This window comes from Cololabis saira, chromosome 8 (genome assembly GCF_033807715.1).
Source record: "Cololabis saira isolate AMF1-May2022 chromosome 8, fColSai1.1, whole genome shotgun sequence".
In the NCBI taxonomy this organism is placed as follows: domain Eukaryota; kingdom Metazoa; phylum Chordata; class Actinopteri; order Beloniformes; family Belonidae; genus Cololabis; species Cololabis saira.
The window spans coordinates 43,621,110-43,765,288 of NC_084594.1; the positions used below are offsets into that span (position 1 = coordinate 43,621,110).

Sequence of the window (144,179 nt, forward strand, 5' to 3'; positions counted from 1 at the left end):
TTGGGATTCATCTCCTCATGTGTTATCAGCATGCCAGCACCAAGTGACATAGTACATAAACCAGCTCTGCCTCTCTGAAGTGACTCTTGTCCCAGAATAGCTCGGCCCGCTCTATCTAACTGATGCCCAAGAAAGTTTCAGGCATCGCGGCAACACCTCTCTGCCTGCCACGGCCGCAGATAACGGCGACAACAAAGATGGCGGCCCCTCGAGTTAAGCCATCCCCCTGGGAGTTTGTGTGCCTGTGTGTGTGTGTGTGTGTGTGTGGGGAGCAGGCTCTTTCTAGCACGTTTACCAGCAGGCCTATCACAAAATTTGACGCAACCAACAGTTCCCAGTCAGTCTCCCTATCAGGAATGCTGGACTCTGGCTTTGTCTATTCTGAGAAACAGTGGTCCACCCCCCACCCCCCTCCCGGGCTGCACTGTCACCCTGCTGCCATTCCAGGCACCAACCTCTCCCCTTGCAGGGAAGGTCAGCTCTGGCCGTGGAAGAGTGTGAGACAGTGGATCCACAAAACTACAGCAACACGGAGTCCTTTACCTCACAATTATCTGGGAGTTAAGTGTCCACAAGTGTCCTCCAGGCGTTTCTGTCCCTGTGGTCACATTTCCCCATCTTTTGGGGCTGGTTTAGTGGACTCAGACTCGGAGCCGGAGCCCCGCGCCGCGTTTCTCTCTATTAATAAAATGTTGTGTATTTATAGTAGCATGTTTAATGCCATGCAGCTCCTGAAATAATCTCTTCTAAGGTTGCATCCTCTGTAACCACACAATAGCAAACATCCCTGGCAGCTCTGCATCACAGACACCGGGCGCTTTCTGGGAGGCCGGCACGAGTTCACGGTACCAGAGTCACCCACAGCAAGCTCAGGGTGGTCAAGAAGTCCGCGCTGGACAGAAATCCTACAAAAAAGCTGTTTTACAGAGCAGTTAGACTACTTTACAGAACCTTGATCCATGTTCTGTATCAGTTATTGTACTGGACTCAGCCAAGAGCAATGATGCCCTGTCCTTCAAAACCCACAGAGGCAAAAATCCCCTCCAACTGGGATGCTCCTAATTCAACTCTTTCCCACTCCCTCGGTGTACAGAGCGCACAAAATAAGTGGGATACAAAAATAGCCGGGCTTGAGTTTAGCGCTATGACAAAAACGTAGCTTTCCTTTTGTGTCAATTGAGCCCGAAGCTCTGCAGCCAATGGGCTGCGGAGGAGGTGGCATATGCTGATGAGAGACAAATGTCCACTGACCGTGACCTTGACGAACACACTATAAAGCTGGGAACATCTCAGGGAGGATCATTTGGCTGTGCTCGTCCTGAGGTCACGGGACATCCGTCCGGCATCGCTCGGTATAGGGCCGACGGTGCCGTTTTACGCGCGGCTTGGCTGAGCGGCTCCGCCGGTCCTTCACTCTCAGCTGTAAAGTTACAGGTTTCACCTTCAGCCTGTAGGGTTTCTTATAGTTTCTAGACCTTTTTTAGTGAAGATATGTCTCCTTTATTATCGTTTCATCCAACTAAAGAGCCTCGAGATAAAACGAAGTTCTGGGCTGACGCGCAAAGATCCGTCTCCTCACCGGAGCAGCTCCAGGTCCGGGCGGTGCGTCCCGGTCCCGGCTCCGCGGGCGGTGCGTCCCGGCTCCGCGGGCGGGCAGGACTGCTGTCTGGTCCCGCTTTGACGCGGAGGAGTTTTTGGGAGGCTGGCTGGATCCTTTTTACGCAAATGCGCAGTGGAACAGCTGGTCCGTTTTAAAGGGTAGGCCTGAAGGAGCAGGAGCAGAACCGGACAGGACCAGAACTTGACGGGACCAGAACCCAACGACGCAGAACCCAGGACCGCTGCCCTGGAGAAAGTATGGGATCGTTTGAAATGATCTTAAAAGGAACTAAGTTGCCTTATAACTTAAAACGTTAACTAATATGAAGAAGTTTGAATCATGAAATAATTCCTATAAATTATAATCTTTATACACATTATATCCATTTTCAAGTGTTGTCTCTGCTGAACTAAATGATCATATGTGACCTCACAGCAGCAACAGTTGGGTTTTAAATGTTTCAGGAATGTTGGAAAAATTTTACAAAAACAGTTTTATCAAAATAAGATTTTTTTCTTTTCTTCCTCGGTAGAAATGTTGCTGCTTTCCAGGATGTGCAGCCGTCTGCTGTTAGAAGAGGAGCAGTGAGGATCTGGGCCTGCACACGCCAGAGCCGGTGAAGACTGCTGCTCAGTGAGGCCTCGGGATGTGCAGACCTTCCTCCGCCTGCAGGATCCGTGAGCAGGTAACCCCTCTGACCCCATAACCCCTCTCACTCCAGGGTGAGCAGGTAACCCCTCTCACTCCAGGGGTTCATTTTTCTGCAGCACGTCTTCAAATGCCACACCGAGACACTACACTTAGACAAGGCCTGCAGCGTCAGCGAGCTCAGACACGGGTTAAGGCGCACATGAAATCACATTTATACATCAGAATCAGAATCATGTTTATTTGGCCAAGTCAGGTCAAACAAGAGAAGGAATTCGACTCGGTTATTTTCGCTCACTGTACAGTTTCTGATATCTGTTAAGTAAATAGACGTGATTAGCTCGTCTTCAGCAGGCCAAGAGAACCAGGTCATGCTTGTTGCACGAACACATGATCAGCTTCAGATTTATACGTTTACATTTGCTTCAGGTCACAAATGACAAAAGAAGCACACAGCTTGTACTCAGAAGAGCAGCCAGAAATCACAAAGCTCTCCAGTTTTATTGGTATTTCATGGAAATTGTAAAGATAGAGCGTCCAGACCAGGCCGACCTCTCAAACATCCAAAAAAGGTGGATGGATGATGCGTCCAGATGTTTTTTTTATTCCTTCTTGGGTTTTTTTTTGCCTTTTTTCCCTCTGTATTTCATCTTCTTCTCTTTTGAAGCCAAGAATTGTAGCGTATCCCACATTTATCATGTCCACACATTTCTCTGACTGCCAAACTAGAGACGTCTGATTGCAGCTACACTCAACACATTTTATCCTGTTTTTATTTCCTTTTTTCATGCTTCAACTGACACATTTCTGCTCATGTTTTGGCCATTGTTGTTTCCTCCTTTTTTCACCTGCGTCAGTGCAGCTCAGCTCATGAAACCAGTTTCTCACCTGCGGTTTCTGCCTTCCTCTCTGCTCGTTTTACGACCGTCTCGTGTCATTCTCACCATCCTTTTACAGCAAGGTTCTGTGACTAAAACAGGGGTGCATTTAACAGCAACCGAGATTAAATAAGAGACAAAAAGGGTGCTTTTGTTTCCCTGCAGGATCAGATCCTGGAGGGCCACGCTGCTGTGGAGCCGTGAGGCCCCGACCGAAACTGAAGAACGATAGCTCGTCTCCATTTGTGAGTACCTGGAAAATAACCTGTGTGTTAACAGAACTAGTACAGGACTGTCTCAGAAAATTAGAATATTGTGATAAAGTTCTTTATTTTCTGTAATGCAATTAAAAAAACAAAAATGTCATACATTCTGGATTCATTACAAATCAACTGAAATATTGCAAGCCTTTTATTATTTTAATATTGCTGATCATGGTTTACAGCTTAAGAAAACTCAAATATCCTATCTCAAAAAATTAGAATATTCTGGGAATCTTAATCTTAAACTGTATGAATCCAGAATGTATGACATTTTTGTAATTGCATTACAGAAAATCACAATATTCGAATTTTCTGAGACAGTCCTGTAGATTAAATGGGTTTCTATCCTCCAGACGTGTAAAAATATATTATTATATTTCAGCAGCTTGGTGAGAAGAGCAACCACATCCATCCAGCTCTCCGTCAGGAAATATCCACTCAGGTATTGCAAACTATACTGCAGAAGTGCGACACGCTTCAGGCGTCTCCAGCCTGAACGCTGCTCACCTCTGCTCTCGGGGCGTGACCTCTGTGGAGACGCTTGACGATGGAGAGCAGTTCACGTGCCGCTGATGTGAGAGTTTATTTAGTGGTTGTGGTGGCCACATCCCGCCAGGACATGATATGTGGTGATGGAGTGAGCCGACCTCCACCCAGAGCAGAGGTGGGGAGGAGCACGTGTCCAGCAGGTGAGGAGGAGGCTGCTGCTTCTCAATGTGACAACACTATATTTTTGGACTTTTGGAAGAAATGATAGGACTGGAACAGCTGAGACGGAGCCAGTTAAGACTTGCAGTGATGTTTAGGGCATTGATCACATGAACATCACTTTAAGTCTGTGCTGGCTCCTCTCTCCTCAGCATCGAGGTCTTTACAGCTTTGTTCATCAATACTGTGTTCAAACCTTTAAATACAGACTTTAACACTTTAAACGCAGATCTGCACCATCCCCAAAAATCATAACAATAAAAGTAGACCATTTTCTTTTTTAAATCTAAAAAATAGATGTCATGAATAGAAAAATAAATAAAATTACCCAATATATTCATATGGGAACAAAAGTTTGATTAGAAAACTGCTTAAGAGACTTGGGAGTGTTTTGAATTTCATTATATTATAAACACTTTAAAATTAATAAATGTAGTTTTTCGTGTAGCATTTCATTTATCTGCCACTATAGAGTTAAAATGCTGATTTATATAAAACATATGTATGTTCAGACTAAAAATACAAGGATATGAATGTTTCAAACATCTCCCAGCCCAGTTGAGAAGCTGCGGGCTCCGGTCTGTTCCTCCTCCTCCTCCGCCACGGCGGTCCAGTCTTCATTAAGAGGAATAAAATACTCTGATAGTTACTTGCAAAGTTCGAGACAGCGGTTTTGGAATGTGCGCATTATATAAATCTATTTGTTACTTTGCAACATTACCTCAAAAATAAAATACAATGTACAAAGTGAAAAACAGAACGCTGCGTTCAAATGAAAAAACAGGAACAATTGCTTCAGTATTACAAATTCATGTTTTGGGTTTTTTTTTTTTTTTTGCTTTAAAAGATGATGTTCATTTAAATAACTCTTCCGTATCGTGCGTTATGGATGCAAACCTGTGCATTATCCTCGTGATCTCTGGCTGCTGGTGATCACAAAATGCGTCAAATATCCCCCAAACCTAGGAATTGAATGATTGCAGCTGGATCTATGATTTCCCACGTGTATGTTTTCCTGCAGGAGCGTCCTGGGAGAGTTGCTCCATGACGCGCTCCTGACGCGCGGAGTTACAACAGAAAAGAACAACGCAGTTTCCTTTCTGTTAAAAGTCACACCTCAACATGCCCCCAGTAGAACATTAGCCGCTCTGCGGCACCGAGGAGTCCTTGAGCAAGACCTCCAGCACCAGTTGCTTCTGAACAGGTTTAATAACAATGCGGTCAGCCTTCCGGCGGTGACACCGGACACCCGGTCCGCCCCCGCCGGGCACGGCCGGCATGCAAGGCCAGTGTTGTCGGCGTGTGTGAGGCGCACGCTGGCCCTGTGGTGGCCAGGTGTGTGTGTAAGTGTATGTGTGTGTAAGTGTAGGTGTGTGTGGGCGCCTGTCGTTAATCAGTGCCCCGGTCCGGAACGCGCAATTACGCACCGCGCAAATACGCACGGCGATCGCAGGTCCCCGGCCGCCTGTCCCTCCTCTCCCTCCTCTAATGTGAACAATGCCGCCGCCGGCGTCCTCAGAGCCAGGTGGCGACATGTGTCAGGCGGCAGCTGCTCGGGCCACCCCTAAAAATACACCCCCCCTCCCGCCCTGGCCCCCTCCACCCCCCCGGTGCCCGGTGGCCCCTTTTGTCCGCGGCGCCTGCACTTCTGGGAGCGCGTTGGTGGGATTAAAGGCCGCCGACCGACACGGAGCTTTGGTTCCTAAATAAACACAAATGTTCACCTTTGAGGGGCCCCGACACGGAGTCACCTCCAAGACGGGCCAAGCGGCCACCCCGGCCAAATGTTGACGCGTCCTTGAACAACCTGCTGCGGGTGGAAATTTACAGCCCCGAGCCGTCATCCCTGCAGGCCCGCACACCCACACCCGTGCCTGGCCCAGCACATCAAAGCTGGGTGTACATTTCATGGCTGCAGCGGCTGCACAAGCACCGAGGACAAGGCAGAAAATAAACGGGGAAGTCCCGACGAATCTGCACCTGCCTCCCCGAGCTGAGGAGCCTGCAGGCGGCCTGCACACCCTGGCCTGTCCCCTCCTGGTACCACGGGGTCGGAACAACTCAAGAATGTGGACAAGGATGTTTACTTCCATCCAAACAAGACAGAATCAGAAACTCAAGTTTATAAACTTTACATCTTAATAAAAATTAATTATAATAATTCTCAAGCACAAGTGCACCAGCTTTTATGCCAGATCCATTGAAGTCAACATTGGGAGAAACAACCAGGTCGTCCCGCTGTCAATTCAATTTTATTTATATAGCGTCTATACAACAAGAAAGACCCAGAACATAAACCCCCGAGCAATTATTACATAAACAATGGCAGGTAAAAACTCCCCTAGTGGGAGAAAAACCTTAAACCAAACAGTGGCAAGGAAAAACTCCCCTTTAGGAGGAAGAAACCTGGACCAGGACCTGGATCATAAGGGGGGCACTCCTGCCGGAGGCCAGACTGGGGTGACTGTCTCGCGTCCCTGGTGCTGTAGTGAGAAATCCTTAAATATCCAGAATTCTCATCCAGTCTGTTTGTACTTGACTGATGACCGGCTCGGGGCAACTATGACAGCCAGCCCCCGCCCGCCCGCCCCCCCAGGAGGTCCCAACATGCCCTTGGTGTTCACACGCACCCACACACACCGCTGCTGCAGCAGCTCAACATCTGGCAGCTACTCCACACAGCTGCCGTCTGCTCGTCACCACGCAGCGGGAGGCAGAGTCCAGGAAATCCTGGAGCATTTGGAGGACGTGGAGTAGAAGAGCGCTAGGTTACTCCTCCAGACCTCCAGCTGGAGGATGAGACTTCAAGGGAGATCAGCCAGCACGGAACAGACCTAGAAACGTATGACTCTGGAGACGGATGGCGACTAGTGGAGGAGCTGAAGAAGTGAGGGCTCATGATTCCTCAGATGTCTTGAAGCCATAGAAAGGTGATGACGGAGAACAGATACCGAACCCGGGAAAGCTTTGAGATGTGAGAGGAGCAGGGAATGAAGATGAGCACCCACCCATCAAGGAGCTACAGCTGCACCTTGATTACAGAACAGCCACTACGCTGGTCCAGGTTTTACAGAGGAGCCGGAGGCTGACAGGACCACAGTGGAGAACCGGTGGAGAAACGTGGCTCATGAGATGATAGTCTTATAGATTAGAGACCTGGTTACAGTTAGGCTGAAGACCTTGCTGAGGACGTGACAGGAGCCGAGGGAGCAGATCAACGGCCTTGAGTGAATCCAGACTCACGACGGAAGATATCAGGGTATTACAGGACTTAACACGTCCGGCTGGTCTTAAGGTCGTGTTAGGGAAGATTCACCTCAACAAGGTCAGATGAGCAGGCTGAAGCTGAGGTGGCCCGTGTTCAGGCTAAGAGAGGGTGGGACGTTAGAAAAGACAGTAAAAACCTGACAGGAGTTAAAAAGCAGCTCGGAGCAGAGACAAAGCTCACCATGTGTACAACACCAGCAGCAAGCAGGACTAAGATCCTCCAGCTGAACCTACGGCTCTGCCGTCATCACCAGGACCAGGCTGGTCCTGGAGACCTAGAGACCTGAAGACCTGGAGACCTGAAAACCTGGAGACCTGGAGATGTGAAGACCTGAAAACCTGGAGATGTGACGACCTGGAGACCCGGAAACCTGAAAACCTGGAGACCCGGAAACCTGGAGACCTGGAGACTTGAAGACCCGGAGACCGCCCATCAGCTGGAGACCTGAAGACCTGAAAACCGGAAGATCTGGAAACTTGAAAACCTGTAGACCTGAACACCTGGAGACCTTGAGTCTGCTCGTCAGCTGGAGAAGACGAAAACACAAAAAGATAAAACAGAGGAAGCTGAAGAAAACATTGCAAAATTTGCTCTCCTTCCTTTTTTCTTTTTATGAAGGAATTTCTTTTTTTTTTTAAGCAACCAAAGTCTCAGAACCCTGCAGACCCAGCTGGAGCCCAAACCATCAGCAACACTGGAGTCTCCGTCAGCCACGGGACCCTGGAGCCACGTTCCACAGCAGGAAGGAGGATGGAGACTTGTGGGTGACGGAGCTCAGATAATCCCCAGGTCCTGATGTAGGACCAGATCCTCCACCAGAACCAGGAGCTGGAGGAGCGGGTGGTGGTTCCGAGGTGACCGGGAGCAGCTCCGAGCCCTGCAGGGGCCAGGAGGGGCGGGTGAGGTCCAGGAGGAGGCAGGACACCGGCAGAGCCAGCTAGTCAAACGTAGAGAATCCCACGTCAAACCGGGTCTCGGTGACCCGAGCCCAGCAGCAGCGCTGCAGGAGAAACGTCCAGGACAGAGACCGGGCGTGCAAACACCTGCAAACTCCAGCCAGAGCCCTGCAGCTCCTGCAGCCAGGGGCTGGTGCATTGTGGGTTAGCTGTGTTACATAACATGTGCACGAGGTTGGGTTTAGTACGGAAGAGTATTAGGGCCAGGCAGGAGAAAAATAAAAATATTTTAGAGGAAGACTTTTTTTTTCATTATGCACTTCGAGAAAAGTCTAAATGTCGAGAAAAAAGCTGAAATTTCGAGAATAATGTTGAAGTACAATTTCGAGAAAAAAGTCTAAATGTATTTCAACTTTATCCTCGAAATTTCGACTTTATTGATGAAATTTTATTTCAACATTAATCAACATTAATTTTCATAATACACTTCGAGAAAAAAGTCGAAATGTCGAGAATAATGTTGAAATGTTGAGGGAAAAAAAAGGCTAAATTTCGACTTAATTCTTGAAATTGTATTTCATCAATACTTACTACTTAATCTTGACATTTCGACTTTTTTCTCAACATATCAAATTTTTCCTCGAAATGCATAATAAAAAAAAAAAAAAATCTTCCCCCCTCAAATATTTTTCTCCTGAAAAATAAAAATAATATTTTAGAGGAAGATTTTTTTTTCATTATGCACTTTGAGAAAAAAGTCGAAATGTCGAGATTAATGTTGAAATGTCGAGATTAATGTTGAAATGTCGAAGTACAATTTCGAGAAAAAAGTCGAAATGTATTTCAACTTTATTCTCAAAATTTCGACTTTATTGATGAAATTTTATTTCAACATTAATCTCGACATTTTGACTTTTTTCTCGAAGTGCACAATAAAAAAATCTTCCCCTCAAATATTTTTTCTCTTCCGTAGTTTGTCTCATTTCAGGCCCAGAGGATGGAGGTTCACGGGTCAGTTTCTTCTTCTCTGCAGGGGAATCAGGCCAGCGCTGAGCTCTTAGCTCCGCCTGCGGACGGCCCAGAGGAGACGTGACTGCAGCGGCTCGGCGGCCTCAGGTACGACCAAGGACAAGTGAGTGAGGGCCAGTGTCTAAAAACACATTTCATGTCAGTCGGCTGCATGACCTTTGGAGGTATTTGTTAAAATTAGCCGGCAGACCTCATAGCGAGCACTAATTTTAGATCAGACGGGATGTAATCCTCTGAAGATGAACCTGCGCGGCCATCTCATGTGATCCCCGACATTGTGTACGTTGTTGCTAAGAAACCGTCCTGTCTGTGGCATTTGGTCTGTACACCATGACACCCTAATAAAGATGTCCAACCCTGGAAACATGCCCGCGTGCTTCTGTCAAAGAGATGTGCAATCCAATGAAGAGGCTAAATGAGAATTTATTATTTTAAATTTGACAAAACAGCTGTTAAATAAGGAGAATTAAATTAAAATCCATCATTGAAGAGGGAAGCAGAAAGGATGAAAGCTGGTTACAGACCTGCTGGAGAGACTGACAGTGCAGATGAATCATGAACAGTTTCTCCTAAAATATTGAGATTTTCCACCACATTATCGATCACCCCACATGTGCCGGTCCGTGGAAGGTAAATGGAGGTCACACTTCCTCCCAGCAGGGCCACGGTCAGCTTTAGGTGTTTAAAGCTGGCATTAAAAGGTGTAATAATGTTCGCACCATGCTAAACGTTGTAAATCTGAAGCCACAAATCAAAATATCACATTCAAATAAAATGTTAAAATAAAAGAAGATATTTGCTGCATTGTGCAACACTCTGGCCAAGGTAGTGTTTCACCATTTCCTACGTAGACCCAGAACCCGTTGTCATGTTGGCCACAGAGGAACCGGGGTTCAGAGGTCATCTGGGGTTCGTTGGGCAGCACAACAGAACAGCATCAGTGGACAAAACCCAAAACAAACCTAAGAAGCACTTGAGTGTTCTTGCTGTGACTTTCCCACAAACACAAACAGATTCCAAGCATGTGCACAATCATGAAGGAATTAAAAGACACGCTGAAAGAGCAAGAAACCATTTCAGACCAATTAAAGCAGATAAAAGGCTTTACAAATGTCTGCGTCCCGGGATGTGAGCGGCTGCAGAAATGCCCGCTGACATTCACACCAAAGCGCAGCGCGAGTCAGGAGGCGCCGCGAGGAGATCTGGAGCCGCGTGATCCGCACGGCACGGGGGAGAAGAGACGAGGCGGCCCACTCCTCCGGTTCTGCTTCAACACGGTGCCTCCCTGATCTCAACGTCCCGGCCACAGATACCCTCCTCACGGCTTCCTCCCACTCTTGTAGACAAACACTTTGGGGATTTCCAGGAAACGTGCAGAGTGGTCGACTTTAAACAATAAAAAAAAAAAAGGTTGAGCTGAGCACTAAAAGTCAGAGAAAGTGTCAGCTGGACGCCGACGCCTGCATAGTTGATCCTTTTTTCCTAAAGCACCTCTCACCACACAGAACCCACTTCTGTTATAGAACGGAGATGTTTAATGAACAAACGAGTTAAACATATATTAAACAATAAAAACCATTCTTCTGTGTAATGTTTTATTCTAATTTCATCCAGAACCTAAAAGCCACTTTAACAATCAAAGAAACCAACAAAAAAGGATTTATCCCTGGATGAGGCTGCGGGCCTCGGGTGACTGGGGCGTGTTAGTGGGGGGGGCTGGGGGGGCCCGCCGGCCCTGCAGCTACCTACGTGTGTCGTGGAGCTGGAGCTCCGGCCGCAGGAGCGGGGAAGGAACGTGTGCTTGTCAGAGGCCCCGGCCCGGATAACAGGAAGTGGTGTGAGATGGAAAGGTGAGCTGGAGACCCCCGGCGGCCCTGGTACACACACACCACCGCCCCGCACATCTGTGCTCATCTCACAACCGTCCACCCCAAACTAATCCTTTTTTTTCTCTTGACACATAAATGGTTGAATCATACATATTTCTTATAGAATGTTGTACAGGTTATATAAAAGTCTCTATCTGAATGTCACTCAAAGCAAACCACCAACCAGGCGTTTGTTTTTTTGTTTTAAAGTTCCCTTAACTGTCACCCCGTGAGGCCAATCAGAGCTGGGTATTCAGGGTTTTTCCTCCCCCTCTTTTCAGAAAGAAAGAGGATGTAATTTAGTGAAGAGATGACAGCCAGGCAAATTCCAAATATCCGCTCACATTTGTGACGGCGGCCTCCATGCGAAGGAACAGCAACAAAAGGTGAGTCTTCAGGTCCACGGCGCTCCGGGAGCTCCGCCCCGGGGAGTCGCCGCCAGTTCTAGGAGTCCACGCTCCCTGTGACCGCTCTGTCCCGTCTCCGCCCCAAGCACAACGGGGGGGAAGGGGGGGGTCAATCTTCCAGGAGGTCTCTGTCCAAGTCCACGAAGGGCTCGTCAATGTAGCTCACTATGGCACACAGAGAAGTCCTGTCTGAGCCCAGCAGCACCGACACCGTCTCCTTCCAGTAGCTAAAGGGGATGCAGGAGCTCTGAAACCAGACGACATTTACAGTCATTAAACTTCCAATCATTCTACTCACAGTTGTCTTTAAATTAAGGGGGACCTATTATGAAAAACAGGTTTTCTCTTGCTTTAACATAGATAAAGTGGTCTCCCCTCAGCCTGCCAACTCAGAGAAGGAGGAAAGCAACCAAATTCTGCAGTGTCTGTACAGCCGCCCGGATGAGCCATCCAGTGTAGTGATGCACCGAAATGAAAATTTGTGGCCGAAACCGAAAATAATAATAAACACTTGGCCGAATACCGAACAATACCGAACAGGGTTCTTCGCAGTTTTTCATTTATTTTACCAATTTTTTCACCATTGCATAAATCAAATACATTTGATTTAGGCATGCTTTTCAAAGAAAAAAATCTTTTACAAAATTACAAGGTAGAAAATATTTATTGAACATAAAAAACGGAAATTTTTTTAATTTCCCAGCATTATGTTGTTTTGGTCCCACCTCCTGGTGAATGTTAGGTCAAATTCTTATGTGGTTAGTTTTTGGTTGGCCAACGATTTATGTTTGTGGTGCAACCGTTACGGGAGCGGCCAGTCTATTTCCTTATATTACAACGCCGTTATTAATTGTTCGTTTTTTTTCCCCACTTATTCCACCGAACACCGAAAGTGTTTTTTTGCCATTTTCGGCCGAACAATTTCGGTTACCGAACAATCGGTGCATCACTAGTCCAGTGTCATGTGGATCTACGAGCCTTTCAGATTCTGCTCCCGTCGTTACGTAACCAAAATGCGATTTACAGAAGTTGACCTCCGATGCGTGAAACCACACCCACAACTAACTCCGCCATTTTTCCGTAGCGGTGTATCCCGTCATTCAGACAGCCAATCAGCACAGAGCCTCATTATCATAGCCCAGCAAACCCCTTAGATAATGAGGTTAGAGAATGGGAAGATAAAGACATGGATCAGAGGCTGAATTTCTAATTTATTTAGCAAAAACAATCAAAAGCTTGTTTTTAAGACATTTAAGGCCTGTTTAAAATAGGTATTAGATGCCGTAATAGGTCCCCTTTAAGCTTCCAGACCGGGAGAAATGATATGGCGCTTTTCCACTAGTACCTACTCAGCCCGACTCGACTCTGTTTGGTTCTTTTCCACTAGGGGTCTAACGTGATGAGTAGATATTTTTCTGTAACTATTCTGCCGAGGTTCTAAGCGGCTGAGTCGGCTGTATCTGACATCATCACACTACAGGACACCGATTGGTCGGGGGGTTGGAGTCAGACGTCTGAGTCAGGAGGAGGAAATCAGAGAAAGAGACTCTGACGGATTCTGGTTCATTTTATTCAACAGGCAATGGCAGCAGAAGTCTGTTTCATGATCCAACTCTGAGGTGCAGATGTTCATAAACATGGTGCTGAGGAGAGAATTAAAAAGGGATCTAGACGGAGATAAGGAACGACCAGATCTACCAGGAGCTCTGTCACTATATAGCTGCTCACGGCTCCAGCTGACTTTTCAGCAGCTCCTACTTCTGCTCCAGGTGCTGGATTGCTATGGAAAAGAAACCAGGCCGAGCTGAGATGAGTAGAGCCGAGTAGGTACTAGTGGAAAAGCGCCAATATTGATTGTAAACGTTCTTGGACATACCCGATCTGTGTCGGCGGTCCGATTTATGAACAATAATAAAAGATCCAACTCAGTTTGTGTGTGTGTCTAACTGACTTGGATCAAATATCCATCTGAAAACGTAGCAGCCAGTACTCGTCATCTGCCACTAGGGGGCAGCAGGAAACCCATAAACAACTGATATCAGCAGCGAGCATCACGCAGAGCAGTGAGATGTAACCAGTAAAACCTCCACGGCGACAGCGCCTGGGCTGACAGCTACTCACGTTCTCCAGACACGTGCTATCTTTGTCCTTGTTGAGGTAGTGGCGCTGCCAGAAGCGCAGCAGGTTGTGGAAGTTGTTGAGCAGGCAGCCCGGGTACTTCTCCGTGTACTCCTTCTCCCGCAGGGCGTTGAGGTAGAAGGGCAGCTTGGCTTTCCTCCGGGCCAGCATTAAGATCACCAGACTGGTGTTTAAACAGCTCACGTTCTCCTGCGGGACAAGTCGGGGCAGATGCAGTGGCTTTTAGTGATAACTCGGCTGCTAACCCACATCTACTGTCACTAAGGTTTTATGAGAAGGAGACACGTGGGAACCTCAAACTTTTCGCTTCTGCCTTTTCTTTTCCCACATCTTTGTTATCAAAAATCAACATCCTACCTGCTTTTTTTTGCACTGTTTTCCTTCTTTTTAATTCCAATGTATATACAGGACTGTCTCAGAAAATTAGAATATTGTGATTTTCTGTAATGCAATTACAAAAACAAAAATGTCATACATTCTGGATTCATTACAAACCAACTGAAATATTGCAAGCCTTTTATTATTTTAATATTGCTGATCATGGCTTACAGCTTACGAAAACTCAAATATCCTATCTCAAAAAATTAGAATATTCTGGGAATCTTAAACTGTAAGCCATGATCAGCAATATTAAAATAATAAAAGGCTTGCAATATTTCAGTTGATTTGTAATGAATCCAGAATGTATGACTTTTTTTTTTTTTTTTTTTTTTTTAAATTGCATTACAGAAAATAAAGAACTTTATCACAATATTCTAATTTTCTGGGACAGTCCTGTACTGTTTATCTTTTGTAATTATATATATGTTTTACCCTTTCCCTGCATGTGTGTGTTGAGTGTACTGCTGCTGCACAAAGTGAATTTCCCCATTGAGGGAGACATAAAGGACGATCTAATCTAACTTCAAATTGGCAGTTACATAGTTTGTGTAACATCAGGAAGAAATTAGCTTTATTTCCTATTTGGAAGTTGAATCCACCAAAAAGCAGTCAGATAAGGTCGTGTAAGGCTCCACGCGTGTGAGAGGAGGGGGCTCAGGGCTCGTGGACGGGTTGGGAGGAGGTTTCACCCAACCAGGCTCATTTCTGGCAAATCATTGAAAATCAATCAAAACCAACATCAAAACCTAGAGCCGTGCCCACGTCAGTGATTTCATGTTTCCCTCTCCCGTTATTGCCATCCCAACACATTTTGGATTTACTGAAGACCAGTGTTGGGACGTTATTTAGTAACGCGTTACAGTAACGCCGTTAGTTTTGCGGTAACTAATACTCTAACGCATTACTTTTTAAATTCAGTAACGCAGTTACCGTTACCAAACGGTGTGTTACTCCGTTATTTCTGGCTACAGTGAAGCTTTTTTCCCCCACACGCGGAGACCAGAGGAAATGTAGTGTGTGTTTATTCAAAAACATGACGGTCATGGCGAGCCAAGAGAAGACGAGTTTCGCAACGTGGAGATATTGTCATTACAGTAATCCCTGGTTTTTCGCAAGGGTTACGGTCCAAAAAGAACCCGTGATAAGTGAAATTCTTTTTACAATTATAAAGGGCTTCAAATTGCAGAGATCAGCACCGCCCGCACGTATTCCACTGCTCTTCTGAGCCGCTGCATCCCGACCCTGTAGCGTCTTTTTCTCCTAAAGCCGCGGTGCCGGTGTGTTTTTTCAAGAGAAGAAAATAGTTATGAGTCGTTTTGTCGCTCTTTTTTCTTCTGGGCAAAAAGATTCTTATAAACCAACATGCTACCATGGATTATATCTGAGAACTGTAATGAATGATTCATCAAAAGAGTCCCGTTCTTGAGCTGCTGCTGAAGCTCATTGGCCGTTCTCAGCTTGTTGCTAAGCAACCAACGTTATTGACACAGGGAGTGAAGAAGCGGGGAGACTGTTTAGAATGCAGAACACGATGATCAATGCAAATCCATACAGTACCTGCTGAAATGAAGGCTAGAAGGGCATTAATGGGAGCATTTAATAACTGAGTTACTAACTGAGTTACTTTTTTAATGAACTAGTAACGGTAACTAGTTACTATTTTTCAGTAACTAGCATAACACTGCTGAAGACTACACAAAACAAAAAGAAGTCAAGTGTAAAACGCCGCACATGAAGTTTCAGTCTGTAAAAGGTAAAACTACCATCTCACTTCAACAACATCATCACACAATCTACCGATGGCCACGCGGCGGCGCGGCGGCGGCGCTGTGGCGGCACAGCGCCTCGTTTTAAGGCGCCCTCAGTTTGTCAGAAGTCCAGGTAGAGGGGAATTTTACGGGTGAGGACGGCAGTGATCCGTTTTTCCTACATTGTCCTCCGTTGACAGTTAAAAAAAAAACGACGTTCTCTCATTTCACCGCCTCCAAGCTCATAGTTGAGACGTAGGCGCGCCGCTGCCCTTCTGGTAGCACGTTTACACACTGCATCATCTCAGATGTTTGTTTCCTAGATCAGTACCCAGAACTAGTGCAAACGTATTATTTTCTATTTAAGAACATGGTTCACAGAGATGCAAAGTATTTCTACCATTTAAAGGTGATTCTAACTTAAAAACAAAAAATGTGACGTTTATCAAGTTTCCTCTATTTGGTTTAAGGATTTTCTCCCACTAGGGGAGTTTTAACCTGTCATTGTTTGTTATGTTTATGTAATAATTACTCGGGGGTTCATGTTCTGGTCTCTGGAAAGATCCTAGAGACAACTTCTGTTGTAATAGATGCTATACAAATAAAATTCAATTTTCAGGCTGTAACCCACTTTTTTTTTAAAAAATCTTTCCACATGAAATAGCCGATTTAAATAAATGCTTTTTATATTTGAAGAAGAATGCCTTGGATTTTCTTCTTTTTTGACATCCTTTTTCCCACCAAAGAGCACTTTCGTCACACGACTTAGATGAACCTTCTGAGCACTCTGGACTTTCTTTTTTGTTTAAAATTCAATTGAATTTGAAATTTTCAGCAGCCTTAATTCAAGTCTTTGGTTAAAAGAAATGTACATTATTTTCTACAAGGACGAGGTCAAACGTTGGGTTAACGGTGATGCTGATATAAGGGGCAGTGGTCGTGAGGCTGAACTGCAACCAAGCCAAGCCCAGTGGGAGCTACGCCAACGACAGCAACACTTCCCAAAGGAGACTGGACTTAATCCGTCTGACGTACGCTCGCACACACGCTCAAAGGTGGCAGATGCAGCTCCGTAAGACTGGATGGTTCAGCACCAGCAACTAGCACCAGCAGAGCCCTGAAGATGTGACTGAAGGTGCAGCAGGTGCAGTTGGGACGGAAAAATAATTGCTTAAAAACATTCATAAAACTTTAATTCCCATGAAGGAGTGTGTTCATAAACATGAGACCAAATGGAAGCAGACCTGTGTGAGAGTCTGGACGTTGATGATGTTGATGAGTCTGAAGAGGAAGGACAGCCTGTTCTCCACTCGGGCCATGTAGGACAACAAGGAGCACTCGGAGAGAACCTCCACCACTGCAGGAAGAAGCACCGGGTTAACCCCCGCGCCCACAAACCAAGTACAGAGACATCGTTCCAGCTGTTGGGATATTCTCCACCCTGAGAAACAGACGTGGGACTCACCTTTGACGTCCTCCGTCTGGCTCTCAAAGCGGTCCAGAGACAGGACGATGCAGCGCACCAGCATGTTGGAGTCCACCAGAGAGCTGTTGATCTGCGTCAGGAAGGCCTGGAACTTTGACAAAAATAATCAATCATTACTTTGCCCCAATTCACCATTGTGAAAGACAGTTTAAATCTAAGTTCTACATTTGTAAAAGCCTGGATGACATAGTTTTTGCATCAACGTGTGATGCTCAACCATCATTATGAAATCATCATCATCATCATGAAATCTATGATCAGATTTGTGGGCTATTTGTACTCTGGACATTCATTTTTAATACACGAGACACATTTTAACACCGTTTGTTGCTTGTAGGTGAAATACTGAGTCTGTACGGACAGAAGAAACTAAACCAACAGTAAAGACTAAGAGAAAAGTCAGAGGGAGATTTAGCTGCTTTCTTTGTTCACTCGACCCTCTGCAGTCACACCAAGAGGACTGGCTGCATTCAAACTTAGAATATAACTTACATAAATATATATTTTTTTAGATAACTTTTAATGTAAAACAGAATTTGCCACAAAGAACACACCAATCGGTGCAGAAACATTCCTGGAAACAAACAGGTAAATTTGTGAATTCCTGTAAAAACACCTGTGTTAGTAATCTGAAGAGAGCTGCACAAGAAATTTCCAGTTTATCAGCATAAAGCAGAAGTCTGCAGAGAACTTCTTGTTACAAACAAAGAGATGTACAAGTTATACTTTTTACTCACTACGCAGCCAGCTATGTAACTAAAGGCGTGCCCAGAATGAATAAAAAGGTAAGGAAAGCAGCAGACGTGTCAGAGTAAGTTTGAGATTTTACACGTGTCCACTGCTCTCCTTGCGCAAGTCAAAAAGATACTTAACTGTGTCCGTGTCTCTTTTGTCTCCAGAAAGTGTGATGTTACGAATGTTAAGTGTTTGAACCTAACATTTATCAATGTTGAGAATTCTAAGTGTTTTCTTCCCGTATCCCGCCCTCCTACTGAAGAGTAAACCGGTACCTTCTCAGGAGTGTTGACGTAACTGTTGAATCTTTTGAAGGCGTCGATGTTGAACTTCATGAGCTCTCCGAGCAGATCGAAGTAGCTCTGCAGAACGTCTCGAGACGTACAGCCGCTGTCTATGATGCAGAACAGGATGTGCTGTGAAAGGACAACGCAGAGAATCAGAGGCCATTCAGTCAGGTCAGGATTAGGGCTGGGCGATATGGACCAAAAGTCATATCTGGATATTTTCTAGCTGAATGGCGATACTCGATATATATCGATATTTTTTCTGTGCCATAATTGGGGTTTCCCTCAAAGCATTATAGCATAGCATCTCTGTTAGCTTCATTTTTTTCTGAGGCAAACCCTTAAAAAAAACAGTCAGTTTTAATACAAAGCCTCGTGCCAAATGTCACACAGGTTCCTTTATTAACAGAGGTCTGCACAATATCAACATGTATAAAACAAATGAAATAAAAATAAACTGCCTGCATATATAGAATAAAAATGCTTCTTGAATAAAATAAAACAAATATCCCTTTCCTGCATAACAATTAAATTAAAATACACTGTGCAATTAATACAGTGTAGACAGTAACAGGCAGACTTTTCCACTGAGGTTGACAGTTGTGCAAATAACAAAACATTTGTGCAAATCTCAAATAAAACATTCAAGTCAATTTGTCATAAAATAAGCTATATCAAAATCATAAAATTTTTCGATATAAACGATATTGTCTCGTACCATATCGCGTTTGAAAATATATCGATATATATTAAAATCTCGATATATCGCCCAGCCCTAGTCAGGATCCAAGAAGGGATCCATCCCCATCACCTTCATGGAGGACGGGGGGGAAACACACCCGCGTCTGCAGTTTTACCTCTAATAGACCCCTCTTGAGCAGGAACATCTGATCTGCGTAGGACGTGGCTCCTCTCAGGAAACTCTCCACTGCTCGAGCCTGCCAGAACCTACAGTCACAAAGAATCCGCGTAAGATGATCAACTCTTGAATAAACCTGATCCAGAGGTTTCCAGCAGACAGAATTATGGATAAATTGGCATTGGTGCAACCTAAAAGATGAGTCTGGGGGCTCCCTCTTCATGACGGTGAGGAGCCGTGTGAGCAGGCCCTTCTTCCCGTCACAAACTAAGCTCCTGTCCGTGTTGATCAGAGCTTCCACCTCCGGGATGTTGGCCTTCATGGATATGGCACTCAGTTCATTCAGCTCCTGGCTATTGAGGAGCAGATATTTGTTCCTGAAAAGAGAAAAAGATCAGGTAATGTCAAAACCCAGAGATGGGACAGATGGGAAGTGCGTGCTTTAAAAGGATACTTACTCATGGTGGTCACTGAAACTTTGCAGTAGTCGCAAGAACTGGATTTTGAAGGATATTTCCTGCAGGATAGAAAGGAGTGAGGATTAATGAAAAGGTCTGAATCAACTACAAGTTTTTTTTTTTTATGCCAAAAGTATCAGGTATAAAAGCTCATACTGGACTGCAGTCGCAGTTCTCGTTCTGGCCGTGCACCACGTGATTTGAAGCGGTGTATTTCCTCCAGATGAGTTTGTCAAACAGGTTATTTAGCCCCGGGATCAGACGGAACTCCGCCAGCATTTTGTGAACCTGTGAAGACACAGAAAACAGGTGAGAACCTTCAGGCTCCAGCCAACGCTCATATAAGCCTAACTGTAAAAAGGCTATTCTCCAATAGACATGTAATGTTCTAGATGAGAGCTGCACAGAGCTAGATAATATCCTACACTAATTAAAAGGTTCATGCTAAATCCAGTGTATTTACACTTATTTATGTGGTGGCCATCAATATGCATTGTCCCATCTAAGTAAACAATTTTTTTTTAAATAATTTCCAGTTTAATGTTATGTGTGCATGTTCTGAGACAGTAAAATTTAACATTATTTAGTTAGTTGGCCCTTAATTCTGTCAATAGCCTGCCCCTCTTTTTGGTTCTGCTGCTGCTTCCTCCCTCTTCTCTTCATCTCTAACTTCGGAGTCGGACTCCCTTTTTCTCTTAAACATGTCGTAAATCTTTCTCTGCATTTTGATGATGATTGTGTGTATGTGTTCACAGTGTATTCCTGTGTGTCCTGCCCCCAGGAGGCCGTGTGAGCTGCTTGTTACATTACAGCAGTGTATACAGGACTGTCTCAGAAAATTTTAATATTGTGATAAAGTATTTTCTGTAATGCAATTAAAAAAAACAAAAATGTCATACATTCTGGATTCATTACAAATCAACTGAAATATTGTAAGCCTTTTATTATTTTAATATTGCTGATTATGGTTTACAGCTTAAGATTAAATGTACAGTTAATTTTATATCTTTTATATTACAATTTTGCACAAGTGATTTTATTTATTTTATTCTTGTTTTTGTGTGAGTGTTATGCTGTCATGTGGAGCTGCTAAACTGATTTTCACAGCAATGTTGGAAACAATGTTTACAGTGACAATAAAGGATTCTAATCTATTCTATTAAGATTCCCAGAATATTCAAATTTTTTGAGATAGGATATTTGAGTTTTCTTAAGCTGTAAACCATGATCAGCAATATTAAAATAATAAAAGGCTTGCAATATTTCAGTTGATTTGTAATGAATCCAGAATGTATGACATTTTTGTTTTTGTAATTGCATTACAGAAAATCACAATATTCTAATTTTCTGAGACAGTCCTGTATAACATTATGCCGCTGTAGTGTAGTTTGCTCGTCTGAGGGACAAACTGGCAGTGTTAGATAAAGGGATACGTTTGTTTTATAGTTAACATCTGATTAGTTTCTGCTCATGTTTTGAGCATCAGTAAGCTGGGAATAACACAGGTGGAGCATCTGTCCTCTCCACTCTTTTCTCTTCTCCCACTCTGCTCAAAACACGTTCCTGTGCGATCTGGGTCTACATTTCTTTCCAGATCCCCGTTCCGGACCGATCCGGCTTACTTTCCCCCCTGCACGGGAGAGAAGAGTACCTGGTTCCTCTGCCGGCCCATGAGGAGGACACAGAGCACGTACAGCACTTCCACCTTGTACATGATCTCATGGACAATCTTCATGGACTGAGGCAGCCGGTGCCTCAGAGGGCTGGTGGCCAGAGAGCTTTCATCTGACGACTCTGACGGGGAGAAGAAAAGAAAAGCAGCATTTCCACACCGGTTCAGATGATTAAAGCCTTTAGAGGAAGCAGCATCACAAGAGTCTCACCAGTGCTGCTCTGCTCAGCCTCCTCCGTAGCCATCTGCATGAGGGCGTCCAGCACCAGGGCGTTGTCCAGCCACGTGTACCAGTCCTCCAGCTCCTGCAGGAAGTTGGCTCCTGTAGCCTCAGACACTTTCCTGGTGGCCAGCTTACAGAGCCGCTCGATGAAGCCAGGGATGTTCAGGAGGGTCACTGGAAGAACATCGTTCAGACCGCTGAGTTACACCCACGTTCTTGGAAGGGGAACTAATGACGCTTTTCCACTAGTTCCTACTCAGCCCGACTCCACTTGGTTTGGTTCTTCTCCACTAGGGGTCTAACGTGCAGAGTAGATACTTTTCTGTATCTATTCTGCCGAGGTTCTAAGCTGCTGAGTCGGCTGTATCTGACATCATCACACTACAGGCCACCGATTGGTCGGGGGGTTGGAGTCAGACGTCTGAGTCAGGAGGAGGAAATCAGAGAAAGAGCAACTCGCAGATTCTTGTTCACTTTATTCGACCCGCAATGGAAGCACAAAAGTCTGTTTCATGATCCAACTCTGAGGGTCAGATGTTCATAAACCTGGTGCTGAGGAGAGAATTAAAAAGGGATCTAGACGGGTGATAAGGAACGACCAGATCTACCAGGAGCTCTGTCTCTTCATAGCTGCTCACGGCTCCAGCTGACTTTTCAGCAGCGCAGAGACAAACTAACAAAAAAAAAAAAAGCTTTGCCGCTTGAAGCTTCTCTCACTCTCATTTTTTTACTTGATATCAAACACAAGCCACAGACCCAGCAGCACATACAGGACTGTCTCAGAAAATTAGAATATTGTGATAAAGTCCTTTATTTTCTGTAATGCAAAAATGTCATACATTCTGGATTCATTACAAATCAACTGAAATATTGCAAGCCTTTTATTATTTTAATATTGCTGATTATGGCTTACAGTTTAAGAAAACTCAAATATCCTATCTCAAAAAATTTGAATATTCTGGGAGTCTTAATCTTAAACTGTAAACCATAATCAGCAATATTAAAATAATAAAAGGCTTGCAATATTTCAGTTGATTTGTAATGAATCCAGAATGTATGACTTTTTTTTTTTTTTTTTTTTAAATTGCATTACAGAAAATAAAGGACTTTATCACAATATTCTAATTTTCTGAGACAGTCCTGTATCATCTCCTCCAGGTTCTACATCTTTAGTGTTGTTGTCTTCTCCGTTTAGATCACACAATCAAATACGTCACAGCAGCTTCACTCCAACCTCCTACTTCTGATCTGGGTATCGAAAAGAAACGAGGGCAAGTCGGGCTGAGTAGGTACTAGTGGAAAAGCACCATAAATATTTCAGGCCGTCCAGTTTGGTGTTTGAACTCACCCTGGTTGACCTCAGCTCGTGAGGGGCTGGCGTTTCGCTTCTGTTGGGCGTTTTTGGCCAGCAGAGTGTGCTTGTCATCATTCCCCACGTCCGGCTCTGATATGGTGACGGACAGGATGCGGCAGAAGTTGGCCAGCTGCTGCTGGTCGAAGCTTTGCACCAGGCCCGACAGGTTGGGGATGCCCTCCAACTGGATCATCTCCTTAAACAGGTACATGGAGAAACCATTAACTAACTACCACAACACTGAACGGTGAACATCTTCACTAAACCTAGAACCCACCGGTTTTAGATTTAGACAAGGCAAGTTTATCTGCATAGCACAATGTAATTCAAAGTGCTTTACATCAACATTAAAAGCAGCAAGACACAATTAAACAGTTAATAACAAATACAATAAGAAAAGAGGTAAAATAATAAAAAGCACAAGTAAGGGCACTAGAGTACAGCAGGTAAGTATTTAATTTAGGAGTACGCTTCAGTAAACAATAATGTTTTTATCCTGATTTAAAGGAGCTGACAGTTGCAGCAGACCTCAGGTCTACAGGAAGTTTGTTCCACCGGTGAGGAGCAGAATAACTGAACGCTGATGAACCTTGCTTGGTTCTGGTTCTGGAACCACAACAAACCAGATCCAGATGAAGCTCAGGGGTCTGGGAGCTTCATAGGAACTAACAGATCCAGATGAAGCTCAGGGGTCTGGGAGCTTCATAGGAACTAACAGATCCAGATGAAGCTCAGGGGTCTGGGAGCTTCATAGGAACTAACAGATCCAGATGAAGCTCAGGGGTCTGGGAGCTTCATAGGAACTATGCAGAACTATACAAGCATGTATTCTGGTCCAAGACCATTCAGGTCTTTGTAGACCAGCAGGAAGATTTTAAACTCTATCCTTTGACTAACTGGAAGTCAGTGTAGTGATTTCATGACTTCATTTAGAAGATATTCCGTTTCATCATTTATTTGTTTTCATTTCTCATAAATACAAGGTGAGCTTCAGTGCAAATGTACAAGAGAAGTGCACCATGAGCGAGAGAGACGACAAACTACATAAAATATGCAATGAAGACAAAGTTCCAGCACACTGACTGTCCTCCACTGCAAGAACTGGTGACCTGCTGTTCTCTGATGTTAACATGAGGCTGGAGGCCTATTATGAACTCATGAGCTAAAGAATCTGTTGTCCAGTGTCTTAATTACACGGCCTTTTCTTTCATTGTTTTGTCCATTTTAACTAGTTCCTCTTTCTGCTCTTTGCACCCTGCGAGTGGCAGAAAACTGATGATGTTCCCGGGTTTGTCCTTACCACACGTGAATGACGTTGTGTCGTCAGAGTGGGGAAACATTTCTCTAAATAGCTCTGCAAGTGCTTCATCAGAGTTCACTGAGCGGTGTTTCACTGCAGCGTTTAGACACCAGCGAGCCTCCCTAGAAGTGTTGCTGCGGCGCCCACAGTCACCCGGAGGTGAAACGTAGCTGCAGGAGCCGTAACGTTGGCCTGTACCGGGGCACTAGTTAGCTGGTAGTGGAGCAGCGGAGAGTTGAGAGGGACAGAAGTTTGGTGGACTGCACCTGCGGCCCAAGTGCGTTAGCTTCCATTTCTTTCCCAGGCTTAACAATAAGCGGGTGAGTCTTTAACCTGGATTTAAGTAAACTGAGTATTTCAGCTGATATGAGGCTTCTGGGAGTTTGTTCCAGACATGTGGAGCATAGAAGCTGAATGCAGCTTCTCCAGTTCTGGTTCTGACTCTGAGAACTGATGAAGAACTGGATCCAGACGACCTGAGGAAGGTTCATACTGGGTCAGGAGGTCCCTCATGTGTTCTGGTCCTGGATCCTGGATCAGATCTTTATAGACCAGCATCACAACTTTAAAGTCTGTCCATCAGCGGCTAAAGAGCTCAGAGCTGGACTGATGTGTCCACTTTGTTGGTCCTAGTGAGTTCTGGAGCAGCAGAGTTCTGAAAGAGCTGCAGTTGTCCAACTGATCTTTTAAGGTGGACTGTAAAGATGCTGTTACAATATTCAAGCTACTAAAGACGAATGCTGGACTAGTGTCTCCAGGTCCTGCTGAGACATCAGATCTTTTAGCCTTGATATATTCTTAAGGTTATAGTAGGTTGACTTTGTTAGTGCCTTAATACGTTATTCCAAATGTAGGTCTGAGTCATCACTACACCCAGATTTCTGGCCTGGTTGGTGGTTGTTAGATGTATGGATTGAAGCTCTGAGGTGACGAACAGGGGGCCAAACAGCAAGTATATTCGCCCGTTAAGTTTTGCACAAACATGTAGAAAGCTGATCGCTCTGGTGTCCTCCGTCATTGTCGTTCTGATTTACCGGTGCGCAAGCACGAGTAATGAATATGATGGCATACGTCACACGCGTTTGTGGGCTTTTCCTGTCTTAAATGGGCCAGTATTTTAAAAAGGCCAGTGAGCCAAAATGACACGTTTAAATAAAAGTTAAAGAATGTCGGCACGGCAACGCCACATCCTGAGACTTGAGCTGTCGGATTCATTCAAACTGACCTTTTTGACTCCCAGAATATCTTCGATTAGAGTCGCCGTCTGCAGGAAGGTCTTCTTGTTCGTCATCAGGGTGAAGAGAAACAGGACAAAGTCGTCTCTCGCTGCCAGGCTCTTTGTCACTCCCTCAGTCTATGGAACAAAAGAGGACAGTTTGCTCGATAATGAAGTCCTGTTCATCTCTATCCGCAGCACAGAGCAGCATAATGAAACATGCTGGTGATGGAGAACACGCGTTAAGCTTCAGGAGGAAGTGCTGCTTTAACAGGATACTTACACATATACAACAGTTGTACAGGACACTAAGGCAGTCTTTGACCAAGTCATCATTCACTGTGAAGAAAATCATAAATGTTAGGCTGAATGTCATGAAAAGTATCATGTAAAACAGATTGAAAAAGAAAAAAAAGGCACAGATGTACTACATACTTTTGGGCTTTTTCTTCTGCATAGTTAACGTGGGTCTCATCAGGATCTCCACAAGCAGCTTCATGGGAACAGAAACATTTGAAAGTTAGCAATAGGGCTGAAACGATTCCTCGAATAATTCGAGTAATTCGATTACAAAAAATGATCGAGGATTTTTCTCTGCCTCGAGGAATCGTTTAATTTTGCCAGCTCAAAGCAGGGTGTTTCGCCCGGACTACATTTAATGCGACACAACGCGCTGTACTGTACTTAACTAGAACTTAAAATTAAATGAAAGTTCAATTGAAACACGTAGGAAAAACACCTAACCTTTTAAGTTATGTGCGTTATCAGGTGTAATGGCATTTTTAGGTTAGAAATAAGAACATTTCTTGGTAAGATCCTTAGTTTTTTGAGTGAAGGCAGTGAATTTGGTTGACTGGTGTAAGTTCAGGGTTTTTAAATGCACAGCCATGAACCTACTGTATTATATAATTTAGTCTTAGTAATAGCAATTAACATTTAACATCTTATGTATATTTACAATTGCTCTTTAACTAAACAAAAATATGTTTTATCCGATTACTCGATTAATCGATGGAATTTTCAGTAGAATACTCGATTACTAAAATATTCAATAGCTGCAGCGCTAGTTAGCAACCAGTACACACATGTTCCTGTTAACGCCGTACAAATCACACCAACAATGACGACTCAGTCTTCAGAGGTAACGGATCTGAACTCTAACAGTCTAATAACAGCAAAGCATCAAACTCACGTCAACTCCACCAAACAGATCAAAGGTGTAGGTGTTGGGGAAGGTGGACTCCTGCGGCGTCTTCCTGTCCTCTGTGACAAACGTCATGGCCTCCATGGAGAGCTGGGATGATAAAACCTGACAAAGTGCACGTGAAACGTCCATTACTTAGAAATGTTTAGCAACAAATGGCTGCAACCAAAACCAAATGCACATGTTCACAGTGTTCCACGTGTGGAGCGTCTACCTTGAGAAAGCTGTGGGCGTGGGAGAGGTCACTGTTGGGATGGCTGCTCTCAAACAGCTTCTGAAGTAAAATGGGGATGCCGTGCCACTTGGCGCGCTTGTCTCTCTCCTGGAGAAGGCCTCCTGGGAGCTGCGGTACACAAACAGACGACTGTAGAAAAGTGCAACATGCACACAAAAGAGCTATGTGGTTCGGTACTGTGGAATGTCTTAGGGGCCCCTGATCTTGATACTTTATTAAAGTTTTAGTGACATATTTATTTTCCTGTCTTTAAAATGTAAGCAGAAGATACAGGAAGCTGGCTCGCGTAAACCTAAACAGAAAGGAATGATGTTTAAAGGGGACCCATTATGAAAAACAGGTTTTCTCAGGAGGAAAGCAACCAAATTCTGCAGTGTCTGTACAGCCGCCCGGATGAGCCGTCCAGTGTGATGTGACTTCTACGAGCCAATAAGATTCTGCTCCCGTCGTGACGTCACGATATTCATGTAAATAAAAAAAAAAGGGGGCCCACTAATTAATTCCTCTAACTCTAATATTATTGCTGCATTTTCTGTTTCTGCTAATAAAAGAGACAGAAAAATACACACAGATATCATTTTAACTGATTGAATAATGAGATCAGACTGAAAAATTGTGTCATTATTCCTCCGTTTGCATAATAGAAACATAAAAGCATGACACTTTACTCCTAAAACCAACATGTTTATCTTATTTTTTCACTTCAGAAAACAAACTATATTCAAATACTAGCACTTCCATGACTTGGACCATAAAAACCTACAGCAGCCAAGTCTCACATTCTCCTTTTCTTCTTCCATTTTAGATAAGTTATAAATGTATTAATCACCAGTAATATTGGGTCAATGTCACAAGGTACCAACTTTTGCTAAATCAGTGTTTAAATCCAGATGGAAATTGAAGAAAACTAAAAATGACGCAGTGGAATATCAATATTTTCAGATTCAGAAAAACTTTATTGTCCATTGCAAGAGCAGTGGCAATGTGTCTTTAAGAAATTAAGATCACGTCTTTAGGACAAGGACACGGTTAAAAACTACACATATAAAAAAAAAAGTTTTTCAAAATATTGGTATGCAAATAGATTAAAAATGTTTAGAGCCCCATTATTTTGTGTAAATAAGGACAGCAGTTGTAATGAATGATTTAGTTTGTCCTTGCTGGAAGGATCCACCCTAAAATGCCGAGGTGAGAGGAGGAGCGTTCTGTCTGCGTGAGTGTGGAGGCCTTGTGGTGCCTGTTATTTTACTGGCGTGTCTGATGACTTAGATTAGAGTTGCTTTCAACAGAGAGAAAGGTGTACCAAGAGGAGAGACTGTTAGGGATTTGTAAACCAGTGTCAGAATTTTTTTGCTTACATTGAAACCCCCAAGATTTCTCAGTAGAAACAGATGTCGTTGGGCCTTTTTGTAAATGTGAACAGAATGGACAGAGTTCTTTCCAGCTAAACACCTCGGTACCTGAAGCCTCCCCCTCCTATCCTTGGATTTCTAGTGGGTGCAGCAGTGTCAACATCATCCTCCTGCAGCAGCACCGCTCCTTAGGTTTAGAGATGTTGACATTTTAAGGAGTTGCCCTCCACGAGTGAGGAGAGAGTCAGATTGAGATTCTTTCGGCCCAAATTCTACTGTAATTTTAGCACAGCTATTTCTTGCATGTTTTATTGTGCCTTACATTTATTTAGATATAGTTATGAGTTTTATGAGTCCGATAACTTGTTTTTTTGTTAAATCAAAAACCATACTAAATTATCATAACATAAAATATTATTTAAAAAAAAACTAACTAAAGAATCTCCTACAATCCTTGAATGGATTGAAATAGATAATTAAATCTATAATATGGAACGATTGACTTTTTCTTTGAGACATGCTACCAAGAAAGGTGAAAAATACTGGGAAAAATGGAAGTCCTATTTGAACCTGAAATGATTTTTCTGTATATGTGTTTGGTAGAAGAAATATGCCATTGTTCTTTGTATTTCCCCTCTGCACAAAAAGAATGGACTTTTGAGTTACGAAAGAACGGCGGTGCGCCCGAAATGCCATACTAAAAAGTATATACTAAAAAGTATACTTAAATTCGGCACACTATTGAGTAAATATCAGTAGTGTGCATTAATTCGGACGTACTATTAAGAGCGCGCACGGCACTTCCTGCCGTAGGGAGGGGGGGAGCTGTTACCATGGTAACCTGTCACAGCAGCAGTAGCAGCACTTATTTCCTGTTTATTCTGGCCGAAACAAGATGACAATATTATTAAATATGAATATTATAATATTATAATATTATTATTATGACATATACGTATCACTTAGCAATCAAACACCGCTGCATTGCATTGTGGGAAGTTTCTGCTCAGCTAGTGTCCATCAATCCACACTAATACATTTCTCCAGAATGAGTATGGATAGAGCTACTATTGAGTACGTTCTAATGTTTCAGATGCACTAAAAAATCTGGCACACTCATTTTGCATACTCATTAGGGTGGAAGTATGCGATTTCGGACGCAGCCACTGTTTAGTTTCAGTAGGTTAGAATTCACAAGAATCTAGTCGTTATTAATGATGACGATGTCTTTTCTGTTAGTGTTCTGTTACCGTTGGTAACGGTTGGTTAAAAACGAGAGACTGGAATAAACAACACAAGTTTTTTACGGAACGCTTAGGATCTACATGAAACAGAGAAGGATCTAAAATCTTCTAGCACCCCAATCGGCACACATGGACACTAAGGACCCAATATATAATATTTTGATAAAAATGTAACCCAGACCCATCCAATCTTGTTTCTACATTATGCATTTCTATACACCTGTGATGACCCTGTCTGTCTTATGTTTTGTTTTTGTTGAGCTGGGTGATAGCAGTGTTTGGAGGCTGAGAGTAACAGGCAGAGGTGTCAAGTAACAAAGTACAAATACTTTGTTACCTTACATAAGTAGAAATTTTGGTTATCTATACTTCACTGGAGTAATTCTTTTTCAGTCCAGTTTTGTTCTTACATCCGTTCCCTCAGATTCCTGCAACTAAACTTGGATGTACATTCCAATAAAGGTTAGGATAAATGATAACATGCCTCTGAAGTTTGACTTTTTGCACCATATCAATACTTATAGACAACTAGTCATCATATCTGCTGCTCTCTGAAACACATGTTAATGCTCAATGGTACACATATATGGTTCTTTAATATATTTGCATTATACTAAGGTGCATTCATTTTCAATGGCTTTTGTCCTTAATGGCTTTCCCCCCCCTTACATTACTGTTACTTTTGTACTTTAAGTAGTTTTGAAACCAGTCCTTTTATACTTTTACTTGAGTAAAAAACTTGAGTGGATACTTCAACTTCTACAGGAGTATTTTTAAACTCTAGTATCTATACTTCTACCTGAGTAATGAATGTGAATACTGTTACACCTCTGGTACCAGATAAAGGTTAAACACCTGAGCTGATGGTTGTGTTCGTGTCTCGTTCACGGACCTCGGGACTTCTCACTGTCACAACAGTTGGCAGAAACGCTTCTCAGTGTGTCGTGCAAAGTTACTCGGTAAAAGTGCTCTCGGACATTAAAAATGCCGTGTAAAAACGGCCCGAGGGGGACGTGGATGAGCCGGGCCGGGGGTTTATTCCGCAGCCAGCTGCTGAGACGTTTCCATAAATGGAGACGGACTTATTGTGGTTGGAGGTCGTGACGTCAGCGCTGAGCCGCTCAGCTGGCTTAAGGCTGATTTATGGTTCCGCGTCACACCGACGCAGAACCTACGGCGTTGGTGCGGTGCGTCGCCGCGTACCCTACGCTGTAGGCTACGCCGTCGAATTAACGCAGAACCATAAATCACCGCGCGTTTCCACGGTCCTTAACGAGCCTCTGATGCTAAGCTAAGTGGAGCTAACAACAAAAGAACCAGGATCAGTTATTAAAGTTCCTGGGGGGTCTGATGTCCTCCTGGACCTGGTACTGGGAGCTGCTGGAGCCCCGCGCAGGGCTGCAGGGCGTGGGGGGGCCAGGCTGGCCGGGTCTCCCGGACAGATCCTGGTTCCCGTCCCCCGGTCCTGGTTCCTGGTTCTCCCCGGTCCCCCCCCCGGTTCCCCCGGCCCCGGGCCCGCTCAGGTGCGCCTACCTGGGTCCCTCTGCTGAAGCCCCGGCCGCTCACCCGGCTGGCCGCCAGCTGGCTGGCCAGGTTGCTGCCGCGGGGGGCTGGTTTCACCGCGGACCCCACCAGCGTCGCCATCGCTGCTTCTTCCTGGACGGAGTCGGCAGGAAGTGGAGACACGTGACTAAATGCTGGAGCTGCTGGGTAGTCCAGCGCCCTCTGCTGGCGGAGGAGGAGTACTGCACCTGCCCGTACCGGGGGAGGCGGTAGGAAATCAGGGGTGGGTAGAGGAGCCAGAAATTGTACTCAAGTAAAAGTACTGTTACTTCAGAATAATATGACTCAAGTACAAGTAAAAAATAGTCATCCAAATATTACTTGAGTAAAAGTAAAAAAGTACTTGGTGAAAAAACTACTCAAGTACTGAGTAACTGTTGAGTAACGTCTGATTTATTTGAACACAACCATTCAAACAGACAAAAGTACAAAATAATCATCTTCAGGTAAATTAAATAATAATATAATAATAAAATAAATTAAAATTAATAAAAAATAAAAAATAGCTTAAATTAAAATAATCTTAAAGTAAATTCAAGTACTTTAATACATAATAAAATAATAACAGAACAAAAAAAATGAATTAAGCACAAGTAGCACAACATTTCAAGCCTTTGTAGTGGCCACTCACGAGCAGGACACTGTTTAACTGTTTAAAGGAGCTTGAGGCAGGATTGAGGCAGGATTTATGAAAAGAATTCGTATTTGGTGTTTTAATTCTTTTTTAGCCTCATGTCTTTTATTTCTTATATTTATTTCATGAACTGCAGCACTTTCTGTCGAGCCGAAGCTGTCTCTTGTTTTATGTGTATGTGTTCTTCTTAAATGTCTTGTTCCTGAACTGATTGTCTGTTTTCTGCTGCTTGTTTAACTCTCGACTGCAAAACCAGTTTACCCTTGGGTATCAATAAAGTAACCTGAACCTGATATGTTTTAAGTTTTCTAGTAATAATGTCAGATGAGGCGTTCCAAACCAAAAAGAATGAGCCCTCTATGGCACTTTTCCACTAGTCTCGCTTCAGCCCGGCTCGGCTCGGCGCGGCTCGACGCGGCTCCACCCGTGTGTTTTTCCACAGCCAGGGGAGAAGTGGGCAGGTTGGGGTGAATCTGCTGTGACGTACTCGATTGCGCAGCACCTTTGTTTGTGTCGGCGCAGATGAGAAATCAGCTGGAGCTGCGAGCGGCTGAGAAAAAAACAGCCCGTCTACATCCCTTTTTTAATTTTCTCGTCAGCCACCAGTATTATGAACATCTGCACCTCAGAGTTGGATCACCAAACAGACGTTTTGCGCTTTATAATAAAATCGCCGCGAGCCGCGGGTGGCTCTCGCGCTGACTCCCGCTTCCTGATTCAAACGTCTGACGGCCCCGCCCCTCGACCAATCAGTGGCGCGGAGGGTGGTGACGTCAGAAATAGTCCCGGCTCAGCCCGCAAAGAACCTGGCCAGAATGGTTACAGAAATAGTATCGGCTTGGAGCGGCTCTACCCGTCTCAGCCCCTAGTGCAAACGTGCAAGACGGGGCCGTACCGAGCCGAGCCGGGCGGAGGCGGGACTAGTGCCAAAGCGCCACTAGTGTATCTCTCCGTTGCCTTGAACAGGCTGTGTGCTGCAAAATGTGCTGCAATTCGGGCCCAAATTTCCCGCGCTGGGCTGCGGATGTGACGTCACATGACGCTGCATGCACGTTTTCCCCGTTCTCCCGTGCCGGCTTCACTGTTGGCTGCAGTACCCCCGCCAGCCGTCGTGGTGAAGGGTGGCGCTAGAGAGTCTCATTTCTTAAGTTAAAGGTATTGTGACATCATTTTTAACATGCTTTTAACACTATTAAAAGTCTTGGCCAACATCCCTCAAATGTGTCTAAAAGAGTGTAACAAGAAAAACTTCACTCTAGTACTCTTTTCCTGGCTTTTTATTACAGTGTTTTTTTGCGGCGTGAAAAATGCTTCCTTTCCCCCCTTTCCTGTCAATCATTGCTCCGCTCCTCCTCCAAACCTCCTCCTCCTCCAGCCATACGCTCACAGCGGCGCCGGGAGCGACAGGCGAAGCATGCACGGAAAAGCAGCAGGGCGAACCACAGCAAACAATCATAAAAATAAAGGCATGCAAGCAGCAGTGTCCCCTTATCTTAAGTCCAGTCAGTGGCCGCGGGTCTTCTTAGCAGTTCTCCTCCGGTGATTAGAACAAAAGAGGCTCTAAACAGCTCCGTGTTAAGCCTGATTTATGGTTCCGCGTTAAATCGACGCAGAGCCTACGCCGTAGGGTTCAGCGTATGGTGCGCGTCGCCGCGTAACCCTACGCCATAAGCTCTACGTCGGTGTAACGCGGAACCATAAATCAGCCTTTATGGTGCGCTGGAGAGGAGAGGAGACAGGGAGCTGGGTGGAGGGGGCGGTGATTTAGCGGATCGTTACGTAACGATCCGCCACCAAACCAGATGAGCCGTTTTTGCATAGTTATGCGGAAAATCCCAGAAAGCACACAATACACTGAATGTTAAAAGTTCCTTGTTTTTTGGGTGTAATTGATGTCAAGACACCCAACAAAACACAAAAAATCAAGAAAAATGTGTTTTTCATGTCACAATCCCTTTAAAAGGAGCCTCATGCTCCTTTAACTGTTTAGGTTAGAATTCACAAGAATCTAGCCGTGATTAATGATGACGATGTGTTTTCCAATGTAGGAGTTTGGGAACAAAAGAGCAGAGAAACGCTTTTTGTGGAGGAAGAAAAAACTTGTGTTGTTTAATCCAGTCTCTCGTTTCTAACCGACCGTTACCAACGGTAACAGAACACTAACAGAAAACACATCGTCATCATTAATAACGGCTAGATTGTTGTGAATTCTAACCTACTGAAACTAAACAGTGTCCTGCTCGTGAGTGGCCACTACAAAGTACAATTTCGAGAAAAAAGTCTAAATGTTGAGAAAAAAGTCTAAATTTTGTGAATAAAGTTGAAATGTTGAGAAAAAAGTCGAAATGTTGAGAAAAAGGCCGAAATGTTGAGAAAAAAGTCGAAATTTCAAAAAAAAAAGTCGAAATGTCGAGATTAGTGTTGATGTACAATTTCGAGAAAAAAGTCGAAATGTTGAGAAAATAGTCAAAATTTCGTGAATAAAGTTGAAATGTTGAGAAAAAAGGCGAAATTTCGACTTTATTCTTGAAATTGTATTTCAACATTAATCTCGACATTCCGACTTTTTTCTCGAAGTGCATTATGAAAAAAAAAATCTTCCTCGTCTAAAATATTATTTTTATTTTTCTTCTGCCTGGCCCTAATATTCTTCCGTAATATATGAAGAAACACTTGATCATTTGTTTTATCAATGTCCTTTGTCTCATTGTTTCTGGACAGACATACACAATTGGATATCTCTTAAAATTGATAATGTTCCACCTTTTGAATGAAGCCATATTATTTTCTTCATGGATGATTTGGAATTTTCTGTTTCTGATATTATTAATATAATTTTGTTACTGGGTAAGTACCATATTCCTTGTGCCAAATGGAGAAATTGTAAAAGGAAAAGGAATTGTAAACCCTCTTAAAATCGTTAATAAAACCCTCCTCAGGTTTTATTAATGATTTTAAGATATTTTTCACATGTCTCAAAAGAGTAGAAAACAAAAATGCAAGTAAAATAAGTCCAGACATTGTTATTTGTTATACTAATTTAATAATTCCGCTCCTTTTCTATGCTCCATTATGTGAATTTAAATGCTTAATTTATTTTGTTATTCATATGCACGTTTTAATTCTTAGAGCGCTTTGTTTTTTGTATTCCTTGAATCCCCTTTTTTTTCCTTTCTTTTCATATTGCATTTAAATTGATATTTGTCCATTATCCTCTTTGACAGTCTGTATATTTTCAATAAAGTTTTATTCAAAAAAGAAAAATGAAAGTTGTGTGTAGACATATATATATGTATTTAATTTATTACATAGACAGCAGATTTATTGGATTCCAATAGCACAACCATGATACAATCATATAACAGATATATTAACATATTATGAAATTCAAAATTTGTTTTCATTTTATAAATTAAGAAAAACATTCATAATTTGAAATCAAAAGAACAGGGACATCTCTGACTTTCAGTTTTGATCTCATCCGTACACCTCCCATCCATTAAGACAGTCCAGGGTTTACTCGTCTGTGAGCTGTGTAGTGTCTCAGCCCTGCTGCTCCTCCTGCTCCCCCTGCTCCCTCTGCTCCTCCTGCTCCTCCTGCTCCTCCTGCTCCTCCTGCTGCTCCGGCTCCTCCTGCTCCTCCTGCTCCACCTGCTCCTCCTGCTCCTCCTGTTCCTCCTGCTCCTCCTACTCCTGCAGTGTCGGCTCAAGCTGCAGCAGGACACCTTGTCAGTCCTCCCTTTCTGCTTGGCTTCATTCTCTCAGGCTGACTCGCTGTCTTTCCTCATGTGTCCCAGCAGTGATCACTGCCCTCTGTCATTTGGAGGTAGGAGTTGATGGCTTCCCTCAGACCCTCACTCACCAGAGAGTTGCCTGAGTCTGTTCTCTTCCTCTTGAGGATCATCGACCTGGTGGTGACATTAAAGAGTTCAAGGTTTGAATGACTTAAGTGGTTCAATATTTGTTGTGTGAAAATGACAACGCAGTCTCCAACACATGCATGTAATTGTTCAGGAAGATCTTAAACTTTTTTTGCAGATAACATTTGTCAGCCTGAACACCCTGCTCTCAGTGGCCTCAGGCTTATATACGTCATTGGTGGTGATGAGGTTTACAACCACAACCTCTGAGGCAGCATCAACTGAAAGTGATAAGCTTCACTATTATTGGGCCGAGAAAGAGCACAGCAGCCTTCAGCAGAAACGATGCTGCAGGCAGGTTTCCTCACCTGCTTACGTCTTTCCAGTTAATGGTAGGCCTCCTGGTAGTTGTGGGAGCAGGCCCGGCCTCTCTGGTACTGTCTAAACCCTGGATGAAGCAAGACATTGTAAGCCGGCAGCACAGTCCGGCTGCAGACTCTGCAGGAGGAGGCACATTTACACCATCAGTCAACTCAAAATTGAAGAGAGTCTCAGGCAAAAAAAGTAGTGTCATAACTAACCTGAATAGTGTTCCACCAGATGATGGAGGGAGTGGAACGTGAGTTCTGGAGATATGTAGAGCCGGCCATTCTGGAGGCGGGAAATGAGGTAGTGCTTCACAGGGTTCTGGTCTGAGGAGTTGGCTCTCCTCAAGATGGAGAGTGAGTAGCAGTCTGAAGAAAGAAGTGACACACAACCCCGGTACTTTAAAATACATTTGTTTTCATTCCACAACCTAAATTGCATGTTTGTAAATTATGCATATACATTTTGTTCCAAAAAAGCTGAGAGAGTAAAGCTTTTATGGGTTTGATGCGCTGCCGTTCCTCCTCACGACACTTACAAAGACGTTCAAGCCGCCGAGGTTGCCTGCCAACAAGGGGTTGTGTGCAATAATAGGAGGCTGGGTTTTTTTTAAAACATTTTTTATTTCCAAACTCTCCTCACATTCTAAACGTGGACAGGTGAGTTCAACGGACCAGAACTGTATAACATTTGTATTTTTGCTGTTCCTCGACCTGTGCTCATCATGTCCTAGGACTGCGGTTACTGCGTGTCAAAGCTGCCATCATCCTGGATGGTGGCTTTGACGCCCCCTAATCCACGGCCTCCATCTTTCCACTTCCTCCGTGCAACTTGAGGTGCTACTTGGTCTTGACATCAGTGGCTTCCACCTCTTCCTGTGGCCAGCAGGGTACCCTAATACTGGCAGGGCAGTTCCTCGCAGGGCAGTCCCTCGCAGGGCAGTCCCTCGCAGGCCAGTCACTCGCAGGGCAGTTTCTCGCAGGGCAGTCCCTCATAGGGCAGTCCCTCGCAGGGCAGTCACTCGCAGGGCAGTTTCTCGCAGGGCAGTCCCTCGCAGGGCAGTTCCTCGCAGGGCAGTTCCTTGCAGCGCAGTTCCTCGCAGGGCAGTCACTCACAGGGCAGTCCCTCGCAGGGCAGTCACTCGCAGGGCAGTTTCTCGCAGGGCAGTCCCTCATAGGGCAGTCCCTCGCAGGGCAGTCACTCGCAGGGCAGTTTCTCGCAGGGCAGTCCCTCGCAGGGCAGTTCCTCGCAGGGCATTCCCTCGCAGGGCAGTTCCTCGCAGGGCAGTCCCTCACAAGGCAGTTTCTCGCAGGGCAGTTCCTCGCAGGGCAGTTCCTAGCAGGGCAGTTCCTCGCAGGGCAGTTCCTCGCAGGGCAGTCCCTCATAGGGCAGTTCTTTGCAGGGCAGTCCCTCGCAGGGCAGTTCCTCATAGGGCAGTTCTTTGCAGGGCAGTCCCTCGCAGGGCAGTCCCTCGCAGGGCAGTCCCTCGCAGGGCAGTTCCTCGCAGGGCAGTCCCTCATAGGGCAGTCCCTCGCAGGGCAGTCCCTCATAGGGCAGTTCCTCGCAGGGCAGTCCCTCACAGGGCAGTCCCTTGCAGGGCAGTTCCTCGCAGGGCAGTCCCTCATAGGGCAGTTCCTCGCAGGGCAGTCCCTCGCAGGGCAGTCCCTCGTAGGGCAGTTCTTTGCAGGGCAGTTCCTCGCAGGGCAGTTCCTCGCAGGGCAGTTCTTTGCAGGGCAGTCCCTCGCAGGGCAGTTCCTCACAGGGCAGTTCTTCGCAGGCTCCTTTTAGTTTGGCGTTTGCTTGCAGGATCCCAAGGTGTTCGTAGCTGTCCTTAACATCTGTAGTTTGACCCCTCAGCCGGGATCATTTTGCCCGTTCAATAAAAATTAATCTGCTGAATGTCCAGATGAGTTTGATGAAGGAGTCAATCTTGTTTGTTCTTGGCGTACAGCTTGATGTCCTCCGTGTAGAGGGCGTGGCTGCTCATTGCTCCACTTTGAACAGGTATCAATAGCCACTCTTTGTGAAGATCTGGGTTGGGGGGTTCAGGGGTATGCAGCACAGCAGTGGGGACATCTCCTCTCTTGATGGTGGTTTGTGCAACTGGCGATCCAGGCAGCACACAGATTAATTTGCATTATTTTACAGGTTTTGGCAACTGTGATGTTGACCAGAAGCGGGGTCTTGGCTCTGCTTAAATCCAGCTCCCCTCTGGAGTGTGCTCATGTGTGGAGCCATGTGCCTGCTTGTCTTGGACGTGCTGGTGCTTGAAAGGGATTTGCATTGTTGTGCAGTGGCAGGTGAATAGCGGATACTTATACGGGGCCGCCCCTTCCTGTGGGCCTTTCAAGATGATGGCCGTGGACCAGCCAGGATGGGCAGGTCCCACCTGTGGACCAGCTCTGAACAAAAAACTGGACTGGACTGTAAACACTCAGGCACTTTATAAGAAAGGCCAAAGCAGACTCCACCTGCTGCACAGACTTTGGAGTGAGGGACGGCCTCCTGAGGACCTTTGGAGTGAGGGAGGGCCTCCTGAGGACCTTCTATGACTCTGTGGTGGCGTCGGCTATCTTTTATGGGGTGGTCTGCTGGAGCAGCAGCATCACTGCAGCAGAGAGGAAGAGACTGGACAAGGTGGTGAAGAAAGCCGGCTCTGTCCTGGGCGGCAGTCTCCATCCTGTGGAGGTGGTGGGGGAGAGGAGGATGGTGGCTAAGCTGTCATCCATCATGAACAATGTCTCCCCCCCCTTTATGAGACTGTCAGAGCCCTGGAGAGCTCCATCAGCGTCCGGCTTCATCACCGGCGATGCACCACTGAGAGGCATTGCAGGTCCTTCCTCCCTGCTGTCATCAGACTCTATAACCAGGCTGATCACGGTAGTTAACGGACAGTAACAACAAGATGTGCAATATCTGTCTACCTCACACACATCCTACCTGCTTTGCACAGTTTTTCTTTCTTTCTCGTACTGCACTACTTTTTATTTTTCATTCCAATGTATATACTGTTTATATTTTGTAATTTATAAACGTTTTACTTTTTTTACCCTTTCCCTGCATGTGTGTGTTGAGTGTACTGCTGTTGCACAAAGCGAATTTCCCCATTGAGGGAGGAATAAAGAACAATCTTATTTTATCTAATCTAAGCCAGGATGGGCGGGTCCCGCCACGATGGGCGGGTCCACCTGTGAGCAGCTGCTTGGTCTGTGCTGCCAGGAGCTCATGGAGTCCAGCCAGTAGATGTGTCGTGTCCTGGCCCGGTGTGGTCCAACTCTTCACACTGAAACGTTTCTTCTGCCTCTATGATGGGGACTGCTTCTTGTTCTGGGACATTCCTGTGCTCAGCTCCCAGATCCACTAGCTGTGGGGCACTAATGTAAGAACCACCGCCTTTTTATAGAAAAAATAATAATAAATGGAATTTTCCCTTTTATAATTTAGTATGAAAGCGGTTATAAATGAAGTACTAGATCTCACACAACCAGGTCTGTAACTGGTGTGTTTGTAAGGTGCACTTTGCACCAGCAAAACAGCCTCAACAACACAACATGACAACGGATGAGTGGTTTTGTCGCCATGCCAACGGGGCTGTCCTGGTGGTATGTGGTGCCGCACCACCTTTCTCACACACTCATTTTCCGTTCCTTTTGTTTGCCCTCTGTTTGTATATCAGGGGTCGGCAAACCCAAAATGTTTAAAGAGCTGTATTGGACCAAAAACACAAAAAACAAATATGTCTGGAGCCGCAAAAAATGAAAAGTCTTGTATAAGCCTTAGAATGAAGGCAACACATGCTGCATGTATCTATATTAGTTAGAACTGGGGGAAGATTTGTTTTTCATTATGCATTTCGAGAAAAAAGTTGAAATGTCGAGATTAATGTTTAAGTACAATTTCGAGAAAAAAGTCTAAATGTCGAGAAAAAAGTCGAAATGTCGAAATTAAAAAGGAAAGGAAAAGGGAAGAAAAAAAGAATAAAAAAAGGAAAAAAAGAAAAGAAAAAAAGAAGAAAAAGAGAAAAAAAGGAAAAAAGAGAAAAAATGACAAAAAAGAAGAAAAAAAAGAAGAAAAAAAAGGAAAAAAAAGGTCAAACATTTCTAAAAAAGCTCCAGGAGCCACTAGGGCGGTCTAAAGAGCCGCATGCGGCTCTAGAGCCGCGGGTTGCCGACCCCTGGTATATGTATTGTTTAAAAAGTAAACTTGTTAGTTATTTACAGAAGCCACGCTGTGACTGACGATTAGAAGAAATACATTGAATTTTTCCTTTTTTTTTATACACAAATGTTAGTTTACAACCTCAGTGAGGCCTGAGCTGAGTGTGTTTCTGATGCAGCTTGAGGCCGATCATCTCACCTCTGTTGGTCTCAGACTCCCGGATTAAGAAGGCTCCAGTGGGGTTGCTGCGATGCTTGAGCAGCTCCTCCGCTCTGTACCTGCTGATGCCTGCAAACAGCCACCTGGGCAGAAGGGACACGCACACTTACTGACACATGCACTTTGGAAAGCTCCAGTGGAACAACATCAGAGCAGGTTGGTGATCGGAGGAGGACTGAACATTCCCCCCCCACGGATTCCCCCCGCCCCCCCCGTCTGTACTGCTGCTGGATGCCACTCACCTGTGTGTCACCCGGGCCACGTAGCTGGCGGGGACGTCCATCTCGCGGCCTGTGCGCGTTGACCTCACCCTCATGAAGTCACCATCGCTGCTTCACACAAGAACAAGAACAACCATCACTCTTCTCCCCTGCTGAGAGAGCTGCTGGACGTGGAGCAGGAAGCACTCATGCTGGTTTGTGCATAAGTTTATCAATAGAAAACAAGATCTTCCTGTCACTTTCCAGCAGTTTTTTTTACTTTTTCATCTGATTTGAATTCATATCCAACCAGACACAGTGGCAATCTTCATTTACCCTTCTGTCAAACATCTGGTCATCAATTTAATATTAGATCCAAAACTCTGGAATGACTTGAATGTGTCGCTGAAGTCAAAATTATCTTTACCTTCTTCAGAAAGTTATTAAAAAAACATCTTATTCTGTCTTAACCTTCAATGTCTTCATCTTTAATGTACAGGACTGTCAGAATTTTCAGAATGATTTTCTGTAATGCAATTACAAAAACAAAAATGTCATACATTCTGGATTCATAACAAATCAACTAAAATATTGCAAGCCTTTTATTATTTTAATATTGCTGATTATGGCTTACAGTTTAAGAAAACTCAAATATCCTATCTCAAAAAATTAGAATATTCTGGGAATCTTAATCTTAAACTGTAAGCCATAATCAGCAATATTAAAATAATAAAAGGCTTGCAATATTTCAGTTGATTTGTAATGAATCCAGAATGTATGACATTTTTGTTTTTTTTAATTGCATTACAGAAAATAAAGAACTTTATCACAATATTCAAATTTTCTGAGACAGTCCTGTAATCCAGACCTTGTATCCATGTTCTCTTTTACGTTTATATTTATAATTTTTTGAATTTATTGTACATTATCTTTGTTATTTCATCACAGTTGTTGATGGGAGTGGAACATGCACTGTTTAAAAAAAAAAAATGTGCTAAATAAATAAATGAAATGAAACTGAAACAAAGAGCTGGGAACCTACTCTGATGTGAGGGTCAGTCTCTCCCCGGCGTACAGGCCCGGTCCCGCGTGTTCAGGGGCCGGACAGTCGTAGAGCAGCACCAGCACACTGTCCCCTGGGTCTGTGGGGGGACGGGGGGACACATGAACACATGAACGCTCAGCCCTCAGCTCATCTCTGCATGCTCGTGTCGGGGGACGGAGCTCACCTGCTGACCCCTGGGGAGGGTTTGGGAGGACCGTCACGCTGGAGGGACACGTGGTGAAGCAGGTGCCCATGTTCTGCAGAGGGGGCAGCTTGTAGAATCAGTCCCCTCCAGAAACGACCAGGTTGTGACTCCGGCTTCAGCGCTCTGCGAGTAGATGTCGTTGTAATCAGGAAACTAAAGTAAGCCGAGGCAGGAAAACACCTAACCACAGTGAGAACTCTGATCTCCTGTGTCAAGTTTCCATGCAACACACATTCACATGTACCCAGTACTCAAGTTGTAAAAAACAATCAGGGGGGATGGTGGATTTTATCATATGGGGACAGATAATTTGTGCTGATTACAAATAATATAATATATTACAAATAATAGCAGTGACCAAAACACCTGCAGAAATACTGCAGGAATGACATAGCAGCAGTTAAATGCAGCCTTCTGTAAGCTTTAAATATCCACTGGGCTTACATCAAATACATCAAAACACAACAATAAAAAACACTTTTCTGAACTTATCAATATGACTCTGTCCTTCACAGGATAAGTAAAATGGATCACTGCAAAAACTCAAAATCTTAACAAGAACATTTGTCTTATTTCTAGTTAAAATGTCTCATTTTAGTAAAAAAAATCTCATTACACTTAAAACAAGACTCATCACTGGAAAAAACAACAATTTTCACCTGTTTCAAGTAGATTTTCACTTAAAATAAGTGGAAAAATCTGCCAGTGGAACAACATTTTTTTGCTTGTAATAAGAAGATAAATCTTGTCTCACTGGCAGATTTTTCTACTTATTTCAAGTGAAAATTTACCTGAAACAGGTGAAAATTGTCACATTTTTCTGGTGTTATTTTTCTGGTGATGACTGTAAATGTTGAAATAGCAGTAAAACCACATTCATTGATGAAATGACATAAGGGATGGAAAGGGGGGATGGCAGTTTTACAGGGGGGAGGATTTGGACCATTTTTATTTCAGGGGGGGATACCGTCCCCCCTCATCCCCCCTCAACTCCAGTACTGCATGCACCGCATATGTGCACGGAGTCATCCCTTCTTCTTACAGGAAAGAAGAATGCACTTTTATGATGCTGAACCTTGCAAGTAAAAGTGAAGCCGATCAAAATAAAGAGAAGCATGTTAACTTACCTCACAAGAAACTTGTGCAAGAGGACAAATATTCCGTGTCAATAATATAACTTATATCCCCAAGTTCAAGTCCAAAATCCAGGTGGGTCTTGATGATAAATGCTGGTCTTCCTTCAGCACACACACACGTAGCCGACACCAGCGTGACCTTTGACTGCTGCTCTCTGCTCAGGACCTGTGTTGTTGCAGCTGCAGCGTGGGCTGACTGAGGAGACGACGTCTCCCGCCTTGCTGTTCAGCCCTGCTGCAGCTTCCTCTGACGTACGCCACCCCACCCCCCACATGGTCTGTGATGCAGGCTGGTGCATCACTTGTTTACGGAATGAGCTACAGACGTAAGCAGCATCTGCATGCACGTGTACATGCACCTTGTGGTAAGCATTCACATCGTTTGAAATAGGCTCATAGTTCAAATCTGGTGTTTTCCATCTTGTCGTCAGGAAGCAGCAGCTGTATTTTTTTTCTTATTATTTTTGCTCTTTCACGAGTTATCAGAGATGTTAAAAAGATCAGATCTGAGTAAAAAGCTGCAGACTCGTGTTTTTCTCAGCCGGCTCAGTCTCCCCGTTAGGATTCATCACCAGGGGCAGGTTCATCATGCTGACACTGCAGAGTTGATTTGATTTTGATTTGATATGTTTATTTGGTCACGTTAAAGTCAGTAGTCAATACAAAGTCTTTTGCATGTAGATCAAGCTAGGACCAAAAGGTGTAGACTGAAGCCAAAGCTTATTTTGTCTACCCTTTTAACACAATGTCAACGTCCCACTATAGTGTAAGATTTGAAAAAACAAAACAAAATAAATACATGAAGAAAATGAATGATCCTCCAGCAAATGTGGTGCGTCCTACAACCCGGCCACGGCTGCATGCACCTGAGCCGTGTTAGTTGGTCTCTAGCACACAGGTGCCCCTTCCAGGGCCCGGCCCACCAGTGGGGGTCCCGGCGTATCCAGCCCTCCACTCAGAGGCTGCTACACATCTAATGGTGCTTTTCCACTAAAACCTACTCAGCCCGACTCCACTCGCCTCCACTCGGTTTGGCACTTCTCCACCAGGGGTCTAACGTGCCGAGTAGATACTTTTTCTGTATCTATTCTGCCGAGGTTCTAAGCTGCTGAGTCGGCTGTATCTGACATCATCACACTACAGACCACTGATTGGTCGGGGGGTTGGAGTCAGACGTCTGAGTCAGGAGGAGGAAATCAGAGAAAGAGACTGATGGATTCTGGTTCATTTTATTCAACCAGCAATGGCAGCAAAAGTCTGTTTCATGATCCAACTCTGAGGGTCAGATGTTCATAAACCTGGTGCTGAGGAGAGAATTAAAAAGGGATGTAGACGGAGATAAGGAACGACCAGATCCACCAGGAGCTCTGTCTCTTCATAGCTGCTCACGGCTCCAGCTGACTTTTCAGCAGCACAGAGACAAACTAAAAAAAGTTAAAAAGTGTCGCCGCTTGAAGCTTCTCTCACTCTCATTTTTTAACTTGATATCGAACACAATCAACAGACCCAGCAGCACATCTATCATCTCCTCCAGGTTCTGGTTCTTTCCAGGTATGGAAAAGAAACCAGGCCGAGTTGAGTCGAGCCGAGTAGGTTCAGGGATCGGCAACCCGCGGCTCCAGAGCCACATGCTGCTCTTTAGCGCCACCCTAGTGGCTCCATGGAGCCTTTTCAAAAATGTTTGACCTTTTTTTCCTCTTTTTTTCTTCCTTTCCTTTTTAATCTCGACATTTCGACTTTTTTCTCGACATTTCAACTTTTTTCTCAAGATTGTACATCAACATTAATCTCGACATTTCGACTTTTTTCGCGATATTTCGACTATTTCCACTGACATTTCGACTTTGTTCTCAACATTTCGACTTTTTTCTACAACATTTCAACCTTTTTTCTCGACATTTTGCCTTTCGCCATTTGCCTTCATTCTAATACAAGACTTTTCATTTTTTTGGCTCCAGACATATTTGTTTTTTGTGTTTTTGGTCCAATATGGCTCTTTCAACATTTTGGGTTGCCGACCCCTGTTCTAGTGGGAAAGCGCCAAAAGTCTCACAGTTCTGCACATCACCACTCCAGGCTTGATGATTAGCAGTTGAACGCTTTAGTTTTGTTCCACGTTGTATCTGTTTAGTTGATCTCATCTGCAAACCTCGCTGATGCTGGTCTTTTGAGAGAGTGCTAAATATAGGCCGGCTCATCTTTGACAGCAGCAGTGATCACTCTGTAGGTAAACAGCAGCGTCTGGTTGGAAACGACCTCACCACACTCGCACCCGCAAACTTTCCACTAACAAGGCGGCGAGTTGTTGTCTCAGAGCGGCAGACGCACTCGCTGCTCAGAGTCTTATCATTCAAGCAAATCTCACATTCTAGCTGTAAAAAAGACAGTAAACACAATGTTGTTTTGGAGCTTTATTTGATCGTAATATAAATGAGCTGACTCAGCAGAGGGTGAGAAGCACCACGGGGCCCCCGGTGACGGGCTCTGATCACTTTCACATCAGAGCCCACTTGTTAAAGGTTGTTAAAATATCACCGAATGTTTTATTCAGCTGGACGCGTACACACACACACACAGTACGGGGGGGGGGAACGTAAAAATACAAAGCAAACAAAAAGGTATTTGAATGTAAAACGTGGACGAGCAGCCCTACAGGGTTTCACTCGGTGCTCTTCACGGAGAGGTGCTTTGTTCTACGTTTTGCTCGGCTTCACCTAACAATCCGAATTGTACACGACGACGGCTGCAGAGCTACACACGGAGAGATCCCTCTCTGCACTTTGTGACTAAAATGCAAAAGGTTGTGTGAAAGTGAAAATGGAAAAAGCTGCAATGATTCACACTCGGTGTCAAGCCCACATGTTGAGTTAAAAAAAAGGATTTTTTTAATACATGGAAGATTTCTACAGTATTTCTAGTGTGAAAAGGTTTAAAACAAAGACAAAAAAAAATAAATACAAGGTTAGACAGCCGAGTTAAGTGGTCAATTAAACAGTGTAACCATTTGCATATACAACACATCTGAATAGTTATGCTTTGACAGTATATTTAATATATCTTATAATATGCATCTGTTAATATATTCATTAGATCCTTCGTTCTAATCACATACGTCCCTCAGTGTTAAGTCTCGTAGGAGGAAGATGAGAGACGAGAGAGGAAGAGGGGCATAAGTTACTGTGAGGGGGTGCAGGGCCGGTGCAGCCTAGCAGGACACCTCCATGGTCTGGGGCCCCGCCGGGGCGTCCAGGGCCCCGCCGGCCCCGCCCTCCAGCAGGCTGTTGAGGTTGGTGCGACTGCGACTGCTGTCCATGGAGGTGATGCTGGAAGAGGAGGCGGTGCGTGAGCGGGCCAGGCGGGTCATCCCTGCTGACGGCACTGAGGGGGAGAGAGAAACGGGCGTTAGTGTTCCCCTCACGCAGAGCAGGGCGTTGGCTGCAGATCCTCACAACTACAGGACTCGCCATGCAAACGCTTCCTAAACACCCACCATATGGGCTCAAATTAAAGACATAAATATTTTGTATATGTAAATAAACTTTGTACTTGTAGAAATATTTTGTGCATGTGCAAAAAAATTGGTACTTGTAGAAATATTTTGTGCATGTGCAAAAAATGTTTGTACTTGTAGAAATATTTTGTGCATGTGCAAAACATATTTGTACTTGTAGAAATATTTTGTACATGTGCAAAAAAAATTTGTACTTGTAGAAATATTGTAGAACATTTTTGTAGCTGTGGAATTAATTCGTCTGTGTGCAACATTGGATATACAAAGCTACAAACTTTTTTTACAAAAGCTACAAACTTTTTTTTTACAACTACGAGTTATGGCAGTGTTTTGACGTGCCAATAATAAGAGCCAATCAGCGATCTTTGGCACGGGTTTCAAACAGCGTTTCTGGAGAGCCAATCAGCACATTGCATCACCTACTGACGTTGCCGCCATATTGGATGTGGCAAGACTGGGCTGGAAACTAATACAAGTAAATGGACTTATTTTCATAAAGCGCCTTTCTACAAAGAAATGTACGTTTTACGTCTCATTTATTCATCCAAACACGCACTAATATACTTGGGAAACAGTTAGGCACCAAATATAATATATTTAATTTTCTCAGACAGCAAAAATAAGAACTTTATTGATCCCACATAGGAGTAATTCATGTTGTATCAGCTATAGAGAACAAGGTAGTGCCGAAAAACTATATATATCCCCCCTCACAAAAATAGAGACATATTTTTTCATCAACAAAACAAATTAAAGAAAATTCAAATAACAAAATAACATATTTGAACCGTTTTTCAGACAATAAAATAACAATAAAATGTAATATAATGTATAAAAATGTAAAATATGCTTTGTTGATGAGAAAATATGTTTCTCTATTTTTCTTATTTTTTACAAGTACAAATATTTTTTGCACATGCACAAAATATTTCTACAAGTACAAAGTTTATTTACAGATACAAAATATTTATGGCTTTAATCTGAGCCCATACGACCACAGTCAGGTGAAAGAAATGTGTGACAGAAAAACTCAATGTGTCCACTGAGAAAAAGAAAAGAAAAGAGAGAAGCAGCGGGGCAGAAGGAAAACGGCGTTTGCAGCGCCAGCAGGTCATGCAGCAAAACAAGACACTGACATTCTGACAATATCTGACATGCCAACAGAAAATAAAGGAAAAAAAACTTCCCACAGGGAGATGAATGTGTGCAGAACAGATCTCACTGGGCGTGACAGCAAGGCCAGCCCCCCCGCGCGGCTGCTGGAGCCTCTAGCGGGGAGGAGAACCTGCTGCATACGTCCACATTCATCCACCGGGGAGCGTGAAAGGCCATTCCGGGTGAAAACCTCTCGGTCTGGCAGCTGCCCAGCAGTCTGGTACCTGATTCGGTGCTCAGGTGACTGAGAAGTACGTAGGGGACTGTAGGCCAAGGTGGAAGAAGGTCAAAGGAGAGACAAGAGAAAGGTGTTGAAAAGGTAGACGGGTTTGTGTTTTTAATCCCAGCTTGGCGCCTTGCTGTGGACTGTCTGCTAGCAACAAGCAGTAACCCTGCGTTCACACTGAAAGTGTCAAAAATCTCCTGACGCCAGCATCTCGCTGCTTGCTGCGTTCACACTGAAAGCTGCAGGTACTGTCGACGCCTGCAGTGGGCGGGGCTAAAGCTGCAGTGGGCGGGGCTAAAGCTGCGCTGCAGAACTGGAGGGAACAGTGTATATAGTCTACTCATATAGTGTGCACATCTTCAGTTTCCTATTTCACCATGGATCACACTTTGGGACGCCTTCTTTATATTTTAGCGTTATTTCCATGTAGATAAGAGTGAGTTTGATGCTCCTTAACAAGTTTGGTCCGTGGATCAACATCAACCCAGCGAGCCCTTGCTCCCGGTGAACCATAAATCAGCCTTCAGGGCTGATTTATGGTTCCGCGTCACACCAACGCAGAACCGACGGCGTAGGCTACGCGGCGACGCGCACCGTACTGCGACCCTACGCCGTTGGCTACGCCGTCGATTTAACGCGGAACCATAATTCAGGCGAAGCTGCAGTCTGTCTGCGCTGATACTGACACACCGGGTCGGAGCGGATTTGGTCATGATGTTTATACTGTGTTTTGTGATTAATGAGCACGGTTTTTAATTATTTTGCGTTGGATCGATGTAGCAAATAAAACCGTTGGGACCATCCAGCTCCTCAACCATCAGTTATTGTTTCACATGATCAGTTCAGGTAAAAACGGCAGTCAAATCAGCAAAAATGTCAGTTTGCTGGATGAAATATATTAATTCCTGATAAAATAAGTTTGTTAGTGCACAGCTCTGCTCCTGTACGCATGTGAATGTTTGTGTGTACATGAAAGTACAATCTGCATTGAGGATTCTCGCTTCGGGAATCCTGGTCTGTGATTGGACGCTGCCTCGGCGTCAACGCTGCTCATTTGCATAAAGTTCAGATTTTTCAACTTCAAATTGACGCGCTGCTCTGGCTGCTCCTGACGCCTCTCGACGTGCCTTTTCATAGAAAATGAATGGCAGCCGGAGCTGCCTATGACGCCCGTGACGCTTTCAGTGTGAACGCAGGGTAAGACATCGTAGCATGTGCACAAACTACTATGTTTGGTTCCTTTTGGTCGTCCCCACTCCATTTCCTGCTGCAGCAGCGTGTTTACGAGAGAAGAGATGCTTTCAGAAACACACCGAGGTGTTGGGTTTTTATCCTTCACACTTTCTCAGCATGAAAACCTCCCTTTTAATCTGCTCTAATCCTGCAGTGGCATTCACCCACTAGGAAACTCACTGGCCTTTAAAGCAATACCGAGGCCCCGCCGCGCCGGGCTCCGCCCACCGGCGCCTCCCACAGCCAGGCGTTTGGGAGCAGAGAGGAAAAACAGAAGTGGCACTAAAGAAACACACTCAAAAGGGATGATGCCTGGAGGCGAGCACACCTCCGTTCATCACATCCATCCACGGATCACAGTCGGAGAGGGTTTCCTTTGTAAATGCACGACTGTAAAACCTGGAGGCATGTTTGACTACGCACCGCAACTCTCTCTCAGAGGAGAGTACGTCATTAAGAAAAAGGAGAAAAAAGCACACCAGGCACAAAAACACGGTCCTTTTTGACGCCCGCGCTCTGAACTGAGCGGGGACGGACGGCTGCTCAGCACACGTGAGCCGTTTCAGCGGCTCCAGCTCACCTAGTGAGGGCCCAGGGAGCCGCACGCTGCAGAGAACACAGAGGAGACGGTGTTAGCATTAATCCAGCCCCTCACACCGCCTGCTCCGTGACCGGGCTGACAAAACAACCTCTTTTCAAGCGCTGCTGGCCGCGGGCCAAGTCCCACCAGTCGGGGCTGTTTTGCAACACATAGCAGTGAAAAACAGTCCTGGCTGAGATCTCTCTCTTCTCACTGCACAACAGGAAACCCAGCGCAGAGCAGAACAGAGCCTGAACCGCAGAAACGTCATCCCAGCGCTGCAGGCTCGAGGAGCTGACCGCTCCCCCCAGGCCGGTCTGAACCGGTTTCCGTCAGCAGACGTGGTCACACCTCGGCCAGAGGACCGGACGGGTTCGTGTGTACTTACTGTAGCCCATGCCCTGAACAAAATACTTGAACGCCTCGGCGAGCTTCCCCGGCTGTGGAGACAGAGAATCAGGTGTGACTTTAGCAGGAAAACACGGTGGACGGGACCGGTCTCAGTAGGAAGTAGGAACCAACCTGCACGACCTCTGGTAAACCTCCACAGTCAGCCATCTGAGAGAACAGCAGCAGCAGTTAGTGCATCCTTTCTACCGCCAATATGGCAGGATTATTACTTTAACACAATCAACAAGTGTCACCTTTAGCAACGTAGTCTTGGTGGGATTTAACCTGGAATTGCACTCCACCTGAAACATCAAGAATAAAATAAACGGTGAGGAAAAAGAACAAAAAAAGAGGGGGATGAGGAATTGCTAAGGGCCAGTCCCAATGTTCACCCTACTTTCTACCACTAGCCCTAAAAATGAGTAGGGCCCTTGTAATGTTCCCTAGGGATTGGGACACCACTTGCTACGTCACTGCGTGGTTTACGTTCGGGTACGTAAGCGACTACGTAGTTACGTTTGCACATACGTCACACCATATCAGGAAGCCCAGAGATAAAAGCTGTTTTAATTTCCGCTGTAGCGCTGTTAATATGCCACTTTATTAAGTTGCAATATTTTTTCAGGCGTAAAAGTAACCGTTAAGATCCCCAACCTGGGCTCAGTTTATCCAAATAACGCCTTTTAAGAAATTTGATCCGATGTTTTCGGGGATGATAAGAGCCGCCGGCTCGGGAGCTGATTTATGGTTCCACGTTAAACCGACGCAGAGCCTACGGCATAGGCTCTGCGTCGGTGTAATGCAGAACCATAAATCAGCCTTTATTCTGGCGAGATCTGAAAAAACTTTGCAACAACGGGCAAGCGAGTGATTATGTACATTCACTGAGTGAATATTATGAAAGTAAAATATATTTTTCTCGCTAGAAATGTAATCAAAACGCATTTTTATATAGGAACTAACTCAAAATATTGATTTTATTCACTAAAAATGTCCGCCATGTTTTTTTGTTTGATTCAGTCTGCAAATGATGACGTAGAGCATTCTGGGAAATTTTCTCAGGCCCTCGGTCGCGAAGTCAGCACTGAAATCCCTCGCTCTGAAGGGCAGGGTTGGGCAATCCTGGTCCTCGAGGGCCGGTGTCCTGCATGGTTTTAGAATTTTCTCTGCTTTAACACACCTGATTCTAATTAATCATCGTCATCAGCTTGTCATCCAGGGCTGCACAATTCTGTTGATGACACAGTCACTTGTATCATGGTGCAATGAAGCAGGGAAACATCTAAAACCTGCAGGGACACCGGCCCTCGAGGACCAGGATTTCCCACCCTGCCGCTAGATTCATACACACTAGCCCTTGTTATGTCCACTAGCCCTACATGCAAAGAGGAATTGGGACACCACTACCCTCACTGGAACGCGCAAAATTTAGGGGTAGTGCTGAAAAGTAGGACTAGGGGGGGATTGGGACTGGCCCTAAGAGTCCCGAGTGACTGACTCACCACGGCCTCCACAGCAGGGGAGGTGTCTCCGACCACCAGCAGGGCAGGGCACCTGCAGCACACGGGGAGAGAATACGGTCAACCAACAAGCCCCTGAGAGCCACATGTATGTGTGTTCTGCTGCACCTACGTGAGAGTGTTGACCGTGTCCTCGTTCAGGCCCACGACGGGCCTCTCAATGCCCAGGTCCTGACGACTGCCACAAATACACATGATTAGCTGAAACAAAGTCATCTGGATACAAGTCATTTCACCTTCAGCTGTGAATTTCTGTCTGGCCCCCGGCAAGTATTTAACGTGATGGATGACCGAAACGCAAAAAAGGAGTAGAAATTCTCCTAACTGCATTTGACCTGTTCTTTGTACGTTTTGACTGTATAGAAACGTAATTCTCGTCAGTTGTGTGAAATAAGACCTGGAAACAGGCATTGTGGCATAGAATTGTGAAATTGGTTTAACTCGTCACCGTACGAATTGTTACAGATTACTTTTGTAATTCTGTATTTGACCTGGTCTTTGAACGTTTTGATCGTATAGAAACGTAATTCTTGCCGTTGTAAGAATGAGATGTAACTGCTGTACTCTACTGCCCTTACTTTCTAACAACTTGTGCTTTTTATTATTTTACCTCTTTTCTTATCATTTTATTTAATTTTATTTGGTATTTACTGTTTAATTGTGTCTTGCTGCTTTTAATGTTGATGTAAAGCACTTTGAATTAGCTTGTGTTGAATTGTGCTATATAAATACACTTGCCTAACTGCTTACAAAAACCTTATTGTGCAGTGAAAAACAAGGATTTACTGCGTCGTACTATTGGTAGGAGCCGTAGAAGAGGGCCAGGTTGTCCTGGTTGATGTCTTGTGCGATGTGGAGGCGGTAGGTCTGGATCAGCTCCTGGTTCTCCGTCAGCTCATCCTGGACAACAACAGCACCATTTCTGTCACTGACATGTTCCGTATGGAGGGATCAGCATCAACACACATGCAGGAGAGGACGTTTGTACAATAAACCCAGCGTGTTGGACCGACGGAGCCATCAGGCACATGCATGACGTGACCAGTACTCCAGTTGTAAAAGAAAATCAGGGGGGATGGTGGATTTTATCATATGGGGACAGATAATTTGTGCTGATTACAAATAATATAATATATTACAAATAATAGCAGTGACCAAAACACCTGCAGAAATACTGCAGGAATGACATAGCAGCAGTTAAATGCAGCCTTCTGTAAGCTTTAAATATCCACTGGGCTTACATCAAATACATCAAAACACAACAATAAAAAACACTTTTCTGAATTTATCAATATGACTCTGTCCTTCACAGGATAAGTAAAATGGATCACTGCAAAAACTCAAAATCTTAACAAGAATATTTGTCTTATTTCTAGTTAAAATGTCTCATTTTAGAAAAAAAAAATCTCATTACACTTAAAACAAGACTCATCACTGGAAAAAAAAACAATTTTCACCTGTTTCAAGTAGATTTTCACTTAAAATAAGTAGAAAAATCTGCCAGTGGAACAAGATTTTTTTGCTTGTAATGAGAAGATCAATCTTGTTCCACTGGTAGATTTTTCTACTTATTTCAAGTGAAAATTTACTTGAAACAGGAGAAAATTGTCAAATAAGTTATTTTTCTGGTGTTATTTTTCTGGTGATGACTCTAAATGTTGAAATAGCAGTAAAACCACATTCATTGATGAAATGACATAAGGGATGGAAAGGGGGGATGGCAGTTTTACAGGGGGGGTGATTTGGACCGTTTTTATTTCAAGGGGGGATGCCATCCCCCTCATCCCCCCTCATCCCCCCTCAACTCCAGTCCTGGACACTTGGACCCTCAGGTCCAAGTGTTGGCAAGGACAGAGAGAAATAATGAACAAAAGTCTGCTCCAAGAGCGTGACGAGGCCAGGGTCTCCAGGGGAATCAAGAAAAGCCTCCCGAGGTTCAGTTACCATCAGAAAGCATCAAACATAGTAGTGAAAAAGAGCAGAACTCACGGTGCTGAAGTGATGAGCCATGATGATGTCCACCAGGTTGCTGGTCCATCCAGACAGCTGCAGGAGAGAACAAACACAAGCCAACATTAAAGCTGTGGCTACTGCTGTGTTGCAGGTCGTGTGTTGAGTTAAATAAGAGCCCTTCAATAGTCGATGAGTAATCGATTATCAGAATAGTCGCTGGTAGCAGCGCAATTTTTTATTTAATGATTTAAACAGCAAACACAGCAAGTAAAATTAACTTTAGTGATAATTAGAGCCCCTTGCAGAGTTTTTAAAGTTATTAAGCTGAACCTTAAACAAGTCCAGACAGAAGAGGAATGATCATTTTCCCTTAACAACACAAGTGTGTTGACTTGAGGCAGAGGAGCAGATCCTGTTGAGTCAAACCTGCAGGTCCTTATCATTTTACCTTGTCAGGGTTTTTTGGGGGGCTGCAGCCCCCTTTAGACACGCATCGATCACTGACATAAATCTCTCCCCTCCGCGGCCCACCCTCTGCCCGAGCCACGCATAAATCCAGGCAAACTCCATCTAAACAGATCTGTTGATGTGGCAGCTTCCTGCAGTTTGACTGTTTGGAGACGTGGATGCCGTTATGGAGCATCACAACGAAGCCGCAGTCTGTTTTATTCACCGCAGCTGCTCTGCTTCTCTCAATGTTGAGTTTATGAACAGCAACCAAAAAAAAAACTGAAAAGTACATTGGTTATGTACGGAAGAGTATCAGGGCCAGGCAGGAGAAAAATAAAAATAATATAAAAATAACCTTCCTCCTTAGAGGAGGAAGGTTTTTTTTCATTATACACTTCCAGAAAAAAGTCAAAATGTTGAGAAAAAAGTCAAAATGTCGAGAAAAAAGTCAAAATGTTGAGATTAATGTCGAAGTACAATTTCGAGAAAAAAGTCAAAATGTCGAGAAAAAAGTTAAAATGTTGAGAAAAAAAGTCAAAATGTTGAGAAAAAAAGTCAAAATGTTGAGATTAATGTCGAAGTACAATTTCGAGAAAAAAGTCGAAATGTTGAGAAAAAAGTCGAAATGTCGAAAATAATGTTGAAATACAATTTCGAAAAAAGTCGAAATGTATTTCAACTTCATTCTCGAAATTCTGACTTTATTCATGAAATTTTGACTTTATACACGAAATTTTGACTTTATTCTTGAAATTGTATTTCAACATTAATCTCGACATTTCGACTTTTTTCTCGACATTGACTTTTTTCTCTAAGTGCATAATAAAAAAAATCTTCCCCTCTCAAATATTTTTTCTCCTGCATGGCCTAATACTCTTCCGTAGTTATGCCTGTGGGTTTCCTGCAGAGTACAAAATGTAAACTTGTACACATTCAGGGTCAACCCAAAACTCTACTATTCAAACAACTATTCAATCTAACCCTAGAGCCACACCAAGCTGACTGAAGCACAACTAACACGACCGCTGAGCTGGATGTGTGACGGTGGAGCTACAGAGGAGGCAGGTCGTCCTCTGACAGAACAGGACGGAAACGGCGGCTTCATGATAAGAACGGTGATTTAATCCTGACCCGACCACAAGGCTGCAATCACGTTCTGGGATGTTGAATCATTAGGACTCTAAAAACAGACTTTCGTGCAACCTTTTGTATTTTCTGAAACAAGAGATCATTAAAAATTCATGAATTCTCGATTATACAATGAGTGACAACAGCCGAGACGTTATTTAAGGGCAAGCTCATTTCATATCAGGTGAATAATCTGCCGCCTGGTTAAATCTCTACATGAAAATGTAATACCCACCTTAGAAGCGGCCCAGTCGATCCAGCCCTCGGCACACGGGTCCACGTTGATCAGGACCAGACCCTCCACCAGTGTTGGGTTGTTCAGCTGGGAAGGTCAGGAGAAGGTCAGGAGAAGGTCAGGAGAAGGTCAGGAGAAGGTCAGGAGAAGGTCAGCAGAAGGTCAGAGGTGAGGACAACAGGAGCTTCCACACAGTAACAACAACAGGAGCGACTAGAGGAACCTTTTACTCCTTATAACTCTTTATCTCTGCTGCCGTTCTCCATGAGTCTGGGCTGCAGGAGCAACAGCTGATTGTAGAGCGTTGCTCCAACCACATGGTCAACATGTATATCCCGCCCACCCCCCCAAAAAACAGTCACATAAACAGCAATAAAGTCGCAAAAACAGTGCTCCCAACCAAGAGGTTACAGTTTTTAAGGGTCAGACAGTGGAGTGTGTCAGCACATATAAATATCTGGGAACTGTCATCGACAACAAACTGAACTTTGAGACAAACTGTCAAGCTGTGTACAAAAAGGGACGCCAGCGCCTGTTTTGTCTGAGAAAACTGTCTAATTTCAACATTGCCAGGACCATGCTGATCTTGTTTTATCGTGCTTTTATAGAATCAGTTTTATCTTTCTGTCTTGCTTCATGGTTTGGAAATGTGTCCCTTAAAAACAAAAATTGTTTAAACCAAATCGTGAAATGGTCGAGCAAGCTGATTGGAGTCTCAGCTTCAGCCAGAATCCCTGTATACTAAACAGTTACAGAGGATAGCTGGCTCTATTTTAAAGACAACCCCACCCTCTTAAAGGTGAGTTTATTTTAAAAGACAACTCCACCCTCTTAAATGTGAGTTTCTGCTGCTCCATCAGGTCGGAGGTTCATAGTTCCTGCTTGTAAAACCAAACGTTACAAAAACAGCTTTGTACCAGCAGCCATCAGTGCTATTAACAAGTGAGGGAACTGCAACATAACCTTGTATTTATTGTATTTATTTATTTTTTATCCTTTGGCTTGGTTTGAATATTTAAGTGTTTTTATCTACTGATATAACTTATCTTGATTGTTATCTTGGGGCCATCCTTCTTGTTCTTTGTTCTTTTAGCCAAAGCACTGTCGTCACTTTATCTTATCCTGTGTTGTTGAGTGTTTGGTTTTAGATTGTGTGAGGAAGCACTCACTGTAAACCAAATTTACCCAAGGGTACATTAAATAAATCTATCTATCCATCTAAACTACAGACTCTTAGAAATAAACCTGCGGGAACAGAGTGAGGAGGAGGATGAACGATGCAGCTGAGGAACCAGGACCTGGGTTTCCCCGTCTGCACCCATCAGCGGGCTTTTTATCAACTACAAACTACAACAGGTTGGTCTGAGGATTGTCCTGTGGTGGTTTGCAGTTCAAGGAAAATGATATATCAGCTTTCATTCTTTTCAAAAACTACACTGGTTGGGTCCGTGCATCTGAACGAGGAGGGGAGTGCATCTCCTAAAGTTTCTGGTTTTTAGTCCAGGATTTTATGTCCTCCTTTGACAGGGTACAATACCAATAAAACATTGGAAAAGAAAAATACTGTATATCCCCTTTTAATGAAAACCATAAGGACTGAAGACGTAGTCTCGAGCTTCAGCATCAAGGAGCTTTGACGTAATCTGAAGACGCAAAGCTGATCATGGTAGAAATGCAACATCCATCAGTCCCAAAGCTGAGGGAGGCTGAAGGATGATGAGGATGCTGAAGATACTGGGGGACTATGGGGGATGATGAGGATCCAGCTTTCAATATTGAAAAAATCCTGAGCAACATCAGCTGCTGTAAGACCATAACTATTAAAGCATGTTTATTTCAGAAACAAATGTTCCACCATATTTCTCAGCAACAGCAGACCGTCCTCAGAGTCCACTGCTGCTATTTTTAATGTTCACACGTGTCCATATTACCAACCTCTCTATCCATTATTCATCTCTCAGTGCTTCCTCGCTCCCCCCCATCACATCTAGAACTTTCCATTAGACTGTGCTTATTTTAGATCCATCAAGCTGAGCAAAAGCAACAAAGAGCAGGGAATCACCAAGGTGACTCATGGTCTGGCGAGACGCTGCAGAGCAGCAGACCAGAGAAACCCGGGCGTTGTTGGGATTCATAGGAGGTTAGAACGTCCTATCTAACAAGCTATGCAGTCTAATGTCACTTTTCCACTGGAACCTACTCAGCCCGACTCCACTCGCCTCGGTTTGGTTCTTCTCCACTAGGGGTCTAACGTGCCGAGTAGATACTTTTCTGTATCTATTCTGCCGAGGTTTTAAGCGGCTGAGTCGGCTGTATCTGACATCATCACACTACAGGCCACCGATTGGTCGGGGGGTTGGAGTCAGACGTCTGAGTCAGGAGGAGGAAATCAGAGAAAGAGACTCTGACGGATTCTTGTTCATTTTATTCAACATCAACGGCAGCAAAAGTCTGTTTCATGATCCAACTCTGAGGTGCAGATGTTCATAAACCTGGTGCTGAGGAGAGAATTAAAAAGGGATCTAGACGGAGATAAGGAACGACCAGATCTACCAGGAGCTCTGTCACTTCAGCAGCGCCGAGACAAACTAAAAACTTGATAACGAACACAAGTCACAGACCCAGCAGCACATACAGGACTGTCTCAGAAAATTAGAATATTGTGATAAAGTCCTTTATTTTCTGTAATGCAATTAAAAAAACAAAAATGTCATACATTCTGGATTCATTACAAATCAACTGAAATATTGCAAGCCTTTTATTATTTTAATATTGCTGATTATGGTTTACAGTTTAAGATTTAGATTCCCAGAATATTCAAATTTTTTGAGATAGGATATTTGAGTTTTCTTAAGCTGTAAGCCATGATCAACAATATTAAAATAATAAAAGGCTTGCAATATTTTAGTTGATTTGTAATGAATCCAGAATGTATGACATTTTTGTTTTTGTAATTGCATTACAGAAAATCACAATATTCTAATTTTCTGAGACAGTCCTGTATATCATCTCCTCCAGGTTCTACATCTTTATTGTTGTTGTCTTCTTCATTTAGATACACAATCAAATACGTCACAGCAGCTTCCTCCAACCTCCTACTTCTGCTCCAGGTTCTGAATTGTAGTGGAAAAGAAACCAGGCCGAGTTGAGTAGAGCGATCAGGTTCTAGTGGAAAAGCGCCATAAAACCTACCACTGCAGGGGAGACGCGGTGCTGGGGGAAAACACCAAAAACAAACATACATATGGGTGAGACTGCTTGGTACTTACTGCAAAACGGGAGAGAATGTATGCTCCCGCCCCCACGCCGATGCCAATCACGCTGTTGACCCTGCAGAAAACCAGCCGTTACTGCCTGCAGACACGGACTAAAGCATTTTCTCCTCACGGTCGGCCACTCACTTCAGCTGAGTCATGACGGAGGGCACCATCTCCGCCAGCTCGTCCATGGTCGGGTACACGTACCTGGAGACAGAAGGGGCAAGAACGCGTCAGTCCTGCATTTTCTATCCATAATGTGCAATATTCTTTACTTATCTATGTGCAATATTCTTCCCTTTCAAGTGCAATATTCTTCCACCCATTCATGTGCATTTTTATCCTCTCATTCACTCTTTTTTTATATTGTATATATATATATATATTTATGTTTCCTGTTTTTCATTTTGTTGTTTACAGTCCTTGTTAACATAGTCTTTGCATGTGTGCACTTTTACGGAGCTGCTGCCTAATCTCATTGTACCAGTATAATGATAATAAAGGCTTTCTATTCTACTCTATTCTATTCTATTCTATTTGGAGAAACTGCATTTAGTGTCTGTGGAGCATGTTGGAAGAGAGACGAGGAACTGGGACCTTAGTCGGTCAGCATTCTCTCCCTCCACAGCAATGTAATGGCTAAGAGATTCATTTGTTAAATTAATTTGTTTCATTCGTCATTTTTCTTTATTTCATGTTATTTATTAGTGTTATTTGAGCCACTCACAGCCTCGTTGCTATAATCTCAATCATATAATTGATGCGTTCGCAAAAGGCGAAATAGCTTGTGCGATGATGACAATTACGGTGGCCGAGACCCGCCATTGCTGAAAATAAAAGTAACGCTGCAAACAGAAACAAACGCTGCTGCAAATAAAATTAACGCCTAGCAAATAAAATAAACGCTGCAAATATAAAGAAAACCTGCTGCAAATAAAATAAACGCCGCTGCAAATTTAAAAAAAAACGACGCAAATAAAAAAGCCACAACGGAAGTGAATTACCGGGGACTATTTTTGCTGATGCGCCGGTGTTTTTTACGTGAGAGGAGAAGAAGAAGACGAAGAGGACGTAAATGAAAAGGAAGAAATAAGAAGAGCGAGTAATAAGAACAACGAATGAGAAAATAAGTGAAAAGGTTAGTGTTCAACGTCGCTACGTGTCATTTTTAATGTGCAACACCGGTGCATCGGCAAAAATAGTCCCCGGTAATTCACTTCCGTTGTGGCTTTTTTATTCGCGTCGTTTTTTTATTTTATTTGCAGCGGGGTTTCTTTATATTTGCAGCGTTTCTTTTATTTGCAGCGGCGTTTGTTTCTGTTTGCAGCGGCGTTTGTTTCTGTTTGCAGCCTTACTTTTATTTTCAGCAATGGCGGGTATCGGCCACCGTAGACAATGATGGATTTGCATGCAACTTTCAGTCAGGTGCCTATGAACTGTCAATCATCCATCAAGCTCCACAATGATCATGTTAACATTAAATCAGATAGATTTGTCTGGGACATTTCTCTTGCTGGACGGGAGAAGATACTAAATCAATGCATCTCTATTATTTTGCATGAATTCTTAGAGTTTTGCGGATGCGTGCAGGAGTTAACACACACGTTGTGGGTGGTAATGGTCAGAAATTGAGCGGGAGCAGGATGAAGAAACCAGTCTCGCTATAGCAGGGCTCTAATGTAAACCCGCTGGGACACCTACCCGGTGGGGAAGGGGGGCGCGCCCTCCTGCTGGCCGGGGGCGTCCACGTGAACCACGGCGAAGTGCTGGGTGATCTCCTGCATGTCTTCATAGTTGAACAGAGTGTTGAAGCAGGACTTGTCTGCAAGACAGAAGGAAGACGGTCACACAGAACCCGAGCGGCACCGACCAGGAAACATCTCTCCAGCAGTCGTGTTTGGTTCCACTCACGGTTGAGGCCGACGTCGTGGTAGGTGAGGATGACGGGTCTGTTGCCCTTGGGAACGCCTCTCATCGTCACATGGAGGACGCCATGCGGAGTCTCGATGTCGTGCTCCTGCACCGGAGGAAGAAGAGGGAGAAATGAGGAGCGACGCCGCAGACGAAGATGCAGCCGGCTCGCAGAATATACCACAAACAGATCCGAGATTTGTGCCTCTGATCAGTCTTCATATCCATTAATCAGCAACTGCAGTTTGTTTCTCTGTCCGACACAACAGCTAAGACAGAAACCGTAAACGAGCTGTCCGTCACCACACCAGACTGCACTCAAGTATGAACTTGTGGAGGTTTGAAAAATAAAAGATACTCAGCTTAGAGGCCCAGAAAGAATTATAAAAACAATATAACATTTAGTTCTGGGGAACTTCCCCAATAAATGAGCTAATAACTCCTATGAAATGGGAACAAAAACAGTCAAATCTTTCAAGGGCTTTTCAAGAACATCCAGATTTCACGACATGATACCAGACTGGCCCTAGCTAATCACTTTTCTCTGCCTAGGCCCAGAACCAATGCATTAAAAAAAACAGTAATGTATAGAGCAGTCTCAACCTGGAACCATCTCCCCCCATGTCTAGATTAATAATCAAGGTGTCAAGTTTTAAAAGGAGACTGAAGCAGCTGTGGTTCAGAAGGAAGTATATTTTAAATTTAATAGTAAATATATTCTAAATTACTGTAGGCTATGAGTATATACAGGACTGTCTCAGAAAATTAGAATATTGTGATAAAGTCCTTTATTTTCTGTAATGCAAAAATGTCATCCATTCTGGATTCATTACAAATCAACGGAAATATTGCAAGCCTTTTATTATTTTAATATTGCTGATTAGAGCTGGGTATCATCACTGACCTCCCGTATACGATTCCGATACACTAGGTCCCAAGACGATACGATTTCCGATACGATACGATATCGATATTCTGGTTACAATAAGGGAATAACATGATCCTTCCACGCGCCACGTCCGGCCAGAGAAACCCCACCCTGACTGGTGAAAAGAAGCAGCCTGCTCACTCCTCAAGTAAGGAGGAGACTTGAGCTCAGTGCAGGGCCTCCCGGGGTTGGTAGATGGAGCAATGCCCAGGACTGACTTAGGTAGGAGCACTGGGTGATAAAATGGGGGAAAAAAATCGGGATTAAAAAAAAAAAATACATTTTTTTTTTTTTTTTTAAATCGATACTTGGATTTATGTATCGATAATCGTTCCTACACATGCATATCGATAAAATATCGATATATTGATATTTTTAACCCACCCCTATTGCTGATCATGGCTTACAGCTTAAGAAAACTCAAATATCCTATCTCAAAAAATTAGAATATTCTGGGAATCTTAATCTTAAACTGTAAGCCATAATCAGCTATATTAAAATAATAAAAGGCTTGCAATATTTCAGTTGATTTGTAATGAATCCAGAATGTATGACATTTTTGTTTTTTAATTGCATTACAGAAAATAAAGGACTTTATCACTTTATCATTTTCTGAGACAGTCCTGTATAGTAGTATAAGTATATTATAAATTATAAAGTCGTTGCAAACTATTTTGTTCAAAAGTGGATACAGATCTGGTGATAGTAGCAAATATTGTTACTTAAGATGTGGATGGTTTTGGTTGGTTACTTAATTTTTTATTTTTGTTTTAATTTATTATTTTAGGAATTCTAGTGAATGTTTTTCACCCTTTTTGAGTTGTGATTATTGTAATCTTTTGTATGTCTATGTGTGGACCCCAGGAAGAATAGTCTTCCCATGGTGAAGACTAATGGGGATCCTTATCAAATAAACAAATAAACAAATGATCTTTACACATTTGAGCGTTGTAACCTCACAAAGGAGTTTATCTGGTCCCTTCAGCACCGCCCGAGTCGGGACGGCGTTTAGGGACGGTTTCCTCCTGCTGCCGCTCTGAGCCAGGCTGCTGCATGACTCGGCAAAAACACCACCTCCATTTGTGTTTGCAGAACATTAAAATTCAAGGAGCTGGCACCGGCAGCATTCTCTCCGTCTCTCCGTAAAAACAACCGCTCCGTTTCCACGGGACGAGCACACATCACAACTCACACCGCAGATTAAGTGCTTGTGAGTTCAAACGTCAATCCGGCTGGAAGATGCTCAAATTCAGAGGGGGTGAAACAAGAGAAGAAGAGCCAGAAAGGAAGTGATAAAGCTAGTTTCCAAACCTTCCTATGAATGAAAGGAAAACCATCTTTTTTTTTTTTTTTACCCTGTCTGCACACATATTAATGATTGATACCATGCCGGAAAAACCTAAGGCATATATATGTGCATTATTACTATATTTAATATATATATTTAATATATATACATCCAATGCCAATCCAGGAAGCAAGAACACACGGAGGCCTCACGGCAAGCACTGTAAACCTGCAACAAAAACCACAAACGAAACACAAAACCGACACGGTGCCGACCAAAACTCGAGCAGCAATCGACCCAAATCTCGAGATCCGATCACAGACTAAGCTAAGCTACCGCTAACTAACCCCAAAAACTACAGAGCAAGCATGCAGGTGAACGAGTCAATGTGTATGTCTATGTGTGTGTGTGTGCGCGTGTATGATCATGTGTGTGTGTATGTGTGTATACGTGCGTGTGTATGTACATGTCTGTGTGGCTATGTGTGTGTATATGTGTGTTTGTGTGTGTGTGTGTATGTATATGTTTGTGTGACTGTGTATGTGTGGCTATGTGTGTGTATGTGTGTGTGTATATGTATATTTCTGAGTGGCTGTATGTGTGTGTGTGTGAGCGTGTATATGTATGTGTGGCTAAGTGTGTGTGTGTGTGTGTGTGTGTGTGTGTGTGTGTGTATGTATGTATATGTGTGGCTATGTGTGTGTATATGTGCATGTATGAATATATAAGGAAAACGATCTTAATTTTTACGACATATAGACTTGTCAAGGTCAGGCTGACTGATGCTGCAAACACGGTGTGTATGGAAGTACATGTGAGAGCCTGAGCTGGCCGGAGCCGTGGGTGGGGCCTCCGCTCGCCCGCTCGCCGCTCTCAGGCCCACCGCTCATCAATAATAGAGAGAGTGAGCCGTCTGAGCGAGCGAGAGGGCGTGTGCTTCCTCCAGACATGCAGAGGCATCTGGCTGATGCGTGTCACTAACTTCTCCAGTCATTTGAATCAGTTATGGATAAATGACTCGGTGACTGGAGGAGAAGCTGCTGGTCCCGGAGTCAGCAGAGTGGGTCTCTGTCCCGACACCCCGGGGAGAAGCGGCTGCTCGGAGCCTCCACGCACCACCCCGGCCGTGCTGCAGCCGCCGCCTCCTCAGGTGGCGGCGCCAACCGCCAGACGGGCGCGTTGCAGCACCATTTTCATCTTTACACAAGGACAGAGTCAAGGACACGACAAATACACTCGTTCACATGTCTGACTTGTGTCACGTGTTCACTGCACGTGCAGAAAGAGACAGAAACAGGCACAGGAACCCTAACTGAGTTAAAAAAATAACTAAGAAAGAGTCCAGAAGAGGAGCAGGGGGAGTGGAATTGGGAGCGTGGAAGTAATAATGGAGGCGAGACAGGAGAGACAGACGGCTCCCAGCCCACGACCAGCTCACTTCCTCTGCACAACGACGGCGCAGTGATGAAGGGAGTTGCTGCAGGGAGAGAGCCAGTCTGTCTGCCCAGCTCGCTCCCAGGCACGATGCTGAAGCAGCACACACACACACGCGTCAGGTGTTTACACACACGCCGAGGCGTGCCAGGACAACACGCAGGGGTGGGGCTGCCAGTCTGCCTGCGTCTGCAGGAGGGAGGCAGCGCTCTGCTGGCAGAGCTGCTCGTGCTGGGGAGGAGCCGCTCGGCCGGGGCTGAGGTCTGGAGCTCCGGAGCTCTGCTGGTGATCACACTCAGCAATCAATACTGAGCTCCTGGCCCCGTCCAGAAACACACCAGTCACCGAGCAGCCAGTAAACCAGTCACACAAGCACACGTGCGCATGCACGCACACACACATTCAGCACATGCGTTTTCTTCGGCTGCATCATTCCAGGTGATTGATAAACACAGCAGTCCCTGCAACACAGCACTGCTGCTGCGTATGTGCATGTGTGCGTGCGTGAGTGCGTGCGTGAAGACTACCAGCTCAAGGTTTCTGCAGGGAGGAACTCAGCCTCAACAATGTTTGTTATTCTGTCCTCTCTCAGAACATTTACCGAGCGTGTTCTGATGATAAGAGACGACGACTGCAACACAGGAACGAGCTCTGCATCATTCACCCATCACTGACCTGACCGTGCACGCACGCACACACACACACACACGCACAAACGCGCGCGCACACACACACACTTCAGACACTTGTGCACAACATGCATGCATCTTATCCCATCGTGACAACATGCACCACCACACCCTGAAGTTTGAGTCAGTGGAGACTGCACACAGACACTGTGTGACCTGCAGATCCACGCACACACACACACACACACACGCACACGCACACGCACACACACACACACACACACTGCCTCGAGAGAAAAGCCAGCCGGCTGACGACCCCACCAGCTCTGCCTGCTGGTGCAGAACCAGCGCAGCAACCGCCCTGATTGGGAACCAGCACCTCTCGGCTGCAGGGACCCGGCGCACGTCCGTCACTCACCGTTCCATTTCCAGGGCATGCAATCTGGTCCAGGTCCAGGACAGCTGACATGTTTCACCCACACGGCAGAGGAGTGTGTTGTGCTATGTGCTCGGGAGCTTTTGGAGACCTCTTAGAAAGAGGGGGAGGAGGAAAGAGGAGGACTGAGCTTTGGTTGGAAGGGAGGGATGTGGGGTGAGGCAGCTCCAGCAGCAACAAGGGAGGAAGAAAAGGAAGAAACAGAGGAGAGACGGAGAAGCACAGCGAACGAGGAGGAGACGGGTGAATAACTTGAATGGAGAGGAGGAGGATGGGAGGGTGGAGGAGATGCAGAGAGAGAGAGAGAAAGAGAGAGAGAGAGAAGGGTGGGGAAGAGAGCAGGAAAGGAGACAGAGGAAGGAGAGAGTGAGACTGCAGTTTGTGCTCGGCAGGCGCAGAGCGTACGTGTACCCCTCCACCGGGGCTTATAATTGGACTGCGGAGGGTCAGGTGGGCAGAGGGAGGAGGTGGGGCTTGGAGGGGGGGAGGAGGAGGGGTGCTGGCTGCATGGGAGAGGGGTGAGGGGGTACAAAGGATGCAGAGGCAGTCCAGGAGAATGAGCAGCCTGCTGACGTCACAGTGTTATTGCTGAGGAGGAGAGCGAGGGAAGGAGAGTCGGCCGTGAGTCGGCCGCCGTCTGCATCAAAAAGATGGCTGCTTGCCCTCCACATCCCGCCAGAACCAGAGCAGGTTCTGGTCCCTGCCGGAGACGGACAGGAGTGACCTTAGCTTAGCCTACAAGCTGCACCCAGCCCTCTCAAGGAGGGGGGGGGCGTTACTGCCAGACGCTCAAAAAGCACCAACAAACTACTCGTGTATATCCTCAGCAGCAACACACCCGTCCTCTAAACTCCCCGCAGTCATCTGATCTGCATAGTTTATTGATCCGGCCTGCTTTACTCTCCCGGGTCATGTGTCCGGCGGCCTGGCGGCCCGGCCCAGACCCGAGCCGGTCCCTGTAGCCGGCGGCACATGACGGGGCTGCTGGGATTACCAGCAGGGTGGGGGGGGTTGGGTCACAAACCGCCCTTTCTCCACGTTTCCCCCGTCCGGACCCACAGAGGGAGTCAGGGACACACGTATGAACATGTGAGGGGATCAACGCTCCGCAGGGAGCAGAACCCACTGACGCAGCGTTTGGAATTCCAATTACAAAAAGTCATGAAGGTCCAGGAAACTAGCACTGAAACATCCGTTTGTGTTCGCCAATACTTATTCATCTCAGTGAGATTGTGACAGTTTTGCTGCAGAGGTCGTCTCTTAGGTTTTTCTCCCACTAGGGGAGTTTTTACCTGCCAGTGTTTATGGTAATGTAATAATTGCTCGGGGGTTTATGTTCTGGGTCTCTGGAAAGATCCTAGAGAGAACTATATGAATAAAATTGAATCCAAACACTGAATCAAGGAGGTGTCCTACCCCCCGGGCCTCACCGGCCTGCAGTGACCTCTACTCCGGACCGGGGTCGTCATCAACGCGTCCAGGACCGAAGCCCCGTGTTTACGCTCTTTAACCCCCCCAACACGGCCGGGTTCCTCATCCCCGGGAGATTGTGGTCACAGTGCACGTGTCGTCAGGACACGCGTGTGCATGATGCCGTCGGCTCCACCAAGGGCGCTGGAGGAGAGAAACTCCCGTGGGCAACAAGCTCGCCACAAACTCACCACAGACTGAGCGCATGGCGCCCCCTGCTGGTGCAACCACCGCAGCAGCGAGGGCCTAACAGGCAGAGAAGTGAATTCTAGACCAGCCTGGGCACTGATCCCACACCAATGCGGCCCTGCACCCAGTCCCACACACCACAAAACAACCAAATCACAATCACAAGTGTTGTTTGCAGGGGGCTGCAGATTTGGAATAGGATTGGTGATGGTGTTGCCTTCTATCTCCAAGTTTAAAAGACAACCAAAAAATAATCTTTTACTAACCTATATATAATATAAAATGCTTCTTCATGGACTGCTGGGATGTATGTGTGTGATTGTATGTGTATGTAATGTTAAGTATGTATGTTAAGTGTTTTTTTTTTGTGTACTTTGTATGCATTTATCCATCTCTTTACAGATGGTAACTGCTTATACCATTGACTGTACCACTACCCTTATATGAACTATGAGCTCCCACCTAGAAGCTTTCCTAGCTTCCTTGGGGGACCCATTCACTCTACCCATTTCATTCGATTGTATTATTATAACTATTATTATGGTATTGTGAATAAATTCAAATTCAAACAAAAGCATGAGGCAGTATCAAGGACAGGTGGATGGATGGACCGGGAGGGGAACAAAACCACTGAAAAATACATTCATATCCACCTGAAAACAGGTAGGGGGATAGCAGATCCCCTTTAGTGGACCGGTGTAGCCACAGAGTCCCCGTCCTCAGCCCCCCGAGGACGCTGGATGAGGAGGCCTCACACTTTCAGACCAACTTTTCCAGCTTTGCCACAGTCCTGACGTCATTGGAGAGCAGTGAACTGCAGCACGTCCTCCTGAGGCGGCTCCACCAGCGCCCACCTAGGTTCAGCTGCACCACTCTGCTGCAGTCCCCAGCCAGCGCCAGCGGGGGGCGCTCTAGAGGCTGGATCCTCCTCCAAATGGAAAGTCACAGCTCTGCGTGACGATGCAGCACCGAGCCCCCCCCCCCACACTCACCAGCAGGTGGATGAACAGACTGACATTTGGACCCGTTTGTCCTTCATTTACCACGGCGTGTGTTCGGGGGAGTGAAGGAGATCATAAATCTTTACTGCTGGATGGGAACAGAGTTTGTTTTACTTTTACATCCTCTACAGTAGTAATTGTTCCATAATATCTGATTAAGTTTCCACACAACTGCAAGGGTATTTTTTCAGCCTGTTGTTGAAAATAAATGTACAATCTCCTTATTTCCCTGCAGAGGTAACCCTGCAGACCAGAGTGATCACAGGCCGACGACAAAGCCGTCTGTTCCAGCGACAGCGTTAAATCACTGGTAGGTGGACAATTTAAAGAGCACTTGATGGCTACTTGAATGTTAAGGGAATATCAATCTGGCCTAAGAAAAGGGCCACCTTATGAATACAGCAGCCTTAAAAGTAATGAATGATGTGTTTTAGAAAGGAAGCTGCATCGTTCAGCCCTCTTTATCGATCTCGCTGAAGCCCTTGAAAAGGTTGATCATAAGTAGTGTTGGACGTCTTAACGTGCCGGAGGGACTGACAGTGTTTCTCAGGCAGACATCAGTGTGTTCAGGTAGAAGGTTTCAATTCTAGCTACCTCAGTGAAAATACAGGTTTCCCTCAGGGATAAGTCCGGGGACAGCTACTATTCATTTTATACATTCATCTCAATTGACAACTATTCTTTGCCACACCTCATTTTTATGGTGGTGACACTGTAATAGATTGTACTTCTACACCTCCCAGGACTTTATATCAGCTACAGCAAGCTCTCAATGTTGTGCAGCTCCTCTCATATGCCAGCAAAACAAAACTGCAAGAGGCAAAAAAAATCAAAGTCTGGGAATCGTCCACTCATCATCCCTTTTCCAGGCTTCTGAGACCCTTCCATCCATCCATTTTCTATACCCGCTTTATCCTTTGCAGGGTTATGGGGGTCTGCTGGAGCCTATCCCAGCTATATTTTAGGCGAGAGGCAGGGGTTACACCCTGGACAGGTCACCAGTCCATCACAGGGCCACATATATACAAACAACCAGACACACTCACACTCACCTACGGGCAATTTAGAATCATCAGTTAACCTACTACGCATATTTTTGGACTGTGGGAGGAAACCGGAGTACCCGGAGGGCAGAGGTGTCTTCAGTATTCACATTCATTACTCAGGTAGGAGTATAGATACTAGAGTTTAAAAATACTCCTGTAGAAGTTGAAGTATCAACTCAAGTTTTTTACTCAAGTAAAAGTATAAAACTACTGGTTTCAAAACTACTTAAAGTATAAAAGTAAAAGTAATGTAAGGGGGAAAAAAGCCATTAAGGACAAAAGCCATTGAAAATGAATGCATCTTAGTATAATGCAAATATATTAAAGAAGCATATATGTGTACTATTGAGCATTAACATGTGTTTCAGAGAGCAGGAGATATGATGACTAGTTGCCTATAAGTATTGTAATGGTGCAAAAAGTCAAACTTCAGAGGCATGTTATCATTTATCCTCACCTTTATTGGAATGTACATCCAAGTTTAGTTGCAGGAATCTGAGGGAACGGATGTAAGAACAAAACTGGACAAGAACATCTGAAACAACCACAACCACATTCACTCTATCCGGATGGATAGAGGATAGAGGAGTCGAACCGGGGACCTTCTTGCTGTGAGGCAACAGTGCTAACCACTAAGCCACTGTGCTGCCGGTTTGGGCCCTGTTTTATCTTTTTAAAAATTGTACAATTTGTAAACATGTAAAGCACTTTGTGCTACATATATGTATGAAAAGTGGGGGCGGGGTAGTCTAGTGGATTCAGAGGTGGGCTTGAGTCTAAAGCAGGTTCAAGCCCCGGAATGGCAAACAACAAGACGCACCACCTTGGGCCCCTGAGCAAGGCCCTTAACCCTAATTGCTCCACAAATAGTGTGTGTTCTCTCAAAGGTAAGTCGCTTTAGATAAAAGCATCTGCTAAATGACAGTAGTAGTAATAGTAGTAGTAGTGAAAGTGCTTTATAATTAAAGTTTGATTGAAAATAAATGGTGATTTCAGAACTTAATGTTGGCGGCCTGATGTTTGCTGGCGTTTGTCCGATTCCCCTCCATGCATTGTTATTATATGCGTTTTGTAACCGCTGTCCCATCTCGGTTAGGACACTCTCGGAAAAAGGATATTTTAAATCTCAAGAGTTTTTTCTTCCTGGTTGAATAAAAGATAAAGAGATACTTCAAAAACGAGACGACAGAAAAACGTATTATTAAGAGTTCATCTTAATAATTCATGGAGACTCCAGAAACAGGCAGGGACGGATGCTGCGGAGCATCTGCTGCAGCTAACATGCTTACTCGGTTGTCCTGCCCGCAGCGACTATATTTAGCCTCAGTAGGACACTGGGTAAAAAGGCGTGGCTGCAGAACGTGAGAGAGGCATGGTTTAACCCTCTTCAGCCATGATTAAAAGCCCATTAAAAGACACCAGAAAGACTGTACTGGACATCCAAACCACTCAAGATGCAAATAAACAGACGTGGAACCTGACGCACTCGTGGTTAACAAGCCTTTTATTTTTTATGTTTTTGATTATAACTAATCTATTTTTTGTCATATGAATATAAATTCACTGGACATCTTTATAAATAATCCTGAGGTGTCATCATCCAAGATGAAGTGGTCGTCATTTATCTAGGGATTTGACCGCAGACTGAAACACGGCCGTGGAGGCAGAACTGACAGGGTTAGGACTGTTCACTGCTTCCCTGATAATAAACCACGGGTCACCAGCGGCATCAAAAACACCATGAAAAACACCTTGCTCAAGGTTTCTTCCCCCCTAAAGAGGAGTTTTTCTTGCCACTGTTTATGTTATGTGTATGTAATAATTGCTCGGGGGTTTATGTTCTGGTCTCTGGAAAGATCATAGAGACAACTTCTGTTGTAATAGACGCTATATATATAAAATTGAATTGAATTGAAAATTGAACCATGGCTATCGGCAAGTAAAAAAGACATAACAAGGTTATACCGTGGGGCGGTGGCTGAGCACTGCGGAAGAAATATTTGTAATGGAAAAAATGACAAACTACAATTACAAGAGACACAATTTCAGGAAATATGCTAAAAGTGGACAGATTATAGAGCACAGCAAGAGGACACCACCATCACCACTGGACAATAAGGACATTGATATGAGAATAATTGCTTTGTGAAGTTTGTAAAACCTGACACTGTCATTGTTGATGGAATTTTCATTAAAAAATAAGAGAATTGAACCATGGACCATTTGGTCCTCTGTGTCGTGAGGCTGGAGGTCGCTCGTGCACTGGATCCCTTGCAGTGTGCGTACCAGGAGCACATTGGGGTGGAGGAAGCTGTCCTCTGCTCTTAAAGCAGCACAATGTAACTTTCAGCTTTTGTTGAGTTTGGCGGCTCCTTTGGACAAAAGCGGTAGTGCTTTACCAGAAAGAACACTATATTTCCCATGAGCACCAGCGCGTACTGCCGGAAAACACTAAGTTCACCTCCATTAAAACTTTTATTTTCTTGGGTTTTTTCGCTGCTTCTGCTGAGCTCTGCGCTCCACGCCCCGCCCAGCTTTGGTCTCGACTACGAATCGGGAAGGAGGGGGAATTGACATATGCCGTAAAGCAGTCAAAGCCATAAAAATGTGTAGTGTTTTAGTGTGGCAGGGTTCCTACCATGCTCCTCAAAGTTACATAGTGCCAGTGAAGGAGATACAGACCCCTCAGACCATGACAGAGGTTCATTAAACCTGTTGGAAGTTGATGTACCATCACAATGATGATGATGAAATATGATATTAAGGTGGAAAAGTTACATAGTGCTGCTTTAACTGGAGGCGACGGGTTGCACTGTGTGCAGATGCTACACATGTGCTACTGCTCTGGGGGCGCCGGGGCCAGAGCAAGCAGGTGGTGCTCACAGTAGGCTGGACGCATTCAAAACTGTGGTGAGAGGGACGCTGAAAGTGAAAACCACAACAGCGGAGAAGAGACACCTGCGGGGGCGGAGGAGCTGCAGCAGGACTGCTGGTTAGTGGTCTGGGCAGCCACGCCCTCGGACCCTCGGACCCAAGGGATCTGCCTAAACGCAGAGGTCCTTAAACATGACAGCGGGCAGACAGTTCAGATCTGCTTTCTCTCTCTCCTAAGTGAACATGGGAGGCCTCAGTTTCATCTTTGAGGGCCGGCTCTGAGGCCTCACTCTGAGACCAGCCTCCATTTTAAGACCACATTGTCTTAACGTTGACTGCATGATCTTAAAGGGATTGTGACATGAAAAACACATTTTTCTTGATTTTTTGTGTTTTGTTGGGTGTCTTGACATCAATTACACCCAAAAAACAACAAACTTTTAACATTCAGTGTATTGTGTGCTTTCTGGGATTTTCCGCATAACTGTGCAAAAACGGCGCATGTGGTTTGCTGGCGGGTCGTTACGTATAGACCCGCTAAATCACCGCCCCCTCCACCCAGCTCCCTGCCTCCTCTCCTCTCCAGCGCACCATAAAGGCTGATTTATGGTTCCGCGTTACACCGACGCAGAACCTACGGCGTAGGGTTACGCGGCGACGCGCACCGTACGCTGAACCCTACGGCGTAAGCTCTGCGTCGACTTAACGTGGAACCATAAATCAGGCTTAACACGGAGCTGTTTAGAGCCTCTTTTGTTCTAATCATCGGAGGAGAACTGCTAAGAAGACCCGCGGCCACTGACTGGACTTAAGATAAGTTGACAGTGCTGCTTGCATGCCTTTATTTTGATGATTGTTTGCGATGGACTGCTTCTCCGTGCTGCTTTTCCGTGCATGCTTCGCCTGTCGCTCCCGGCTTAAGTCTCCGACGCCGCTGTTAGCGTATGGGTTGGTTGGAGGAGGTTTGGAGGAGGAGCGGGGCAATGATTGACAGGAAAGGGGGGAAAGGACGCGTTTTTCACGGCGCAAAAAAACACTGTAATAAAAAGCCAGGAATAGAGTACTAGAGTGAAGTTTTTCTTGTTACACTCTTTTAGACACATTTGAGGGATGTTGCCCAAGACTTTTAATAGTGTTAAAAGCATGTTGAAAATGATGTCACAATACCTTTAAAACAAAGGAAATTAAGGAATGACTCCAAAGCCCAGCAGGCTTTGCCTTTTATTGCACTTCGGGGCGATAACCATCCAGCTGTTCACCAAGGAATGCTGGTCTGATTCCCAAATCTCTCTCTCTCCGACCTCTTACATCGCAAGGGTCTACTGTCCTTACATTTTGTAAGCACCAGCATCAGCCGAGGAGCCGTCCCGCCAGCCGTGCTCGTGAAAGCCCACTCGCCCACCCGCGTTACAACGGAGGTACCGTTAACGCTCCAACGCTTCCACAAGCGGCACAGGGACCGAGGCAAAGTCCCCAGGTTACAACGAGCAGAAAGGGGGACAGCCCAGCTGCCAGCGACGCTGCATTGTCTGTCTCTGACACCGTATCCTAACTGCATGCAACGCGAGCGAGCGGCAGCGACAAAAACAATTCCATTGCTTTATTTTCTATTGGACTGTTTCTATTGGGCTGTGAGCGACGCAGCGCGCCATTTTGAGCTGGACTTTTGTCGGACGCCCGGTTTCTATTTTCTTCCTGTCGCTCGCGTTGAAAGCCGGTCATTTCAATACAAGAACCTCAATAAAGTGGCCGCTGGCTGGAGGGAGATCGCCAGGGAGCTGGAAAGTTCTGATAAGATAATAAGATATAATAATAAGATAATATATATAATATATAATAATAAAATATTTCTTTCTGCCACTTTATTGAGGTTTTTGTAGTGAAATGAAGAGGAATCATAGAGATAACTTCTCATTTCAACTAAATGGATCAGCCGTTCCTCATCATGACTGTTTCCTACAGCGCTTTCAACCGGCTTTCAACGCGAGCGACAGGAAGAAAATAGAAGAACATTTAAATATCACAATATAAAGCTTGTTTTCTGTTTAGAAAGTACAAACGTAGGAAGATTACAAGTAGTCACCCATCTTTTACTTGTATCTTTACTCTTTTAGGAGTTATTTTAGGAGTTTCTTTCAGGAGCGCACGGGCGGGTAGTGCGGTGAGTAAAGGCTGATTTATGGTTCTGCGTAAAAACGACGCCGTAGGGTCTGCGTTGGTGTAACGCGGAACCATAAATCAGCCTTAAAAAGCGAGTTTCAGCAGTCAATCAAAATAACGTGGGAGCCCATAACGCTTTCAGTGTGGACAGAGAGCGTCCGATGCCACGCAGTGCGACGCGAAAGTCGGACGCCCGAGTGCAGTTAGGACAGGCTGTGAGAAACAGAGGGAGAGAGGAAAAGGGAGCCGCTGAACCACGGGTGGAGCAGAAACTCAGCAACCTGTGGACCGCTTGGTGAGCGTTGATTGTGTTTCCTGTTGTTTGTTTGCTTATTACTGTGTAACGCGCCAACAGTCTCTCATGCAGACCAACGGTCGTTACGGTTGTGTATTATATTGTTACAGGCCCGTGTAGGTGACCCCATATAACGTGTCCCCTCACTACCGAAGCGGTTCGTGCTCCTGTTTCCCCATCAGAAACTGAGAGTGAGTGTGATGGATTTTGCTCCTAAGTGGGAAACAGCAGAACGATGACGGTACCGGTGGTGAGAGATCAGGTTTCCTCCCCTCCTTACTAACCCACACACACAAGTTAGTGCCATCTACTACTAGTACTCTCATTTAGCAGACGCTTTTATCCTAAGCGACTTACATCTGAGAGACACACCATGGAGCAATTAGGGTTAATGCCTTGCTCACGGGCCCAATAAAAAACAGTTTTCTGAACTTATCAATATGATTCTGTCCTTCACAGGATAAGTAACATGGATCACTGCAAAAACTCAAAATAAGAATATTTGTCCTATGTCTAGTTAAAATGTCTCATTTTAGTAAAAAGAAATCTTATTACACTTAAACAAGACTCATCACTGGAAAAAAACAACAATTTTCACCTGTTTCAAGTAGATTTTCACTTGAAATAAGTAGAAAAATCTGCCAGTGGAACAAAATTTTTTTGCTTGTAATGAGAAGATAAATCTTGTTCCACTGGCAGATTTTTCTACTTATTTCAAGTGAAAATTTACTTTAAATAGGTGAAAATTGTCAAATAAGTTATTTTTCTGGTGATGACTCTAAATGTTGAAATAGCAGTAAAACCACATTCATTGATGAAATGACATAAGGGATGGAAAGGGGGGATGGCAGTTTTACAGGGGGGATGATTTGGACCGTTTTTATTTCAGGGGGGGATGCCAACCCCCTCATCCCCCCTCAACTCCAGTACTGGTTTTACATGATGCTGTCCGCCATTTTCCTGACACACACACACACACACACACACACACACACACACACACACACACACACACACACACACACACACACACACACACACACACACACACACACACACACACACACACACACACACACACACACACACACACACACACACACACACACACACACACACACGTAGATGATCTGAAGTTTGTGTTTAATGTTTAGTTAGTTGTTGTTTATGTGTAGTTTAGCCATCATAATTTATCCCAAGTGTCGTTTACCTATCCTTTAACACAATTCTGATTAATTTGAATGAAATAAGTTGTTTGTGTTTATTTTATACATATTTGTCACAGCTGCTGGTTGCAAAGGTCTGGGCTCGGACTCTTTCTTCCACTGTTGTTCTGTAACCCCTGGCAACAGGCTGGCACGTGTGGAATAACAGCTACTTTGAGACTGATTTTACTGTTCAGTTATTATTTTCCTGGTAAGTCAGGTGGTGCCCCGTTTGGATTCATTCATTTTGAAGTAATCTTCTTTATCAATTATTAATAATTCTCTAATAACTGAACCAGCAACCCCTTTGTGGCACAACACCGGTATTTAAGAGGACAGATGATCCTCAGCTCTTCCCTCCGCTGACCCAGAGAGGAACACTAAAGTATCAGCCCATCAGAACAAGCAGATTCTGTTACAGAGCAACTGCACCGGTCCTGTGTTTACAGCCAGCATGAGCAGGGGGAAGCTGGAGAACAAGCTGGGAAAAACAGCTTTGATCCCGCTGATTTATCCGGTAAAGAGAAACAGAGCATATTATTCCTGCATGTGAGCAGTGAAGGTGGTGTTATTAGAGAGGCTCAACGTTCAGACGCCGGTCAAGAAAACAAGGTATCAGCCACACGGGGGTAAAAGTCAGGTCTGCAAGCAGAGCAGCATCTTATCAAAGCAGAGTAACCATAACGGGAACCATCACTCACCTGGCAGTCGAAGTCCTGGAAGTTGCGTGCGTTCTGCAAGAAAAAAAAAACAAGACAGGATTGAAATGCACCGCAGTCTCACGGATGCTATCTTTTCTTGAGCTGAACATTGTTTCATGTCAACAACCTTATCTGTCTGGAATTTAATCAGAGTTAAACAATAAAACGAAATAAAACGAGGACAAACAGACTGAAACACAGCTTTTATCCAACAGCAATAACCACTCTTAACAAAAACAGAAGCTAATGTGCAATAACAATAACAAAAATGATTGTATGCTGATGAAGGTTCTTGTGGGGTCCGTGTGTTGATGTGGAAGGATGAATGTGTCTAGAGATATATATATTTATTTTATTTGTTTATATTTTAAATTACATTTTATTGGATTATTTTTCAGTTATTTTATTTTTTATATATGATGCGCTGACTGGAGAGCACTTTTAATTTCGTTGTACATAAGTTATAATGACAATAAAGAACTATCAATCTATACTATCTATCTATCTATCTAAAATCCAAATGGAGGGGGAAAAAAAAGATTTCATCAGAGAAGAGCAGCATGATGATGACGAGGCTCCTGTTCACAAACCAGCGTGTTGGGCTGAGCAGTGACGTGTGCGGCGGTAGATGAGCCTGCTGGGGGATGACCGGAATCAAGAGGCCGGGCTGCAGCCCCCCTACCGGGCGTAAGCACCTCTATGAACAACAAGAACCACCTCGGAGGAGCAACCATCCATCCACGGGGGCCTGTTACATGTTCTGGAGGTGAAACCAACTTTTTATTTTTGTATTTATTTTTATATTTAATATTTTTATAATTTAAAAAAATATTTGTATTTATATTTTATCTTTTTTCATATTTAATATTTTTATTTATATAAATATTTTTTATTTTATTAAAATATTTTTTTTATATTTTGTTTGTTAATATTTATTTCGGTCAATCACAAACATAAAAATCAACAAACAAGATAACACAGGTTTTTCCCTGGTCAACATTGTGATTATTTTGACCGAAAAGGTCTGGGCTTGAAGCATAAAGCTTATCTTGCCCACCTTTTAACAGAATAGAATATACAAAAAGAACAAATGGAGTATCATAAGTCTACACAAAATAATAATAATAGTAATAATAACAATAATGACGATGATGATAATAATAATAATAATAATAATAATATAATAATAATAGTAATAATAATAATAGCTTAAATAACTAATAATAGTAATAATAATGATAATAATAATAATAATAATAATAATAATAACGATAGCTCTGAAAACAGAAAGTGAAAAGATGCTAAGGAAACTGACAAAACCAATTTGTCATTTTATCCCATGCATGTGTGCATTCTTCTGAGTCCTGGGCATTGCTCCCTCTACCAACCCGGGGAGCTCCTGCATTGGGCTCAAATCGCAGGCCGGAGGACTTCTAGAGGATCGTCATTCGAACATGCAACCCCCGAATCACCCATGAAGTCGTCATGTACCAGTCCGACAGTCGAATGGGAGCTTGTACCAAACCGGGTCACATGGCAGGAAATGATCCCGAATCCCAATCCATCTGCACATCAAAGCACCGGTGGAGTCCGGACCCCGGACCCCGTCCCTGAGCAGACTTCCCTGCTGTGCTTGCTGACGTCCTGGCCTGCCCCCTCTCCTTTCTCTGTCCTTCATTCTCTCTCTCTGTTTTCTCTTTTCCTGCTCTGCCCAGCTGCTCTTCAGCAGGAGGTTCCCCCTTATGATCCAGGTCCTGGTCCAGGTTTCTTCCCTCCTAAAGGGGAGTTTTTCTGTTTTCTGTTTGACTGTTTGGATTAAGGTTTTTCTCCCACTAGGGGAGTTTCTTACCTGCCATTGTTTATGTTATGTTTACGTAATAATCAGTACTCGAGTTGTAAAAAAGAAAAAAAAGGGGGGATGGTGGATTTGATCATATGGGGACAGATAATTTGTGCTGATTACAAATAATATAATATATTACAAATAATAGCAGTGACCAAAACACCTGCAGAAATACTGCAGGAATGACATAGCAGCAGTTAAATGCAGCCTTCTGTAATCTTTAAATATCCACTGGGCTTACATCAAATACATCAAAACACAACAATAAAAAACACTTTTCTGAACTTATCAATATGACTCTGTCCTTCACAGGATAAGTAAAATGGATCACTGCAAAAACTCACAATCTTAACAAGAATATTTGTCTTATTTCTAGTTAAAATGTCTCATTTTTGTAAAAAAAAATCTCATTACACTTAAAACAAGACTCATCACTGGAAAAAAACAACAATTTTCACCTGTTTCAAGTAGATTTTCACTTGAAATAAGTAGAAAAATCTGCCAGTGGAACAAGATTTTTTTGCTTGTAATCAGAAGATAAATCTTGTCCCACTGGCAGATTTTCCTACTTATTTCAAGTGAAAATCTACTTGAAACAGGTGAAAATGGTCAAATAAGTTATTTTTCTGGTGTTATTTTTCTGGTGATGACTCTAAATGTTGAAATAGCAGTAAAACCACATTCATTGATGAAATGACATAAGGGATGGAAAGGGGGGATGGCAGTTTTACAGGGGGGATGATTTGGACCGTTTTTATTTCAGGGGGGGATGATTTGGACCATTTTTATTTCAGGGGGGGATGATTTGGACCGTTTTTATTTCAGGGGGGGATGCCATCCCCCCTCATCCCCCCTCATCTCCCCTCAACTCCAGTACTGGTAATAATTGCTCGGGGGTCATGTTCCAGAAGATCCTAGAGACAACTTCTGTTGTAATATAAATATAAATATAAATACAATTGAATCTAATTGAAGAGCTGCACATGAATGGACGCGCCCAGAAACATGTGACCTCCAGGGGAGAAGGAGCCCAGGGGGTGTGGATTCAAACCTTGACCATGCACATGTTAGGAAAGGTAAAACCTTTGTTTTCTTCTCCTTGAGACAACAGTGCAGGCGGAGGCGCGCCCTCTTCGCAGCAGGAGTCAAAAGTGTATGAGCCGTGTATGAGGTAAAAAAAAAAATAAAAAAAAAAAAAAAAAAAAAAAAAAGTGTATGAGCCGGGACTACGCTGTAGGTCCAGAACCCGGGTCCAGAGGCAGGCTGGGGCCCCCGAGCTTTGTTTTTAATGACATGACGGGAATAAAGAGGATCAATGGAAAATAATGCTTGTATCCAGAATCTGAGCCGTCCCATGGCCATAGACATATATACGTAGATGCCCCATCGAGCACTGAGTCGTAGGTCAACGTCGCCGCCATATTGGATGTTCAAGACTGCGCTGTAAACTAATACAAGTAAATGGACTTATTTTCATAAAGCTCCTTTCTACAAAGAAATGTACGTTTTACGTCTCATTTATTCATTCACACACGCACTAATATACTTGGGAAACAGTTAGGCACCAAATATAATATATTTAATTTTCTCAGACGGCAAAAATAAGAACTTTTTTGATCCCACATAGGAGTAATTCATGTTATATCAGCTATAGAGAACAAGGTAGTGCCGAAAAACAATATATATCCCCCCCTCACAAAAATAAGAAAAATAGAGAAACATATTTTTTCATCAACAAAACATATTTTAATTAACATATTTTAAATTTTTCAAGTAACAAATTTGAACAATTTTTCAGATTTTTTCAGTTATTTTATTGTCTGAATATTCAAATATATTATTTTGTTATTTGACAAATTTTAAATTTGTTTTGTTGATGAAAAAATATGTTTCTCTATTTTTCTTATTTTTGTGAGGGGGTATATATATATTTTTTCTATAGCTGATATAACATGAATTACTCCTATGTGGGATCAATTAGGTTGTTATTTTTGCCATCTGAGAAAATTAAATATATTATATTTGATGCCTAACTGTTTCCCAAGTATATTAGTGCGTGTGTGAATGAATAAATGAGCAGCGACGTTGACGTATCACAGCAGCAGCAAGAACACTCGATGCGGCGTCTACGTATACATGTCTATGCCCATCGCTGCTCCAGGCTGAGCCTGTCCTCCTAAAAGATGGCCACTAGGTGGAGTCAAAGGTCGCTGCCAGTCTGCTTCAGCCACATGATCCCATGGTGCATTTCCTCCCACCTGTGACCCGTCATGCAGCCGGAGGAGCAGGAAACGGTCTCCTCCTCCGTCTTCAGAGGAGAGCGCTCACCTCCACGTGTGTGCGGTTGCTCCCTAAGTCAGAATATCTAGAGCCATGAGAAACAAACCAGAGGGGTTTCCTCCAGCTCTCCTTTGATCTCTTTGTCCTGGCTGGACTTGTCTACGTCTTGGCGTCCCCCTCTCCTCTCTCGCCTGCTTTCATGTAAAGCCTCTTTTTTTGTTCCCCGTTAACAGCCTTCCACCATTTAGTCTTTTTCCTCTCGTCAGCTCAGCATGTATGAATAATTCACTTTGATGAATGGGACTGCAGAATGTGCATGCGTCAAGTATGAGCCGTGCATTTGCCTGGGAGTCACGTGGCAAGCGCTGGCTTGCACAGATGTGCGGGAGCTGCACAGATGTGGCTCCCGCCTCAGCCCCCCTCCCCCCCCCACTACTCACCTTGCTGGTCAGCAGAGGTTTGATCTCCGTCAGCTGTACATCTTGCAGCTCATCCATCTTCCACTCGTCTCACTAGGAAAACCCCCCTGTTGGAAGACAGACAGGAGGATTAAAGCTCTGCACGTTTCAGAGCGCTACGGCTGGGGGTCCATTCAAATGTCAAGAATCGATTCCATTCCGATTCTTAAGATTCAAAATCCATTATCAAGATTTGATTCGATCCCGATATTGATTTGAGTTAGTGTTATTAAAAATGTTTTTTTGAGCTGTTGCATGAATGATATGACTGTAGTTCTGCAAAATATTACTACTAGTATTATATTGAGATTCAACAGCAAGTATTGCAGCTAATGATGCTGTAAGGACCAATCACCTCCCAGAATGCTGATAGAACTGCTTTCAGAAACATCGTGGTTCAGAATTACCAAACAGATCCAGGGCAGCAAACAGAGGATGCATGAAATCCTTTTTATTTTTCCCCACATTCAGTTTTAATTTTTTCCATTTTCGGTCTATTTCGGTTTAACATTTTTGAGAATTTGGTTTTTAGCATTTTATGCAAATGTAACCCCAAGACAGTTTATAAAGTAATGAAATACAGACAATTTATGCAATTATAACTGAAAACATATTTAAAGGCAAAAAACATGGCACCAGTTATTCTCGTGTCCAACAAAACATTCCTTTTTTGGGCATAAACAAAAAAATACCAAAAGTTGTAATGTAATGATGAAAAAAAACTTTTTTTTTCTTTTTAAAGAAATGGATCTTTAGACATACGAATTGATTTAGAATCAGAAAATCGATTTTTTTTCAACACATTCCTACAGCGTCGACGACTCTTGCTCTAACATTCATTATCAACTTAATCACACATTAACAAGTGTGGCAGGGTGGAGAGGTTGATGGGACACACGCACCCGTGTCCCATCCACCTGAGTGGCTGGTTCTCTCCACCCTGCCTGCCTTATAAGGCAGAGCTGGACATCAGCAAGGGGTCCCTGGTATGCTGATGTCCCATCAACCTCTCCACCCTGCCACAACAAGCACTTAGGACAGCAAGAAAACAATCCAGCTTTTACGTCAGAGCACAAACATCTTGACACACAGGTATTTCTTGGAAAGCAAAACCTTCCTGTTCAAAGACTGTCCTGTGTACTCTGATAGTTGGTTTGATCACGAATAACGATAAAACAAAGTATCGTAAATGTGTGGATAAGTTTGTAAACTGGTGCAAGGTTAGTTTTCTTCAGTTAAACACCAAGAACACAAAAGAAATTATTTTAGATTTTAGAACAAAAGGAGGGACACATCAGCAGACAGTTATCAACGGGGATCCAATTGAAGTTGTAAATGAACACTAATATCTAGGGACAGTGATTGACAGGAAACTGTCATGGGACTCTAATACTAATCTATAAAAAAAGTTTGCAACGACTATATTCCTGCGGAAGCTCCGACAGTTCAGAGTGGAACATGACATTATGATTCTTTTGTACCGTTCATTCATATTCTCAGAGTATTCTCACTTTTTGTTTTATTGCTTGGTTCTTTTCACTGTCGATAGGTAATAAGAACAAACTCAGTAAGATTGTCGACATGTCTAGCGGCATTGTAGGCCAACAACAAGTCAGTTTGTCCCGGCTCTGTGAATGCCGTGTGACTGGGAAAGGGAGGGTGTGGCAGGGTGGAGGTGCAGCCACTCAGGTTGATTGGGGACAGGTGGGCCCCATCAACCTCTCCACTAGGGCTGGGCGATATGGCCTTTTATTAATATCTCGATATTTTTAGGCCAGGTCACGATACACGATATATATCTCGATATTTTGCCTTAGCCTTGAATTAACACTTTGATGCTACAATCACACCAGTATGATGATTCTATATGTCTACATTAAAACATTCTTGTTCATACTGCATTAATATATGCTCATTTTAAACTTTCATGCAAAAAGGGGGAATAAGTGAAATTTACCAAAACTGTATTTATTAAACAGTTACTAAGCAGCGAGTGGCACAAACATAAAAAGTGTAATTTCAAAATAGAAAGTGCACGTTGCATCTCTCTGACTTTCCGTCTGAAGAACATCTGCTAGGAACATGTTCTGGTCCTGGTTTTATCAGGTAAAACCAGGTGGTTTTACCAGTTTTTACCAGGATGAGCTGCTCTGAGCAGCAGGGCCCCTTAGAGCACCTTTATATTAAATTGTAGGTGCAGGGACTGCAATGTTTCATCCTCTCCTCCTTTTCCTCTCCTCACTTTCACTTATTGTTAGAAATATGACGTCATACAGTCTTGTTTGACTTTGTTTCAATGATAGTGATTGATTTCATGTGGCCACATTTAAACAACACTAGGTGACGTTTCTCAGTTCTGGGAGAGAAAAGTCTGAATTATGGTTCCGCGTTAAATCGACGCAGAACCTACGGAGTAGGGTATTCGTCGATGCGCATTTACGCCGTAGGCTCTGCGTTGGTGTAACGCGGGACCATAAATCAGCCTAAAGGCTCGGCTGCACGTGTTGCGCTAAGCGGCTCCTCGGCTCGGAGAGAGCCTTTCGCGTCGTGTGAGGAGAAAACGTCCCCTCCCGTCTTTACTAAGCCGGTTAGCTATGAAAAGAGTCCGCCGCGCGTAGCAACCGCGCAGATAGGCTCACGGCGCAAACAGGCCGAGTTTAAAAGTTAAAGCGGGGAAGTGAGCGGCGTCCCGGACAGCAGCGCTGACAGCAGCAGCTGGTCGGGGGCCAATGATAATGCACACACGACAGCACGTGACTGACATGTGTAACAGGGTGCGCTTGTTTTATGTCTCAGAGAAGGAGAGACGAGACGAGAGAGTGAGAAAAGCCTGTAATTTAATGCCCGCGGCTAAAAGCAAAATGCGTGAAAATTTATATTCGAATATGCACGATAGAGTCATTTTGTACATCGCACAGAGTAGAAGCCGAGATACATCGGCTATCCTCGATATATCGCCCAGCCCTACTCTCCACCCTGCCTGGCTTCATAAGGCGTGGCTGCACAGCAGCAAGGGGGCGGCTGTTGGAGAAGGTGCTTGTTCACGCGTGTCTGGTGAAACTGGGAAATAAAGGAGTTCTGCACTGACACCCCGTGTCCTCTCTGTCCTGTCGGTCGGGCTCCGTAGCACTCGCCCTGCTACAGAGGGAATCTGCAGTGATGTATCTCATCCCCTCCATGCAGAATATTTGCTGTTACCACCAGGACGGAGGTTCAGGTACCGCCTCTGCAGACCTGCCGGGCCCAAAGATCTTTATACCCTCTAGTATAGCTCTGCTAAATAAATTAGAGATGCATTATTAATTTCATAATGCACTAGGTTTGGTATGAAGCCCTTTAGGATCAAAGATTCTACAGGACTGTCTCAGAAAATTAGAATATTTTGGTAAAGTTCTTTATTTTCTGTAATGCAATTAAAAAAAAAAAAAAAATGTCATACATTCTGGATTCATTACAAATCAACTGAAATATTGCAAGCCTTTTATTATTTTATCCATCCATCCATTATATACTATACCCGCTTTATCCTTTGCAGGGTCACGGGGGTCTGCTGGAGCCTATCCCAGCTCATTTCAGGCGAGAGGCAGGGGTTACACCCTGGACAGGTCACCAGTCCATCACAGGGACACATATATACAAACAACCATGCACACTCAAACTCACACCTACGAGCAATTTTAGAATCACCAATTAACCTAATATGCATGTTTTTGGACTGTGGGAGGAAACCGGAGTACCCGGAGGAAACCCACGCAAGCACGGGGAGAACATGCAAACTCCACACAGAAAGACCCTGCTGGGCCTGGGAGTGGAACCGGGAACCTTCTTGCTGTGAGGTAACAGTGCTAACCACCAAGCCACCGTGCTGCCCGTTATTATTTTAATATTGCTGATTATGGCTTACAGTATAGAATATTAGAATAGACCAGAATATTCAATTTTTTTGAGATAGGATATTTGAGTTTTCTTAAGCTGTAAGCCATGATCAGCAATATTAAAATAATAAAAGGCTTGCAATATTTCAGTTGATTTGTAATGAATCCAGAATGTATTACATTTTTGTTTTTGTAATTGCATTACAGAAAATCACAATATTCTAATTTTCTAAGACAGTCATATATTCATTGTGTTAAGTTATGTTATATAGTGTTGTTTTATACTGCACTCAATCGTTCTATGTCGAATTGTCTTGTATATTGTTCTGTTTTTTTGTTTTTTGACCATGTATTCTGACTGCCACAGATGCATAAACAATTTCCGAAAGGACAATAAATTGAAACTAACTAGCTAACTGTCCTGTGGTGGACTGGGGGAGAGAGACGTCCAGTCCAGTGATGGCTTCAGGATCGCAGCTGCTACTTGTTAGGGTTAAGTTTTGTTCTTCTGGGTACCGGAGTACCGTGTGATGAAAGATCAGCCATCAGCCCCAAAGACGGGATGACAAACAACAGTATAAATTACATTTTATGACCTTTTCAAAATGATCCAATGACGTCATCTGTAGTAACAGAGGTTCAACTTCACTTCTGACCCAGTTATTTATGCTGCGCTGAGATGGATCAGAGAGGGGGAGGGCTGGATTTTTCCATTTTTTTTCGATGAAGATGCATTGCAGCACACGCACGTATGATCCGATATCAGCCCACTTCCTTTGTTTTCAACCGTCAGACAGCTGTCAGAGCCTACGCAGGACACAGGTGAGCCCCCGCCGGCTCACAGCCAGGGCCGGGGCCACATGTGGCTCATGTTACCCCTCACAAGGTCGATGCTTAGAACTGGGTCACGGAGAAATCCTGCCCTCCTCACGTAATACGAGCAGCCCAGGCCAATGGCCAGCCGCTTCCTGGGCCCGACCTTGAGCTGCTCGTGGCACATCAGCTTCAAGGTTGTTTGGTAATGAGCCAGCTGTCAGCGGGGAGCCCCGGAGACGGGGGCTTCACCCCCCCGGCGCCGGCTTTATCCCGGGCATGACAAAGGTCTGCTGCTGCAGAGCCGCTCGCTGCTCTCTCACCGCTGATGCAGCTGTCTGAAAAACAACTGGCGGAGCAGATGGAGGCGGCTGAGAACCCTGGAATTACATAAAGCAGGCTAAATAAATAAATAAATAAAGACGCGCACACGCGGAGTGATCCCGACGAGGACGCAGTCGGGATCAGAGGAAGGGAGGAAGAGCCCGGTGAAATCCCTGCTCCTCACACATAGGGGAGAGAGGGGGAACTGGATGATATTTAGACAACTGAAGCAGGAAAAGAGAGAAAAGCAAAGTGTGGCCGGATCAATCCAGCACTTCCCGGGCTGCCCGGGGACCCGTGGAGGCAAAGGCTTCCTTCATCGCGCTTGACAACCTCCGACAGCGTCGTCCTGCTCTTCTTCCCTGCAGCACGCCAAGCTGTTGCCATGGAGACAAAGCCGCCTGCTGATGTTGATTCTAAACTGGGATAGACCCAGAGGACAGATGTGAGGGAGGGACGCAAGTGGTGGTGAAACACGCCCCCGGGGGGGGGGGGGCTGGGGTAGTCACGGCTGGGGGGGACGAGGGGGGGGGGGGCGTCAGGGGTGCAACTGCAGCAGGCGTAGCCCACGATTACAGCAGAGTTCATCTCGTTTCTGCAGTCACGCACCGGAGATGTGGGGCAGGAGGGGCAGGAGGGGGAAGGGAGGGCAGATGACGCACAGTGATGACTCCCAGCTCGAGGAGGATTCGGGTCCACACAAGACAAGAGCGAGCTCTCAAACTCCTCTCCTCATGTGGTTGGACGTGTTGCTGTAAGGGGGAGGTGGGGGGGCTCATCACAGCAGGGAGGGAAACAGCAGGAGGTTCTTCAGAGGTCACCGCACCACAGCCAACGTTTCTGGGGAGGTTTCCAACTCCGACACGACGACGGCGGCGGAACAACTGCAGGGATCAGCTGAAACCCGAGTTTACTGAGAGCATAACTTAATTATTTAACCCCCGCCCCGCCGCCTCTCCTGCGGGCTGGCACACCTCTGTCTGTAGACGTGGCAGAGCAGGAGGGACTTCACAAACACACCACAGAGACGCCCTTGTTCAGGTGCCGGAGTTCATCTCACAGCCAGAAATGGTGGAGTGGAGCTGCAGTTACAGCAGCATGCTGACGTCTCTCACATGCACAAACACACCTTCCACAGTCCTCCCAAGACAACCCAGGCCAGAGGAAACGCCCCCCCCCTGAATGTGACAAAGTAAAACTACCAAAACCTGACGAAGAAAACACGGAGAGAGGAAACAGTATGGACCAGCAGGGAGCAGGGAAAGACAAGACCAGATATACACAAGTTAACAGCTTAACGAGACACAGGTGCAGACAATCAGGGCAGATGGGAAAGGGGAAAGTCAAACCAGAATTCAAACACAAACGGTGCGTCCGAAATGCCATACTAAACAGTATATACTAAAAAGTATACTTAGGTTTGGCACACTTTTGAGTAAATATCAGTAGTGTGCATTAATTTGGACGTACTATTAAGAGCGCATACGTCACTTCCTGCCGTTGGGAGGAAGTGACGTGTCACAGCAGCAGTAGCTGCACCGCTCTTGAGTCGAGCCGAGCTGAGATGAGTAGAGCCGAGTAGGTGCTAGTTGAAAAGCTCCATTAGTTATCCGTATTGATAAAAGAGGTCAAAAAATCCTGGATATAACAGGAATACGGTGTAAACATTCTCACTGATGAACATGTACGCATCAGTACCTGCAGTAACCGGGAGAAACTTATTTTTATCTTTCGTGACAGAAGTGCACCGTCAGCTTAAACCGGGTGAACATTTCTTTGCATGGTTGCAGGCGGTTTCTATAAATTCACTGAAATCGTATAAATTTAACAGTTTATAAATCAGAGATGCACCGGTTGAGCAGCTGGTGAACAGAACCAGTTGATCTTCGTCTGCTCACACTTAAAGAGACATGGTGTAATCGTTTCAGCTGAGGCGAGCGGTGACGGGGACACGAGGGGGATGAGCTGCACGAGCGTCATGGAGACGGAGCGAGTGCTGTGTCGTACATGCAGAGACAATCAAGCTAAGTGAGGCGGAAGATACCCGGCCGTCTCCCGTTGCCGCGGCAACAGATTAGTCAGAAGTGAGCTGCAGCTTCATCCACAGCTCCGGCTCCTCTCGGCTGCCGCCCTCTGGGGACAAGGTACACGTTTAAAAAACAGCTACACCCTTGAAACCGGCGGAGATCAACTACTCATGTGGCGCCGGAGGGGAAAAAGACTGACGCATCTTAGAGAGGACCACGAAGAAAAGGTGGAGAGCAACGTTGAATCAATCGACCTTTACTGAACAACACCCTCAGTCAACAATGAGGTTTCATTTCAGCCGATAACAATAAACACCACGGTCTTGATGTTGGTAAACCTATCGACACCTGGGAAGGCGTGGTCCCAGAGGTGTGTCCAGGCGTGATCCCAGAGGTGTGTTTTATTACTTGCATATAAAGCCCAAAACGGCTTATGTCCGCATTATTTGCAAGACCTGATAGTGCCTTATGTTCCTGTCAGAGCTCTCCGTTCTCAGAGTGCAGGTTTACTTGTAGTTCCTAGAGTATCCAAATGTAGATTTGGAGGGCGGGCTTTCTGCTTTCAAGCACCATTACTATGAAACCAACTTCCAATCTGGGTTAAGGAGGCTGACACCACCTCCACCTTTAAAACTAAATTTAAAACCTTTCTGTTTAGTAAAGCCTATAGTTAGTGTTTAGTAAACCTCTAGTTAGTGTTGGTAAATCTCTAGGTAGTGTAAACTCTAGTGTGTTAGAGTCGCTCCTGTAGTTTCTTGTGCTGGCCCCCCCTTTTCTTCTCTTTTTTCTCTTTTGTCCACGTTGCAGCATCCTCTGCCGGTGGCGAAGAGAATCTCTGAATGCAAAACACCGGATCCTGCAGCGTGGGAGTAAGAGGGGCAGGGTAACGGCCCGGGCAGGCGGGGGAGGTTTGTCCATCAAGACTCCTCTCCCTGGCCCTGCCCCTTTTCAACCTTTCCCTGACCCTGCACCTAACTTGGGACTTGATGATTGGGCCGGAGCTTCGGGAGCTGCGTGCTGGCCTGCGGTCCCCACCCCTGGTCATCCCGTTGCTGCTTCCACCTGCCTGCTGTGCTGCTGCCGTCCCTGACCCACCAGACTGGCCCTCGGCAGGAGGGTCCCCCCTTATGAGCCTGGTCCTGCTCAAGGTTTCTTCCCTCCTAAAGGGGAGTTTTTCCTTGCCACTGTTTGGCTTAAGATTTTTCTCCCACTAGGGGAGTTTTTACCTGCCATTGTTTATGTACTAATTGCTCAGGGGTTTATGTTCATGTTCTGGGTCTCTGGAAAGCACCTAGAGACAACTTTTGTTGTATTAGACGCTATATAAATAAAATTTAATTGAATTGAAAGTGTGTCCAGGTGTGGTCCCAGAGGTGTGTCCAGGTGTGGTCCCGGAGGTGTGTCCAGGTGTGGTCCCAGAGGTATGTCCAGGTGTGTCCAGGTGTGGTCCCAGAGTTGTGTCCAAGTGTGGTCCCAGAGGTGTGTCCAGGTGTGGTCCCAGAGGTGTGTCCAGGTGTGGTCCCAGAGGTGTATCCAGGTGTGGTCCCAGAGGTGTGGTCCCAGAGGTGTGTCCAGGTGTGTTCCCAGAGGTGTGTCCAGGTGTGGTCCCAGAGGTGTGTCCAGGTGTGTCCAGGTGTGGTCCCAGAGGTGTGGTCCCAGAGGTGTGGTCCCAGAGGTGTGTCCAGGTGTGGTCCCAGAGGTGTGTCCAGGTGTGTCCAGGTGTGGTCCCAGAGGTATGTCCAGGTGTGGTCCCAAAGGTATGTCCAGGTGTGGTCCCAGAAGTGTGTCCAGGTCAGCCCCCGGGTCTCGCACTCAGAAGGCACGCCGATTTTTTTGTTGTATTAGAAGCTATATAAATAAAATTGAATTGAAAGTGTGTCCAGGTGTGGTCCCAGAGGGTTGTCCAGGTGTGGTCCCAGAGGTGTGTCCAGGTGTGGTCCCACAGGTGTGTCCAGGTGTGGTCCCACAGGTGTGTCCAGGTGTGGTCCCAGAGGTGTGTCCAGGTGTGGTCCCAGAGGTGTGTCCAGGTGTGGTCCCAGAGGTGTGGTCCCATAGGTGTGTCCAGGTGTGTCCAGGTGTGGTCCCAGAGGTGTGGTCCCAGAGGTGCGTCCAGGTGTGGTCCCAGAGGTGCGTCCAGTTGTGGTCCCAGAGGTGTGTCCAGTTGTGGTCCTAGAGGTGTGTCCATGTGTGGTCCCAGAGGTGTGTCCATGTGTGGTCCCAGAGGTGTGTCCATGTGTGGTCCCAGAGGTGTGTCCAGGTGTGGTCCCAGAGGTGTGTCCAGGTGTGGTTCCAGAGGTGTGTCCAGGTGTGGTTCCAGAGGTGTGTCCAGTGTGTCCAGGTGTAGTCCCAGAGGTGTGTCCAGGTGTGGTCCCAGAGGTGTGTCCAGGTGTGGTCCCAGAGGTGTGTCCAGGTGTGGTTCCAGAGGTGTGTCCAGTGTGTCCAGGTGTGGTCCCAGAGGTGTGTCCAGGTGTGGTCCCAGAGGTGTGTCCAGGTGTGGTCACAGAGGTGTGTCCATGTGTGGTCCCAGAGGTGTGTCCAGGTGTAGTCACAGAGGTGTGTCCAGGTGTGGTTCCAGAGGTGTGTCCAGGTGTCTCCAGGTGTGGTCCCAGAGGTGTGTCCAGGTGTAGTCACAGAGGTGTGTCCAGGTGTCTCCAGGTGTCTCCAGGTGGGTCTTAAAGTGGAGGATCAGAACCGGAGCAGCAGGTATCACTACCCGTCATTCAGGCCCAGATTTCCAACCAACGTGGACTCTAATCTTACAGTTCATGGAGGAGTGGAGAACTGATGGAGCCGTTGGTCCCTCAGACAGAAGCTTCAGCAGCTTCAGCAGCTTCACCCCGACAGAGTCTGCAGGCCCCAGGTAACACGCCAGCTAGACGCTCACGTTGCCAGGGAGATCACGTTCTAGTACCGACCGAGGACGGCAGTAACTTAACCAAATCACTCGGGTTAACCAAGTGAGAATACCAGATAATAATCTTTCTAACTGCAGGAGCGGCGTTTGGCAATGCCCTGTAGCCGGACGTCAGAGGTGGAAACGTGACAATGACGTTGCCGTGGCACCAGTTGAGCAGTAACTGGGTTCTCGTTGCAGGGACGGCTGGTACCGTCAGACGAGGGTTTGAGCTCCACGTGGACAGAAAAGAGCCCATCATCATCTCACTGGCTGCCCATACAGTCTCAGATTCATTTTAACATTCTTTTATTTGCTTTTAAATCCTTGAATGGTCGCCGCCGTACCTCTCTGAGCTTCTACACCCTTATATACCTGGTCACTCTCTCAGGTCAGCTGATCAGCTGACCTGAGAGCCTGAAACTAAGAGGAAGCTCAGAGGGGACCGGGCCTTCGCTGTTGCAGCTCCAAAACTTTGGAACAACCTGCCTCAGCAAATCAAACAGGCCTCCTCTCTGTCTGTTTTTAAATCTCTTCTCAAAATCCACCTTTTCTCCTTGGCTTTTAACACCTAGCAAGACAGTTGAGTTTATTTTATCCTTTTATTCTTTATTTTATTCTTTTATCTTCTATTCTATCCTTTTTATTCACTTAACTTATCATGATTGTTTTATTTATGTGCCCTGTGCTTTATGGTGTTTTGTCTTCCATTTGCCTGTCCTGTTTTTAAAGTGCTTTATAAATAAAGTTGACTTGACATCGCACGCTTCTGCAGCTCCGTGTGAAGCTTCATCGTGTCGACCCCCCACCAAAACCCCCCATGATGACGCTGCTGCTGCAGAGAGGGGGGGGACTCCTGCCCACAGATCACTGGACTACTGCCATGAACACGGGAGTAAAACAATCCCCCAGCCGCTGCGCTCGCTGATAAATCATGGTGGGTTTGATTGATTATTGATGGAGGACCACAGGTCAAGTCCACAGGTCAAGTCCACAGGTCCTCCAGAGACGTGCTGAAGTCTCAGTCTCAACCAGGTGTCGCTCACCTGGTGGTTCAATGTACTGAGGTGTTAGATTTGGCTTCCACAACGGAGGGCTGTTGTCTGTGGAGACATGCAGCCTTACCCCAGATAGAGATTACAGTTTACAGGGGCCCGGGACCAGCAGACCTGAAACCAGGACTAGAACTGAAACCAGGACTAGAACTGAAACCAGGACCAGCAGAGCTCCACTGAGACCCGTGGTCAGTTCACCTGCAGCTACTGCAGTCAGACCCGTTGTAGTTGACCAGGACCCACCATGTGACTGCAGGTCCCAGGGGACCAGCACTACCGTGACTCCTCTGGTCCAGACTGGACGAGCCGCAGAGCTGCCAGCCGACGGTTCCAACACAACTTCCTGTTTCAAACCAAGTTTCCGTGGCAACATCAGAAATATTGGCTGCGTGAAGTCGGTCCATGGTTAGACCCTCCTAGACCAACCCACAACCCGGCTGTGGCTTCACTCAGCCAGTAACTGGCTGTGCCCACTGCCAATCACAAGTCCACCAGGAATTATACATGAGTGTATTGCTTTACAGGGTTTTAACTGAAGTGGTGCATAAACCCCTGTTGGATCCTCTAGTGGTCAGTAGAGGAACTGCAGGTCTGGATCCAGACTCTAGTGGTCGGTAGAGGAATTGTGGCCTTAAGTTAAACACAGAGGTATAAATCCTGCTAACAGTATAAACCTGAGGAGGGATCCGGGGGTCCCCCCTGTGAACCGACACTGAGTTGCCTCACAAAGTTACCGAGGCATTACTTCAGTTTAATAACGGGGCAGTGAAGAGCAGTGAAATGTGACTCAACAGATGATTAACGGAGCACCACCACGGATCACTGAATCCCTGGCCTGATACCCCGGGTCAGGTTCCTGCAGCCCAGGCCCGAACACCTCCGTGTTGTTCCTCTCCTCCGCCCAACACCCGTTTCTTCAGCACCACCACGACCAGCGGCCAGTCGTCATCGAAAATACAGATCAGCAGGTCGTCGTGGCAACCCAGACGCTACACCGTGCAGCCGTCTGGTCCTGATCAGTACATCAACTGATTCTGCAAATAAGCCATTCGGGGGGTGAGTGAGTGAGTGAGTGAGTGACACACCCTCACGTAGGTGACCCCCCGTGCGCGACCTTCCCCTGGGACCGCCTGCTCGTTAGCCTGAGAGCTTTTAAGGAATTACAATATTCTTTGAAGGGCCACTTTATCTGCTAATGGACGTACGAGAGGAGACGGCAGCATCATTCATCTCTGGCTGCACACCGGTGGGCATCTCCCGCCTGCCCCCCCCCCTCTGAACACCAGCAGTCCCACAGCCAGGCCAGGTCTGGGCCACGCGGCTCCCTGCACTGACCGCTGGCTGGGATGTGTTATCCCTTCACCACAACCACAGCAGCAGGTTTCCTCTAGTCCCTAAGACCGGCTGGTGGAGCAGCGTCTCAGACCAGCACCCCCCCTCCTGCAGGAGTGGAGGATGCTGGGATGTGAGTCATTGCGCAATTCAAAAAAGAATTTAAGAACAATACTCTGGATATGTATAGACATGATGGTATATAATCACGATTTAGGGGGCAATTGAACTGAATCTCTGGTATTATGTTTGGTATTAGCTTTGTAAGTGTATTTATATGTATAGGTGGTAGGTATGTGTGTACGCAGTACTCGAGTTGTAAAAAAAAAAATCAGGGGGGATGGTGGATTTTATCATATGGGGACAGATAATTTGTGCTGATTACAAATAATATAATATATTACAAATAATAGCAGTGACCAAAACAGCTGCAGAAATACTGCAGGAATGACATAGCAGCAGTTAAATGCAGCCTTCTGTAAGCTTTAAATATCCACTGGGCTTACATCAAATACATCAAAACACAACAATAAAAAACAGTTTTCTGAACTTATCAATATGACTCTGTCCTTCACAGGATAAGTAACATGGATCACTGCAAAAACTCACAATCTTAACAAGAATATTTGTCTTATTTCTAGTTAAAATGTCTCATTTTAGTAAAAAAATCTCATTACACTTAAAACAAGACTCATCACTGGAAAAAACAACAATTTTCACCTGTTTCCAGTAGATTTTTACTTGAAATAAGTAGAAAAATCTGCCAGTGGAACAAGATTTTTTTGCTTGTAATGAGAAGATAAATCTTGTCCCACTGGCAGATTTTCCTACTTATTTCAAGCGAAAATTTACTTGAAACAGGTGAAAATTGTCAAATAAGTTATTTTTCTGGTGATGACTCTAAATGTTGAAATAGCAGTAAAACCACATTCATTGATGAAATGACATAATGGATGGAAAGGGGGGATGGCAGTTTTACAGGGGGGATGATTTGGACCGTTTTTATTTCAGGGGGGGATGCCATCCCCCCTCATCCCCCCTCATCCCCCCTCAACTCCAGTACTGTGCACTGGGATAACTTTCAGAGTTGAGTAATCCAAGAGTCAGAGTCAGCGAAAACGGGTGGATCCGGGTCAGAGAAACGGGCTCAGAGACCTGAGCACATAAACCGTGAATCAGGACACGTCTCGCCGTGTTTCAGCGTATGAATCAGTGCTAAACAACCGCCGCCTCCCCAGGATGAGTGTGTGAGCTCAGCTGGCCGTCAGCATGACGGATGACTGACACCTGAATCCTCCGGGAGCTCCGGGCTGTTCCCTGCAGGAACGTGTGCACACTAGGAATGGGTGATATTCTACCGTTCACGATATACCGTCAAAAAAATTCCCCATGGTAAGAATTTGTCATCTCGTGGCAAAAACGATTTTGTTTTTGTGTTTTTTTTGTGTTTTTTTGAAGGCGGATCTGAGAGCGAGGAGCTCGTTGTTAAACGAGGCTCCAGCTCTGTTATCTGGAACTGGTTTGGATTTATAAAGGGAGACGAGGAGCAAACATCATCTATTATGTGCAGAGTCTGCAAAAACAGAAGGAAATGGTTGTTACATTTTGATACAGTTTGACTATTACGAAAAAAAAATTGCAACAGTATCTAATTTGTGGCATGTTCAAACCACAGGTTAATTTTATTTATATTAGAAGAGGTCATCACTGATAGGATTTTATTTTCAGTGAACTTTGATTTATTTGTCCAGTTTCTTTATTTATCAGGTTGTATTTTTTCTCACTCACTCTCACTCATCTTCTCCCGCTTATCCGTTACCGGGTCGCGGGGGCAGCAGCCTCAGCAGGGATGCCCAGACTTCCCTCACCCCAGACACCTCCTCCAGCTCTTCCGGGGGGTGTCCGAGGCGTTCCCAGGCCAGCCGAGAGACATAGTCTCTCCAGCGTGTCCTGGGTCTTCCCCGGGGTCTCCTCCCGGTGGGACATGCCTGGAACACCTCCCTAGGGAGGCGTCCAGGAGGCATCCGGTACAGATGCCCAAGCCACCTCAGCTGACTCCTCTCAATGTGGAGGAGTAGCGGCTCGACTCCGAGCTCCTCCCGGGTGACCGAACTCCTCACCCTATCTCTAAGGGAGCGTCCAGCCACCCTGCGGAGGAAACTCATCTCGGCCGCTTGTATCCGCGATCTTGTCCTTTCGGTCACTACCCAAAGTTCATGACCATAGGTGAGGGTAGGGGCGTAGATTAGGGCTGAACGATATACCGTTATCGTATCTATATCGAGATATGAACATTCAAGACATTAATAACGGAAAAGCAACGATATAAACGATATATTTCCGCTCGCCCTGCTTGTACAGCGCGAGCAGTCTCCATAAACATTACTTTTAAGATTGCTCTTGAACGCACCACTACGGCCAGCCAACCACAAAGCTTATTTCATGCTTGCTGTTGATCGACAGCTGAAGCCAACCAATGACAAACATAGGAGGGAGGGAGGGAGGGAGACGTGACTGAGACGCGCACAGCCACACACATGAGAGCGGAGAAGAGCGGAGAAATCCAAACGGAAGAAAAGAGACATGATTGCGGAGGATAATGCGGCCGGTAGCGGTGCTGAATCTAATTTTGTGCCAAAACATAAATCATCCTCCATTACTTGGAGGTATTTTGGATTTAGAAAGGATGATGTCGACCAGAGCGAGGTGTTGTGCAAGTCGTGCTTGGTGAAAATTGCGACGTCGGACATCCCTTTTCAGTTTTGAAATTACAAAATAAAAATAGAGAAATAAACCAAAATAATCCGTTCCCCATCTTTTGTTTTGATAATAAAAAATTCATTGATGTGTTTGAAAATCGAAATTGGGTATTAAAACAGCGAGTGGAAAACTCTTTTCTCTATTTCCTATTCGTTTACTGAAAACAAGGATTGGACAAATGGGGGGATTGCACATGCGCAGTAATAAATTAAGAAAGTTGTTTCTGGTTCTTTTGTTCATCAGATTGAAAGTTAACATTTTTAGATTTTTAATTGTTGAAACAGAAAATAAATCAAATATGAAACCTGGGAGTGAAACATGAGTTTAATCTGTAATCTGTCTTCACTCCGTCATGAAACTGCAGTGATGTTGTGACAGTCCGTTCAGCTGCAGCGTCCAATCAATAATCAATAACATGTACTGAACTCTAACTCTAACTGCATTGGTTATTTATCGTTAAAGCGGAGCTACAGTAAAATATTTTGATTATTATTTATTATTGAGTGACTTTATGTTAATGTTCATGACTGGCAGTGAGTTCTAATCAATAAAACTGGACTCTTGATTTCTGATGTTTTTATTTTTCTGAAAAAATGCTTGGTTTTCACCGAACCGAAGTCATATCGTATCGTATCGATATCGAGATATCTGGCATGAATATCGAGATATGAAATTTTGTCCATATCGTTCAGCCCTAGCGTAGATTGACCGGTAAATCGAGAGCTTCGCCTTTCGACTCAGCTCCCTCTTTACCACGACGGTCCAGTACATCGACCGCATTACTGCGGACGCTGCACCGATCCGCCTGTCAATCTCACGCTCCATTGTTCCCTCACTCGTGAACAAGATCCCGAGATACTTGAACTCCTCCACCTGAGGCAGGACTTCTCCACCCACCCGGAGAAGGCATGCCACCCTTTTCCGGTCAAGAACCATGGCCTCGGTCTTGGAGGTGCTGATTCTCATCCCTGCCGCGTCGCACTCGGCCGCAAACCGCCCCAGCACATGCTGGAGGTCCCGGTCTGATGAAGCCAACAGGACAACATCATCTGCAAAAAGCAGAGATGAAATCCTGAGGTTCCCAAACCGGATCCCCTCCGGCCCCTGGCTGCGCCTAGAAATCCTGTCCATAAAAATTATGAACAGGACCGGTGACAAAGGGCAGCCCTGCCGGAGTCCAACATGCACCGGGAACAAGTCTGACTTACTGCCGGCAATGCGAACCAGACTCCTGCTTCGATCATACAGAGACCGGACAGCCCTTAGTAGAGGGCCCCGGACTCCATACTCACTCAGCACCCCCCACAGAATGGCACGAGGGACACGGTCAAATGCCTTCTCCAGATCCACAAAACACATGTAGACTGGTTGGGCAAATTCCCATGAACCCTCGAGCACCCTGCGGAGGGTATAGAGCTGGTCCAGTGTTCCACGACCGGGACGAAAACCGCATTGTTCCTCCTGAATCCGAGGTTCAACTATCGGCCGTAATCTCCTCTCCAGTACCCTGGCGTAGACTTTCCCCGGGAGGCTGAGAAGTGTGATCCCCCTGTAGTTGGAACACACTCTCCGGTCCCCCTTTTTAAACAGAGGGACCACCACCCCGGTTTGCCACCCCAGCGGTACTGTCCCCTTCCTCCATGCAATGTCGCACAGGCGTGTCAGCCAAGACAGCCCTACGACATCCAGAGACTTGAGGTACTCAGGGCGAATCTCATCCACCCCCGGTGCCCGGCCACCGAGGATGTATTTTTTCTACTTTGTGATTTTATAAGCTAAGAAAACATGAAGGATAATGATACTTTTGCTGTTTGCACTGTTATCCCACTGTTTAAGCCAAACAGTTTGAATAAATGTTGAATCTGTTCTTACATTTAAAACGTGTTTCATTTGAGTCATTACAGTTTTGCAGTAAAGTTGTTCGAATTTAATTGTTTTTTATTAATTCAATTGGTGTAGTTTAGTAGCATTTAGTATCTTTTACAGCAGTGATTTGGCTCCAAAGACTGAATGTGGTGATAGATTTATAGTTACAAAGGTGGAGTTGAATTGGTATTTTTTTTAATCGTCATTTCTATCGTTATCAGGATAAATGTCAGAAATGATGGTGATACATTTTTTAGTCCATACCGCCCATCCCTAGTGCACACTTCTGCTCACTTCTCCTCCTCCTGAGCAGAAGTTCCCCTGATTCATCCCTTCATCCCCCCAGCAGCTGAGGAAACAGCCGTTGGGTCATCCGACACTTAGGAAGTTCTGGACCAGAGGAGACGCGGGGTCTGTGTCCGGACAGATCAGGTTCTGATTCAAGGCTCGGTTACAGAACTGTCCAGGTACACACGGGTCAGGACCACAACAACGGTGATGTCACGGCGGGAGTGGGCGGAGATCCACCTGATCTTGGAGATCCAGGACCCAGACCGGGTTCAGTCCCAGCTGGACACGAGGAAACCAGACAGGGACCACGCACAGACAACACACACAAAAGGGCCAATCCCAATACACGCCCTACTTTCTACCACTACCCCTAAAAAAGAAGCCACAGATTTTAGGGTGCTTGAAATCTTCCCAGGTCCCTGTCCCAATACTCCCACTACTCCTACTTTCAGCACCACCACTAATCAGGAAGCTGAGAGCCAAAAGCTGTTTTAATTTTGCTGTAGCGTTGTTAATATGCCACTTTATTAAGTTTTAATATTTTTTCAGGCGTAAAAGTAACCATTAAGATCCCCAACCTGGGCTCAGTTTATCCAAATAACGCCTGTTAAGAAATTTGATCTGATGTTTTTGGGGATGAGAAGAGCCGCCGGCCCCGGGGAGCAGCAGCAGCAGCAGCAGCTCACGGCCAGGTCAACCTGCGTCGTCGTCCTGGGGAGAAACCTGCAGCTCTGTGGAGAATTACCTCTGGCTGAAATAAATCATTTAGGAAGATAAATGTTGGTTTAATAGATGAAATCTAACAGTTGTAGCTACGCCTGTTAAGAAATTTGCTCCAAAAATTTCGGGATTTCTGACTGCCTGCTCCGGAGCTGATTTATGGTTCCACGTTAAATTGACGCGTAACCTACGCCGTAGGCTCTGCGTTGGTGTAACGCGGAACCATAAATCACCTTTATTCTGGTGTGATCTTCGCAACAACAAGCAAACGACTGATTATGTACATTCACTGAGTGAATATTATGAAAGTAAAATATATATTTCTCGCTAGAAATGTAATCAAAACGCATTTTTATGCAGAAACTAACTCAAAATATTGATTTTATTCACTAAAAAATAAGAAATATCCGCCATGTTTCAGAGCTGAAACCAGGACTAGAGGAGCTGAATCCAGCGATACAAGAGAACATTTGTTCCTCTTCCATGGGTGCAGTCCACATGCTCCACTATGCTCCTCCCACAAATGTGTCACAGTTTATAAAAAGGGAAGTAGACAAGCTTTCCAACGGTGTAAGATTTATTGATTCATATATAAGCAGCATCGTTGCAACAAAGAAATAATAACCTTCCTTTTCGTGCGAGCTTTAATAATGATCCTCTTCTGGGCTCGGACCCAGGAGTTGGGATGTGGGTTCTTTGGTGAAAGCAGATGTTTGTTGTCCAAACATCAGGAGTAAACCATTACCCAGCATCCTCTGCTGCCCATCGTTGTTTCATACACTCACGAATGACGCCACCTTCCTTAATAAGTTATCTGCTGCATTGCTTATGTCTCATTCAATTTACTTTCTACAATTTAACGTAGAGGACGAACATCTGTTGTCTGCTTTCACTGCCGTCGAGCCGTCCCACTCTGATACAAATCACTGATACGCTGCTGGAAAATAGAAACATTTTATACTCCACGGCATCGGAAGCAGTACTGGAGTTGTGGGGGGATGGCATCCCCCCCTGAAATAAAAACGGTCCAAATCATCCCCCTGTAAAACTGCCATCCCTCCTTTCCATCCATTATGTCATTTCATCAATGAATGTGGTTTTACTGCTATTTCAACATTTAGAGTCATCACCAGAAAAATAACACCAGAAAAATGTGACAATTTTCACCTGTTTCAGGTAAATTTTCACTTGAAATAAGTAGAAAAATCTGCCAGTGGGACAAGATTTATCTTCTCATTACAAGCAAAAAAAATCTTGTTCCACTGGCAGATTTTTCTACTTATTTCAAGTGAAAATCTACTTGAAACAGGTGAAAATTGTTGTTTTTTCCAGGGATGAGTCTTGTTTTAAGTGTAATGAGATTTTTTTTACTAAAATGAGACATTTTAACTAGTAATAAGACAAATATTCTTGTTAAGATTGTGAGTTTTTGCAGTGATCCATGTTACTTATCCTGTGAAGGACAAAACCATATTGATAAGTTCAGAAAAGTGTTTTTTATTGTTGTGTTTTGATGTATTTGATGTAAGCCCAGTGGATATTTAAAGCTTACAGAAGGCTGCATTTAACTGCTGCTATGTCATTCCTGCAGTATTTCTGCAGGTGTTTTGGTCACTGCTATTATTTGATTCTACAATTTAACATAGACGATGAACATCTGTTGTTGCCGACAGATGTTGATGTACCGCAGGTTCTTTGGATGTCTGACTCTGATGTGACTCTGATGTGACTGCAGATCGGGCAGATTGGGCAGACGGAGTAGAAGGAGTAGCTCAGAGGTGAAAACCAGGCTGCCTGTCAGCTCTGCTTTTAATTACAGGCTCCATCTCTCCAGCGAGGGTTCCCCGCTGACGCTCGTCCCCGCAACAACTCCTCACTCACTCACAGAGCAGCAGCTCTCACGTTTTACCAACGCACTAATCCGTGTAACACGTCCAGCTGTACGTAGTAATCCAGGCTGATTTAATACCCGCGCAGCAGCCAGATCTCCATCACTCACCGGCGGCACTAACCACTTCTGCTTTCACTGCTGTCTTTATCTCAGCCAGTGTGAGACTTGTGGGAGGTCAGTGAGAAGTTCTGACAGCTTTTATTACACAAAACCGTGTTTAAATAAAGATTCTCCCAGGGGACCGGACCAAAATAAATCACACAGACTTGCGGATGTTCAGGACAGCGTGTGGATTAATCAGCAACTTGTGACACTCCCACTGGTGAGGTTTGCACGGTAATAATCAACCAGCAGACGAACAAGGCAATAAACCTCAAACCATTAACTTCCTGCTCTTTCCAAAGACTCAGGCTCGGTGAGGGACGAGCTCCAACGCTGGGTCTTATCTTTCCAACCGTCTCCAGGTGCAGTGTTGTGAGTAACGACAGAGTCCCGGCCCGTGTGTTGTGTAAGCGCCGTGTTGAGGTCACGGGGTCAATGTGGGGAGGTCACAACACTCAACGTAGAGTACTATCCCCCTGAATTACAAACCCAGGTGGTGGCCACGGGAAGGTCGCGGTGACCTTGTGCTACGTCAGCGTGGCTGTTTTAGCTTTACAGGGAGGAAATGAACAACCGGTGGTGGTTTCAAATTCATTTCAAGATGGCAGCGGCCGTGTGCGACCTGATGCCCTCCCACCTGAACACCTGTGTGACCTTGGCATCCTCCCGGGTGACACGGCCATCCATCACCGGAGCTGTGACGGGTGGGGGGGTGGGGGGGGACTGATCCGGCAGAGGAGCAGGTCCACACCAGGACCGCCATTAAACACACACCAAAAAGTTATTCTGACACTTCTATAACACAAAGCTCTGCCATTTCCCCCTAATAGAAATAACATGAGGCTCTATCAGATTATCATTCAGTAATATTATAACCTTTATTATAACCTTTTAATTAAACTTACTTTTTATTGGAACGCAAGTTTGTTCTTTTTTTGCACAGTTTTTCTTTCTTTTCTCGTACTTTTTAGTTTTCATTCCAATGTATATACTGTTTATATTTTGTAATGATATATTTTTTACTGTTTTATCCTTCTTTCCCTGCATGTGTGTGTTGTGTGTAACGGCTGTTGCACAAAGGGAATTTCCCTGAGGGAAAAAAAAAGGACAATCTTATCTTATCTCTTAACCATGTTTCTTGTCTTTAAGACATTATTATTAATAATAGTAATAATAAGAGTAATAATAATGATGATGATAGGGATTTTAAATGTTATCCATGTATTTTTATTAACATAAAGAGCATTATACAGGACTGTCTCAGAAAATTAGAATATTGTGATAAAGTTCTTTATTTTCTGTAATGCAATTAAAAAAACAAAAATGTCATACATTCTGGATTCATTACAAATCAACTGAAATATTGCAAGCCTTTTATTATTTTAATATTGCTGATTATGGCTTACAGTTTAAGATTAAGATTCCCAGAATATTCTAATTTTTTGAGATAGGATATTTGAGTTTTCTTAAGCTGTAAACCATGATCAGCAATATTAAAATAATAAAAGGCTTGCAATATTTCAGTTGATTTGTAATGAATCCAGAATGTATGACATTTTTGCATTACAGAAAATAAAGGACTTTATCACAATATTCTAATTTTCTGAGACAGTCCTGTATGTGAAGAGGCTCTGCTCTTCTTCAGTAGTTTCTCCAGGTTTTAGGGAGATGTGATCGTGACAGGCCTTGGTTTCTCAGTCCTCTGGAGTTATTGCAACATGTAGCAGAAACATCTGTCTCCGTGTCTGCACAGGAAGGACGGGGAAGCCGCGGCGCGTCATGTCGCATCTCTATTCACACACACACACACACACACACACACACACACACACACACACACACACACACACACACACACACACACACACACACACACACACACACACACACACACACAGATCACCGGTCAGATCACCGGGCTCATCTCGGAGCCGGACCGTCGCATCACTCACCGCGGCGGAGAAATGTGGTCTCTGCGGGTTCCGCTCAGTCCCGGCTGGGTTTATCCTGGTGGATCGGTAAAGCTCGGTGTGTGTGAGAGGGTCGCGCACGACGAGCCGCCCGTCTTCCTCCGAGTCCGGCAGCAGCTCTGGTTCTGGGCGGGACTACATGCTGCGGCGGAGGGCGGAGGGAGGGCGGAGGCAGCGCGGAGGAGCCAATGGCAGGGGCCGGGAGGAGCAGAGATAGGAGGAATCACAGAGAGCTCCCACTCTGATAAAAATCACTGATACGCTGCTGGAAACCCGCGGCTCTAGAGCCGCATGCCGCTCTCTAGCGCCGCACTAGTGGCTTCTGGAGCTTTTTCAAAAATGTCTTTTTTTTTCCTTTTTTTCTTTTTGTCTTCTTTTTTTCCTTTTTTTCTTTTTTTTCTTCTATTTTTTCTTTTTCTTCTTTTTTCCCTCTTTTTTCTTCCTTTTTCCTTTCCTTTTTAATCTCGACATTTTGACTTTTTTCTCCAAATCTTGACTTTTTTATCAAAATGTTTACTTTTTTCTCGACATTTCAACTTTTTTCTCGACATTTCGACTTTTTCTCAAGATTGTACTTCAACATTAATCTTGACATTTCGACTTTTTTCTCGAAACTTTGACTTTTTTCTCGACATTTCGACTTTTTTCTCAACATTTCGACTTTTTTCGAATAATGAAAAAAAAAATCTTCCCCCAGTAATAACTACTATAGAAACATGCAGCATGTGTTTGCTTTCATTCTAAGGCTTATACAAGACTTTTAATTTTTTGCGGCTCCAGACATATTTGTTTGTTGTGTTTTTGGTCCAATATGGCTCTTTCAACATGTTGGGTTGCCGACCCCTGCTCCACGGCACCGGAACCAGTAGTGGAGTTGAGAGGGGATGAGGGGGGATGGCATGAATTAAAAACGGTCCAAATCATCCCCCCTGTAAAACTGCCATCCCTCCTTTCCATCCCTTATGTCATTTCATCAATGAATATGGTTTTACTGCTATTTCAACATTTAGAGTCATCACCAGAAAAATAACACCAGAAAAATGTGACCATTTTCACCTGTTTCAGGTAAATTTTCACTTGAAATTAGTAGAAAAATCTGCCAGTGGGACAAGATTTATCTTCTTATTACAAGCAAAAAAATCTTGTTCCACTGGCAGATTTTTCTACTTATTTTAAGTGAAAATCTACTTGAAACAGGTGAAAATTGTTGTTTTTTCCAGTGATGAGTCTTGTTTTAAGTGTAATGAGATTTTTTTTACTAAAATGAGACATTTTAACTAGAAATAAGACAAATATTCTTGTTAAGATTGTGAGTTTTTGCAGTGATCCATTTTACTTATCCTGTGAAGGACAGAGTCATATTGATAAGTTCAGAAAACTGTTTTTATTGTTGTGTTTTGATGTGCTTGCGTGGGTTTCCTCCGGGTACTCCAGCTTCCTCCCACAGTCCAAAAACATGCATGCTAGGTTAATTGGTGATTCTAAAATTGCCCGTAGGTGTGAGTGTGAGTGTGTCTGGTTGTTTGTCTGTATATGTGTCCCTGTGATGGACTGGTGACCTGTCCAGGGTGTAACCCCTGCCTCTCTCCTGAAAATAGCTGGGATAGGCTCCAGCAGACCCCCGTGACCCTGCAAGGGATAAAGCGGGTATAGATAATGGATGGATGGATGGATGGATGTATTTGATGTAAGCCCAGTGGATATTTAAAGCTTACAGAAGGCTGCATTTAACTGCTGCTATGTCATTCCTGCAGTATTTCTGCAGGTGTTTTGGTCACTGCTATTATTTGTAATATTTTATATTATATGTAATCAGCACAAATTATCTGTCCCCATATGATCAAATCCAACATCCCCCCTGATTTCTTTTTACAACTCCAGTACTGATGGGAAGGTATAAAACCAGTGAGACAAAGCAAAATGTTTCTGTTACAACTTTATTTCCCGTTTGGGCCAGAACAATTCCAGGCTGCTTCTAAGCAGCGTCTACTTCCTCTTTATTATAGTCTAATCCAGTGGTTCTCAAACTTTTTTCGTCATTCCCCACTTTGAACAAGTGGGGATTTTCAAGCCCCACTTGCCCCCGTCGCCCCAACAAAAATCTTGACGAATTACTGAAAAATGATTTTAAATGTATTGAAATTACTAGCACCAAGTATATCAGTCATATTTGATACTGAATCAAAATCAAAAACAACAAATAACACAAAGTTCAAAAAGAGAAAATAAAAGTGCAGTTGTGTTATCATAACTTAATTTGCAAAAACATAAACAAGTGAACTTTCCCTTTCAAAACGGGGTTGCAGGCTGGAAACTGCCACTCTCAAATAATGCTCAATGTTGAGCTGGGATCTGTACTTAGTTTTTAGAGAAGCAACAGCTGAAAAGCCTCTCGCAGAGATATGAAGTGGCAAAGGGAAGAAGGATGTTTAAAGCTTTCTGTCCGATGACGCAATGCGCCCATTGTAAAGGCTGATTTATGGTTACGCAGAGCCTACGCCGTAGGGTACGCGGCGACGCGCACTGTACGCCGTAGGCTCCGTGGCGGGACACCTGGGGCGGACGGGGCGACTCGGCCTCCCCTCCCCGGGGGAGCTGCGCCGCAGAGGTGGGCCCGAAGGGCGGAGGACACGTCGGCTGCCGCTTGGGCGGCGGACTCCTGCTCCTGCGGACGTGTCTGCTGGGCTGGGCTGTTGTTCGGGCTTTTGCAAAAGCCGGCATCATTTCCGAGGGGCCGCCACACGGCACGAAAAATGACTCTGACAGCGAAGAAAGCAGCCAGAGAGCTGCGGGCTCTGCCCGTCGCAACTGATCAGTTCTCCTGGTCTCAGCGCGATCAGGCTCGGATGAATGCAGAAACGGAGGATGAAGATTTCGATGGGTTTGATTAATGTTATAACTTAAATAAAGTACAATCGAACTAAGTTTTGCTCCCGCTCTATTTTTAAATACCACACATATATGCTTGTGTGTGTGTGTGTTGTGCGGCGCGCATGTGTGTGTTATAAGGCGGCGCTCCATGTGTGTAGACGGCGCCTTTTCGGTTGATGCGCTGTGTGTGTGTTTTAAATACAGAGATGACACAAAAAACTGAGGGTGCGCCTTTCCACACGGCGTGCCGAATGGTCGCGAAAATACGGTAATGATTTTAGCTAATAATTGTTACTATGTTTGTGTGTGTGTGTGTGTGTGTGTGTGTGTGTGTGTGTGTGTGTGTGTGTGTGTGTGTGTGTGTTTTGTTTAGTGAATTATCTTTATTGTCAATAGCATTTATAGTAAAATAGGCATGAAATTGAAAATTTCTTCCCGTTTGTCGCGCCCCACCTGTCATGTCTCCGTTCCCCACCAGTGGGGCGCGCCCCACACTTTGAGGAGCACTGGTCTAATCTCTCCTCACCTTTCATATTGTAATATTGTTTGGGGGAGTACATTTACAACTACTCTCCATAAAATCTTAATTCTCCAGAATGGTTTTGTAAGACTTGCATCTGGATCTGTCTGGGATGCTACTGCTGCTCCCTTATTTAAAAACCTCCACATTCTTACTATTTATCACATCAACCGTTACCAAATATGCAGTTTTCTTTACAAGATATTTTCCTCAGAAGGAAATTCCTGAGCACTTTAGGACATACTTTGCTACAAACTCTCAATTTCATTCTTCCTCAACTCGGCAGGCCCTCGCCCTACATCCACCTAAATGTCTGGAATAGTTTAGGTGTATTGCAAACAATTGTAGGTCCCTATCCATCTCCAAAAGTTGCTCAAGAGAACATTTAATTCAACAGTGTAGCCAAGAAAGCTCTTGCTTTTCCCACTGTTAATGTTTCTTTTGTACTTCATATTCTGTGTTGCCACTAGTTCAGCATAATATTCATGTTTTCATGATCATGTCTTTATAGGTCTACAGTAATTTTTTTTATTTTCATTCACGTTCTGCATGCAATTTTTATGATGTATTATTTTATTTTATGATTTTGTATCCTCATAACTATAGTTAAATGTTATTAGGTGGGGGCTCCTCATAAGCCTACTGGCTTGCTCGCTCCTCCCTGCACAGTTTTCTTTTAACTGCACTTATTTGTGTGATGTTATTTTTATCGTATGTGCTAAATAAAACTAAACTAAGGCTAAATAAAGTCTGGACCGCGCATGCTCAGTAATAAACTTTAGGGAAGATCGCGTCATAGTAGTAGAGATCAAATAAAACAGCAGAAACCAAAGTAAAAAACATGTTTCATGCGTGAGAATAATGTCATTTCCTGCTCCTTTACCATGTTCTGTAGTATTACATTTCGGAGATTAACAGATTACAATCTCCCCATCCAGCTTCAATTTCCCATCTGATTACGTAACCTCATAAATCGGATATGCCATAAAAAAGTTATAAAAATAAATGTTACCACGTCCCCAGCTCTTCTCAAAAATCACCTAAACACATGTTTTCAAAGCTGCAGCCGAGGTTTTTCTGGTTATTAACTCCAGTTCAGGCTTCATCAGAGCTCCACCTTAAATCTGTCAACATTTTTCTGCATAAAACTTGATCCAATTCAATTTGATTGCATAAGAACCAGCAGAAACCAGATAGTATGAGACACCTCTGTATTTACAGCCATATTTAACGTAGACCACTTGCTTGAGACTCAGAAATAAAACAGCAGAAAAGGCGATCATAGTGATTAACAATAGTCGTTTATTGATGACCCAGGAAATGTGTTTGCATTGATCTGATCTTTTCCCTGCTTATGAGACACAAACAATACAATAGTATACCATATCTGCATTTGGAAAACAATGTCAATTCAGAATAAATGTGTGACGATTTATAAAACAACCAAAATACGAAAACAGAATAAGGAAAAACAAAAAAAAAAATGTACAAGTTTTCTATGCAATATTTTATACCAACGCAAGATGCTAATTTGAGAAGAATCCACATTACAGTCATGAGTGAAGCGCGGATCAAATCTACACAGACAACACAAAGAGTAAATTAAAGTATACAGTAACTGACACATTTATACAACTGGTGCAGATGAGCAGACGGGGGAGGAGAAGCATTTTATCTCAAGTAAAAACAGAACTCGCTTTAGCTGTTGGACAGAAATAACTTCACAGTGCAATTGGAAAGAAACTTGACTATGTCAACAACAAAAAAAGAAGATATTTGTACAGAATCCCTTCATTCTGTCTACGTTGAGGATGAGTTTGACACGGCACGGCAGGACAGACGGCCTAACGACGCTCCGACACACTCGGGGATGAAGAGGCCGCTTGAAAAAACCAGTTAATTCAGACACTCGACTGCGTTGTGAAGATAAAGCTGCGTGTAAAGCGCTGTACTGAGAGAGAGAGAGGGCGACCTTAAGCAGTAGCTCAGACTAAAGGCATTCGTAAGGTTTTGAAGTTGCATGGGGGCCACATCACACGGAACATGGTCCTAAGAGTTTGCTGCTGCGTTTACGAGGTTCCTTTTTGTGTTTAATCCTGAATTAAGATGCTCACTCTCCACACATGTTCATATATTCAAATACGACACTGGCTGTGGGTTTGTGTGGGATGGCAGAGCAGAGGTCAGGTGGGAGACTATGTGCCGAACCCTCCGAGTCTGGGACCTGCAGCAGAACCGTTGGCCCTGGCCGGGGGCCGGGGTGCTTCCTTCAGGGGCCTGGGGAGGCCTGAACCTGCTGCTCTCTGGCGCCCTCACGTGGAGCTGAACAGAGAAATCTGCTGCACCTTGCTCAGCTGCGTCAGCAGCCGCTTCATGCGATGTTTGAGCTGAGGTAGGCGTGCCAGAGGTTCAGGAGGCTCCAGCTCCCCGGTGTAGTCCAGCCAGCTCTCCAGCACTGAGGGGGGAGGGAAGGGAAAGGAGGACGCGTTAAAACATGACCCACTTTGGGTGCCCCCTAGTACTGGAGTTGAGGGGGGGTGAGGGGGGGATGGCATCCCCCCTGAAATAAAAACGGTCCAAATCATCCCCCCTGTAAAACTGTCATCCTGCCTTTCCATCCCTTATGTCATTTCATCAATGAATGTGGTTTTACTGCTATTTCAACATTTAGAGTCATCACCAGAAAAATAACACCAGAAAAATGTCACAATTTTCACCTTTTTCAAATAAATTTTCACTTGAAATACCGTATTTTCGCGACCATAAGGCGCAACTTTTTTTTTTTTTTTTTTTTTTTTAAATGTGCCGGGCGCCTTAAGAAACGGTGCGCCGTGTCTATTACCTGAATTACGGTAATGTCAGGTCGGCCACCATGAGAAGGTAAAAAGAGAAGGGGGCGGGTGAAGCTGAATGAGACTCCACTGAGCTGTTTAATGCGAAACAGATGATGAAGACTTTTAAGGATTTGCTTGATGTGTAAAGTGAAATAAAATACAATCAAACTAAGTTTTGCTCCGCTCTATTTAAATAAGCACACTTGTGTGTGAGTGTTCTGCAGCGCGCGTGTGTTTTGCATGTCGGGAACCGATGCAGTAGCGCGGTGATGCGCGCTGCTGCAGCCGACTTCCTGGTTCCCCAAGCGGGTCCGATGACCTGGTTCCCGGCCGCTTTAAGAGCAGAGATTTCTGGGGTCTGTCTGAGGTCAGATCAGCTTCACTCTCCGAGATTTGCAGCCAAATCTGTCGGTTACAAACCCGGTACCGGATCCCGACATGCGCGTGTGTGTATTCGCGGCGCGACACACAGATTCTCATGTAGGCTATGTGGTGCTGGACTGGCGCAGCTGATGGACAGAAACTTATGGTGATTTTTAAAAGAAAAACTTTGCATAAGACGTTTCCAGCCGGAGTCATTATAAGGGTGAATGAAAAGAGGGGGCTGGATGAAGGGATGATGATGATGATCAAGAAGCTGAGACAGGTCTGGAAATTCGGACCGGCGCAGCTGAATTAACGGAGCTCCTGTCGGATACAAACCCCGGTACCGGCTCCCCGACAGCGCGTGTGTGTGAGCGGGTCCAGCGCGAGGGTCCCGGGACGCGGGACCCGGGACCGCCGCGGGACCAGCACGGGGGGGGGGGGGGGCGGACCGGGACCCGGGACCCGGTCCAGCGCGAGGGAGCAAACGGGGAGCAGGACCCGGGACCGCCGCGGTCGGGATTTTTAAAAGAAAAGCGTTCCCTAAAGAGACTTTTCCAGCCAGAGTGAAATGAAAAGGGCTGGATGGATGAGGAGATGATCAGTGGCTGAGACAGGTTTATGTGCAGCAACCCGGTGGTTTTTTTAAATTCTTTAATGCAGAAACAGAATATGAACCTTTGAAGGGTTTGATTGATGTGAAAAGTGAAATAAAATATCAAACTAAGTTTTGCTTCTGCTGTATTTTTAGCGCGTGTGTTTTGCAACGCGTGTCTGTGCAGCTCCGTCTCCGTAGACGGCGCCTTTTGGGTCGGTGCGCCATATGTGTGTTTTAAAACCAAAAATGACACACAAAACTGAGGGTGCGCCTTTCCACACAGTGCGCCATATGGTCGCGAAAATACGGTAAGTAGAAAAATCTGCCAGTGGGACAAGATTTATCTTCTCATTACAAGCAAAAAAATGTTGTTCCACTGGCAGATTTTTCTACTTATTTCAAGTGAAAATCTACTTGAAACAGGTGAAAATTGTTGTTTTTTCCAGTGATGAGTCTTGTTTTAAGTGTAATGAGATTTTTTTTACTAAAATAAGACATTTTAACTAGAAATAAGACAAATATTCTTGTTAAGATTGTGAGTTTTTGCAGTGATCCATTTTACTTATCCTGTGAAGGACAGAGTCATATTGATAAGTTCAGAAAAGTGTTTTTTATTGTTGTGTTTTGATGTATTTGATGTAAGCCCAGTGGATATTTAAAGTTTACAGAAGGCTGCATTTAACTGCTGCTATGTCATTCCTGCAGTATTTCTGCAGATGTTTTGGTCACTGCTATTATTTGTAATATATTATATTATTTGTAATCACCACAAATTATCTGTCCCCATATGATAAAATCAACCATCCCCCTGATTTTATTTTTACAACTCGAGTACTGATGCCCCCCCCCCAAACTGCTGCCGGTTCTCTCCTCCTACCGTCCAGCTCCCTCTCGATGAAGTCCATCCTGTGCGAGACCTCGTCCTGCACCGCGTCTATGTGATCCAGCAGGTTGATCTGCCACTGCTGGTGCTGCCTGTTGTCTCCCGGATCACCCGCATCCTTCCCAGCGTCCTCCCTGCTCTCAGCCTGCGACCACGACACCCCCATCGAAGCCTGGGAATGTTGAAAAACATTTAGACTACAAATCCTTTTCATTATTATTCAAATACTTTCTGATAACGTCACATTGATTTTTTTATGACCTAAGCCAGGAAGTGTTCAGCCTCCAGGGCTGCTGTCCTGCACGTTTCAGGGGTTTCCCTGCACAGATATGACTGGATCTGTCACTAACAGACCAGCTGATTGGAATCAGGTGCAGATGCAGGAGAGCAGACCCCAGAGACCGAGGTTGAAGACCAAGTACAAGTACAGATGTGACACTGAGGAGCCTTAAAACTACAGGATATGCTTGTTCTAAGTTTCAAGTGGCTCTAATTTGATGCCGATGTTACTGTGATGAATCGGTGACGTGCTGGAGAGCTAACCCTTTGGACCGATCGCAGCAGTTAAGCTGTGTGTGGAAACTGCTTTGCAAAGATATGTTTGGATAATACACCTAAACTGATCACCGGGGGCGTTTGCCACTAGCTGAAGGAACACAGCCAACAATCAGAGAGATGTGGTCAAGTTTCCGCCAAACATGAGAGTAAACCATGACCAAAGCTGTACACCTGCTCTCAAAGACCTGGGAGCTCCGTGCTGCACTAGAAGCAGAAACAGAAACCTCAGAGCCCAACTAAAGCCCAACTAAAGCCCAGCCAGTTGAACCGTCTTAACATGCCAAACGGGGATTTCTGTGCTAACTGCTTCAACGGTACTGATCATTGACGCACTGCTGCTGCTTTTATTCTAAAAGGTAGTTTTCAGGCTTTTATTTATTATAAAATCTCCCTGTAAGGGCCAATCTCAATACACCCCCTACTTTCTACCACTAGCCCTAAAAATGAAGCCACAGCCGTAGGACCCTTGTAATGTTCCCTAGGGATTGGGACACCACTTGCTACGTCACTGCGTGGTTTACGTTCGGGTACGTAAGTGACTGTGTAGTTACGTTTGCACATACGTCACACCATATCAGGAAGCCCAGAGCTAAAAGCTGATTTAATTTCAGCTGTAGCGCTGTTAATATGCCACTAATATTTTTTCAGGTGTAAAAGTAACCGTTAAGATCTCCAACCTGGGCTCAGTTTATCCAAATAACACCTGTTAAGAAATTTTCTCCGACGTTTTCGGAGAAGAGAACTCGGGAGCTGATTTATGGTTCCGCGTTAAAGCGACGCAGAGCCTACGGCGACGCACACCGTAGGCTCTGCGTTGGTGTAACGCAGAACCATAAATCAGCCTTTATTCTGGCGAGGTCTGAAGATACAACGCAACAACGAGCAAACGAGTGATTATGTACATTCACTGAGTGAATATTATGAAAGTAAAATATATATTTCTCGCTAGAAATGTAATCAAAACGCATTTTTATGCAGAAACTAACTCAAAATAATGATTTTATTCACTAAAAATGAGAAATGTCCGCCATGTTTTTTGTTTGATTCAGTCTGCAAATGATGACGTAAAGACTTCTGGGAAATTTTTCTAGCCCTCGGTCAGCGAGTCAGTATCTGAAATCCCTCTCTGTGAAGGGCTAGATTCATACACACTAACCCTCGTTATGCCCACTAGCCCTACATGCAAAGAGGAATTGGGACACCACTACCCTCACAGGAACGCGCAAAATTTAGGGGTAGTGCTGAAAAGTAGGACTAGGGGGGGATTGGGACTGGCCCTAAGTGTTGACCGGTTTTTGAATGTAACTTCACACACAGGAAGCTCTTCTACAGCAGCATCAAGCCCAACCCCGGACCTTGTTGCTGACGCCCGTAGACTTGGGTCTCTCCACGTCCAGCAGGCCCCCGTAGCGCTGCTCCCGCTCCAGCAGCTCCTCCGTGCTCCTCATGCTGTCCTCCAGCTCCGAGCCCTGCCGGGTCTCCACCACCAGCCGCTGCTCCACGGCCGGGTAGTAGGCGCGGGGCTTCTGGTAGCAGTGGTCGCTGGTGATGTACGAGTCCTGGAAGGACGGGAACGGGGACGAGGAGCTGGAGTAGGACGAGCTAGCCGCCGTGGCGGCCCGGCTCAGCTTCTCCAGAGCGTTGGACATCAGGATCTCTCCCCGGCTCATGTCCTCCTCCGGGGTGGCAGGGGACGGGGCCGTGTTGCTGCCGCGGCACGAGTCCGAGGTCTGACACCTCTCCAGGTGTTTCCAGGGCTGACGCCACAGCTGCAGGTCCGAGTGGGTGCTGCTCCTGAGAGACGGAGGGAAAACCAACACGGTTGGTGACTGGAGAGTAGGGGTGGAACGATACACTCATCTCACCATACGGTACGATACACGATATTGAGGTCACGATAACGATACTTTAGCAGTATTTTTTTAACAACCTTGAATGAGGAACATTGTCTTTTATTTGAAAGACACAAAATACAAAACAATACAGGACTGTCTCAGAAAATTTGAATATTGTGATGAAGTTCTTTATTTTCTGTAATGCAATTAAAAAAACTAAAATGTCATAAATTCTGGATTCATTACAAATCAACTGAAATATTGCAAGCCTTTTATTATTTTAATATTGCTGATTATGGTTTACAGTTTAAGATTAAGATTCCCAGAATATTCTAATTTTTTTAGATAGGATATTTGAGTTTTCTTAAGCTGTAAACCATGATCAGCAATATTAAAATAATAAAAGGCTTGCAATATTTCAGGTGATTTGTAATGAATGCAGAATGTATTAGGAATGGGCGATATTTTACCGTTCACGATATACCGTCAAAAAAATTCCCCACGGTAAGAATTTGTCATCTCGCGGTAAAAAGGATAAATTCCCGTTGATTACGTGTAACAAACATGGCGGAAGGCGAATCTGAGAGCGAGGAGCTCGTTGTTAAACGAGGATCCAGCTCTGGAACTGGTTTGGATTTAAAAAGAGAGACGAGGAGCAAACACCATCTATTATGCAGAGTCTGCAAAAACAGAAGGAAATGGTTGTTACATTTTGATATAACGTTTGACTATTACGAAAAAAAAATTGCAATAGTATCTAATTTGTGGCATGTTCCAACCACAGGTTAATTTGCACATTTTATTTATATTAGAAGAGGTCATCACTGATTTGGGGGCTCCAAAGACTGAATGTGGTGATAGATTTATAGTTACAAAGGTGGAGTTGAATTGGTATTTTTTTTATCGTCATTTTTATCGTTATCGGGATAAATGCCAGAAATTATCATGATACATTTTTTTGTCCATACCGCCCATCCCTAGAATGTATGACATTTTTGTTTGTTTTTTTCCAATTGCATTACAGAAAATAAAAAGGACTTTATCACAATATTCTAATTTTCTGAGACAGTCCTGTATTGTTCCCCCCCTACTGGAGAAGCATTGGGCCCTGCTGGACCTGCAGGACCCCCGGGACCCCCCGGTACTCACTGCAGCACGCTCATCTTGAGCTGCAGGCCGTTCAGCACCTCCACCACGTGCTGCACGTCTCCCAGCAGCTGGTGCGTGGTGCTGATCTTCTTGGCGTTCTGGTGGGAGTAGTTCTCCTCCAGGAAGGAGAGGCCGTACATGTGGCCGTTGGTCAGCCACTCGCGGTCGTACCAGTAACGCAGGCTCTGCCTCAGACCTACAGAGAGATTTAAATAGTTGCATTATGTTCTTCCTCTAAAACCGGGCCAATAAATGAATGAAACCCAACAAAACCGCCCACTGAAGGAGTGAACATGGTTCCTGCTGGCGGGTAGAGCCTTTTATCACTTTTTAAGAGCCAGATGTGTCTCCTAACTAGGGCTGGGTATCGATTCAAATGTCAAGAATCCATTCAATTCTGATTCTTAAGATTCAGAATCGATTATTAGGATTTGATTCGATCTGATATTGATTTGGTTTAGTGTTATCAAAAATGTTTTTTGAGCTGTTGCCTAAATTATATGACTGAAATAACTAGTGAAATAATAATTTCACAATAATTATTGTGAAATAACTAAGAAATAAATAACTCAAATAGGCCTTTCAATATCCATTTTCTGATTCCATAGAATCAGAAAATGGATTTTTTTCAACACGAGCCTCCTCCCGAGCTCACCTGGTGGATCTCTGCAGACGTAGCAGGTGTAGCGGTCGGGCACGTTGTCCTCCAGCAGGCCCATGCACGTGCCGTGCTGCCAGCACAGACAGTCCTCGCACTAAGAGAGGGACAAACGTACCACTGTGAGTCTGGAAAAATGAACAAATCCCATCTCCCAACCACACCCGCCCAACTAACCTGGATCATGAAGTCGTTCTCCTCCTCCACCTCACACACACATCTCACTCTCTCCTGGTCGCTGGTGTCCACGGCGCCGGAGTCCACGCTGAGCGGCGGCGTGGTGACGTCCAGGTCCATGTCGAAGTCGTCGTCGCTCCAGCCGCAGCTGTCCGTGGACCAGTCGCTGATGCTGTCGTCGTCTGGGGGAAAACAGAGAAACACAGCCCAGCGGCGGCGGGCGTGAGTGGCGGCGCTCACTGGGACCCGACTGACTGTCTGCTCAGGGAATGGACTCAACCCACTACCACAGAAACCACTGCTGAGGTTTAATGAACATCTGAGGGTCACACGATGAAGCAGGCCAAAGCAGCGGAGGAAAAGCTCGGGCTTCAATCGACCATGTCTGGGGAAAAAGCGCTCATGTGTTGCGAGCAGCAACGCCTGCAGGAAACAGGCGGTTCGGCTGCAAACACATTGGTGTCATGGTGGACTGAACCCAAGAAGAAGAGAGGGATGTAGGGAAGAGAAGCCAAGAACAGACAGGGACACCAATCAACGTACACACACAGCGTCAGATACCCACCGTCCTCGCGTATCTGCTGTGAGAGGCTGTGTCCGGGCCTGCTGCCGTAGTGATTGTGTGTGGGGGGGGGTTTGAGTGGCAAGGTCAATTTGGAGTGAAGACCCAATACTGAGATGTCAATATTCTCCTCACTACCTGTGCTCTCTGTTAATACAGGAAGGGGGGAAGCAGACGTAGAGACAGAAACGTGAGCTCGGGAAATGCTTAGCGGCCGTTGGGCCAGGTGTCAACAACGTGGCACGACAAACATTTGTGCGGTGGGGGCTCCACCGCGGTGAGGGACGGAGCGCTCACATGCAGCCCCACGTCAGGCCCCCGGCCCGGGTGGAGTTATGAGTTAGTGGAGGGCAGCCAGAACAGACATCCACGTGCACGCCGACCGCACACACACGTGTGTAAACGGGGCCAGACCTGCTCTGGGATCGGTCACCGTCACCACCAGTTTAGGGCCAATCCCAATACACCCCCTACTTTCTACCACTAGCCCTCCCTCACTACCACTAGCCCTAAAAAAGAAGCCACAGGTTTTAGGGCCCTTGAAATCTTCCCAGGGCCCAGTCCCAATACACCCACTACTCCTACTTTCAGCACTACCCCTAAATTTTGCTTGCTACGTCACTGTGTGGTTTACGTTCGGGTACGTAAGCGACTGCGTAGTTACGTTTGCACATACGTCACACCATATCAGGAAGCCCAGAGCCAAAAGCTGTTTTAATTTCAGCTGTAGTGCTGTTAATATGCCACTTTATTAAGTTTTAATATTTTTTCAGGTGTAAAAGTAACCGTTAAGATCCCCAACCTGGGCTCAGTTTATCCAAATAACGCCTGTTAAGAAATTTGATCCGATGTTTTCGGAGCTGGTAAGAGCCGCCGGCTTGGAGCAGCAGCAGCCGGAGTACAGACGTGATCGCCAGGTCAACCTGCACCGTCATCCCGGGGAGAAACCTGCAGCTCTGTGAAGAATTACCGCTGGCTGAAATAAATCATTTAGGAAGATAAATGTTGGTTTAATAGATGAAATCTAACAGTTGTAGCTACGTCCGTTAAGAAATTTGCTCCGAAATTTTTGCGATTTCTGCCTGCCGGCTCAGGAGCTGATTTATGGTTCCCCATTAAATCGACGCAGAGCCTACGACGTAGGGTATGGCGTACGGCGCGCGTCGCCACGTAGCCTACGCCGTAGGCTCTGCTTTGGTGTAACACAGAACCATAAATCAGCCTTTATTCTGGTGAGGTTTGAAAAAGACTTTGCAACAACAAGCAAACGAGTGATTATGTACATTCACTGAGTGAATATTATGAAAGTAAAATATATATTTCTCGCTAGAAATGTATTTTATGCAGAAACTAACTCAAAATATTGATTTTATTCACTAAGAAATGTCCGCCATGTTTTTTTTTTTATTCAGTCCGCAAATGACGACGAAAAGCATTCTGGGAAATGTTTCTAGCCCTCGGTCGGCGAGTGTGCATCTGAAATCCCTCGATCCGTAGGGACAGATTCATAGCCACTACACTCGTTTTCCGCAGTCCCCCTACATGAAAAGAGGAATTGGGACACCACTACCCTCACGGGAACGCGCAAAATTTAGGGGTAGTGCTGAAAAGTAGGGGTAGTGGGAGTATTGGGACTGGGCCTTAATGGGGCTTCCCATTAGCGCCTTCATGTGAAGAGAACTAGAGATGCACCGATCGATCGGCAACCGATCGGGATCGGCCGATAATGCCCCTATCGGTTTTGACCGGCGTTCTCAAAATAATAGTCCAAAGCAGCCGATCCGATGACGTTTACAACACTAATTACAACACCAAACCGCCGCCCGTGTGTGTTCCCACATCCCAGACCCAGCTGTCCCCAAGGAGTTTACAATGTCTGAAAAGGACAACAAATTTGCAGTTTGCAAGCTGTGTGCAAAGGAAATACCCCGAGGATTAATGTTATAAAAGAATTTCAACACAACAAAGCTGATAAGACATTTCAAAGTTTCTCACATCAAGGGCTTTATAAAGAACAGGAGCGTGCAGCAACGCCGCTAACTCACCTGTAACAGAGACCTATAAACGACAGCAGCAACAGCAAGAAAAATAAAGAACTACATCGTAAGGTAATGGATTCATAAGCCTTGATCATCAGCTACTTTCTGTTGTTTAAACGCTTCCTTAGCAGTTTGGATCCCGGTACGTGCTGCCGCGTCGTAAATATTTCACTGATGAATGCCCGCCGGAGTTATACCAGACTATACACAGTCCTAACCCTCATGCAGGACGACAGTCGTGTCAGTCGCTTCACGAGTGACATCTGGAGTTCTAGTGTGAAGAGTTTCACTCACAAGAGTTTCCTGGGTAACACGCGGTGGATGCTACCGCTAAAGCTTAATAATTCATAATTAATTTTTCATTTTAAAGATTTATTCCTTTTTCCTCAGGAAAACTAAGGTTTATAGTTTACAACTTGTATCAACTCTAAGAGAGTGACATGTCTGCTGTTGTGTGTTGTACACACATTTATTACCACAGGAAAGCTTAAGTTAATAAGCTACATGAGTCTAAATCATCTCTAAGAGTCTCTAGAGCAGGGGTTTCAAATGCGGCCGGAGAGAGATTTTCATGCGGCCCGCGAGAAGTTTCCAACGCAAAAAAGCGAAATGTTAATTTACTAAAAAGGAAGGCATAAATAATTGCCATGAATCGCAGCATATCCGATAATATATTTCTTCTACAAATCCATCGTTATTCCACAAAGAGAGCAGTTTGACATTTTTTTAGTTTTCTAGAATGCATTTGCCAATTTTATTTCTAGACGGTCGTTTATTTTTATTAAATGACTACTATTATATATTTTCGCAGGAAAAATATCACTGGTAAAAAAGATGATAGAAGATATTTATTCGGAGAATTTCAGTTTTGAATACGAGGATAGTGACAAAGTAAAACAGTTAAAAGAGAAGTGCTGACTTTTTAGGCACACTGGCATAAATATCCACGACAATTTAAAAAAATAAATACACTTAATTGTACTGGAAAAATCTCTAAATCACAAAGAAACACTCTCGGATGTAATAAGAAAGATTTTGCTTTTAATTAAATTTCCTATAAAAAAGCGAAATATAAAAAAAACATACTTGTTTCTGTTTATCTTTGTAAAATGATATTAAAAGTATCTTACATAATTTGAAAAAAAAAACGAGAAATTTCCTGAAGAAATATATTTTACATAATTAGAGTGTAAACAAAGTGCATATTTCCTTTAAAATTAATTAAACTGATATTGGATTAGATAACAATAATAAAAAAAAAAAAGAATTAGAAAAAAAATATTTTTGTGCCGTTTTTGTTATTTTGAGCGTGCGGCCCGTGAGAAAAAAATTGGTCAAATCCGGCCCGCCAAGCAAAATGAGTTTGACACCCCTGCTCTAGAGGGTGAAGTATTGTATATTGCCTCAGCCTGCAATAAAACAATTCATGAGACTTTCTCATCTCCTAATGTTGATACCTAATAATACAACGTCAGTGTTGTACATGAGACAATGATATTTATGGATTTCAGGCTGTGATCGGTGATCGGTGATATGTGGATCGGTAGATACTGGTTTCGGCGATGGGCCCTCAGATTCCTGATCGGTGCATCTCTAAAGAGAACGTGAGCGGGGGCTGGTCGCCTGGCCAGCAGGACGCGGCGCGGCCCCCCCAGCGGGAGGAGCCGGCGCGGGGCCGTATGCTCGTAGGACAGCTTTTCTTACAGTGTTACAGCAGGTGCACATGCAGAGCAGCAGAGATTTGACCTCAACCTGCGCCAGGGACCTTGGCCTTACCAGACTTTGACTTCTTCTTCTTTTTCTTCTTTAGTTTAATACGCAGGAAGTCCTTCTGTTTTGGTTTCTCTTTTGGTTTGTCTTTTACAGATCCTGGGAACCATCAAGCGAGATAAATTAAGCCCAATGCAACTGCAGTTCAGCCAAACTGCACAGTTACACGTACAACACATGAAGGATTACACTACACACAATGCAGCGTCTCTCTGCGTAGCGAGAGACCAAAACAGCGCAGCGCCGCGTCATACTGACCGACGTCGAAGCCGGTCCGGTCCGAGTTCTGCAGCTGGCACCCGTTCCGGTCCAGGTGGTTCTCCTTGCTCTTGTCCCTCAGCAGCGCCCTCTGCTGGTGGCCCTGGTTGCTGACTGCGGGCGGGGCCGACGTGCGCCTGCCTGCGCTCTTCAGATCCCCTCGCGAGGCTACATCTTTGAAAAACCAAAGGACACGCCCGACATGAGACTGCAGGATCAATAACTCCAGCACAGCCTGTCCAGAGCTGCTCCTCTAACAGCCGGACGTGGAGGAGACGGCAGCTCATTTGTCCTCCATCATGTCAGCTGGAAGCCAGTGTTGTGCAAGTTCAGTTCACATCGTTTAAAAATGGACAGTTCACGTTCATAGTTCACCATTTTCACTTTGAACTAGTTCAAATTCCGTTAATTTCAATATTTTTAGGTGAGAAGTACGAACGCCAGACTATCCTAAAACTGTTCACTGTATGATGTTTTGTCCTAGTGGCTTTTCAACTTCACTCAGAGGCTGTAAATCTCCAACAATGTAGTCCATTATCAGTTTGTCTAACTGTTACAGGTAAATCCTCCCCCTGAAGGAGCAGCAGTGGGACTGGGGTTGTTTGGGGCTGTTGGGTCTTCCTGGTCTTTCCTGATCACTTTGGGCCAATCCCGATACACCCCCCCTACTTTCTATCACTAGCCCTAAAAATGAGGAGGGTCCTTGTAATCTTCCCTAGGGATTGGGACACCACTTGCTCCGTCACTGCGTGGTTTACGTTCGGGTACGTAAGCGACTGCGTAGTTACGTTTGCACATACGTCACACCATATCAGGAAGCCCAGAGCTAAAAGCTGTTTTAATTTCAGCTGTACCGCTGTTAATATGACACTTTATTAAGTTTTAATATTTTTTCAGGCGTAAAAGTAACCGTTAAGATCCCCAACCTGGGCTCAGTTTATCCAAATAACGCCTGTTAAGAAATTTGATCCGATGTTTTCGGGGATGAGAAGAGCTGCCGGCTCGGAAGCTGATTTATGGTTCCGCGTTAAATCGACGCAGAGCCTACGGTGTAGGGTATGCGTCGATTTAACGCGGAACCATAAATCAGCCTTTATTCTGACGAGATCTGAAAATACGAGCAAGCGAGTGATTATGTACATTCACTGAGTGAATATTATGAAAATAAAATATATATTTCTCGCTAGAAATGTAATCAAAACGCATTTTTATGCAGAAACTAACTAAACTTTAGTCGCGAAAAAATAAGAAATGTCCACCATGTTTTTTCGTTTCATTCAATCTGCAAATGATGACGTAAAGCATTTTGGGAAATTTTTCTGGCCCTCGGTCACAAGTCAGCATCTGAAATCCCTCGCTGTGAAGGGCTAGATTGATACACACTAGCCCTACATGCAAAGAGGAATTGGGACACCACTACCCTCACGGGAACGCGCAACATTTAGGGGCAGGACTGAAAAGTAGGACTAGGGGGGGATTGGGACTGGGCCTTAGTCTGATTGTCAAAGACTTGCAGATATTTTCTCACACGGATGCTTTAACTCCACATGACGTGTAAAATGTGAAGTTGACGAGGCAGACGCTCAGACTTGTTTTCTCAGCGCAGGTGGACATAATTTGCACAGAAAGGTTAGATTTTTACCGTCGGACTCTTTGGGAGACGATGTGTAAAATTCCCGCGGATAATAATAAGCGGAGGCTTCATCTGCGTCCGCAACGTCTCTCTCTTCACTGGTCATGTAAAGACTGTACCGGGCTCGGGCCGCCGTTGCCATGGAGCTGGTGCCCGTTGTTATGCTAGTGTGTGCACTGCATTGTGGGTAAGTTAGTGTGAAGTCGTCGTCTCGTCAAGTATTTTAAATATGTACGCTGCCCACTGTTGAAATGTATTCCATAATAACTGGATCTAAACACTGAAGCTGAAACTGACATAATCTGAACAGTTCAAATTCCAGTTGGTGATCTGCAGAATGAACAAGTTCACGTTCAAGTTCTTTATTTGCAAATACAGGACTGTCTCAGAAAATTAGAATATTGTGATAAAGTCCTTTATTTTCATGGCTTACAGCTTAAGAAAACTCAAATATCCAATCTCAAAAAATTTGAATATTCTGGGAAATTGCATTACAGAAAATAAATAACTTTATCACAATATTCTAATTTGAGACAGTCCTGTATGTTGCGTTCAGTTCAACGTTCTCACAGAAATGAAATGAGCGTGTTCAATGAGCGTGTTCAATGAACGTGTTCAATGAACGCGTTCATTTGAACTGGTTCATGCACAACACTGCTGGAAGTAAAGGCGAGGGACTCACGCATGGAGGCGGAGATGGTCCGCCGGCGCTTGGAGCCGTCCAGGGCGGCGGGCTCCTTCTCCGAGGCCCGGGTCTGCACGCTCCGGGTGGGGCTGTGCTCCTCCTCCGGGGGCTGCTCCTCACCGTGGTAGTACTTCATATGGTAGTGCAGCAGCTTGGCTTTGCGGAAGGACTTGGTGCAGCCGGGAGAGCTGCACTTGAACGGGTTGTGGTCCAGGTTGACGGACAGCACCAGCGGGGGCTGGTTCTTGATGACGCGGTACACTAGAAACAAGAAGCACACGTTCATGATGGCGCCCAAGCACATCACAAATGTAGATGCAGTGGGTGACCAGTAGTGATGCACCGAATGTTCGGTAACCGAAATTGTTGGGCCGAAAATAGCAAAAAAAAAACACCCTCGGTGTTCGGTGGAATAAGTGGGGTAAAAAACAAACAATTACCTGTAATAACGGCATGTTTAGATGACGCTAAAGAAGTGGATAAAACAAAATAAAGAAAATCAACCCCTTTCCCATATTAATACTCGTATGGGAAAGGGATTGATTTTCTTTTTCTTTATTTTGTTTTATCCACTTCTTTTTCACTTTTTTTCCCAATGCACTTTAATGCATTTTTTTTTGTTTTAAGGCCTATGTTACAATTTTTCAGCTGTCAGTTATAGGCCTAATGTAAGCTCAAAGATGGCCAAAAAAATTATTTTGCAAATGTATTTAATTATTGTGCCTTGTTGGTATAATGCATGCTGGAATATTAAAAAAAAAAAAATGCTAGGAAATTAAAATATGTTCGGTTGTTCAAAAAATATTTCTACCTTTTAATTTTGTAAAAGATTTTTTTCTTTGAAAAGCCTGCCTAAAGCACATTTATTTGATTTATGCAATGGTGAAAAAATTGGCAAAATAAATGGATAAATAAATGGAAAAACTGCGAAGAACCATGTTTGGTATGTTATTCGGTATTCGGCCAAGTGTTTATTATTATTTTCAGTTTCGGCCACCATTTTTCATTTCGGTGCATCACTAGTGACCGGTGCTGGTGTACTCACGCGGCTCCCTGCTGAATCTGTTGGGATTGTGGAAGCCCTGCTTCCTCACCGCTTTGGAAGATACAATAACAGATATAAAGCAAAATGTCTCCAGTCCTGATTTACTGGCTGTCCTGATAACCAGCCTCAGCAACACTCACGTTTTACGGGCTGTGGAGGCGCCGCGTCCACTGCTGGCTGCACGCTCGCCGACGGCTCGGCGGTCGCCGTGGTGACGGGCGCCTGCTCCGCCGGCGGCGCCGACTGGCCGGGCATCTCCGCGCAGGACTGGGATGACTCCGTGTACGGCTTCAGTCCAGACACCTCCGTCTCCTCCTCCTCTTTCTTCACGTCTCCGTTGACGTGGCAAACGCCCTCGCTCTTCTCAGCCGCCGCTCCGTTTGTGAGCACCGCCCCCTTTTCCTCGTCCCCGGGCTTGTCCTGCTCTCCTTCAGACAGTTCCTGCTTGATGTTTTTTGAAGCCTCGAGTGCGCCGTTGGATTTCTTGTTTTTCTCACTTTCCATCCCTTCTTCCTGCTCCTCATCGTCGCTGTTGCTGTCCTCCTGGTCGGAGGTGCTGCGCCTGGCTCGCTTGCTCTTGGGCCCTCCGTTCTCCTGGGGCTTCCTGTCTCGGCGGGTTTGGGCCTTCCTAACCATGTTCCTCTCAGAGGACCGGGACTTCCCTCCAGCACCACCTTTCTGTTGGCGCGAGAAAGAGGAAGCTCAGAAAAACGAGAACTGAAAATAGATTAACAGATGTCCTGCGAAAACAACGGTGCTGGGAGCCAATCCTGAGATTCCCCACCGATAAGTGCAGCGTACCTCTTTAATGAAGGGCTTCACGTGCATCTCCTTCACAGTCTGTATGACGCCATCGTAGAACTTCACTGTGTAGGTTCCTAAAGGTCCACGAGAGGGAAACAAGGTGGCGTAAACAGCGGTTAACGCATGTTTTTATGACAGAGGGGCTCCAAGTAGCCATTTCTGAACTGTTGTGATTAATCTCCACGACAACTCACAAATATACTCTTCTGATAAAGTAATTTGCACTCACTGAAACCTAGGCCTGTGTTGAAAAAAATCGATTTCCCAATTCCAAATCGATTCTCATATTAATTCCTAAAAATCGATTCATATGTCTAAAGATCAATTTTTTTTTCTTTTATTTATTTATTTATGTATTTTTTTTTTTCATCATTACATTACAACTTTTGGTTATTTTTTTGTTTATCCTCAAAAAAGGAATGTTGTATTGGACACGAGAATAACTGGTACCATGTTTTTGCCTTTAAATATGTTTAAAGGTAAGAAAACATTAAAAGTTTTCAGTTATAATTGCATAAATTGTCTATATTTTATTACTTTATATACTGTCTTGGGGTTACATTTGCAATAAATGCTAAAAACCAAATGCTCAAAAATTAAAAACCAAAATAGACCGAAAATGGTCTATCCTCCCTGGATCTGTTTGGTAATTCTGACCCACATGATGTTTCTGAAAGCAGTTCTATCAGCATTCTGGGAGCTGATTGGTCCTTACAGCATCATTAGCTGCAATACTTGCTGTTTAATCTCAATATAATACTAGTAGTAATATTTTTCATAACTACAATCATATAATTCATGCAACAGCTCAAAAAACTGTTTTAATAACACTAACCCAAATCAATATCGGAATCGAATCAAATCTTGATAATCGATTCTGAATCTTAAGAATCGGAATCGAATCGATTCTTAACATTTGAAACGATCCCCAGCCCTAGTGAAACCCACAAGTTATTTTTTGAAAACAAAAGAGGCGATTTACGCTCACGTCTGTGCTACGACCCTGTATAAACATCACATCCCAATGATTGGTTTTCTGAAGTCGGACACCCACCATCTTTGTGAACTGAAAGGACTTTAGCGGGGTAGAAACGGCAGTCGGACCAGCTGGCCAGAACCTTGTCGTTGACATGAAAGCCCTGGAAGAAAAAGGGACATCTAATCTGAAACAAAACATCCAAATATGTATGAGAGCTTTTTCGTGCAGCCGTCAAAAGCAAGTCAAATTTAAAAAAAATAGTCATATCTTCAAACTGATGATGCAGGAATCCTACTAGTCATATAACATGGGATGCAGTTTAGGCCGTCTAAATGAAACCAACATGACATTTCAGCCCCCGTCTCAGGAACACTTTAAGGAATAACAAAAACAGCCACAAATATCATTGTCTGTGTCACCGTGCAAAAAAAAAAAAAAAAGAGAGTAAGACTAACGTGATGTGGAGCGCTTACAGGCGCAGAGGCGTCGTCATGCAGGCCCTGCCTCCTCAGCTGAATTCTCTCTACAGGTCTCAGGTAGGGACTTGTCCAGTCAAACCACTCGTCGTAACGGTGGCTCCACTGCCGGTAATGAATTAACACTTTCTCATCCTCGTAGTCAATCTTCTCTATGCTGGCAGCGTACCTAAATGAAGAGTTTCAACAACGAATGGTTGGAAAGGGAGTGGATGGGCCAGCGCTAGTTCTTCATTCGTGACCTCAAGGTTTCGGTTAAATCCTCACGAGCTGAGCTTGAAAATGTAAAACATGTAAGAACCACAATAAATCAGGAAACACGGCTGTACTGAGAGGGCGGTGCTTGGCATTAAAGCGCATATCTCCGCAACAAATTTACAAGACCATTCCCACCGCCGTGATCCCAACGACATTGTCTCCTTAATGAGTTCTTTTAACAATATTTCCCCCCCATTTAATATTCCCAAACCATTCAGATGATTCAGAATAGGATTTAAGAGTCATGGGTTATCTTTTACAGCCAGCTCGGATTAATCTATGTGCAGGTTGGCTTTGTCAGCTCCTTGAGAGGACAACCCCCCCAAAACACAGCCATTTACTGGCAAAGGAACAAGTAGCTTCCTTCACATCATTCTAGCGACACATAACCCAGGCATATACACAGAGGGGTGAGATGAGAGATTAATGCGAAAAAGTGAGGGATGTGAAGGATAATGTGGATGGAAAGGAATGAGCGAGGCCATGACTCACCAGTTTTTGAGGCTGTCTCTAGCCTCAAGCTGAGCTCCCACCTCAAATGATATCCCTCTTCTGTTAGGGGGCGTCTTACTCATACTGCCCACATCAAGGCTCGCTTCCTGTACATACACCGACACACACATCCACCTGTAAACATGCTCATAAATCACAGGACTTGAGTGACCTTGGTTAATCAAGCAACAGACAAACTGAGCATCTAAGCGAGAGCACAACCCCACGGTACTATCAGACCTTCAGGGGGGATAGTAAAATCAGCCCAGTCGCTTGTTTGTGAACCTAGGCAGATTTAGCAAGAAAAGGGCCTTTAACAAATCAAGCCTGTCACACTTGCATGCTTATTAATAAGTCACAAACCAAGGTGAGCCATGCCCCTCAAATGGTAGTGAATATGTAGCCAGATGTGCAGCAATCTGTGTCTTTGGGGAGCCCAAGGGTCCGAAAAACGGCACCACGATGACTCTTATGAACCTCCCCCGTAAAATGATCATGTTATATCAGCTCAATCTCACACAAAGCATTTCCTTAGCAGATAAAAATGACAAAAAAGCATCGTTTCATGGTCTCCTGCTCAATGCAAGCAACGGTGGTTTTATTTGACCACATACTTGGGTCAAACTGAGAGCGATCATATCTATTACTGAATATAATACATCTATTTAAACCGGCCTGCTGCTATGTTTTAGCCACTGGGCTATAATGAAGGCCTTGATGGAGAATCGTGCAGCGGAAAATGCTCCTCATCTCCCCTCCCCTTCCCACACACACACACACACACACACACACACACACACACACACACACACACACACACACACACACACAGGACATGGCTGAATGGCTGAATGCAGGTTAAAGACGCATCTTACTGTGGTTGTAGATACAGCTGATCGGCGGGGTTCGCCATAGCGCAGACGGCCGGCAATACTGCAGTGACCGGCCCCGGCTCTGGCCCCGGCTCCGGCCCCGGGTCCGCCTACAGACACCTCCACCTCCGCTCGGCCACGTGCTCCCGCCACCAGCTCCACCCACTACAGAGACAATGAGACCGATCACCCGCGTGTTGCATGTGGAGACGAGCAGATCAACCACCAACACTATTAACTCCTCACAGGCGGGGGAACAAAAGCTCCACCTCCATAAAATGTGGAATTTCAGCAAATATGACACAGCAGTAAAAAAAACAAACAAAAAAACAGGCCAGTCAGGGACTAAATGATGACAATTAATTAAAGAAATGTAATAATTTTACATTCAAACTTGAGACGACAAGAATCATATTTTTATTACTTATTTAATCGCAGTCTGTGAGACAAAGATGAAAATAGGAAACTGGAACAATCACTTAACTCCTTACAGGCAGAGGAACAAAAGCTCCACCTCCACAAAATGTGGAATTTCAGCAAATATGACACAGCAGTAAAAAAAAAAACAAAAAAAAAAAAAAAAAAAACACAGGGCACAGTCAGGGACTAAATGATCAGAATTAATTATTGAAAGTATAATAATTATAATATAATAATAATAATAATAATAATATAATAATTAATATTAAGTATTATTATATTAGTATTATTATTAAATTATTTGTATTATTATTAAAAAAATGTAATAATTGTACATTTAAACTTGAGACGACAAGAATCATATTTTTATTACTTATTTAATCGCAGTCTGTGAGACAAAAGATGAAAATAGGAAACAGGAACCACAAAGATGTTTCCCAAATCCATCCACTGTGAGTTGGTTTTTATAGCGATATTAAACCCAAACAGAGCGCGCATGCATGTTATCTCACGCCGAGGGTTGTTTTCTTGACTACTTCCACCGTTATACACTTTATTGTCTTGCGTTTTATAACCGAGGGTGCAGCGCGACAGGACTCCGTCCGACGTCAGGACCGTCGACAGCCGTGATTGGTTGAGCTCTGGTGAGAGGGGCGGGAGCTCTGCTCTGATTGGCCCTCGCGTCTGTCACTCAGCGCAGATCTTCACGGCCTGACGCTAGGCCTACTTCTCCGTACTTTTCCTACGGAGCGGCGTGCAAACGCCTGACATTAGACTTCTCCAGCTGAGGAAACGACGCGCAGATTTAGGGGCATAACGTGAAAATGCGAGCACGCACCTAAATACACGCAGACAATTAAAACCACCACGACAGAGAAGTTTTATCAGCCGGTTATTGCAGACTTCGTCACGTTTGTTTTGAACTGGGGAAGCCGCCATGCGGCACCGCGCCGCGGCTCATGCACCGGGACTCTTCTACACTAGGAAATGCAACGTGTGGACATGAACGAGGTTGCCTACCTGTTCCCCAGCCACTTCTTTGTCAGGGTGTGTGAAAAAAGTGCTATGTAATCCTTCAAACGCGCAGCTCCTGCCGCCTCCGCCAGACCACGCACTTTAATTTCTTCAGCAGCGTCCACCGGCGCGGGCAGAGCGGCGCAGCACTGCGCATGCGCGGGAAGGAGTATTTTGTGTGGCGTATTTCACAATTTACATACGCTGTTGATTACCCCTGTGGTAAATATATATACACTTATTACCCCTGGGGTAAATATATATACACTTATTACCCCTGGGGTAAATATATATACACATATTACCCCTGGGGTAAATATATATATATATACACATATTACCCCTGGGGTAAATATATATATACACATATTACCCCTGGGGAAAATATATATACACATATTACCCCCGAAGTAAATATATATACACATATTACCCCCGGGTTAAATATATATACACATATTACCCCTGGGGTAAATATATATACACATATTACCCCTGGGGTAAATACTACCCCTGGGGTAAATATATATACACATATTACCCCTGGGGTAAATATATATACATATATTACCCCTGGGGAAAATATATATACACATTTTACCCCCGAAGTAAATATATATACACATATTACCCCCGGGTTAAATATATATACACATATTACCCCTGGGGTAAATATATATACACATATTACCCCTGGGGTAAATACTACCCCTGGGGTAAATATATATACACATATTACCCCTGGGGTAAATATATATACATATATTACCCCTGGGGTAAATATATATACACATATTACCCCTGGGGTAAATATATACACATATTACCCATGGGGTAAATATATATACACATATTACCCCTGGGGTAAATATATATACACATATTACCCCTGGGGTAAATATATACACATATTACCCATGGGGTTAATATATATACACATATTACCCCTGGGGTAAATATATATACATATATTACCCCTGGGGTAAATATATATATACACATATTACCCCCGGGGTAAATATATATATACACATATTACCCCTGGGGTAAATATATATATACACATATTACCCCTGGGGTAAATATATATATACACATATTACCCCCGGGGTAAATATATATACACATATTACCCCTGGGGTAAATACTACCCCTGGGGTAAATATATACACATATTACCCATGGGGTAAATACTACCCCTGGGGTAAATATATATACATATATTACCCCTGGGGTAAATATATATACATATATTACCCCTGGGGAAAATATATATACACATATTACCCCCGAAGTAAATATATATACACATATTACCCCCGGGTTAAATATATATACACATATTACCCCTGGGGTAAATATATATACACATATTACCCCTGGGGTAAATACTACCCCTGGGGTAAACATATATATACACATATTACCCCTGGGGTAAATATATATACATATATTACCCCTGGGGTAAATATATATACACATATTACCCCTGGGGTAAATATATACACATATTACCCATGGGGTAAATATATATACACATATTACCCCTGGGGTAAATATATATACACATATTACCCCTGGGGTAAATATATACACATATTACCCATGGGGTAAATATATATACACATATTACCCCTGGGGTAAATATATATACACATATTACCCCTGGGGTAAATATATACACATATTACCCATGGGGTTAATATATATACACATATTACCCCTGGGGTAAATATATATACATATATTACCCCTGGGGTAAATATATATATACACATATTACCCCCGGGGTAAATATATATATACACATATTACCCCTGGGGTAAATATATATATACACATATTACCCCTGGGGTAAATATATATATCCACATATTACCCCCGGGGTAAATATATATACACATATTACCCCTGGGGTAAATACTACCCCTGGGGTAAATATATACACATATTACCCATGGGGTAAATATATATACACATATTACCCCTGGGGTAAATATATATATACACATATTACCCCTGGGGTAAATATATATATACACATATTACCCCTGGGGTAAATATATATATCCACATATTACCCCCGGGGTAAATATATATACACATATTACCCCTGGGGTAAATATAAATACACATATTACCCCTGGGGTAAATATATATACACATATTACCCCTGGGGTAAATATATATACACATATTACCCCCGGGTTAAATATATATACACATATTACCCCCGGGGTAAATATATATACACATATTACCCCTGGGTTAAATATAAATACACATATTACCCCAGGGGTAAATATATATACACATATTACCCCTGGGTTAAATATATATACACATATTACCCCCGAAGTAAATATATATACACATATTACCCCCGGGTTAAATATATATACACATATTACCCCTGGGGTAAATATATATACACATATTACCCCTGGGGTAAATATATATACACATATTACCCCTGGGGTAAATATATATACACATATTACCCCTGAGGTAAATATATACACATATTACCCATGGGGTAAATATATATACACATATTACCCCTGGGGTAAATATATATACACATATTACCCCAGGGGTAAATATATATACACATATTACCCCTGGAGTAAATATATATACACATATTACCCCCGGGGTAAATATATATACACATATTACCCCTGGGGTAAATATATATACACATATTACCCCTGGGGTAAATATATATACACATATTACCCCTGGGGTAAATATATATACACATATTACCCCCGGTGAATATATATACACATATTACCCCTGGGGTAAATATAAATACACATATTACCCCTGGGGTAAATATATATACACATATTACCCCCGGGTTAAATATATATACACATATTACCCCCGGGGTAAATATATATACACATATTACCCCCGGGGTAAATATAAATACACATATTACCCCAGGGGTAAATATATATACACATATTACCCCCGGGTTAAATATATATACACATATTACCCCCGAAGTAAATATATATACACATATTACCCCCGGGTTAAATGTATATACACATATTACCCCTGGGGTAAATATATATACACATATTACCCCTGGGGTAAATATATATACACATATTACCCATGGGGTAAATATATATACACATATTACCCCTGAGGTAAATATATACACATATTACCCATGGGGTAAATATATATACACATATTACCCCTGGGGTAAATATATATACACATATTACCCCAGGGGTAAATATATATACACATATTACCCCTGGAGTAAATATATATACACATATCCCTGGGGTAAATATATATACACATATTACCCATGGGGTAAATATATATATATACACATATTACCCCTGGGGTAAATATATATACACATATTACCCCCGGGGTAAATATATATACACATATTACCCCTGGGGTAAATATAAATACACATATTACCCCTGGGGTAAATATATATACACATATTACCCCTGGGGTAAATATATATACACATATTACCCCCGGGGTAAATATATATACACATATTACCCCTGGGGTAAATATATATACACATATTACCCCCGGGGTAAATATATATACACATATTACCCCTGGGGTAAATATCCATCCATCCATCCATCCATCCATCGTTCGCCGCTTATCCGTTCCCGGGTCGCGGGGGCAGCAGTCCAGCTCTTCCTCCATCTCTTCCTCCATCTCTTCCTCCAGCTCTTCCTCCAAATCTTCCTCCAGCTCTTCCTCCATCTCTTCCTCCAGCTCTTCCTCCAGACACTTCCTCTAGCTCTTCCTCCAGCTCTTCCTCCAGCTCTTCCTCCATCTCTTCCTCCATCTCTTCCTCCAGCTCTTCCTCCAGATCTTCCTCCATCTCTTCCTCCATCTCATCCTCCATCTCTTCCTCCATCTCTTCCTCCAGATCTTCCTCCATCTCTTCCTCCAGCTCTTCCTCCAGCTCTTCCTCAAGCTCTTTCGGGGGGAGTCCGAGGCGTTCCCAGGCCAGCCGAGAGACATATTCTCTCCAGCGTGTCCTGGGTTTCCCCCGGGGTCTCTTCCCGGAGGGACATGCCTGGAACACCTCCCTCGGGAGGAGGGACATGCCTGGAACACCTCCCTAGGGAGGAGGGACATGCCTGGAACACCTCCCTAGGGAGGAGGGACATGCCTGGAACACCTCCCTAGGGAGGAGGGACATGCCTGGAACACCTCCCTAGGGAGGAGGGACATGCCTGGAGCACCTCCCTACGGAGGAGGGACATGCCTGGAACACCTCCCTAGGGAGGAGGGACATGCCTGGAACACCTCCCTAGGGAGGAGGGACATGCCTGGAGCACCTCCCTACGGAGGAGGGACATGCCTGGAACACCTCCCTAGGGAGGAGGGACATGCCTGGAACACCTCCCTAGGGAGGAGGGACATGCCTGGAACACCTCCCTAGGGAGGAGGGACATGCCTGGAACACCTCCCTAGGGAGGAGGGACATGCCTGGAGCACCTCCCTACGGAGGAGGGACATGCCTGGAACACCTCCCTAGGGAGGAGGGACATGCCTGGAACACCTCCCTAGGGAGGAGGGACATGCCTGGAGCACCTCCCTACGGAGGAGGGACATGCCTGGAACACCTCCCTAGGGAGGAGGGACATGCCTGGAACACCTCCCTAGGGAGGAGGGACATGCCTGGAACACCTCAGCTAGGGAGGCGTCCAGGAGGCATCCGGTACAGATGTCCAAGCCACCTCAGCTGACTCCTCTCAATGTGGAGGAGCAGCGGCTCGACTCCGAGCTCCTCCCGGGTGACCGAACTCCTCACCCTATCTCTAAGGGATCGTCCAGCCACCCTGCGGAGGAAACTCATCTCGGCCGCTTGTATCCGCGATCTCGTCCTTTCGGTCACTACCCAAAGTTCATGACCATAGGTGAGGGTAGGTGCGTAGATTGACCGGTAAATCGAGAGCTTCGCCTTTCGACTCAGCTCCCTCTTCACCACGACGGTCCGGTACATCGACCGCATAACTGCGGACGCTGCACCGATCCGTCTGTCAATCTCCTGCTCCATCGTTCCCTCACTCGTGAACATCCCGAGATACTTGAACTCCTCCACCTGAGGCAGGACTTCTCCACCCACCCGGAGAAGGCATGCCACCCTTTCCCGGTGGAGAACTATGGCCTCGGTTTTGGAGGTGCTGATTCTCATCCCTGCCGCGTCACACTCGGCCTCAAACCGCCCCAGCACATGCTGAAGGTCCCGGTCTGATGAAGCCAACAGGACAACATCATCTGCAAAAAGCAGAGATGAAATCAAGTGGCTCCGAACCGTACCCCCTCCGGCCCCTGGCTGCGCCTAGAAATTCTGTCCATAAAAATAATGAACAGAACCGGTGACAAAGAGCAGCCCTGACGGAGTCCAACATGCACCGGGAACAAGTCTGACTTACTGCCGGCAATGAGAACCAGACTCCTGCTTCGATCATACAGAGACCGGACAGCCCTTAATAGACTCCATACTCACTGAGCACCCCCCACAGAATGGCACGAGGGACACGGTCAAATGCCTTCTCCAGCTCCACAAAGCACATGTAGACTGGTTGGACAAATTCCCATGAACCCTCGAGCACCCTGCGGAGGGTATAGAGCTGGTCCAGTGTTCCACGACCGGGACGAAAACCGCATTGTTCCTCCTGAATCCGAGGTTCAACTATCGGCCGCAATCTCCTCTCCAGTACCCTGGAGTAGACTTTCCCGGGGAGGCTGAGAAGTGTGATCCCCGTATAGTTGGAACACACTCTCCGGTCCCCCTTTTTAAACAGAGGGACCACCACCCCGGTTTGCCACTCCAGCGATACTGTCCCCTTCCTCCATGCGATGTCGCAGAGGCGTGTCAACCAAGACAGCCCTACGACATCCAGAGACTTGAGGTACTCAGGGCGAATCTCATCCACCCCCGGTGCCACTGAGGAGCTTACGAACCACCTCAGTGACCTCGGCTTGGGTGATGGATGAGCACGCCCCCGAGTCCTCACTCTCTGCTTCCTCAGTGGAAGGCATGTCAGTCTTCGAGATCCTCGAAGTATTCTTTCCACCGTCCGACAATGTCCCCAGTCGAGGTCAATAGCTCCCCACCCGCACCATAAACGGTGCCGGCAGAGTACTGCTTGCAATATTTCAGTTGATTTGTAATGAATCCAGAATGTATGACATTTTTAGGGCCCGAGCACCTTCAGTGCGAAGGCCCTATTGTATCTGTAGGAATTATTTGTATTTTTTTTATTATTATTATTATTCTTATTATTTTTCTGACGAAAGGAGGGCCTTTTTGCCCCCCTAAACGTGCCCAAAAAGTCACCAAATCTTGCACCCAAGCCAGGCCTGGCGAAAAATTTGATATTTAATGGTTTGCATTAATGGGCGTGGCAAAATGGCTCAACAGCGCCCCCTTGAAAACTTTGTGCCTCAAGCCCCACGATACGGTTTGACGTACATGCACGAAAATCAGTACATGCCTGTATCATGACGTAACTTAAAGAAAAGTCTCTTGGCGTCATGCCCGAAACCGAACAGGATGTCGGCCATTTTGAATTAGTCGTGTCATTTTGGCGAAATTTATGCCATTCCTTCGGCAGTTAATACGGCCCGAACCGTAACAAGCACCCAGGTGTGTTATACATCAAAATGTGCGTCTCCATCCTCCGACACCACGCATTACTTTTCTCTCTCAAAAGCGTTACCGTGGCGACGCTAGACGCCAAAAAGCGCGCCCACCCTTCATCTGATTGGTTCAGACAGAAAAAACTTTGCGCCTCAAGCCCCATAATACGGTTTGACGTACATGAACGAAAGTCGGTACACACCTGTATCATGTTGCAACTTACAGAAAAGTCTCTTGGCACCATGGTCGAAACCGAACAGGAAGTCGGCCATTTTGAACATTCTGAATGAATCACGTAATTTTGGAGCAATATATGCCATTCCTTCGAGAATTAATACGGCCCGAACCGTATCATGAACCCAGATGTGTTATACATCAAAATGTGCATCTCTATCCTGCGACTACGCGCATTACTTTTCTCTTTCAAAAGTGTTACCGTGGCGACGCTAGACGCCAACAAGCGTGCCCCCCCTTCATCTGATTGGTCCATATTTGATAGTTCCCCAAAAGGCACCAAATTTGGCATGCAAGCAGGGCCTGGCGATAAATTTGATATTTCATGGTTTGCATTAATGGGCGTGGCAAAATGGCTGAACAGCGCCCCCCGGAAAACTTTGTGCCTCAAGCCCCACGATACGGTTTGACGTACATGCACGAAAATCGCTACACACGTGTAGCATGGCACAACTTAAAGAAAAGTCTCTTGGAGCCATGGCCGAAACCGAACAGGAAGTCGGCCATTTTGAATTAATTGTGTAATTTTGGCTAAATTTATGCCATTCCTTCGGCAATTAATACGGCCCAAACCGTAACGTGCACCCAGGAGTGTTATACATCAAAATGTGCGTCTCCATGCTGCGACACCACGCATTACTTTTCTCTTTCAAAAGTGTTACCATGGCGACGCTAGACGCCAAAAGGCGCGCCCCCCCTTCATCTGATTGGTCCATATTTGATAGTCACCAAATTTTGCATGCAAGCCAGGCCTGGCGATACATTTGATATTTCATGGTTTGCATTAATGGGCGTGGCCTAACGGCTCAACAGCGCCCCCTAGAATACTTTTCTCTGCCATAACTTTTGAATGGTTTGACATAGGAAGTCGTGGGTGGTGTCATGGGACTCTGTAATGAGTTCTTAAGCTTCGTTGGCCTTAATTAGCCCCGCCCCTTCTTCTGATTGGTTGTCCCGATTTTCTGCTATAACTTTGGAATGGTTTGACATAGAGAGTCGTGGGTGGTGTCATCAGATTCTGTATGGAGTCCTTGACCTTCATTGGCCTGAATTAGCCCCGCCCCTTCTTCTGATTGGTTGTCCCTTTTTTCTGCTATAACTTTTGAATGGTTTGACATAGGAAGTCGTGGGTGGTGTCGTTTCTGATATGCTTATGGGGGGCGGTGGCCGTGAGTGCGAGGGCCCGTTCATTGCTGCTTGCAGCTTTAATTGTTTTTGTAATTGCATTACAGAAAATAAAGAACTTTATCACAATATTCTAATTTTCTGAGACAGTCCTGTATATACATATAAATATATACACATATGTATATACATACATGTATATACATACATTATATATGCAGTATATACACACATACATATACACATATATATGTGTATATGTATGTGTGTATACTGTGTGTATGTGTGTGTATATATATATACATACAGTAGTACAGACCAAAAGTTTGGACACCCATTTGTTTGAATGAAAAGGTGTGTCCAAACTTTTGGTCTGTACTATATATATATATATATATATATATATATATATATATACACATACATACATACACACACACTCATTTCATTTTGTTGAGGATTTCCTCAACATGGCTCTCCTGAACGACTGTGAGATGTAGAGGACCAGCACACTGGTAGATGAGGTGTTGGTGTCAGAAGGAAGCAGACATGCAGATCTGGACATCAGAGAGTGAATGTTGTTGACCTTTGATCTGAAGGAGTGGATGCAGATGTTGCATTGCTGCTCTGCAGCCTCAGTTGAAGAGGATGGTTGTGGCTTCAGGAGATGCTTACGGTAAGGCTGTTTGGAGTTGCCAGGTTTTTTATTGATTAACCTGGAATAGAATTGTGAGCGAGCATCTTTAAGGGGTTGGAGTAGAACCTTTGATGCTCACGGTAGGCCGGTTTATGGACAGTGAGCCCAGAGTGTCTGCAGCGTTGCTCCAGGACACGCCCTACTGCTTTTACTGGCCTGAGCTCATGTGTGAACCAGGGAACCAGGGATTATTTTAATATTGCTGATTATGGTTTACAGTTTAAGATGAAGATTCCCAGAATATTCTACTTTTTTGAGATAGGATATTTGAGTTTTCTTAAGCTGTAAGTATGACAGAATGTATGACATTTTTGCATTACAGAAAATAAAGAACTTTATCACAATATTCTAATTTTCTGAGACAGTCCTGTATACATACACACACACATATATATATATATATATATATATATAAAATCTCTCTCTCTCTCTCTCTCTCTCTCTCTCTCTCTCTCTCTATCTATATATATATATATATATATATATATACACACACACACACACATATATATATATATATATATATATATGAAAAATGTGAAAAATAGAGATTTACATTTCAGATTTAGTTTAACTACATATAACTGTCATACTGGATACATTTTTCTTTCAGAAAAAAAAGTAGTCAAATCATAATGTCAACAAACCACAGAATAAAATATAAATTAAATAAACTCCATGCTCAAAGTACCACTGAAGAATAGAAAGTACACATTTGAAATGTAACTTTTTTTGGGGTTGTTGGTCTTATTTAACGTCAGGTCAGGAAGTGCTTGTTTTTAGAGGCATTTGTTTAACGCTGTCCCTCTTTTCATTTCCTGTCTCCTGTCCTATCAAAATAAAGGCAGAACAATGTGTAAAACAACTGAACAAACCTTTATTTATGGATAGGCAAGACATCTTTACAGTACGTAAAGAATCACGCACGCACGCACGCACGCACGCACGCACGCACGCACGCACGCACGCACCTGTTTAAACTATTACAGCAGAAAGATGCACAGTTAATAATTACAACAAAAACATGTTTTATTCCTCTTTACAAAAACAGTTAAATCCTTGACAACCCAGATTGTTAGAATATACTTCGAGAAAGTTAGTACAATTTTACACAGATCATTTTTATTTACATCCGCAAAGCCTGAGAGTGGACACAAAAAGCTTCTTTTACATTCTTATATTGCTCGACACTTAAACAATATCCCATTATCGCAACGAGGGTTTGCATAAGATTAATAAAACGCTCCGATTATGACAGATGTTACGTCCAACAGTCGCTTCCTTATAAGAGCTGAACCAAAACGGAAACAAAAACATACTGATCGCAAACAAAACCCCACACAACTCAAACTGAAACACTTCTTACAAATTACACGTAAAGAGTTACCTGTTGGACGATCGGCCTCCCACACGGGGGCCACATTGACTGTCATTCGAATCAATTTCTGTTTGATTTCAGTTAGTATGTCCTTTGATTTTCTTCTACATATTCTTCCAGCCTGCACTTTGATGTACAGGCTCTGTGCTCTTTAGGCCTTGCATAAAAGATACAAAGAAACCCCAATCAATCAGTACACGTAGTCCAAACAGCACAGACAAGCTTATTAATCAAACACAATTACAAGAATTCCTTAGCTTTTCATATTTTAATTTTTTTGAACATGATAGAATAAAGGTGGTGTTTTTCACCAACACAACTAGGAACTGAGAAAGCTGAGAACGTCATCACGTCTGAGTTTAGGATTTGTTCGTGCAAGTGAATCTTGTGGAAGGAAACGCAGCCCCGGCCCCGTCAGCAGCAGAGGCTTCACCCGCTTCACGTGCAGCCGCCGCCTTTCAGTACGCTTGTAGAAGTACGCTTGTTGAAGTACACCGCTCGAGAGCAGGCGCTGTGGATTTCAGTATGGAGAACAGTGACAGCGAAGACGGCACGTCTCGTCTCGAGGGTCCCGAGTCCAAGCGTTTCTCTCGGGTTGTGATGGCAGCGACATCGCCCCCGACAGTTTCCAGTGTGTTCTAAACAGTGTTTCTGAATGATTGTAGATGCGTGCCTGGCCCGTGCTCTCCAGTGTCTACACCACCCCCTCGATGAAGCTGGTGTCCAGGTGGACGATGAGCATCCTCAGGAAGGACATCTCCTTGCGTGTGTTCTCAAAGATGACCCGCGGGTCGTCGGACTGGCAGCGCAGGCAGTTGGGAGCCATCACCATGGCCAGGTTGTTCACGTCCATCTTGGTTATGGCCACGTTGGACGGCTGAGCGAACACCTGCACATAATACAGAGGGCAGGGCGTCATATTCAATCATCTTTATTACTTTATACCTTAATATCCAGTTGTTTTAAGGTTGTTTTTTTTAAAAGATTTTTTGTGGCTCTAGTGGCCCTTTATTCAAGTTGCAGACAGGAAGGGGGTAGAGAGAGAGAGAATGGGGATGACATGCAGCAAAGGCAATGCAACCCCAGTGTTTATAAATGAACAGTTTGGCCATGGTTACATGGTGTTTTCTAATTCAGAATTAAACTATTTTCCTTTGAGTTTACATGGAAATAGTAATTCCGAATTGAGGTTTACACCGTGTCCTAACTGCACGCGAGCGTCCGACTAACGCGTCGCACTGCGTGGCATCGGACGCTCTCTGTCCACACTGAATGCGTTATGGGCCCCCACATTCTTTTGATTGACAGCTGAAACTTGCTTTTTAAAAGGCTGATTCATGGTTCCGCGTTACACCAACACAGACCCTACGGCGTAGGTTACGCGGCGTCACGCACTGAACTGTGCGTGTCGCTGCGTAAGCTACGCCGTCGACTTTACGCGGAACCATAAATCAGCTGCCTGTGCGCTCCTGAAAGAAACTCCTAAAATAACTCCTAAAAGAGTAAAGAGACAAGTAAAAGAGGGTGATATTTAAATGTTCTTCTATTTTCTTCCTGCCGCTAGCGTTGAAAGCGCTGTAGGAAACGGTCATGGATGAGAAACGGCTGATCCAGTTGAAATGAGAAGTTATCTCTAAGATTCCTCCTCATTTCACTACAAAAACCTCAATAAAGTGGTAGAAAGAAACGGGACGCACAGCGCAGGAGATCGGGAGTGCAGAGAAAAGGGCCCTCTTCTGTTTTTTCTGATTAAATGCATCCGAAATAGACAAACAGGCGATCTATGAGTAACTTCAATGAGAAATAAAACAGAGAGAATATGGATAAAAGGAGGTGCTGGATCCAATCGAATAGGTACCGGATCATGTTCCGTCAGGATCCGGCACAAATTAAGCCCTAATAAGATTCTTCTTATTATTATATCTTATTATCTTATCAGAACTAGGGCTGTTCGATTTTGCACAAAAATAAAATCTCGATTTTTTTCTCTCAAAATCCGATTTTCGATTACGATTATTTTGTGAATTGACAAAAGGCAAAGAAATGATTTCAAATATGCTGTTTTTTTATTGACCATTTGCCCCAAAATGAATGAATAAAGTGCAAAACTCTGTAAAATAAGTTGAAAAAAAGTTTTAAAAAATATAATAAAATATAAAGTTTTATCTCTGAAAAAAAATCAGCAAATCAGCACTTGCAAACATACAGTAAGTTATATTTCCAATAAAAAAATAAAAATAAATAAATAAAAAAAAGAAAAAAAAGTGAAAAATCGATTTTACGAGTTTCACGTTTTAACATCGTTCTAATTACATAATCGAGATTACGATTTAAAATCGATTAATCGAACAGCCCTAATCAGAACCTTCCAGCTCCCTGGCGATCTCCCTCCAGTAGCTGCCACTTTATTGAGGTTCTTTATTGAGGTTCTAGAAAGAGGGCGTCCGACAAAAGTCCAGCTCAAAACGGCGCCGTGTCGCGCTGCGCCGCTCGCAACCATTATGGACAGTGCAATAAAAAATAAAGCAATGGAATTGTTTTTGATGCTGACGCTCGCTCGCGTCGCATGCAGTTATGACATTTCTATTTCCATGTAAACTCGAAGGAAAATAGTTTAATTCCGAATAATTAATTCCGAATACAAAAACATCATGTAACCGTGGCCATTGAGTTGTCATGAACAAGTTTAATCTGAATGAAAGAGCCAACCTACTTCCCTGCTGAGGGGAGACGGGGTGTGTGGGTGGGGAAGTGCTGCAGGAACGTTACCTGCAGGAAGTGGATGAAGTAGCAGAGCACCAGCCGGCTGAGCTCCGGCAGAGACTGCACCACGGCGATGGCCGCCCCCGGGTCATCACAGTTACTGATGCACTGCTTGTAGAAGTTCATGGGGATGAGCGGCTCCTCCAGCTCTCGGTACCAGAGCTTCATCAGAGAGGCTGAGGGACAAACAGCACTTATTCAAAACTCTGATATAGAATGAGTAAAGATTGAGCTGAAAGCAGAACAAATCCTCCCTCACCAGGAACGTTGGGGTCAGACAGGTTCTCAGGAATCCTCCACTGGTCCACCTGGAGCTTCAGTGCATTGACTTCGTCGATGTCTCCAGGTACTCTGGAGGAGAAAACAACAGTTACACTGGTTGGCCACCAGAGGGAGCTCTTGTTCTTCCACACGTTCTTCCCTCCCTGAAGGATTCATTATTCCAGCACAGTCGTTAGACTTTACAGTGGTGGGACTCAACTAAAAAAATGTATCTAATTAATTAGAGGCTTTGTAATTAATTAATCGCATATCAATATTTAACATGAGAAGCAACATTTTTTTCAATTTAAATGGATTTTGGTATATGACTGAATCCTTGAATTGACACATAAATGAGCTTAAACAACAAAATTATGATTATTTTGATAACTGAGTGTTAACATAAAGTGCAATATGAATAATAGGAATATGATTGCATTGTCCACAAGGCACAAACTTGAATTCAACTTAGCTTTATTCAAGCTTTTCAGGACTTTTTGTAAACTTTCTATGTCTTAAACACATTTGTTTTTGTTTAGTAAAATTAAAAAACAGCACTTTCAAGTACATTTGAAGCGTGGTCTGTGCTAGCTGCAACATGTTTGGTATTGAGGAGGTAGCGGAGGCTGGAGGAGCTCCGGTTATTCCAGTGATAGAAGGCTAATTCTTTCTTGCACAATGTGCACACAACTGCTTTTATCCAGGTTTCCACGCCGTAGTTTTTTTAAAACTAAAATTTCCGCCCACCGAACCAGCAACGACTTCCCATCGGTTTGGGTTTCAATTGTTGTTTCTCGTGTTTCTGTGCATCAGTATTACGGGGAACTTATACCGGGAACCCGTGCAATGAGAAACGCAGTAAATTGCGAGTAAATGCTTTAAAAGGTGACTGAACGTTTTGGTTTCTGTTTCCAGTTCTTCAACTTGCAATAAAAAAACCCACGTAAACAGGAGATAACCTAAGAACAGACAGTTTTCCAGGACGGTCCCGGTGAGAACAGAGTTTCCCATGCAGCAGATGTGCTGAACAGGAATGGTGGAGATGTTCCAGGATTAACTCTGCTGCATGGATCGCTACACAAAGCCACGCTGAGACGCTCCCACGTGCTTGTAACTTTAAGCAGTACTGTAAACACGCAACGTGAAGTGTAAAATTAAAGCGTGCTGCTTTGATGCAGGGCGTGTTAGTCTGCTCTGTGTACCGTACACACTCAGCTTACTGGGGAACAGCGACACAGGAGACCACACACACATTTGTTTATGAGCATCGCACACGTAAAACACATGTACTTTGTGAGATCCCCCTTCTCATTTGCTAAACTGCCCCTCTGTCTCACTGGCCGGGTGGAAGCCGGTCGTTATCTCACCTGAAGATGCCCTCGGTCTGGGCCCCGCCCAGAGCCAGCACGTACTGGGACAGCTGGACCTGCACCCACGGCAGCTTCCTGTCTGGGAACAGCTCGCTCTGCCGCTCCATCACCTCCTCCAGAGAGCTGCCAAACAGGGACGGGGTGAGGATGGCCCGTCTGCTGTGGTCGATCTCCTCCAAGGTGGGCTTGCGGAGACCCTGGAAGTGTAGGGGGGGACAGAAGGGGGGGCAGGTTTACTCAATTTTTATTTAGTTTTCAACAACAATACACCACATACATTTTCTTCTTTCTTTTTCCCTTTTTCAGCTGCATACAACATTTGTACACATTATGCTTAAGTATTAAGCAAATAAAACAAGAGAAAACAACAACATAATTATTCACTCCAAAATATACGTATATAATAACAAACCCATAAATTAAAAAAAAAAAGTGTAAAGTCAATACTAATAATTGTCCACTCCAAGGTACAGCGGTGTGTGTAGAAAAGCAGGCACCATATTTACTCTAGGAAAAAGTGGCATGTGTATAAAACACTGTATTTTCTGGACTATAAGCCGCTACTTTTTTCATGTTTTGATCCATGCAGCTTATACAAAGGTGCAGCTATTCTGTGGATTTTTCTTCCACCGCTCGGGGCGCTCTAACCGGAATTAGAATCAAAACTAAGATAAAATAAATGCAAAGAAGAATACGCTGCTACTTCTTCTTTAGCAGATAGAAGTAGAAGCAGATTTCAAACAGATAAATAGATAAATAAATACAGGTTATTTTCTCTTGGTTCTGTCCCGTTTTAATCAGCAAAGTTGCTGCCGTGTTAAAAGACACTGTTAGGAAAGGATCTATTTAGGTACAAACATGTACATCATTTACAGTTCAAAATCCTTCTGTACATGTAGTAAATATCTAATCTAACAACATAAATATCCACGGCTTGCATGTCTTTTTTTTTTTTTTTTTAAATAGAGCGGATGCGGCTTATATTCAGGTGCGGCTTATAGTCCAGAAAATACGGTATGTGTATAGAGGGAATACAGTAAGAATTAGGCAGGTGGGCCGAGCAACATTGGGTAATAAACCTCATTGTATTAATAAAGCTATGACATATTAATAAAACGGCTCCACCGCTTAATAAAGGTGGATTTTTGGAGCCTTAATGAGTAGGTGATTTGCTCCATTTGATAGAGATCCCATACTGTTTGGATCCATATATTGTATGTGGGAGGGTCTGGTTTCAGCCATCTGATAGTTATGCACTTCAGGGCTGCAGTAAATAATATATTTAAAAGGTATTTCTTGGCCCTCCCATCCAGGTTTTTGGGTATTTCTCCCAGCAGTGCCACTGTGGGGTCTTGTGGAATATCCTGTAGAAAAACCTCTTTGAGGGCGTC

General features: G+C 44.5%; 5 protein-coding genes across 16 annotated transcripts in view; all 5 read right to left on the reverse strand.

Annotated features, from left to right (window-relative positions):
• Positions 1-9,694: 9,694 nt before the first annotated feature.
• trpc4apa (transient receptor potential cation channel, subfamily C, member 4 associated protein a) lies at positions 9,695-31,121 on the reverse strand. 2 transcript variants are annotated; one of them, XM_061728080.1, is made up of 18 exons: positions 30,992-31,121; positions 26,842-26,970; positions 26,616-26,732; positions 25,859-25,916; positions 25,707-25,762; positions 25,433-25,561; positions 22,902-23,103; positions 21,542-21,727; positions 21,310-21,452; positions 19,815-19,946; positions 19,659-19,717; positions 19,392-19,577; positions 19,199-19,289; positions 18,330-18,470; positions 17,299-17,410; positions 17,078-17,190; positions 13,687-13,893; positions 9,695-11,812 (listed from the first exon to the last, which is right to left on the reverse strand). In XM_061728080.1, exons 1-18 carry the CDS (start codon positions 31,100-31,102, stop codon positions 11,675-11,677), a joined length of 2,310 nt encoding a protein of 769 aa, XP_061584064.1. In that variant the 5' UTR covers positions 31,103-31,121; the 3' UTR covers positions 9,695-11,674. The 2 variants fall into 2 exon arrangements, with proteins under 2 accessions (XP_061584064.1, XP_061584065.1); XM_061728081.1 differs by having other exon boundaries at positions 22,902-23,100; positions 30,992-31,120.
• Positions 31,122-34,938: 3,817 nt separating this feature from the next.
• Positions 34,939-43,105, reverse strand: sla2a (Src like adaptor 2a). Its single transcript, XM_061728088.1, has 8 exons — positions 42,836-43,105; positions 41,679-41,831; positions 41,501-41,594; positions 40,501-40,587; positions 40,238-40,341; positions 36,097-36,249; positions 35,884-36,013; positions 34,939-35,563 (listed from the first exon to the last, which is right to left on the reverse strand). Exons 2-8 carry the CDS (start codon positions 41,755-41,757, stop codon positions 35,440-35,442), a joined length of 771 nt encoding a protein of 256 aa, XP_061584072.1. The 5' UTR covers positions 41,758-41,831; positions 42,836-43,105; the 3' UTR covers positions 34,939-35,439.
• A 2,135-nt stretch (positions 43,106-45,240) lies between these two features.
• ndrg3a (ndrg family member 3a) lies at positions 45,241-102,670 on the reverse strand. Of its 3 annotated transcripts, XM_061728084.1 has the most exons (17): positions 102,532-102,670; positions 80,613-80,698; positions 76,050-76,082; positions 60,394-60,499; positions 60,184-60,304; positions 58,627-58,689; positions 58,495-58,555; positions 55,226-55,312; positions 53,449-53,505; positions 52,256-52,359; positions 51,572-51,637; positions 51,442-51,493; positions 50,194-50,241; positions 50,072-50,107; positions 49,938-49,989; positions 47,735-47,773; positions 45,241-46,222 (listed from the first exon to the last, which is right to left on the reverse strand). In XM_061728084.1, exons 2-17 carry the CDS (start codon positions 80,667-80,669, stop codon positions 46,050-46,052), a joined length of 1,155 nt encoding a protein of 384 aa, XP_061584068.1. In that variant the 5' UTR covers positions 80,670-80,698; positions 102,532-102,670; the 3' UTR covers positions 45,241-46,049. The 3 variants fall into 3 exon arrangements, with proteins under 3 accessions (XP_061584068.1, XP_061584069.1, XP_061584070.1); XM_061728085.1 differs by lacking the exon at positions 47,735-47,773; XM_061728086.1 differs by lacking the exons at positions 76,050-76,082; positions 80,613-80,698; positions 102,532-102,670 and adding an exon at positions 65,091-65,476.
• Positions 102,671-107,222: 4,552 nt separating this feature from the next.
• On the reverse strand, positions 107,223-128,444 carry phf20a (PHD finger protein 20, a). Of its 7 annotated transcripts, none has more exons than XM_061728072.1 (17): positions 128,309-128,444; positions 126,872-127,033; positions 125,226-125,415; positions 124,846-124,930; positions 123,789-123,865; positions 123,128-123,665; positions 122,988-123,038; positions 121,940-122,203; positions 119,625-119,798; positions 119,373-119,465; positions 115,561-115,704; positions 114,996-115,177; positions 114,816-114,915; positions 114,161-114,356; positions 112,532-112,970; positions 110,613-110,790; positions 107,223-108,395 (listed from the first exon to the last, which is right to left on the reverse strand). In XM_061728072.1, exons 2-17 carry the CDS (start codon positions 126,907-126,909, stop codon positions 108,253-108,255), a joined length of 2,892 nt encoding a protein of 963 aa, XP_061584056.1. In that variant the 5' UTR covers positions 126,910-127,033; positions 128,309-128,444; the 3' UTR covers positions 107,223-108,252. The 7 variants fall into 7 exon arrangements, with proteins under 7 accessions (XP_061584056.1, XP_061584060.1, XP_061584055.1 ...); XM_061728076.1 differs by lacking the exon at positions 128,309-128,444 and adding an exon at positions 125,997-126,103 and having other exon boundaries at positions 126,872-127,030; XM_061728071.1 differs by lacking the exon at positions 128,309-128,444 and adding an exon at positions 125,997-126,103 and having other exon boundaries at positions 125,244-125,415; positions 126,872-127,004.
• Positions 128,445-138,015: 9,571 nt separating this feature from the next.
• The window catches only part of arhgap46a (Rho GTPase activating protein 46a), a 52,968-nt gene continuing 46,804 nt past the window's right edge, over positions 138,016-144,179 (reverse strand). For all 3 annotated transcript variants that reach the window (XM_061728069.1, XM_061728068.1, XM_061728070.1), the window contains 4 exons: positions 142,786-142,985; positions 141,417-141,508; positions 141,164-141,333; positions 138,016-139,283 (listed from right to left, as the gene is read on the reverse strand). In XM_061728069.1, coding sequence (XP_061584053.1) covers positions 139,089-139,283; positions 141,164-141,333; positions 141,417-141,508; positions 142,786-142,985 — 657 coding nt within the window. In that variant the 3' untranslated portion in view covers positions 138,016-139,088. The remainder of the gene's footprint in view (positions 139,284-141,163; positions 141,334-141,416; positions 141,509-142,785; positions 142,986-144,179) is intronic.

Bases quoted from the DNA above. Each gene is read 5' to 3' on its own strand.
- trpc4apa (XM_061728080.1), bottom strand. From the start codon at position 31,102: ATGGCGACGCTGGTGGGGTCCGCGGTGAAACCAGCCCCCCGCGGCAGC. The intron at 26,733-26,841 runs GTAGACGCTCCA...GCACTTTGTCAG, and splicing joins ACGCCCACAGCTTTCTCAAG to GTTTTATCATCCCAGCTCTC. The intron at 17,411-18,329 runs GTACCGGTTTAC...TTTTTGTCAAAG, and splicing joins ACGTCAACACTCCTGAGAAG to TTCCAGGCCTTCCTGACGCA.
- sla2a (XM_061728088.1), bottom strand. From the start codon at position 41,757: ATGGGCACCTGCTTCACCACGTGTCCCTCCAGCGTGACGGTCCTCCCA. The intron at 40,588-41,500 runs GTAGGTTCCCAG...TGTGTGAAGCAG, and splicing joins AGACTGACCCTCACATCAGA to CGATGGTGACTTCATGAGGG. The intron at 36,014-36,096 runs GTTAGTTATGAC...CTCCTCCTGCAG, and splicing joins TCTGGTGGAACACTATTCAG to AGTCTGCAGCCGGACTGTGC.
- ndrg3a (XM_061728084.1), bottom strand. From the start codon at position 80,669: ATGGATGAGCTGCAAGATGTACAGCTGACGGAGATCAAACCTCTGCTG. The intron at 51,494-51,571 runs GTAGGTGCAGCA...CGTGTGCTGCAG, and splicing joins GACACGGTCAACACTCTCAC to GTGCCCTGCCCTGCTGGTGG. The intron at 47,774-49,937 runs GTAAGTACACAC...CTTGGCCTACAG, and splicing joins TGTTCAGGGCATGGGCTACA to TCCCCTACGTACTTCTCAGT.
- phf20a (XM_061728076.1), bottom strand. From the start codon at position 126,079: ATGAGTAAGACGCCCCCTAACAGAAGAGGGATATCATTTGAGGTGGGA. The intron at 119,799-121,939 runs GTGAGTCCCTCG...GGTTTTTCAAAG, and splicing joins GACCATCTCCGCCTCCATGC to ATGTAGCCTCGCGAGGGGAT. The intron at 119,466-119,624 runs GTCAGTATGACG...GATGGTTCCCAG, and splicing joins CCGGACCGGCTTCGACGTCG to GATCTGTAAAAGACAAACCA.